Source organism: Bos indicus x Bos taurus, chromosome 1 (genome assembly GCF_003369695.1).
Source record: "Bos indicus x Bos taurus breed Angus x Brahman F1 hybrid chromosome 1, Bos_hybrid_MaternalHap_v2.0, whole genome shotgun sequence".
Lineage (NCBI taxonomy): Eukaryota > Metazoa > Chordata > Mammalia > Artiodactyla > Bovidae > Bos > Bos indicus x Bos taurus.
Window position 1 is genome coordinate 49,396,530 of NC_040076.1, and position 121,896 is coordinate 49,518,425.

At 36.8% G+C, this 121,896-nt stretch overlaps 1 pseudogene; it reads left to right on the forward strand.

The window, feature by feature from the left end:
- Nucleotides 1–24,186: 24,186 nt before the first annotated feature.
- LOC113897669 lies at nt 24,187–121,397 on the forward strand (annotated as a pseudogene).
- Nucleotides 121,398–121,896: the final 499 nt, after the last annotated feature.

The following is a 121,896-nucleotide window of genomic DNA, read 5'->3' on the forward strand; positions in this document are numbered from 1 at the left end:
TGCAGCAACATTCTGAAAGTGTTGCCATATTAAGGTCTCCACTTATCTCCTATTATTATCTTTAAGCCCACTTTGAGAACTTTTTCACCTCCATCACCCCAGTGAAACTGCATGTTAGGGCCACTAATGACTTTCTCATACTTACATCCCCTAAAGTCAATTTTCATTCCCAATCTTATCTGACCATTCTGCAGCATCTCATACAGCTGTTGTTTCCTAATCTTTGATGATTCCCCCCGACTTGGCTCTTTTCTTTTTCACTTTTTGCTTTATGGGTTACTCCTTTCCTTCATTCTGTTTAGGTTCTCCCTTGTCTCCCAGATTACTTAATGTTGTAGTAATGATGCAGGGCTCACTTCTGGGTTGTCTTCTCTTCTTTAGCATGCTCATTTCTTTGGTAACCTCATCTGGTCTGGGGCTTTAAATACCATCTGTATGCTGAAAACTTCTTAAATGATATATTTTATTTAGATATCCCATTCCCAATTCTAATTCCTCAATCCATTTGCCTACTAATGATCTCCACTTTAAAATCTGAAGCACTCTAAACTCAGAAGATCAAAAATTGCACTCATTATCTCCCAGCTCCACATCAGAGACTACTCTATTTCAGCCTTTACCACGGCTGATGTTTCCAACTTTTAAGTTATTCAAGCCAAAAAATAAAGGGTGGGGGGCGGTGGGAAAGGAGAGAGAAAGAAAGAGAGAGGGAAAAGATCTTCTGTGACATTGCACATAAAATCCACCAGCAACTGTTTTTAGCTATTCCTTCAAAACACATCTGAAATCTGACTACTTCCAACCATATTCATTGCTACCAACCTAGTATGAATCACTTTGTTGGGCAACTCTAAAGCTTCCTAAGAACTCCTGTCTTCACGTTTTTATTATCTATACTCAACACAGCAGCAAGAGTGATTCTTTCAGTGCTTATGAGTGAGTGAGTGAATGAAAGTCACTCAGTCGTATCTGAGTCTATGCGATCCCGTAGACTATAGCCCACCAGGCTCCTCTGTCCATGAGATTTCCCAGGCAAGAATACTGGAGTGGATAGCCTTTCCCTTCTCCAGGGGATCTTCCCAACCCAGGGATCAAACCCAGGTCTCCCACATTATAGGCAAATTCTTTACCATCTGAGCCACAAGGGAAGACCTTAGTGCTTATGGGGAGGGCAAATTATCTTATTTCTCACCACACTTTTCTCCAATAGTCTTCCATCTCATTTAGAGCAAAGTCAAATTCTTACAATGGCTTACAGTGCCCTCATAATCTACCCCACCTCTTACCTTCCTTGAAATCCTACTACACTCCTCCTGCCAGCCAAATAGGCCATTTTACTAATCCTCATGTGTTCTAGACACACTCCTGCCTATGAGTGGTTCCTTGAATACATTTCTCCTGACTCTTCACTGCACTACCTACCCCATCTGCTTCAAGTATTTGCTCAAATCTCAAATTCTTAATAAGGTCTAACTTACCACTTTATTTAATAGTCACATGTAGTACAATTAAAACTGTGTAATTTATTATATATCCCATACTCCTGTCACATAGAAATTCATCATAAATTGAGCAAAAAATGAGCCATTGAAGATTTATGAGGACACTGGTAAAATTAGAATTATAAATTAGGAAAACTAACTGTTTAGTTCATCAGGTGCATTAAAGCAGGGGGTGATGAGACATGAGTAAACTAGGTGAGAAATCCTTAGAAAGTCATAGTAAAATACTGGATTAGTGTGGAGATGGTGACGTAACTGTAAGAGCAGAAATACAATACATATTGTTAAAGGAGATATGGCAATTGATTGGATACTTTCAAAATACAGATACAAAATTTTGGATAAATATGGAAAGGAAGAGTGATTAGCTGTTCATTTAATCTTGACATCCAATAATCATCCAATCATCCAATAAACTAACTAATTAGTGTGAGTTAGTTTCTAGTATGAGTTTACTAGAAATGTTTGCATTTGTATATGGCATTATTTTGTCAGTGTTCCACAATATTGACTACTTGAACTTCTAAAAATTCTGATATTCTTCCTAGCTTCTCTTTCTTAGTCTCCTTTGCTAGATTTTCTTTCCCAGGTGACCCAAAAATTAGTGTACCTTAGATTCACTCTTAGACATTCTTATCAGCCTATACATTTTCCTTGGGCTAATTTAATAAGCTAATAGCCTATAAATCTGTATCTGAAACGCATTTCCCTCTACTCTATTCCAGAGCTATACGTACAAACTCTAAATTATTATCTCCACATGCATAACTAAAAGCCCCTTCAAACACATTATCAGAAGTAAACTTACTATCCTCTCAAAAATATTTTTTTTAAAAATCCCATAACGACGAGCTCTGAGCCCATGTCAGTGTTTCCCACATTAGTAGTTAACACCACTATCTACCAAGTTATGCAAACAATAAATCTAGGAGTCCTCATAGAATCTCCCTTTTCCCACATTTGCCATCTAATGAATCACCAAGTCCTTTCAATTTGACCTGCCAATTATTTCTCAAAATGTTCCACTTCTCTCTTTTCCCATTCCTTTGTATTAGTCTGAGTCACCATCATTTCTCCTAATGAGTTCAATTCTCTTACTCTTTCTAATCTTCTTTTTTCATTGCATCCAGAAAGATATTGTGAAATATAAATTCGATCATGTCACTCACATTTTAAAAATCTTCCAATGTTTTTCTATGAATAAATAACATAAAGACCAAAGCCATCCTATCCTCATACATGATTCTGCATGTATAGATCTTGTGCTTCTCCATTCCGTCTCTCTCTCTATATGTTATATATATATATATATATATATATAAAAATATGTATATGCTATATATTTTATTAAAATGCAATATATACATTATATTTATAATTTTATTTCAGTTTCTTGAAATTACTCCACTCCCCACTCCTCTCATCTTAAGGATTTTATCCATAATGTTTACTCTATTTTACAAATACTCTACATTTCTGCCACAGGAACCATAAATGAGCTCTCATACTAGGTTCACACTATTGTTTTAAGGTTCCATTTTATTCTTTACTTCAACTTTTTAAACATATTACATTTCCAATTTCTAGGTCAGTGTTTGTTCATTCCATTAAACTGTAAGATCAATCACCATTTGTTCACCATTATATCCTGAAGGCTCAACCCAATGCTTGGAGAATAGTAGACTCAATATTATTACTTACTTAATTACTTACTGACTAGCTAATTAATTAATACTGCATTTGATTTTTAAACGTTCATTTAATTTAGATACATTTCTATACATCTGCTAATGTTATCAAAGAACAAAAATATTAGTTTAACATTGTTTTTGATTTTATGTTTGTTTTCATGTAGTTTGATTAACTGATTAAGAGAAATAAGCTATGGAAATTTTGTACTCAAGAAGTTCCCTGTTATTTAAGCAACTTTATGGCATAGAAAGACCACCCTACTTCATTATTTCTTAAGACCATCGTAAAGCAGTATTTGTACCATTTTGAATCAAGGAAAATTGAGTTACAAAGAGGTTGCCTAACCAAGATCTCTAGATTAGACATCGGCAAATAGTAGGCTGTGAGTCAGAAGGAATACATACATACAAAAGGGTTTCAATAATACATATCAAAACATTGTAGCCTTGAGGATCACTAAACAGGAAGGCTGAGAAGAACATTTTTCAAGGACCATTAATAATTTTACCATATACTTGTGCCATTTAGAGGATTAGAGCTATTCAGTGATTTACCACACCCACCACTAACCTTTCATTTCCAATGCTATTTACTCTGATGAGGACCATTAATTAAATAAGTTCTATACAGATATAGTCTCTTGAAGTGCTAAAGCAAACAGCTGAAGTAGTCTCACTGAGACTGATGTTAATATCAGGTTCATCTACAAAATCCCCAGAGTACCTGAAGAATACATACTTTTAGTTTTGAAAAATACTGGGTTCTGACATTTCAATTTATTCAAGTATTTTATTTCCATATTCTGTTTATGTGTTGCTTTTTCATTTTTTAAATGGAAATGAGTTGAAATTAGTTGCTTGGTTGCATGAACTTAATAATTACAAAAATCTCATATGGGTTATTGAGCACACTCCATTTTAAGAGATGCTTTTGAGTAAGAAAAACTGACTGAAATAGTGTTTTATGTATGAATGCACCTTCAATGGAAAGAGTTCCCCGAACCTTGAGCTGATTGTAATGGAGTTTTATATTTTTCTGTAACCATATCCTAGATGTTGATTTTTAGTTTTCTTTCAGTGCTCAATCACAGAGGTCATATCACACTTTAGGAAGTCCATTCTTGTACAAAGTTCTCCACTTCACTTCTGAGAAACTTAAAATTTTTGAGACTAACAAAGTATGTACATATTCTCTTCAAATCCCCTCTGCTCATCACTTTCATTTTGGACTACAGATGCTCCCTAAACCTGCTACTAGCAAGTAGCTTCCTAAATAAAGCTCCTGTCCCTCACACAATGCAAGCATTGTTAACGAGTTGCTTTTTTCATTTCTCAAATCGTGCCCTGGATTAAGACATCATATTTTTAAAACATTTTCACTAAAGGGATAAGAAAAGTGAGGAGACCATAACCAGTGTCCCAGCCTAGCTCTTGGCAAACTGACATGGGGAAAGTCAACTCAGACTCCACCAAGGTTTAGTGTCTCAGTACAACTCTGCTTCCATTCTGGAACAAAAAGAAATTCTGCTCCCATCTAAGACTTCCAACATTTCTTACCAGAGTTTTACCCTTCTCAAGAGAGAGAGATTTTTTTAAATTATTATTATTATTGTTTTTTAGGGAAATTTCCATTTCCACCTACAAAATAGGATCTGGGAATCAAGATAATCATATGTATCTGGCTTTTAAAATATGACATAGCATTGTGTGTAGGATTTTAATAAAGTACCACAAGTTGGGCTGTGACAGTCTCCATCCAGCTAATAGCCTTTCTTGTATGGAGTGAAGACACTATCAGATTTACACATCTTTCCTGGAGTGATCTGTTCTTCTAATAAATGCAAGTAAATGTTCAGATGTAAACGAACACTATCTCCTAAGGACAAATAATGGTTTCCAGTCATGGGGTAGCATATATACAGATTCAAAGAAAAAAAATTGATTTCTCTGTCTCAGCAGGGAAACAGTTTTGCATAAGATAAACCTAACTTCTGTCATTAAACAGAACACATTTCGTTGGAAGCAGCTGCATTTTGATTACTTCTTTTTTTCAAGGTTACACTATAAGGAGAGGGTAGCTATTTGCTTTATATAAGCATGAGTAAAAGAGCTAACCAGAGTAGCAAGTTCTCTAGTCAATGTAAAGAAATACAAAGTCCAGTTTCTAGCTCGAATCACTGGAACTTCCAGCAAAAGTGGCAGTCTGAAACTTTCAACATTTTAAAATTAAATTTTCATTATTCAGTCACACACACACACACACACACACACACATTCCCAAAAACCTAATAGTCAGTAACTCTATTTGCTTTTCCCCTGAGGAAAGCTGCCATACTGTGTATTTCCTCGAACTTCTATTACGTCTCTTTCTGGCCACTGCTAATTAACCTCTCTCCTTTTAAATCTTGTAAATCATTAAGCAATTAATCATTCACTGCCTTGGAAAATCATCTCTATTGTTTCCCAGTACTGCTTTTAATTACACGTTACAGTCAACTCCCCATCTCAGTTGTATACTTGGAGAGTACAATTGTGGAATGGGGACAGATTTGTGTCTTTCAAACCACCTTGAAATGTTTCTCTGCACTAAACTGATAACCAGCAAATACATGCTGATTCTATTCTATGAATACATTCAGAATAATATAGTGTCTACTGTCTTTTATTAACCCTATCGTGTCCTCTATAAGTTATCATCATTTTAGTATCACTGAATATTAAATATGCTATCTCAGTTAAAGCTGTTACCCATCTCCTAAGTTGTAAATGACCCCAAGTTTTAATAGGTCACTCTTTTCTTATTGTCTCTGTGAATTATCCAACCATTTATCTAAAATTTCAGCTGAGAAAAACCTATGTAACTTTGTCATAAATTCCCCCTGTATTTCCCTTAGCTTAGGACTCACCTGGAATATTCTAAGGACTGCTAGTAATTCCTCATACCTACAGTCAATTAACATGACTGTTAATCATTTCTACTAATGCCATCAAGAAAAACGCTGAACGTGAAATTGATTTTGTCCCCCATTGACTTAAAACATTCCAATATTTTCCTATTATAACCTTAGTTTGGCATCAAAGCTCTTCACTATCTGGTCCCGTTCCTCATCTTCAGTCTTATATTATATCCACCAAATTATACTATACACACTGCCTCCTGCCACACTGAAATTTCAGCTTCCTTTGGGATAAAGCATTTATTTTGTACATGTATATGTTTTGGCATAAATAAAAGCATGTCAGCATTTTATCCTTGCAAAATCTTATTAGTCCTTCAAGATATATGTTAAAAATTACCTTCACTGTAAATTCATCCATGACTCTTCCAAGTAGAATTATTAATATCACTCTAAACTGCATCCCCATAGCACTTAATTCATGTCACTAATATAGTACTCATGATATTTATTTGCTTATATGTTTTTTTCTTGTTCTTTATTGAAAATGAGTACATATTTATACCCCACAAACTTAGTTCCATTTCTAGAAATTTATTGGCCTTACTGCAAGAAAAAATTATACAAGTCCAAGTTATAAAGATATAAGTTGAAATGTCAATTTTGTGGTTGGATTCAAATTTAAGATCCAACATTAACTGGCTGTATTTAACCTTCCGGTAAATGAAATTATCTACAATGTAGAGCTTATAACACTTATCTAATTGCTATAATAGACATTGAAATGAAGTGAAGAGAAGAGAAGTCACTCAGTCGTGTCCAACTCTTTGCAACCCCATGGACTGTAGCCCACCAGGGTCCTCGGTCCATGGGGTTTTCCAGGGATGAATACTGGAGTGGGTTGCCATTTCCTTCTCCAGGGGATCTTCCCGACCCAGGGATCAAAACTGGGTCTCCCGCATTGTAGGCAGATGCTTTACCGTGCAATCAACCAGGGAAGCCCATAATAGATAGTACAATAATTATAAAAATGATTTTACCTGTATATTGTACACTCCCTTTAAATAAAATTTTTTATTATATCACATTAGAAAATAGTTTAGGAAATGATTCTTTAAACATTTCCATAATTTTATTATGTGATTTAGCTTCTAGCCACTGAATCTGCACCCAATAACAGGTCAAGAAAGAACAGATATAAAATTACCTCTTCTGCAAAGAATGTTGCTTCCACCTCCACAATGAACAAAAGCTGAAAAAACACGAGATCACAATTTCTTGAATCACAATTGGAGAGCATAAGTCATAAGGGACTGTCAACCAGGTAAATTTCAAAGAGAAACAAGCTTCTCCAATGAGAAACAAGGTACAAAAATGTCATATCTGTGATAGAGCACAGAATAAAGAGACACCAACCCACCATTTAAACAAATAAGAAAAAAAAGCCAAAACTTAATTTAACTGCCATAGTCCTAGTCTAGACAAGTTTATCAGTTTGAAATAGCTGAATCTTGGACAAAAAGGAAGTCTCCCCTCATCTGCAAAACTTTCTCATAGGTCTCTACCAATTGAGATAAGAAAGATTTGGGGCAGAACATGAGCTGAAAATGAGTAATGCAGGTGTGTGTGCTTAGTCACTCAGTCATGTCCAAGTCTTTGAGACTCCATAGACTGTAGCCTACCAGTCTCTGTCCATGGGCTTTCTCCAAGCAAGAATACTGGAGTGGATTGTCATGCCCTTCTCCAAAGGATTTTCCCAACCCAGTGATCAAGCCCTGGCCTCCTGTGGCTTCTGCATCGCAGGTAGATTCTTTACTGCTGAGCCACTTATTAAAACAAAGCTATTCAGTGTCATTATTCCAATTTATCATTGTATTCAAAATCATACCAATACAACTATACAAGAAAAGGAAATGAATGGTAGAGATTAAAAGGAAAAAATAAACTTTATGTAAAGATGTTTTATATAAACATGTTTTCTGCATAGCCCATTCCAAATCTGTTGGGGGGGGGGGGTGGAGGGAAAGCTACTAGAATCAATAAGTAAAATTAATTGTATCTTCAAGCTATAAATGAAAAACTAATTAAAATAATTATTACCATCTGAAATAATACTAAATAAATAAAATTCTTAGAAATAAATCTATCAAATTATTTGAATTATCTATATGCTAAAAAACACTGATGAGATAAATCAATGAACCAAAATAAGTGAAGAGATATACCATGTACATGGATATGAAAAGTCAATATTGTTAAAAGGACTTTTGTCTCCAGGCCAGAATACTGGAGTGGGTAGCTGTTCCCTCCTCCAGGGGATCTTCCCAACCCAGGGATCAAACCCAGGTCTCCCACATTGCAGGAGGATTCTTTACCAGTTGAGCGACCAGGGAGGCCCCAAATAGATGTAGAGAGTGAATGTAATCCCATCAGAAATTTCAGAAGTCTGTTTTGTTTGTGTTCTATTTTACTTTGTTTAATAAACAATAGGAATCTAAAAATTATATAGAAAAATAAATGACAACGTGGATAAACACTTTGGAAAACTTAGAACTAACCTGAAGGATTCACATCTCCTAATTTAAAGCATACTATAGAGCTAAAATAATAAGTGTAGTATTGACAAATCAACAGATATAAAAGTCAATTGAACAGAAAAAATCCAGAAATAGAAGCACATGTAAAAAAAAAAAGATCTCCAACAAAGATACAAAGATAATTCAACAGAAGTTAGTAATTTCAACAATAATGCATGAAATACTGAACATTCATATGCTAAGTAAACTAACTTTTACTATCTTGTAAAATATACAAATTTATGTCCTTCTTGAAAATACACTTATTGCAGCACAACATCCCTAATGTCTTAATTCATTTCCACATCAATTTTAAAGATTAAAATCCATAGTCTCATCTAAATCAGACATGGATAGGAAGAGGACAGCTCATCCTGAGGCAAAATTGTACTCAAGCTGTAGACGTGTAAAACCAGACAATCTACGTGCTTGCAAAATACACTGGTTGGACAGGCATAAGAGGGTCATTTAAATTCCACATGAAAGAAATCAGAAAGAGAAGGAATGGTGTTTTCCAAGAAAGTTAAACCTAGCAAGTCAAATTCCATTGGCTCTTAAGGTCTGAGAATAATCCTTTTTCATTTGGTGTTCTGCCCTACAGGACAGAGTAACAGTGTTACTCCAACAACTCCTTTGGTTCACTAAAGCATCTCTACTCCAATGGCTGTCTGTGGTAAACCCACCCACATAGACCTCTGTGATAGCCTCCCAGTCAGCTGAAACCTTGTTTCCCATACGGGTGGAGAGAGTGGCAGTCCTAATGATCTATGAATCAACTTTGGGGTCATTACTCTCTTTTCTTGAAGGATAAAGTGTTCTTGCAGTTAAATGCACCCTTGACCTGTCCTGAAGAATCCAAAAGTCTGACAGCTGACAGATTTCCTTAATTTTATTTCCTTTTATCTATTCCCTTTAATTCAAATTGACCTTGTCTCTGCTAGTATAATCCTATTTCCCTTCATGGCTTTGGTTAAGGTGGCTGATCAAATCCACGAATCACACTAACAATTTCCTAATCAATGACTGTTCAGTCACACTCTTAGTCTTCTCTTCAGAACTTGCTATCTCATTTTTTTGCAATGTGGATAGGCTGAGAACTATTTCAAGTTCTGGTTTCTGGTTTCTTGTTTTAACAATTCTTTCAAGTTACTTCTCTCCTTTTACAAAAATGTTAAGGAAAGTTTACAAAAGAGTTAAGAGGACAGTTCATCCTGTCCTCACTCCTTTTACAAAAAAGTTAAGGAGAAGCAAAGCCACTCCTTCAACACAGTGCTTAGAAATCTGAGCTTCTAAATATTCAGTTTCACTGTATGTAATTTCTAACTTCCAAAAAACACTGGAACACAATTCAGCCAAGCTCCTTGTCACTATAACAAAGAATACCTTTCCTCCAGTGTTTGAATATGTTTCTAATTTTTCTCTGAGGCTTCACCAGAATAGCCTTTAGTATTTCTACCCATACTGCTACAAAATTCCATTGCTGATGATATAGGAATAATAAAGGTTTAAGGTTTTCTCCATAGCTCATTTTTTCCCTTTTTAAGCTGTCACCAGAATCACCTTTAACATCCATATTTCTACTACCATTCTCTTCAAGACAATCTTGGCTATTTCTACCATGCACCTTCAACTTCTCCCATCTCTACCCATCATCCAGTTCCAAAGCAACTTCCATGTTTTTATACATGTGTTAAAGTAACACTCTTTCAGAAATGTTTTTCACAATCACCAATATCTGGAAAATATCCACATGTTCTTCAACTAGTGGATGAATGAATAAAAAAAAAAAAAAAATGTATCCAAGGATGGAATCAATATGGTAGAGCACCAAGATTCAAAGCTTACTACTCCCATGGACAAATTTAAAACACAACTACATATAGAAAAAAAATCTCTCTGAAAAAGACCCAACAATTAGCAAAACAGAACTTCTGCAATTAAAAATATAAAGAAAAAAGGCATTGAAACAGGTAGAAGGGATAGAGATGCAATCTATTCAGGGGTATACCCCCACCACAGTGACTCACAGGCAGGGCACTGTCTTTCTGAAGGAGATCTTTCCTAAGGAGTGAGGGGTCTCAGCCACGCATTTGGCACTTCAGCTCTGGGTAATAGCACCAGGAAAAGTCATCCCCATACCATCTGGTTTTGAGAGCCAGCAGGGCTTTTATCTGGGAGAGCTGGAGGGTTGGAGGAAACTAAGACTCCACACTTAAAGGGCTCAGGTACAAGCACGCTGGCTCCAGTACCAGCACAGAGACAGCAGCTTCAAAAGTACCTGGTAGTCCAGTCATACTGCCAAGGCCACCCTCGTTGTAGTTTAGGTCAGAAGAGGCTATTACATAGTTGCAAGCTTTTTGAGATGAAGTCAAAAAATATCTTACTTTCTAGGAATATTCATTCACAGAGCCCTGAACTGCATTGCAGGAAGTCTGACTACCTTGAAACCACCATTGTGGACAAACACAGAGGGAAATATACTTCAGAAATTATAACTATAAAGAGAGGGAGGGCCGCTTGCTCAACCACACTGTAGGTATTGTAGTCATCCCAGAGGTTGTAGATCAGAGATTATCTGTCCTACTGGACACTGAACAAATTTAAGGTTTATGCGAAAAAGGAATGATTGTAGTTTAAGTCACTAAATGTTGGCATGATTTTTATGCAATAATAGATAATTGAAAGAGAAAATATTAAAATAAAATAATCATCATTAATTGTGTCTAAGCAATCAGGGTAAATGTTAAACAAATGTTAATAACTCAAGCAAATAAAATTATATAGAACATTATTAAGAAAATAATTTCTTCCATTTGGGGGAATTTCTCTCCCCTTTCTTTTTCTAAAACTCCCTGAAACATGTTAATGGGAGTCACAAGATTGAAATAAAACAACCTGTTGCTTAAACTTAACGTTAATATAATCAAGTTTTCTTACACTTGAAGAGAGATCAACCAATAGTTTAGATATGGTATTCCTGAAATCTAAGAAATACATTATGATTCAGATTCACAACACAAACATTCTTAAACATCACCCCAAATCTAGCTTTGAAATCTATGAAATACAGTTAAGCATTTGTATGATAAATTGTAGGATAATCTATAAATTGCCTATATATTTGTAATCACAGCATTTTTCTCAACAAAGTTAAAGCCATTTCTTTGCTAGACCCAGCTATAAGGATTTAGTTATGAAAACATGATAGTCATTGGAGAATTTTAAAAAAAAATAGTCTTTAAGGAAAACATAAATACCTCTTAGAGAGGGTCTGTATATCTCCAGTTTTACCTTTTTTTTTTTTTTAACATGTTAAATGTACAAAATTAATTCTATCTGCCAGATAATAGGAACTTTTCTGGGTGACAAATAGTAAAATGCAGAGGAGCACGGTTAAAATTTGAGGGGCAATCAAAGCCATCTATGAAATTTCTGATGATAGAGACCCAACTGAATTACTGTTGACATTGCTAGGCTTAACTATTGGGAACACAAAAGAGTGTAAACATATATACCTAATGACATTCCATAGTAGAATGTCAAGTCAAGACAGCCCCAGGTAGAACGTTAATGAATCAGATATTAATGTATTGAAAGTAAAATCTTGACAATTAGAAGAGAAAATGGCTTCAGCTCAAATAAAGACTGATTCCTCCTTCACCTTTTAAAAAAACACATTCTTCTCTAATTTTGTAACCCGTTTTCCCACCATTTTTCCCCTTAAAACCATCATTGTGTGTTAGAATGCACTATTTCTCAAATTTCTACATCTTCTGATAGCAAAAAAACTTTCAGAGTAAGCTAGAAGAGAGATGCACAACAAATTTACTGCACTGACATTTACTGGCCTGCTGTTAATTGGCTGTCCCCTTAAGAAGATAAGTCTTCCCCGATAGCTCAGTTAGTAAAGAATCTGCCTGCAATGCAGCAGACCCGGTTCAATTTCTGGGTCAGGAAGATCTGCTGGAGAACGGACAGGCTACCCATGCCAGTATTCTTGGACTTTACTTGTGGCTCAGCTGGTAAAGAATCCGCCTGCCATGCAGGATACCTGGGTTCGATCCCTGGGTTGAGAAGACCCCCTGGAGAAGGGAAAGGCTACCCACTTCAGTTATTCTGGCCTGGAGAATTCCATGGACTGTATAGTCCATGGGGTTGCAAAGAGTTGGACATGACTGAGTGACTTTCACTTTTAGGAAGAAGATAAAAGTCTAAGTCAAAATGTAATATATATATATATATATGTGTGTGTGTGTGTGTGTGTGTGTGTGTGTGTGTATGTATGTATATATATGTATAGGGAAAAATCATTCAGGAAAAACCTGAAAGAAGCTTCAAGCCAACCCAATAATTAGAGTCGTGGTAAATGCAACAGAAGGTTGTATCAGTATCAATGCGTAACTAAGTCTTCCAGGTACAGCAGGCTTGCTGGACACATCAGATGGACATTTACTGGATATTCATGAGTTTGCCAAGAGGACAAGTAGTGAGCAGTTTGGCCCAAGAAGAGGAGAATAGTAGATACGAAGATGGAAGGCTAAAAACTGCATGATGCTTGGTATTTGATACATCATCCATAAGTATGATTAGGGCAGTAGCAGGAGGTAAGAAAGAAATCAAATCAAAAAGGGCCTTATATTTATACCAAAGCTAGAGGGAAGGAGTGAAGTTCTTTAACTGAGAAACATGATCAAGTAAACATTTTTTAAAGATCTCTTTAGCAATAAAGTGAAGGATGGCTACAGTGGAAGAAATTTAAAAACACATTTAGGTTACAATGTGTCTTATCATAAGATGAGAAAAAGCCTTAAAAGTGGCAATAAAAGTGGCAAAGGCATAGAGGGGTTAGTTTTGAGAATATTTATCAAGATTTAAATTTAATAACTTACTAATAACTAATTAGATATAGACACTGAGCTTGGAATAACCCCTAGGTTTAACGTAAGGTAGTAAAATAACAAATGAATCATCATCCAATACACGTATATAGAAGGAAACCATTTGGGGGCAAAGATGAGTTGAAGTCAGAAATTCAGAGGTTAAAGTGACCATAAAAAATACAGCTAGAAATGAAAATAGGAGTGAGTAGTTTGGATTTCCTCTAGCATTTGGAACTCCTACTTAATCAATGACATTTTCAGGTTGTATTATCTATTAAGGCATATTTTGTATGAGTAGCTGCATCATGTGTTAAGAGCACAGACTCCAAAGCCAAACTACCAGAATTCCTATACTTGCTCTGCTACTTGGAGCTGCATGAATTCCAGCAATTGCCCAAACTTTCTATGCTTCAGTTTATTAATCTGTAGCATGGAGGTAACAATGATTTTGTTTTCATAGGGATATTATGAGAATTCAATGAGTTATATTAGCACTGCATTAAAAACAGTGCCTGGCACATAGTGAGGATAGAGTGCTTGCTAAATAAATTAAGCCAAGAGAGAGGCTTCTTTGGTGGCTCAGGTGTAAAGAGTCCGCCTGCCAATGCAGGAAACATGGGTTCTATCTCTGGGCTGGGAAGATCCCCTGGAGACCCACTCCAATATTCTTGCCTGGGAAATCCCATGGACAGAGAAGCCTGGTGAGCTACAGTATATGGAATTGCAAGAGTCAGACATGACTTGGCAACTAAACAGCAACAACTAAGCCAAGAGAAACCATTTCTTTCAATGTGATATAATTTTGACCCAGTATAGAGACGTACCATGACTACATTTTATCTTGATTGCACACCATAATGGCAGAAAGGGTTTTGTTTTTGAAAACATTTTCTTAAAAGTTGATAAAGTATTTGAATTATGTGCTTCTAAAGAAATAAGGTACAGGGCTTAACCTTTATTAATTTGTTTTTCTATTGATTGCAGTGTGGTTTACAGGAGACACAAATCTTGTTAAGGCTGTTTTGATTTGAAATTCAGCATTTAAATAGCTTACTATTTTTCACAGGAAGTCATAAAATCTGAAAAATAACTTTTTCATAATTTAAACTTGTATTAATTTAACATTGGGGCATAGGAGAGGAATACTCTTGTTTTAGGTCAATAATATTCTGATGGGAAAAATATAATTTTTAATTCAGTGGCAATGTAACAGGGTTTTTTCTAGAAAAAAAAAGTTTCACAGGCTTACTCTATTGTATAGCTCAGAAGAATGGTTCATGAACTTTTTTTTTTTTCTGTCAAGATGCCTTTTCATCATTTTATTAAAGTTCAATGATTCCTTTCAGAATCCCTCTGAACTCATACTCTGTTCACTCCTGTCAACTCATTAACTAACTTCTGCTTCTTGCCTACTAGTCTGTGGTTTTTGCATTTCTATATCTTTTTTAGTGTCTTCCAGAGTTAAACATCTTACTCCCCCAGAGATGCTGCATAAAGTTGGAAAATTATGGGAAAAAAATTTACTTTTGGAACAACTTCATTGTAAATATTGCAATTATAAAGATGACTCTGAACATATGGCAAAATTCCAAAATTGAAACTGATTTTATCTGAATTAATGGCACTTTGGGGGAAAAGAATCATGGAACTGGTTAACTTTTCATCTTAATTCATTTCTAGAATATTACTTGAGTTTAGCTAGTAGTGATTAGTTTAGAGGAATCATTCTCTTGGTACTTGAGGTAAGAAGAAGCAGAGATAAGCAAATGAGGAAAATTAGTCTTTTGGATACAGTCTCAACTGTTTAGTAGTTTCACCTTAACATAAACTGCCTTTCTTAAATAACTTCATGTTTTTTTATGGAATAAGTAATCTGGCACCATACTCTTGACTAATTCTAAATGCAATATAAAACCATAGATATAATGAACAAAATGTCTGTTCTAAAACCTTCCTATTTTAAAACAATACAGCAATGACATCCTTGCCAGATATTGGCTACACAGAAAGCCCCAACAGTAAAGCATACACAGGGTGATTAAAAACCTCCACTCTCATATCATAAATTTAAAATAGAATTGTTACTTATATTAAGAAAGAAATTTGTTTCCATTATAAAAATTTAGTGGATTCTTGGAGAATAATTTTCTTGGCCCAGGTCTCTGCTAAAAAGCTATCCAGAGGAGTATGAAATCATGCCATCTTTTTATAAATTTCCCCGTAGCAAGCAGAAGCATTCAAAATCATTTCAGTTGTTCAGACAGTGAGGACTCTCTAAAGGGACCTAGACCTTTACTGCAATCACCAGCACCTGCAGAATTTATTCTGGGGCTCAGCACACACCTGTGAGCCTTCATCCATCCACATCAGAAAAACTGCTTAAAACCCGGGCAGAGGGATTATCAACCTCATCATGGGATTTGCTGTTGTATTTCCACTGCACACATGGGTGAGAGATCCGCCCACGCATTCAGGCTCTGATCTTCTCATCCCAATGCATTCGTCACCTTTTCCTTCATAACTGCTAAAGTCCCGAACTCTGTCCTTATACTGTTGCAGCTTCAGCCCTCCCACCTGCCTTAGACTGCCTGTCAGGGAGTTCAGCCTTCACACATAATATCGTGGATTCTATCCCCAGATGTTTAGTTTGAAAATTTGGCAAGTACATTTTTTAAAAAATTATTTGCCTCTGGAAACATGCTTGATTATAGTAATTTACAAAGTTCTTTTATATACACTGTTAAATTTTAAAATCATAACCATTAAGTGAGATAGAGTCAACGCTGTGTTACAGCCCCTGCATTTATCTTTCTCTTCCTGGTTTCCAGGGCTGAATCCATTCAGGGTCTTCACTTACAGACCCAGACTGAATTTAGTTTCTGAGCCAATGAAGAGTGGTTTGAAATAAAACTCTAGTAATGCTGTTTCCACAGAGTAATTATTCAGTCTTTAAAATAACTCCATGGGCTAGAATATATTATTCTCTTCATTTTATAGACAAGGATACTGAGGCACAGATGAGCTTAATCAAATAGGAAACTGGGACTGTCACTGGAAGCAATGTCACTAAGAATGGTAACAATGATAGTAGCAGTTCAGTGACAGATTTTATTTTCTTGGGCTCCAAAATCACTGTGGATGGTGACTGCCATGAAATTAAAAGACACTTGCTCCTTGGAAGAAAAGCAATGACAAACCTAGACAGCATATTAAAAAGCAGAGACATTACTTTGCCAACAAGAGTCCATCTAGTTAAAACTATGGTTTTTCCAGTAGTCATGTATGGTCCAACATAAAGAAAGCTGAGCATCGAAGAATTGATGCTTTTGAACTGTGGTGTTGAGAAGACTCTTGAGTGTCCCTTGGACTGTAAGGAGATCAAACCAGTCAGTACTAAAGGAAATCAGTCCTGAATATTCATTGAGAAGGCCAATGCTGAAGCTGAAACTCCAATACTTTGGCCACTTGATGTGAAGAGCTGACTCATTTGAAAAGACCCTGATGCTAGACAAGATCGAAGGAAGGAGGAGGAGAGGACAACAGAGGATGAGGTGGTTGGATGGCATCAATGACTCAATGGACATGCATTTGAGCAGACTCCAGAAGATGTTGAAGTACAGGAAAGCCTTACATGCTGCAGTCCATGGGATCACAAAGAGTCAGACACGACTTAGTCACTGAAAAATAACAGGTAACTGTAAGCTAGATTTTAACCCTCAAATTGTTTTGCTTCTATAATCCATGCTCTTAACCAAGAGTTATTAAATTCTTCATGAGCATGAACTTTGGATGCTGCAACTTGAATCGCTGGTTTCCTTTGCAGAAGAGGTTACTATCACCAGTCTGTGTGTTTCAGCACCACCCTATGCCCAAGTCCCAGCTTTAGAATTTCCCTCCTTTAGTAAACTATTTCCAAATATGATTATAATAATATCTTCCATATCATATACCTTCTGCATAGTGATTTCACCACTCCTCTCATCCAATGGTGGGTCTGACTTTTTCTCCCCTTGAATGTGGGCTAGTCTTCAATTTGCTTCGTCTATAAACCATGGTGGAAGGGACACAGGAGGACTTCCAACATCTTTTAGGAGCTCTGTACCATTTATTCTCACATTCCTAAAATCCTCCCTATAGGAACATTGCTTGAGATCAGGAGGCAGTGAGAAATCCCAAACTAGCTCAATGGGAAGGCCCAGTAGAGGAAAACTGAGTCACTGTCCAACAGCCCACTGAGTCCTGCTCCTAGACAATTCTAGACCTAGAGGCAACATGAATCATCTAGGTTAGATCAGCAGTAAACTCACTCAGTCAACCCACAAGATCATGAAAAATGAATCGTCTTGTTGTCGGACAATAAGTTTGGGGTGATTTGTAATGGAGAAATAAATAACTGAAACATATTCCCAGTCCTGGGTACCTGGATTCCAGCATATCTCATACTTCAGTTGCCTGAAATAGCACAGGTGTGAATTTTAGAAAAGATGAAACAAGCTCAGAGAGATTTAGTAAACTGTTCTAGATTATATTTGTGAGATAACAAAGCCTTCAACCTTACTTAGCCTTCTAAATTTTAAGTGCCCTAGATTCTTAAACCCACTCACTCCCCTATAACAATATATCATCCCTACCACTCCACCCTTAAAAACACAGGAAACCACATTCTAGTAGCCAACCCGCTTATGTTCAGGCCTTTGAATTTTACCCAAGATGTTTCCCAGACACAGCTTCTCCTGGAAAGCCCAGTGAGAAAGCTGACACCACTAGTCTTATAATTCTTTTCTAAGAGCTAAAGTGAATGCTTTCTCATAATAAACAGGAAAATGCTTCTCTCATGGACAACCACTGGTAAAGCAAGGGATTTTTATAACATTTTTCCCTTTTACTTTCTCCTAAGTTCTCAATTTATTCAAAAGAACAGGTGAACTAATTTAGCACCAATTTCTGAAACATTAAGACTTACTAATTGGTTATTACTGCCTTTGTAGAAATTCTATTTTACCACTTGTTCACAAATATCTCATGGCTGATTCATGTCAATGTATGGCAAAAACCATCACAATATTGTAAAGTAATTATTCTCCAATTAAAATAAATTAATTAATTTAAAAAATAAGTAAAAATATCCTCCCAAAAAATCAGAGTCCTTTAAATGTCTTTGAGAGCCCACAGGAAAATAAAAGTTTAGGATTTTGCATATAATTTTAAGTCAGCTTGAGATGGATTTTGTGTTCTGGCCATGTAAGAATTGTTGCTTCAGAATAGTTAAAATCTCACTTAAAATGGGTACTAATTAATTAAAAAATAATTAGATAAATAACACTGGTGAAACTAGAAGAATAACTATGTAGCCACACAAATCAGAAAGGAATAATTAAAATTTATTGAATGCTTTTGGTGAGAGTCTGGATTCTGTGCTATAAGATTACATTCTAAAATGCTTTGATTTTCTAAGATAAAACATGGAAGAAAGTAATATTAGATTGTCCTCATTATTTTTCTAAATTAACTTTCTTCATTCTGTCACAACTAAAAAACTTTATTATAATTGACAGCACTCACTTGTCCTATATATTCTTTTCTATATGATTTTTGTAAATAAGATTAATATAAAGCTAAATGTGATATAGGTTTTCTAATTCTGCAATAGGTTTCATATTTAAAAAAATAATAAGAAATGGTGTAGGCCAGGTAATAACATTTTTGGTTGAGAAAATGCTGGAATCATAAATATATCATTCTTTCCTCACATTCCAACAAAAACAAATTTAGGAAAAATAGATGTACCCTATACTCCTAAGGCTTAAGTAAGATTAAGATTTTACCTCTGTCCAGAGATACATTCTTGGAAGCAACATTATAAAGGAAGCATGAAGAATTCTCTGCTATAAAGAAATGCCAATATGTGTTATTTCTCTATTTGAATAATAGTATATTGTCATGCTTCCTTCTTCCTTATTGACTGAATATAGAAAAGTCATCCCAGAAAATGACTCTAAATGTTATTAGAAATTTTTTAAATTGCATGCTTAAGTACAATCATAGTGATGGAGTTGCCATAAATGATTTATACATTTTAAGCCATGTAAATTAAAGCTAATACAGATAAAAATGCACATTCCACACGGACATCTCTGATGTAACTGTGAATAAATGTCTTTAGCTATTTGAAACTCAATTCTCAAACTTAAGTTTTCTTCTCTAAGGTACTTGCTTATAAAGTACTATACACTCATGCATAGTTGATGAGTACATACATCAATGCATCAATCATGCATACATCAATGATTCCTCTACAGATAAAAATGAAAGTAACAGGTGTTCTCCATGTATACAGGCTAATAATAAAATTGTAATTTTAAAAGGGCTGTGTACACTGTAGAGAGTTCTGGGAATACTTTATTTAATTCACTTAGGACACAGTAAGAGCAACATCAGTCAGACATTCTTCTAGCATCTATCAATAATTTAAATGCAAAGATGGCTGTTGGTCATTTCTCTGCATCTCATCACTCTATTTGACTGAAGTGTCACAGTTAAAAGTAGAGTCTAATTTTAACAAATCAGGAAACAGATGATTTTTCTTTCTGGACCTTCAACTTTTCAGGACTATTTTGCCCTCCCACCCTTCACATTCTGATACTATTCCATGTCCTGTTCATACAGGACTGAGTGTCTAATTGGCTTTGCACCATGGGATTAACAGATACAGCCTAAGATTTTCTAATGATTTACAATTTAATAGCTGCACTTTTGAAAATTAAAAACTTTTCACACTGAAGGAGTGAATCTGTATCTTGAAAGGACAAACTGTTGGGACTTAAATCATTAGCACAATGATTTCTATTTGCAACTTCATCATCTCCTAGAACAAAAATCAGATCCTATTCTGCTTTCTCTTGACATCAGCTCTGACAAAACTTCTGTTAATGCGTCTTCCTGCTGATGACATTTCGCATACAAGAAACATTTCTCCTTTTAATTATGAAGAGGAGAAGCAATGAAAAATTTGAACAAGCTTGCACATGAGTTTTAAAAATAAATATGGATCAATTATATAAACACGCTAAGTAATAAAAAGCTGGGCAACTCTGTCAAAGATCTATGACCCTGCTAAAGTATGCATTTAACTGAAGTTTCTTTCCATCACTATGGCATTTCTTACCTGCCACATGTCAATTACTTTCCTATTAAACGAAACTTGTGTGGGCAGAAGGCAAAATGTGATGACTCTGGGTGAAAGTTAATGATTCAGGAGTCAAAGAAGGCTTAGCTTCAAAAAGGTCCTTGAGGTTCACATCAGATCACATGCAATACGAACAAGAGCAGATGGCATGTCAGCCTCAGACAGGACATCAGCACTGGGGGATTCGCGTGGCAACTCAGTAAGTATTCAGAAATAGGGATTAAAAACTTCCAGGTTGGCAGATACTTTCACTTCTCCAACACTTTAAATGTCATACAACTTCATCCTGGCTAAACATAACAGATGATGTTTTCATTTTCCCTGGATTTTGCCTTGCAATATCATTGCAAGAAATGTGGAAACAATCAAGACATCCTACCTTTCAACATCAGCTTGATCTAGAGCTGGGAGGAATATAAAAATGACTTGGAGCCAAAATGTCCATAAAGAGAAATTTGACATCCCTCTTTGGGGTTACCCTTTGGAAGTTACTCATCACATACTCTCTCCTTGCATCTCTCAGTCATGAACATAAACCCTGGAATGTGTGCTTAGGAATGAGAAGCAACCTATGTGGGTCAAATGAAAACCAGACAAATAACATGAAAACCAGGCTATGAGGTTAAGTGACAGAGAATCTCTGCCTTTCTATTCCCTTTTCATTTTACTTTCAAGGTCTCTTTGAAAGTATCAGTGCATCTGCTGCTGCCAGAAGTTTGTTGTGTGATTAGAAAAGGTAGAAGTAGCCAAGGAGGAGGAAAATATCTGGAATAAATGCTGGACAATCAAATGCAAAGGCTGGGAATCAGCTAGAAACTAGACATTCATATTACCTTTCAAAATGTTTTGCAAACTAGACCTAAAACTTAATGTGAGAGAAGGAGAAGGAACGGAAGCAATAAATAAATAAAGATAAATAGAATAATTAACTAGAAAGGGGAAAACAAAACAGGGATCAATGTGACAACCTGAAGGTCATATTGAAAAGCCCAACTAGCTCTGCTACTTTTCTAAACCTGAGCTGCTATTCTACTCCACTGCCCAAGCATAAAATCACTAGTGATGTGAGCAGCAGAGGCACATTAGATGAAGTCACTTGAAAGAACTTCACAGCACTGAGGGTCTCTCAGAATACAGAGGCATTCAAAAGGAAAGTTATTGCTGTGATTTTCTTTGAAATAAAACTTTGCATCATTATCTGATGTTCTCATTAATTTCTAAGCTGTGCTCAGCATTTTTGTGGCAAAGGAAAAAAAAAAAGACCCATGTTCAGGGAAAAGGGTTGCTTTTCAATAATGTGCACCTGTGTGTGCACACTCAGTCATGTCTGACTCTTTGTGACCCCATGGACTGTAGCCCACCAGGCTTATCCGTCCATGGGATTTCCCAAGCAAGAATACTGGAATGGGTTGCCATTTCCTCCTTCCTCCTACCTGATTCAGGAGTCAAACTCATGTCTCCTGCTCTGGCAGGCGGATTTTCACCACTGAGCTCATAATGGGAGCTCAGTATTTAAAGGACAATCCCAACACTGCTTTGTGAATAGAAGGCTAAATATAAGATTTAATATACTGTTTTAAAATGGCATTCAGAGGTTTCAATGTTGACCTTCAGACAGTGAAGGAATCTCCTGAAATAGAATGCTGAATTAATATGTAACTTTTGCAGAGAAAGAGGGTCCACTGCTTTATGTTGATGAACCTATTTGCAGGGAAAGAATAGAGACTCAGATGTAGATAATGGACTTATGGACATAGTTGGGAAGGAGAGGGTGGGACAAATTGAGAAAGTAGCATTGGCATGTATACACTACCATGTGTAAAACAGATAGCTGGTGAGAAGTTGCTAAAAACACAGGGAGCCCAGCCAGGTTTTCTGTGATGACCAAGAGGGAGGGAAGGGAGGCTCAAGAGGGAGGTGAGATGTGTATAATTATGGATGATTTGCATTGTTGTATGGCAGAAACCAATCCAACATTATAAAGCAATTTTCCCTCTATTAAAAGTAAATTTTAAAAAAAGAGTTCAAAGGGACCTATGTTCCCAAGAAATTTAAAAGCTACTAAACCAGAAAATCTATGAAGTTTTCTCTAATTCTATGGTTCTGAATTTTAACTTTTTTTATATCAAGATAAAATTAGTCGATGCTTTCTGCAAGGTATGACTAGAAATTTGAATAATGCCAAAATGAGTGTTATATTTTTTAATATTATAATATGCTGGGCATTTGGCTTTCTAAACATTATCTCTTTTAATACACAAAACAGGTTTATAAAGTAGATATCTTTATTGTTACTTACAATAGGAAATGGGAACTCAGGAAAGATAAATAATTTGCCAAAGATCGACAGGGAAAAACAGGGAAAAAGAAAAAATTGTCGTAAAACCTATATATATCTGACTCCAAAGCCGGTGCTTTTATGAGTATACTTTACAACATTTCATAAAGACATGAACATGTAGCCTCTGCCAAGAAACAAAAAAAAAATAAGAATTTTCCTTGAAGGTCCAGAGCCATATGTGGGATACAGAATAGGAAATGGGAAAAAACTCACTTTTCCTGCCAGTGTTTTAATTCATGTGTTCAGTTCAGTTTGTTGCTCAGTCGTGTCTGTCTCTCTACCACCCCATGGACCACAGCATGCCCAGCTTCCCTGTCCATCACTAACTCCCTGAGCTTACTCAAACTCATGTCCATTAGTCAGTGATGCCATCCAACCATCTCATCCTCTGTCGTCCCCTTCTCTTCCAACCTTCAGTCTTTCCCAGAATCAGATTCTTTTCCAATGAGTTGGTTCTTCACATCAGGTGGCCAAAGTATTGGAGTTTCAGCTTCAGCATCAGTCCTTCCAGTGAATATTCAGGACTAATTTCCTTTAGGATGGACTGGTTGGATCTCCTTGCAGTCCAAGGGACTCTCAAGGGTCTTCTCCAACACCACAGTGCAAAAGCATCAATTCTTCAGTGCTCAGCTTTCTTTATACTCCAACTCTCACATCCATACATGACTACTGGAAAAACCATAGCTTTGACTAGATGGATCTTTGTTGGTAAAGTAATGTCTCTGCTTTTTAATATGCTATCTAGATTGGTCATAGCTTTTCTTCCAGGGAGCAAACATCTTTTAATGTTATGGCTGCAATCACTGTCTGCAGTGATTTTGGAGTCCAAAAAATAAAGTCTGTCACTGTTTCCATTGTTTCCCCATCTATTGCCATGAAGTGATGGGACTGGATGACATGATCTTAGTTTTCTTAATGTTGTACTTGTACTAAAATAAGTACCAAGTGGTAGAAGAAAGAAAGAACAAAACAAAACACTGTACATGGATTTGGCATATGGGCCAATAGCCACAGTCAATCCAAGAGCCTCAGGTGTCTGGGGAATCAGCTCACAGGTAACATCAATAGCACATTCTCCAACCCTCCCAGGATCCCATCTTCTTCTACGGTACAATGAAGGTACATGTTTCTTTTACCCTAGGGACAGCTCTGCTACTGACGTTTGGAGGATTACAGAGTCGAAGGGGGTAACCTTTGTAGGGCCAGTTTCACAGTGTGAGACCTGAGACCATGCTCAGAAGGGCCCTGTGATTGTTTTAATGCTCTATTGTGTCATCTTGAAATTTTTAATAATTTTTGGAAAATGAATTCTACATATTCACTTTACAATGTACAGTGAAAAGTATGTAGCCAATCTTGGGTCTCAGTTTGAAGTTCATGTATTACCTATGTTTTTGCTTCATTTACACTGAATTGCTAAGTTTTATCCACATTAATTGTTTCAGCTTAGGGATAGGGGTAAGGGTAAAGGTAAGAAGCGAGACCCTTAGCTGCCCGTACAGTACCACTCAGTATCAAGTCATCCATATTGCATACTGCATCCCCTTTTATCCCTTTAATCCAATGTATGCTAACGGTGAGAAAATGCCTTAATCTTCAACAGACTGATACTCCCATTTTTATAGGAAACTGATTCACTTCAGTGAGTTTCATTCAAGCCATGAAAAAAACATTCAACTAAGCCATTTCCCCTGGTCCTTGAGACCGCCTGTCACACATAGAAACACAATCTGGTGAGAGAGGCTTCATGCTTGATAAGTTATCTTCTGCAGGTGGCCGAGGGCTACTAGTTGGTATCTGAACATACCGGAGCTGCTTAATACACCTACTTGTGTTTCACAGTCCCTGAAGTGCTGAAATAAAACACTATATGCCCAATTAAACAGCTATTTCCTGGATATTTTTAATTCAGAGGGCAGAAACTTTATTCTAATTCAGTTTTTCTTAAACTTTCCAATACAAGAACCACTTCAGTAAAACAAAGTCTACATCTTCTTACCAACACCACCTCAATAGTCATGGAGCATTTATTCTCACAACCATTGTAATTTAAACTATAGATGAAAATCTATTTATCCCATTTTCTCTGGAAAATATACATTAAGGAAATCTATTTTTATTTGTATTTTTATGCTTGCCACCTGGCAATATTAAGTATCTAAGAGAAATTCACAGAATTCTCAGAGAACCACGAATGAAACATCTTTCATATATGATATCTGGATGGAAAGAATACATTCTGAATTACCCTGTAAGCTGTGGAGAGTAATCAAACATTGATTACTATTCTAAGAGTGATTATATTTAGTTATTTTTCCAGAAAAGTGCACTTGTAAGAAATGTCAATGAGACATTGAACAGTTTATTTAAAGTCATGTAATTGTTTTGTATGCTGGAACATAAGCTCTACACTGAACAAAAAAGAAAGGATATTTGAGAGTTGTGGTAAGGTCTCCTTGTGATGAAGATTCTGTGGCACAGGTTATGTAAAATACTTAAAACATTATCACAAGGAATATAGCTTCTATAGCTCAGGAGTCCAGGAATGACTTACCTGGATCCTATCTGGGTCTTCAACACAGATTTTCACAAGGCTGCAATGTGATGAGATTGGGCTGCCTTCTCATCTGAAGGCTCAATTGGGAAAAGATATGCTTCCAAGCTTATTTCTCCTTGCTTGCCTTTATCTATGTACAAGCACTGAATCTATTAGTGTCTACTAGGAGAAGGTAATATATTAAGGAATAAGTTGAATTAGTTTAAGCTTTTCAATATTCAGGTAAATGAAAGTCCAGAAGTAGTGGGTGGTATAGGGATGAAACAAAGTTTATGGTTAGTTTGATGTACTATTAGACTCTTTTACTAAGGAGTATGTACACAAGGGAAGTGCTTAAGAGGGTCCCAGAGTATAAACAGAATGGCAAAATGCCCCTGAATGCTGGAGAGAGATATATAGATATATTATCAAGGTGTGTGTTAAGGGGGTGAAGCAGGAGCAGAAAGGGAAAGTACTTTGTCATTATTCCCTCTTCATAGTCCCCCCGCCCCCCACCGCAAGAGTCAGTCCAGACTGAGATTTTAACGTAAACTCATCATAAGGAATATGTGTGACACCTGTCAAGACAGGCAAGGTGTACTTGCTGGTTGCTCTGAGTTGAGTCTAGGAGGTGAGGCAAGGTCAAAAGATCAGTCACTACCTTAGAAGAACCTTTCTTTAGTAGTCATGTCAGTAGAACACAGTAATGGCTCATGTATAAGTATTACATATAAGGACAAAGACTTTCATGCCTATAATCTCTTTTAATCCTCAGAGACCTGTGTGGATATTACCATGTGGCAGACACACCCAAAGGTGACCCCCCAGTGAGTCATGCTTTTGTATAATCACCCCCTCCCCCTAGGTAGAGCTAGAGTCTCTGGCTTGCCTCTCACAATAAAATGCAGTAAAAGTGATGGAAGTCATGCTTGCTTAGGTTATGTTAGATGTCACTCCTGTAATTATTTTATATGAGATTCTGCATTAGTAGAATAGATCTAGAGTATCTCCTTGCTTGTTTGATGAAGTAAACAGCCATGTTGAGGTGGTCCTTATAGTAAGAACTTACGGATTGTATCTGGGACTTCCCAGGTGCTGCTCTTGGTAAAGAATCTTCCTGCAATGCAGGAGACACAGGTTTGATCCCTGGGTCTGGAATTTCCCCTGGAGGAGGGCACTGCAACCCACTCCAGTATTCTTGCCTGGAGAATCCCATGGACAGAGGAGCCTGGTGGGTTACAGTACACAGGGCTGCAAAGAGTCAGATGTGACTGAAGCGACAGCACATCAATGCACAGGTAGCCTCTAGGAATTGCCATTATGAAGGATAATCAACAGTGAATAGCCAACAGAAATTTGTGGTCTTCAATTATACAATCTCAAGGAAACCATCTCTGCTACTAAACCCAGTAAGACTGGAATCATGTCTATCCCTAGTCAGCATCCAGATGAGAATTCAGCCCTGCCAGTACCTTAACTGCAGACTTGTATAACCCTGAGCAAGGGATCCTGCTAAGTTAGGCCCAGACTCCTGATTTACAGAAACTGTGAAATGATACATTGGTGCTCTTCTAAACCAACAAGTTGTGATTTTTTTTTAATCCTTTAATAAAAAGATAATAAAACATTGTATTTTATAATAGGACTTAGATATCAGATAGGTTAAGTATCCTCATCCACCTGGAAACAGGGATCACACCTACATCTGTCCAGGAGCCAAGTCTGTGTTTCTTCGATTCTAACCAACACGAACATCAGGCGGTAAATACTCACTCTTTTCCCTGAAACCCCAATCTCTAAGTTTCCTACATTTATCTTGCTTTTTCTTCAGCTTCTCAAATTTTAGTCATCCTTTACGAGATCTTACCCTCCACCTCTACTCTTCATAACTGTCTGCTCAGCCCAGGCCCAGAATTAAGCTTTGGGTGATGTTGATTTGGTTAAAACCTGAAACTATTCCAGATTTTTTTAATGGCTTATCCTTTGTCCTTAGAACAATCGTAGAATATAAATTTGAAAGGTTGTTAACTCAATTTGTGTTCTAAGATACAAAATTTATCATAAATCCTTATAAAGTTTTTATCCTGGAAAGGAGGAATTTTCAAAACTAGAGTTTCTTTCAAGTTTTGGACAGAATTAATGCTTTTTTAGAGTTACATTTTTGCAGTTTTGAGGAAGGAACTAAATATTTTTTACTTTTTTATTTTAAATAATAGTTGATTAGCAATGTTATACTAGTTTCAGGCACACAGCAAAGTGATTCAGTTATGCATATATATGCATGTATTCTTCAAATTTTTTTCTCTCTTTAGGTTGTTGTATAATATTGAGCAGGGTTTCCTATGCTATACAGTAGATTCTTGTTGATTATCCATTCAAATATATCAGTGTGTACATGTCAACTTCAAACTCTCTCACTATCTCTCCCCCTAGCCCTTCCTTTCTGATAACCATAAGTTCAAGGAACTGAATAATTGACCAAAATATATTGTACGTCATTAGTGGCTTAATGTTGGGGTCTTCTCATAATTCATATGTTGAAGCCTTGACATCCAGTATAGCTGTATTTGCTTTTACAGAAATAATCAAGGTCAAATGAGATCATGACCACGGCCCTGATTTGATAGGATTAGTGTTCATATAAGAGACAACGGGGATCTCACTCACTCTCTCTCTCTGTGTGCACCAAGGAAAGGCCATGTGAAGACATAATGAGAAGGTGGCTGTCTGCAAGCCAGAAAGAGAGTCCTCACAAGAAACTGACTCCTACCACCACCTTGCTTTTGGACTTTTGAGTCTCTAGAATCATGAGAAAATAAATTTACATGTTTAAGCTACTCAGTATGTGGTATTTTGTAATGACAACCTGAGGAGACTAATATACACCTTTCATTTAAAAAAAAAAAAAAAAAAAACACTTCAGAATTAGAGTACAAGAAAAGTGAAAGTGAAGTCACTCAGTCATGTCTGACCCTCAGTGACCCCAAGGACTACAACCTTCCAGGCTCCTCCGTCCATGGGATTTTCCAGTCAAGAGTACTGGAGTTGGGTGCCATTGCCTTCTCTGAACATTAAGGCAGATATAGTTAAATCTTATCACAAACTAACTGAAAATCTTCTGTAAAAAAAAAGTTCCCAGAGCACCACCCCATTTAGATTCTGATTTCATAAATCTTGGGAGGAACTCAGTTATCTATATGTTTAGTAGTATGAAGACCAAAGTGCACTAAGTGATTCATTGCTGAGATGCTTGAACCATACATTGAGAGGTATTACTCTAAGTAATCTGAGATCATTGAGGATATCTAAGTATGTATCTCTTGTGGACTGTGATAATGAAATAGGGAAATACTTCATGTAATTCAAATGCACACTTAATTATTTTTCAAGATGAAAGAAGATATTTATTTAGAGCTAATAACTTTCTGAATGTATGCATACCTAGGCATCCATGTTCAAATTGAATAACTGAAATTCTTTCTCTTACAATAAAACAACAAAAATGTAATTCACATTAATTTTTTCTGTTCTAGTTGCATATTTGTTTTATCCCCACAGAAAATACACAAGGAAATATTCTTTTTCATGGTTATTTTACAAAGTTAATATACACTTAGCATTACAGAAAAGAATCCCAGACCTAGGAAACTGAATAAGAAACAGATGTTTGGAAATTAGTGAGATCTAAAATGCAGCCTACCTTCATTGCTATTATAAAGAGACCCACATCAGGACCCCTGTTGTGGCTATATGCTCTTAACAGAAGTTTCATTTGGATTTTTTTCCAGTAATAAAACCCAAGTCAGGAAGTTTTCAAGCTGCTGATACTCCTACAAAGACTATGGATTCTTTTAGGCAAGTGTTATTCTGAAAATACCTGTTCCATTCAAAAGATTGCTGCAGGGCACCAAAGCAATAGAAATTTTTTAAGCCCTGCTGTCCCTATCATACCCCGTCTGGTGCCCAGCATGATATTCCATAAACAAATATATAAGCTACTAGCTAAAGAAGTGTTCCTTTTAAAAACTTATTATTTACTAAACCTGAGGTGTGTCTCAGAACATTACCTACTCATGTCCTTCAAATCTTCAGCCTATAGATTCTTAGCTGAGAGGACAACTTTGAGTATATTAAGACCTACTTTGCTGAAACTCCATTGGGTTGATCCTTCTAAAAGAGGTAACTGTCAAGCCAAAATAAAGACATCCTTCTTATGCGCTGATATCCAATTGGGTTTAAGAACCATACGATTTTGGTGTCCTGATTTTCTGAAAGAAAAGTACTAGTTTAAGGCAATCAATGGGCTTCCCATGTGGTGCTGGTGCTAAAGAACCCATCTGCCAACGCAGGAGAACTAAGAGACACAGGTTCCACCCTGGGGTTAGGAAGATCCCTTGGAGGAGGGCATGGCAACTCACTCCAGTATTTTTGCCTAAAAAATCCCATAGACAGAGGAGCCTGGTGGGCTACAGTCCACAGGATCACAAAGAGTTAGACACAACTGAAGCGACTTAGCATGCCCACCAAAGGCAATTAATGATACAATCAGTCAGAAGCCCAGGCAAAGTGAAGGAATACGGCAGGCAGACATAACAAACCATAAAGACTTAATTTTCCCCACCTTCAGAAAAAATTTTAAGTTTTTGAAAATAGTTTTAGAAAATGCAGACCTAGACAAAATAAACTTGAAGATTAAAACAATTAACATTCTTTTACTATTTTGTATATTTTTTTAAACAATGTCAGGAACTAGTTTTTTTCCTTTACTTTTTGTTTGCTTTCTTTTACCTGTGATCAGTACTCTTCTTAGATTGCAGGTTTTTGTGATTTAAATGTAGTCCTAAATTTCTTTTTCTTTTCTTTTTTAAATAAGTTTGAACTCCCCTTTTTTCCTCTGGTCAAATCTCCTATACACAACCACCCCTACACATTGTACTACTGCTTTACTATGTTACATCACTACTCCAATGATAATTCACTGATCAGTTAACAAAAGCCACCTGGTTGGTCACGTTCTGTAAAAATAATCTCCTCCCAAATTTGAGATGACCATTTAAACGTAATTTTTATTAACTTACTTGTGACTTTAAGATATTTCTCCCCACAATAAGAATAACTGTAAAACAAGCAAACTAGATCCTAACTGTAAGAAAGTGATTAAGATAGTCTCTCTATAGTCCAAAATGCTGTGGTTAATGCTTCTGAACAGAGGTATATTGTCTCTCTGGAGCTATAGCGCCACATCATTTTTCTCAAAAACTTACTTGATGAAACAATGTTTTTACAATATGATAACAGCTATTAAGGAAATAAAGACATTTGAGAAATACTGTTGCAGTAAAAATTTATCAGATGTATACAATCTAAAATTTATCTTGGAATAGGTAAGACGTACAGAAATATGTAGTGCTTCAAAAATTTTGTGTTATGCCTATACAAGGACTATGCTAACATTCTGTTCCTTTGAATATTTTTGGTATATGTGCTAACTGAGCAAGCACAAGTGATTTACTTTTTGTAAGGCATTGCAGATCATTGGACACACTAATATATTTTTTAATTTCCAATGGGAGGAAGGGAATGCAGCCAAATATATTTGACCAAAAATTCCACCCCCCATTCCCTCATTTATTGCCCTACTGGCTTCCCCCTAGAAACCTTCCTTTGAAAAATGCTGTGCACAGCTGAGAAAATCCACTCCAGACAGGACCTTCACAATATGATATGTCAAAGGAAACACCAAAAGCACAAGCCAGTATATTGGAACTTTGGAGTCAAACAGAATTGGCTTATAATTCATTTGTCCATTATATAACTTGCCGAATTACTTGAGGATGTTTTTCAAATCTCTCAGAAATATAAGCTCTGCATCTTTGAAATGGAGGAGACAATGCTATGCATCTTGTTGACAAAATTTCCACAAGTCCTTGTACGTAATCATACCATTCATAAAGCACCTACTAAATGGTATAGTCAGCTTACAGCATATTAGTAAGGATAACAGTAAGTCAAAAAATTAGATTACACATTATTGGTTGTGAAATCTTGGTGGATTTAAGCAAATGCTCACTTTTTTATAGAAAATTTGTGATCATTTTTAAACAAGTGTTTTTTCCTGAGTTTTAAGGTCCTTTAAAACAGAGGTCATGTTCATCTTTCCTTGTATCTGAAAAATAGTAGCTAATCAATTCTGATAAAATTCATTGAAAAATATTATGTCACAATGTCTGGCCAATCCTTAACAACTATTCATGCCTAATACAACAAATTTTCATCTGTTATGAAATTATGAATAATATGTTAGAATAATTTATTAGTCAATTTATATATATAATCACAATTTAAAATCTAATTTTCATGAAGTTCAATAATTATTGAATGCAATTCATCAGTTCCTTTACAGATTGATATGTAAATATCTGTCTCTATAGGGTACAATTATAAAGTGGAAGCAGATTCTATCAAAAGCAAGTTTCTGTGATTTAGAAGCACATATAACTTTTTTAAACAATGTATTCACTGCCTTACGTTTAAGATAGATGGCTTTTTAATGTGATCATTTGGTAGAAATTCAGACTTATGAAGAAAGTAGGGAAAACCATTAGACCATTCAGGTATGACCTAAATCAAATCCTTTATGATTATACAGTGGATGTGACAAATAGATTCAAGGGATTAGATCTGATACACAGAGTGCCTGAAGAACTATGGATAGAAGTTCATGACATTGTACAGGAGGCAGTGATCAAGACCATCCCCTAGTAAAAGAAATGCAAAAGGGCAAAATGATTGTCTGAGGAGGCCTTACAAATAGCTGTGAAAAAAAGAGAAGTGGAAGGCAAAGGAGAAAAGAAAAGATACAGCCATTTGAATGTGAGTTCCAAAAAGTAGCAAGGGGAGATAAGAAAGCATTCCTCAGCTATCAATGCAAAGAAATAGAGGAAAAGAATAGACTGGGAAAGACTAGAGATCTCTTCAAGAAAATCTGAGATACCAAGGGGATATTTCATGCAAAGATGGGCACAATAAGGACAGAAATTGTATGGACCTAACAGAAGCAAAAGATATTAAGAAGAAGTGGCAAGAATACACAGAAGAACTATACAAAAAAGATCTTCATGACCCAGATAACCACGATGGTGTCATCACCATTCTAGAGCCAGACATCCTGGAATGCAAAGTCAAGTGGGCCTTAGGAAGCATCACTACGAACAAAGCTAGTGAGGGGATGGAATTCCAGTTGAGCTATTTCAAATCCTAAAAGACGATGCTGTGAAAGTACTGCACTCAGTATGCTAACAAATTTGGAAAACTCAGCAGTGGTTACAGGACTGGAAAAGGTCAGTTTTCATTCCAATCCCAAAGAAAGACAATGCCAAAGAATGCTCAAACTACCACACAATTGCACTCATCTCACACGCTAGCAAGTTCAGTTCAGTCTCTCAGACGTGTTCAACCCTTTGCAACCCCATAAACTGCAGCACACCAGGCCTCCCTCTCCATCACCAACTCCTGGAGTCCACCCAAACCCGTGTCCATTGAGTTGGTGATGCCATCCAACCACCTCATTCCCTGTCGTCCCCTTTTCCTCCTGCCCTCAATCTTTCTCAGCATCAGAGTCTTTTTAAATGAGTCAGCTCTTCACATCAGGTGTCCAAAGTATTGGAGTTTCAGTTTCAAAATCAATCCTATCAATGAACACCCAGGACTGATCTCCTTTAGGATGGACTGGTTGGATCTCCTTGCAGTCCAGGGGACTCTCAAGAGTCTTCTCCAACACCACAGTTCAAAAGCATCAATTCTTTGGCGCTCAGCTTTTTTTATAGTCCAACTCATCCATACATGACCACTGGAAAAACCATAGCCTTTACTAAAGGGACCTTTGTTGACAAAATAATGTCTCTGCTTTTTAATATGCTAGCAAAGTAATGCTCAAAATTCTCCAAGTGAGGCTTCAACAGTATGTGAATCAAGAACTTCCAGATGTTCAACTGGATTTAGAAAATGCAGAGGAACCAGAGGTCCAATTGCCAACATCCTTTGGATCATCGAGAAAGGAAGAAAGTTCCAGAAAAACATCTACTTCTGCTTTATTGACTAAGCCAAAGCCTTTGACTATGTGGATCACAACAAACGGTGGAAAATCTTCAAGAGATGGGAATACCAGACCACCTGACCTGCCTCCTGAGAAATCTGTATGCAGGTCAAGAAGCAGCAATTAGAACTGGACATGAAACAACAGACTGGTTCCAAATCGGGAAAGGAGTACGTCAAGACTATGTATTGTCACCCTGCTTATTTAACTTATATGCAGAATACATCATGCTAGATGCCGGGCTGGATGAAGCACAAGCTGGAATCAAGATTGTTGGGAGAAATATCAATAACCTCTGATATGCAGATGATACCTCCTTTATGACAAAAAGCAAAGAAGAATTAAAAAGCCCCTTTAGGAAAATGAAGGATGAGAGTGAAAAAGTTGGCTTAAAACTCAACATTCAGAAAATGAAGATCATGGCATCTGGTCCCATCACTTCATGGCAAATAAATGGGTAAACAGTGGAAACAGTGACAGGCTTTATTTTCTTGGGCTCCAAAATCACTTCAGATGGTGACTGCAGCCATGAAATTAAAAGATGCTTGCTCCTTGGAAGAAAAGCTATGACTAACCTAGACAGCATATTAAAAAGCAGAGACATTACTTTGTCAACAAAATTCCATCTAGTCAAAGCTATGGCTTTTCCAGTAGCCATGTATGGATGTGAGAGTTGGACTATAAAGAAAGCTGCATGCTGAAGAATTGATACTTTTGAACTGTGGTGTTGGAGAAGACTCTTGACAGTCCCTTGGACAGCAAGGAGGTCCAACCAGTCCATTCTAAAGGAAATCAGTCCTGAATATTCATGGAAGGCCCAATGCTGAAGCTGAAATTCCAATACTTTGGCCACCTAATGCAAAGAACTGATTCATTTGAAAAGACCCTGATGCTGGGAAAGGTTGAAGGCGGGAGAAAGGGTCGACAGAGGATGAGATATTTGGATGGCATCACCGACTTAATGTAAATGAGTTTGAGCAAGCTCCAGGAGTTTGTGAAGAACAGGGAAGCCTGGCATGCTGCAGTCCATGGGGTCTCACAGTCAGACATGACTGAGCAACTGAACTGAACTGAACAATATTAATTTCAAAAAGTTTCAGTCATCAAATTTTCATAAGTTAACTGCCACAAATAACCACTAACTATACGTCTCTGAAAGTGTCATCACTAAATATCAAAAAGCATGGTTTTCAGATGATCACTGATGCTTATGTATTCAGTGTCTACAAACCATACCTAACTATTGACAGGAGGGTAACATGATGCTCAGTAAGATAGTGAAAAATAGAACTTAAACACTTATAGAGAGAAATTTGAATACTACAGTCTAATCCTTCAACTTTGAGTTCTAGGCATTTTCAGAGACTTCAGATTAAGGTTCAAAAATTTCAGCACACTGGGACCGAAGATTCGCAGGAGATAACATGACTTCCATACACAGAGACAGATCCAGCAACAGAACATGTAACTTGTGCGGTCATTCAGGGATCTTACATTTGGTTCAATAGTCTGCTCTTACTGTTTTGAAACTCATAATTTTAACTTTAAACTTGTGTTGTAAATAAAATCCAATGGGACAACAGAGCACACAGATGGGAAGAGGAGATACACTAAGTGCAAATACAAGCCAAGGTCAGAAACCCTGGTGGGCAGCATGCACACTAAGCAGGTGACCTGGCCACATGGTGCTCAATCTGGGCCAGTTCGTGGCACCACGGGGCTCCAAGAAACCAGTTTGGGCTGGGTATTGGATACACAGACTGGTGGCAATAATAGCAGCAATGGTAGCTGAAGCAAGAACACCAGCAGCAGTGGTGGGGCACCAGCCTGTCCATGCATTCGCTGCCACAGCCAGTCCCTGCCACATCTGCACAAATCACAAAGAGTAACTCTGCAGTCAGCTCCTGTTACAAGAACTGTCAGTACTCCTGCTGTAAACTTTGTCACTGAATTATAACAAATCACAAGTGTACACATGAATATTGCAATACATAACAGCAAACTATTAGAATTCTTCAGAGGATTTAAACTCAGGTTTTGAATACTGCTGCAATCTTGCAAAGCATATACCCATAGACATAGAAATTGATTTTGAAAATGTCACATTTGATGAAAAAGAAGACTATTTTCATGTGAAGTTTCAAATGAACCATTTATAAAGAAGATACTTTTAAATTAGTTTTTCTTATAATTGAAGACACAGTGAGAAAAAGCATAAACATTTTGAATTATAAACAAAGCATGAAGTTGTTTGTTTTTCTGTGTAACTTCCAAAAGCTTTTGTTTTTCTGTGTAACTTCCACAAGTTACAGGAAATGTTAAAGATACGTTAAAAAGACATTGTACAAGTTACAATTAAAATTAGACACACATGAAACTGCTTCTTATGAAAAATTAAATAATTTTAGGAAAATTATTTTTCAGGAAAATATAAAAAATTATATTTTCAGGAATCAGCTCTATGTTGCTGCTGCTGCTAAGTCGCTTCAGTCGTGTCCGACTCTGTGCGACCCCAGAGATGGCAGCCCACCAGGCTCCCCCGTCCCTGGGATTCTCCAGGCAAGAACACTGGAGTGGGTTGCCATTTCCTTCTCCAATGCATGAAAGTGAAAAGTGAAAGTGAAGTCGCTCAGTCGTATCCGACTCTTAGCGACCCCATGGACTGCAGCCTACCAGGCTCCTCTGCTCAGGGGATTTTCCAGGCAAGAGGACGGGAGTGGGGTGCCATTGCCTTCACCAATCAGCTCTATACTAAAGTGTTTATTTTAAAATAATTATTGGAAAGTTCCTCCATCTGTAGTAACAACTGTAGCAGCAAAAATAAAAATTATCAAAAAATATTTAATAATTATTTATAGTTGATATTACTTTCATTTATGTAGATTAAAAATAAAGTTGCTAAAAGTACAAATTTGATGACCTAATAAAGTTTGGAAAACCAAGTCAGAAAAATCAAAATATAACATTAGTAAAATACTATCAATATATATATAATTACATGTAATAAAGTATCATTATATATCATGATCATAAACTGTGAGACTAAATTTATTTTTTCTGTAATTTTTGTTTGTTATTACTCATGTATCTCTACTAAACCTGCTACATTTTATAAGCAACACAATTTTTTTAAAACAAAAAAACTTGGAGTTCCCTGGTTGTCCAGTGGTTGGGAATCCACCTGCTAATGTGGCAGGCAAGAGTTGAATCCCTCATCTAGGAAGATCCCACCTGCTGTACAGTAATTAAGCCCATATGCCACAATTACTAATGCCGGCATGCCTTAGAGTTGGTGTTCCCCAACGAAAGAGCCCACTGCAATGAGAAGCCTGTGCACCAGGAGGAATAGTAGCCCTGCTCACCGCAACTAGAGAAAGCCCATTCATAGTAACAAAGACACAGAGAAACCAAAAATAAATAAATACATAAAACAAGAAGGATTTATATTTTAGTATCGTACTGAATATTTTATTTCCTGCATTTTAAATAAAGGGCTCTGAATTTCATTTTTACTGGGGCCCACAAATTGTGTATTCAGCCCTGTATACAGATATTTTAATTCGTGTCCACCTATCCCACTCCAATACTCCTGCCTGGAAAATCCTGTGGATGGAGGAGCCTGGTAGGCTACAGTCCATGGGGTCCCGAGGAGTCGGACATGACTAAGCGACTTCACTTTCACTTTTCATTTTCATGCATTGGACAAGGAAATGGCAACCCACTCCAGTATTCTTGCCTGGAGAATCTCAGAGATGGGGGAGCCTGGTGGGCTGCCGTCTATGGGGTCACACAGAGTCGGACACGACTTAAGTGACTTAGCAGCAGCAGCAGACTCGACTAAGGAGCAGCAGCATTCTTGCTATCTGACTTATTTCACTAACTTCTAAATTCTCCTGGTTCATCAAAAAAAAAAAATTTTGTAGTTTAATTTATTTATTCATTTCTAATTTATTTATTTTTAATTGAAGGATAACTGCTTTATCGTATTGTGTTGGTTTCTACCAAACATCAACATGAATCAGCCATAGGTTTACCTGTGTCTGCTCCCACTATCACTCTTCAAAAATTTTGGAGTTTTTAACCTGGCATGGTTACCCTAAGATAAAATGATAGATATTATAAACTAACTTCAAGCAAGGCACATGATATTTTCAAAATTTTAATTTATTCACCTGTAAATTTGGTTGATGAGTTATAGATTGTAACCTCTAGTGTTCCACCAAATATAGATACTATAAATAGTAAAATATATTCTATATCTTTTTAAATACCTTTGGTATGTTTTTTTTGCAAAGTTGTTATGCAAATCAGTATATCTAAATCTCTATGGAGTCTTGTAGAATTTTATTTAACCCAAAATTGCACAAATATCTGTCCATGGGGCCTTAATCATATAATACTGGCTACTCTCTATGGGCTAGTGTTTCCTGGACATTCTGTAAGAAATTTGTATAAACACAAGTCTTTCTTCAGGATTAAATTTAGCTTTTTTTTTTTTTTTTTTTAAGTCATGCTAAATGCTGAGCTGGATGAATCCCAAGCTGGAATCAAGATTGCTGGGAGAAATATCAACAACCTCAGGTATGTATATGATACCACCCTAATGGTAAAAGTGAAGAGGAACTAAAGAGGAACTACCACCTCCTTTTGATGAAGGAGGAGAGTGAAAAGGCTGGCCTAAAATTCAATGTTCAAAAAACTAAGATCATGGCATATGGTCCCATCACTTCATGGCAAATAGATAGGAAAACAATGGAAACAGTGACAGACTTTATTTTCCTGGGCTCCACAATCACTGTGGATGGTGACTGCAGCTGCAAAATTATAAGATGCTTGATCCTTGCAAGAAAAGCTATGACAAATCTACACAGCGTATTATAAAGCAGAGACATCACTTTTCTGACAAAGGTCTGTATAGTCAAAACTATGTTTTTTTTCCAGTAGTCATGTAGGGACATGAGAGTTAGACCATAAATAAGGCTGAGCACTGAAGAGTTGATGCTTTCAAATGGTGGTGCTGGAGAAGACTCTTGAGTGTCCCCTGGACAGCAAGGAGATCAAACCAGTCAATCCTAAAGGAAATCAAACCTCCAAATCAATCAGTTGGAAGGACTGATGCTGAAGCTGAAGCTCCAATACTTTAGCAACCTGATGGGAAGAACTGACTCATTAGAAAATACCCTGATGCTGGGAAAGATTGAGGGCAGAAGGAGAAAGGGGTGACAGAGCATGAGATGGTTGGATGACATCACCAGCTCAATGGACATGAGTTTGAGCAAGCTCCTGGAGACAGTGAAAGACAGGGCAGCCTGTGTGCTGCAGTCCATGGGGTCTCAAAGAGTTGGACACAGCAGGGATGGAAGAAAAGGTCAAAATGCTTCAGGATACAGGCTAATTTTTATGCTGCTCAGCTAGGATGGGTATTTGTTTTTGCTAGTTTCTGATAAACCAAACTTGAAAAACATTTACGCATATATGGATTTCCAACCATTAAACTAAACCAAAAATATGTTTTGTTTTTTTTTCCCTGTCAACACTTCAAGTTTCAGGGAAGAAACACAGAGAGAAAATCTTGCCAGTAACTCAGTTATTTTTCTTTATAGGATACATGCTAAAATTATAACCTTTTAATGAAAGGTTGAAAGTGAAAGTTTTAATCACCCAGTTGTGTTCAACTCTTTGCAACCCCATGGGATTCTCCAGGCAAGAGTACTGGAGTGGATTACCATTCCTTTCTCCAGGGGATCTTCCCAAATCAGGTATTGAACCCAGGTCTCACTCATTGAAGGCAGATTCTTTAATGTCTGAGCCACCAGGGAAGCTCAGCCAAAGGTTAGGATATATAAACTGTTCATCTGCTATAAATAATCAGATCAGATCAGTCAGATCAGTTGCTCAGTCGTGTCCGACTCTTTGCGACCCCATGAATCTCAGCACACCAGGCCTCCCTGTCCATCACCAAATCCCAGAGTTCACTCAGACTCACGTCCATCGAGTCAGTGATGCCATCCAGCCATCTCATCCTCTGTCGTCCCCTTCTCCTCCTGCCCCCAATTCCTCCCAACATCAGAGTCTTTTCCAATGAGTCAACTCTTCGCATGAGGTGGCCAAAGTACTGGAATTTCAGCTTTAGCATCATTCCTTCCAAAGAAATCCCAGATATAAATAATATGATCACACAAATATGTATTGTAAAAATAACTGTATCTTCGTAAACATTTATAAAAATTTAGAGAGATTGGATAATTTTAAACATATAATCAATGAGTCATATTTACTGTTCTCTCTGATTACTCACAGGATTATTTTTTCAGCAATAGCTTTTCTAAAATAATCAGTCCTCCAGTATTAATGTGGAAAAGGCAGGGTTAATATAGCTTATGAGGGATAACTGGGAAGTCATGCCTTAGCTTGGCTAGATCAGTTTGTTACCAAGTTATGTGGGGGAAATTATTTTAATATTTTTTTATATATTATGTGAAGCTTAAAACAGCTCTTATCTTTTAAAATTACTTTGAAAATTAAGTTGAAACATAAAAACAGAAATAAGATTAAAAGAATAGAGGCAGAAGGAAATTGAGATAAAAGAAGGAATAGATTAAAAACCTAATGTAATATAAAAACCTAGCAGATAAACATCTTTTAATTATGTTCAAAGAGATAAAAGAGAATACAAGATCCATGAAATATATATGGAATGCTATGCTTTTAAAATATAGTAGTGTATATATTTTATTCTTTTATTTTATATATATATATATATATATACAATACATACATGTACAATGAAAGAATAAAATTACTTTTGTAAGAATTTAAATGATAAAAGCAGAAATAAAAAATAAATGAATAAGAGTTATAATATAAACCTGACAACACCACTGAAAAAGTAAAGAAGGAAAAGAAAAGAGAATGGAAAAGATAATTAAAATCAAGAACAATCTGGGAGTTTCTATAGGCAAATAGTTTGATTTTCAGGAATAGTAAGTAAAAGGATAATGGAGGAAAGAAGTAAAAGAAGACATAAATCAAGAAAATTCCCCAAAATTTTCAAAAAGGCAATAATCTTTTAGATTTAAAATATCTGTTAGAACAATAAATTTAAAGAGACTCATACCAAGTCACGGTGACAAATTGCTTCAGAAATGGTGGATGAGTGGAGAAATTAAAACTTTAAAATCTAGAAGCATATAATCTATATGTGGAACAATTGCAGCAATATAGCCTAAGGGAAGAAAAAAAGCATTTTTGCATATCTAAGTTTCCAACAAATGTACCCCCACTGCCTGCAGCTACTAGATTCACCCATCTGAAGATCATAAGGTGCTTCAAGGAACAAAGAAGTGGGAAAAAAAAAAAAGTAACTGATTAAAAGTCACCTTGTAAGCAGAGGACCTAAAGAAAGAAGGAGTGGAATAGAAATCCCCAGGTGGTGGCATGATGCAGTTCTCGGAAAATATCTGTGCATCTGTCTAACAGAACAGACAGTCCAGATCAAAGTAAGCAGACAGTCGTCTTTAGGAAGAATGTCTTTAACAGAAAATATATGGAACTGATAGAATCTTCGTGATATTGGACTATGAGGTGATGTTTCAGGTTTTGGGGAGAATTTGAAATAAATTGGTAATAAGCAAAAAAGAATAATAAGAAATGATGAAAAAAGAGAGGGTACTATCCCCATAAAAATAGATGCACTAAACAGTAATGTAATTATTTAACATTCTATGGATAAAGGGAACAATATTGTCATAGTAAGAAATGTAAACCCTGAATGTTAATTTAACAGAAATTGTGATATGTTTTGGAAGTATGGGGTCAGGGGACAGCAGGAAGGGGTCAAAAGAGAGATACAAGGAAAATAAAACATTGATGTCAATTTAAAGTCAAAAGTTAATACCAAAGTTTAAAAAGCAAAATACACACACACACACACACACACACACACACATATATATATATATATATATGTATATTATATATATATGGACTTCCTTGGTGGTTCAGATGCTAAAGAATCTGCCTGCAATGTAGGAGACCTGGGTTCGATCCCTGGGTTGGAGATACATATATATATCAAAAATTACTTATAATGGTAGAAAAGTAATGGTGAAAAGTAGAATTTGAGGGTAAGGTAAGGTAAAAGAGTCCTATTTTTCTTTATGGGACAAGTAATACTATCTGACAATGTTTAAACTGTGGCTATAAACTATCTGAATAAAATTAAATCTGAAAAATAAAAAGCAATGCCATGCAAACTACTTAGCACAGCTGTGTCCAAAAGTTACTTTTGTGCTTTGTTTTTCTTTTAATCTATCTTGAATATCTCTCTGTAAGAAAATTTTAAACTTAGGGGATTTTCTCCATGCAACCCACATTTATGGAACCTATTTCTTTTAATCTATCATTATTTAAAAAGCACATTTTATATACTGAAGTGTCAATAAAATAAATATTGCAATATCATCTCTTTTACCTTATCTATATGTATGTTTTCAAATTCTTCATGTATACTAATTACCAATAGATCTTATTAAAATGTAGAATCTGATTCCGGAGACTTGAGGTGGCGCCTAAGATCCTTTATCATAAACAAATGCTCAGATGATATTGATGTTGATGTTTCCTGGACTATACCTGAACTAGCAATACAGATCCATACCATTTTTCCTCTTCACACTGAAAATAAGTTTAATATATTTATTCCATTTCAAAAGGACTTAATAATCAAATAAATTTTGGAAATTTTAGGTTATACATTAACTTCATGATTCGCCAGGATTTTCAAAGATGCTAGTGTAGATTGAGTTCAGTTCAGTTCAGTCACACAGTCATGTCTGACTCTTTGCGACCCCATGGACTGCAGCATGCCAGGCCTCCCTGTCCATCACCAACTCCTGGAGTTTACTCAAACTCATGTCCATTGAGTCAGTGATGCCCCCCAACCATCTCATCCTCTGTTGTCCCCTGCTCCTCGCACTTTCAGTCTTTCCCAGCATCAGGTTCTTTTCCAATGAGTCAGTTCTTTGCATCAAGTAGCCAAAGTACTGGAGTTTCAGTTTCAGCATCAGTCCTTCCAATGAATATTCAGGATTGATTTCCTTTACGATGGACTGTTTGAACCTGCTTGCTGTCCAATGAAATCTCAAGAGTCTTCTCCAACACCACAGTTCAAAAGCATCAATTCTTTGGTGTTCAGCTTTCTTTATATTTCAACTCGCACATCCATACAGGACTACTGGAAAATCCAAAGCTTTGACAAGATGGACCTTTGTTGGCAAAGTAATGTCTCTGCTTTTTAATATGCTGTCTAAGTTGGTCATAGATTTTCTTCCAAGGAGCAAGCATCTTTTAATTTCATGACTTCCATCACCAACACAGTGATTTTAGCACCCCCAAAAATAAGGCCTCTCACTGTTTCTATTGTTTCTCCATCTATTTGCCACGATGTGATGGGACCAGATGCCATGATCTTTGTTTTCTCAATGTTGAGTTTTAAGCCAAACTTTTCACTCTCCCCTTTCACTTTCATCAAGAGGCTCTTTAGTTCTTCACTTGCTGCCATAAGAGCGGTGTCATCTGCATCTCTGAGATTGTTGATATTTCTCCCACAGTCTTGATTCCAGTTTGTGCTTCATCCAGTCAAGCATTTCTCATGATGTACTCTGTATATAAGTTAAATAAACAGGATGACAATATACAACCTTGATGTATTCCTTTCCCGATTTGGAACCAGTCTGTTGTTCCATGTCCAGTTCTAACTGTTGCTTCTTCACCTGCATACAGATTTCTCAGGAGGCAGGTCCGGTGGTCTGGTATTCCCATCTTTTGAAGACTTTTCCACAGTTTGTTGTGATCCACACAGTCAAAGGCTTTGGCATAGTCAATAAAGCAGACATAGACATTTTTCTGGAACTCACTTGCTTTTTCGATGATCCAACGGATGTTGGCAATTTGATCTCTGGTTCCTCTGCCTTTTCTAAATCCACCTTGAGCATTTGGAAGTTCACGATTCACATGCTGTTGAAGCCTGGCTTGGAGAATTTTGAGCATTACTTTTCTAGCCTGTGAGATGAGAGCAATTGTGTGGTAATTTGAGCATTCTTCGGGTTTGCCCTTCTTTGTGATTGTAATGAAAACTGACCTTTTCCAGTCCTGTGACCAGTGCCGAGCTTTCCAAATTTGCTGGCATATTGAGTGAAGCACTTTCACAGCTTCATCTTTTAGGATTTGAAATAGCTCCTCTGGAATTCCATCACCTCCACTAGATTTGTTCGTAGTGATGCTTTCTAAGGCCCACTTGACTTCACATTCCAGGATGTCTGGCTCTAGGTGAGTCATCACACCATCATGGTTATCTGGGTCATGAAGATCGTTTTTGTATAGTTCTTCTGTGTATTCTTGCCACTTCTTCTTAATATCTTCTGCTTCTGTTAGGTCTATACCATTTCTGTCCTTTATTGTCCCCATCTTCACGTGAAATATTCTTTTGGTATCTCTAATTTTCTTGAAGAGATCTCTATTCTTTCCTATTCTATTGTTTTCCTCTCTCTCTTTGCACTGATCACTGAGGAAGGCTTTTTTATTTTTCCTTGCTATTCTTGGAACTCTGCATTCAAATGGGTATATCCTTCCTTTTCTCCATTGCTTTTGGCTTTTCTTCTTTTCACAGCTATTTGTAAGGCCCCCTCAGAGGATCTTTTTAACTTTTTGCATTTCTTTTTCTAAGGGATGGTTTTGATCACTGCCTCCTATACAGTGTCACAAACCTCCATCTATAGTTCTTCAGGCTCTGTCTATCAAATATAATCCCTTGAATCTATTTGTCACTTCCACTGCATTGTAAGGGATTTGATTTAGATCATACCTTAATGGTCTAGTGGTTTTCCCCTACTTTCTTCGATTTAAGTCTGAATTTGGCAATAAGGAGTTCATGATCTGAGCCACAGTCAAACTCCTGGTCTTGTTTTTGTTGACTGTATAGAGCTTCTCTGTCTTTGGCTGCAAAGAATATAATCAATCTTATTTTGGTACTGACCATCTGGTGATGTCCATGTGTAGAGTCTTTTCTTGAACCGCTGAAAGAGGGTGTTTGCTATGACCAGTGAGTTCTCTTGGCAGAACTCTATTAGTCTTTGCCCTGTTTCATTCTGTACTCCAAGGCCAAATTTGCCTGTTACTCCAGGTATTTTTTCACTTCCTATAATGTAGATTCCCATAATGTAGATTATGTGTCTCCAAGTTAGGATTAGAGGAAGACTGTTTCCATGTATTCTTTGCCACTGTTAAACAAAAAAATTATTGATGACACAAAGAATATTAAGGCAGATTTTTTTTAGGGGTGTTTCTTTAGCCATATTTTACAGTTGGGGAGAGAGATTGAGCTAAACTCCAAATATAATAATAAAAATGGATTTATATAGCCTGAAGCAGGGTAAGAGGTTAGTGGGTAGAAAACTTACTAAGAGGTAGGGTGATATTTTTGCTAAACAACTTAGTAGGATTCTTTCTGAGTTAGGTCAGGGTAATTAAACACCAAGCGGGGAGGATTTTCTCTAAACTAGCTCATCAGGATTCTCCAGAAAACTAGAAAAAGTGGGCCAGGAACAGAGCCCAAGGTTGGGGCCTAGTCAGAAAGAGGACTCCAAGGAAAATGAGGAGAATTAGGTCAAGGAAGGAGTCTTTGTCACAACATAATCCTTTTTTTGTTTGTTTGTTTTTTGGCTGCACAGTGCAACTTGCAGGATCTTAATTCCCTAATGGGGTATTGAACATGGGCCCTCAGCAGTGATTCATGGAGCCCTAACCACTGGACCACCAGGAAATTCCCATAACACATTTTTTTTAAAATAAATGATGTATTAATATTATTTTTTGATATTACTTATATTCCCAATCAACTTAAACAGTTAAATATCTTTGTACTTTATTTTGCTTGAAGAATGAATATACAGAAGAAAAATAAAAACTTAAAAAAAAAATCCTAGGTAAAGAAATAAAAGCATAAAATTAACTCTTTCTAGAATTTAAGGCTTCTATTAACAAATTTAATTGAATACATTCTGCTTTTCAGGTGAATTTTGCCTAAAAGTTACACAGAAGAAATTAAACTAGTCAGTCAGTATCAAGAATCTAAAATTGTTTTGGAAAAACCTTGGAACCTTGGCAGGCCATAATTTTCAGTTTCATCTTTCACTATAGCAGGACATATGAAAAGGATTTCCTCCCTTCGGCAAGCTCTACCTTTCAGGAAACTATTGTCTCAGGTGGCCTGTGTCTGCTGCTGCTTTTTAAATTTTGTTACAAGCTCTTTGACCCTAAATTGAGCCACTGGTTCCTGAACATACTTCTACATCTGAATCACTTGGAGGAGATTTAATAAAGTATAAATTGCTGGGCCCCAATTTACTTCAGCATCGTATCACTAGCTACTACTTATATCTTCAGCATGCACACTGGGTAACTCTGAGGTAGCCCGCCTGGGAGTTATCCTTGGGCCAGCATTTGATTAGCAGTGATTAAACTTGCTGACTATCTAGGGGTATGATGTCACAGTGCCTGAAACTTGCTCTGAAATGGTTTAAAAGTGTGTGTGTGCAGAAAGTGTCTGAGAGAGACACAGAGCACTAGACAAAAAGATTTAACAACTGGTGAGTCTACGTCTAGGAGAAAGATACATAAACTTTCCATACAACTATTTTTGGAGTTTTAAAATCTTTTAAAATAGAACATTGAGAAACATTTACAACGGTCCCTCCACCATCATCAGCATCACCAGCAGCCCCAGCAGCCCCTGCTGCTCACTATCCCCTTTACCCTACTCTATTTTTTCTTCCACAGCATTTATTATCTTCAAATAAACTATTTGACTATTTATTTACGACTTTTTTTTTTTTGCCTGCTGTATTACTCCACTAAGAAATAGACTCTATGAGAGCAAAGATTTTCTTCTCTTTTGTTTTCTGATATTTTTCAAAAGCCCTGATCATAGCCTGGCACAGAGCAGCACTAAGCACAAATTTTCTCATCACTAAAATATATTACTATGAAGATATAATATGGATGTCTGCATTTACCTCTAAGATGTTTATATATTGTCATAATTCCTTTACAAGTTACTTAATATTTTTAATCAATTTTAGGTTGACTCATTTTTATATGCTTAACCTCATTATAAGCAAAACTATACAGGAAATTTTATAGTCTAGCTATATTTCTAGTAAATATTAAATAGAAACTATTATAATAATCTCTAAAATTCCCTCACAGTTTACCAGTGGTGTTGAAAATGCAGAGCTTTGTGAGAGCACAAAACACAGTGACTGGTTCATGATAAAATCTCAATAAATGTTGAAATCCTTTTCAATAAACTGTTTTTCATTACAAATAAACAAATAATATATTAGGACAATCACCAGAAAAACTAAAAACGTTCAAAACTCAATATGAAAAGTGGAACAAAGAAAACTTGCTCAAAAAGAGAGAAAAAAATGAGAAATAATAAAAAATGTAAAATAGAAAATCATTAAAATGCCACAAGCATAAAAACAAATATATTCCTAACAACAAAAATATGAGTCAAACAGATTTTATAGTTTAAAAACTCTCAAATTAAAGTGCTTTGTTTGCTTCTTGTTTAAAAAATCATCAGTATACTGGTTACAGGAGAAAAACATGACAGAGAATGGTTTAAATTAAAGAGGTGGCGCAGAAGATTTGAAGATCAATGCCAGTCAAAAGAAATTGAGTGCAGCACAGCTAATATCAGATGAAGTGGAATTAAGACAGAAAGCCTTAACTAGGATAGGAGGTCAAGCAAAATTAAAAATAAAAACTTTAATGGTCCAATATTCATCAAACCATATAGCTTGCAATATTATATGCAGGTCTGGTAAAACAAGTTAAAAACTGACATACAACATGCTATTTTAAGCCAGAAGGAAAAACATAAATACAGTATACTAATGCATATATATGGAATTTAGTAAGATGGTAACAATAACCCTGTGTACGAGACAGCAAAAGAGACACTGATGTATAGAACAGTCTTATGGACTCTATGGGAGAGGGAGAGGGTGGGAAGATTTGGGAGAATGACATTGAAACATGTAAAATATCATGTAAGAAACGAGATGCCAGTCCAGGTTCAATGCACGATACTGGATGCTTGGGGCTAGTGCACTGGGACGACCCAGAGGGATGGTATGGGGAGGGAGGAGGGAGGAGGGTTCAGGATGGGGAACACATGTATACCTGTGGCAGATTCATTTTGATATTTGGCAGAACTAATACAATTATGTGAAGTTTAAAAATAAAATAAAATTAAAAAAAAAAAGCTGATAGCCGTCAAACATAAAAAAAAAAAAATCAGAAAAAAAAAACATGCTATTTTAGTGCACATTTCTGAAAATCTAGAGTTCAGTGGAAAAAAATGGCATGAAAATAACTAATACTATAGAAAATTTGGGGAGCACAAATATACTCATACACATATAACTTTTACAGTCCAAAATCTCAATAAATTCCACATAGCAGAAAATAATTATTCCACATTTTTAACACAGTGCAATAGCATTAGAATTCTATTTAACAGTAACATTTAGACAAAAAAATCAACTTTCTAATCAGAAATTTGTTAACACTTCTAGTAACTCTAGAGGAAAACAAGTTATTAAATGGAAATGACAGATCATATATAAATGAAGATCAATGAGTTTTAAAGAACTATTTTCAGTAATTATTGAAGTTATATATAAACTATACACACATCCATATACTAAGAGGGTGCAGTTTGAATGTAAATAATGCTTTTAAAACTCAACTTAGAAAGAAAAATATTTTTTTTAAATATATTTTTGCATCCTTGGCTATTCTGAAAGGTTGAGCCGTAGATATCTTCTCCAAACCTCCTTCTAACCCATCTTTCAGTACTGCTCCTTTCAAATTCCAAGCTTTCTAGAAGAGCATTATCCAAAACTCATAAATAAGGTGGCTCCTGTGCCCTGGTTGAGTGATCACTGAGAGATTGTCAATAATGATTGCAGCTTTTAATAACTAAATCCACAAGGTGAATAAGCCAGCTCTTTCCCCCTCCATAAAGATGACCTAGCTACCACCACTACAGAGAATCAGGTAGTTCAGCATTAGCAACCAACCTCAAGGGTCTATTTCAGTACCAATTAATCAGGCTTCAGAGAGAAGACACACAGATTGGCATATTGAACACCTTGAATTTAGGAGAAAGAACAAAATTAACTCATTGAAGTAAAAATATTCTGGAATGTCATAGCCAAAGAGGATTTATTTTAAGAGTTCAAAAGTGTTTTATTATTAATTTATTAACAATGCATTATATACATAGGTCAAAGGATCCAAATACTTCATTTTCCCAGTATATGCCCCAAGCTTATCAAAGAAATTCATCAGACATTTCCATTAAATGTAAGAGGTAAAAATGTAAAATAAAATATAACTTTCCAAAATTTGTTAAGATTTAAAAAATGAGACAAGAGTCCACAATATCTCCATTCTTACTTAAAATATTTAGGTAAATGCTAGTTGATGTAATTAAGAACAGTAAAATAAAATAAGATGAGTAAATACTATGTGGGTTATTTAAACATAAAAAGAAAATATACATGTAAAACACAGGAAAATTAACTGAAAAAAAATGGAAGAATTAGATTAGTATAGAAGAAAGTGAAAAAATTAACACAGATATGTCACAGATGAACATACAAATTTAAATAGGTAAAGAATAATATTCAAGTTATAAGAATAAACATTTTTAAAATGGTATTGATGTGTTTGAAATGTTCAAAGGCATAACAAGGGAATCCTTCATAAACATATATAAACACATAAGCCTATAAATTCCTGGAAAAAAATCAAAGGAGGAGCTTTAGTATAAGGTCCAAGAATGAGAACTTCAATGAAAAGATAAATAAGGGTGATAGAATACAATATACATTGAATGTGCTTTTTAAAATTATAGGAATGTCATTACTAACAAGAAGAAAAAAGGGAAGAAAAGTGAAAAACAGACTAAGCTTGCTGATTTCCTGCTAAGTCATAACTAAGAACCTAAGGGAAGTTTCTCAAGTTGATGAACTGGCAAGAGTTTAAAAGCAATCACTTTGTACCAGAACTGTTTGTAAATTCACCACAAAATGCACCTTCCAGATCCATAAACGAGATCTGAAAACATTCCTGTTATTGATCATTCTGGATACTACAGTTGTCAATGTGAGTCACAGACTCTTACAGCTGTTGCTGGTAACACCGGAGAGAAAATTTAATTTCAGACTTTATACAGACAGCAGAAGGTTCATTATGGATGCAGTTTTAATAATTATAGCCAAACTCTAAGTCATATGGTTTTGTTATTAGTGTCATTACTTTCCAGTTCCTCTTAGCTGAGAAATAGTGAAAACCCACTTAGAAGATTTGGAGAACTCCCCACGTCTAAGCCAGCCTGCCTTTCTTAGTCATCTGTGATCTGTTTCCCTTGGAAATGCCTTGTGTAATTCTTCCTGGAGTGATTTAAAGCTTGTATCAAAACTTTCATTACCAGTCACACAAAGTTCTTGATCTCTGTTCTTGTTAGCAGCATAAATGCCATCAATGATCTTGAGCATGATCTCTCTGTGGGCATAGACTCGCTCCATCCTTGCAATCAAGTACATGCTGTTTCCTGACCCCTGCCTCTTTTTAAAGACCTGTTCTCATCAGGGTGGAGCCATGAGAAGGGTGTGTGTGTCTAAACTTACCACTTTTTTGTTGGGAAGAATAACAAGTAATCTCACTGGGCAGGAACATAGTAATTGGGAGTTACAGTGATCAACATTTATCCCTCTTCTTAACCTACCCTGCACTGTAAATTATTAAGAACTTGCTTTTTAACTATTTTATATCTACTTCTGTGTGAATTTGAGGATAATTGGTGACCTTCACCTAGTTTTATATAATTTTAATATAGACAGGTAACATTAATTCCTTGAGGAAAAAAAATGTGTTCTATTTCTTCCTATTAGAGCATCACAAATCATGCATTGCTTTTAAAAGAAAGAAGAAATATATATCAGTTGAAAAAAGGAAATTAATTCACACCATCAGAGACATTATTAAATCAGTGATTTTCAAATTTTGAAGTGCATAAGAATCACCTAGAGATCTTGTTAAAATTCAAATTTTAATTCAGTATGTGTCTGGAGTGGGGTCTACAATTCTGCATTTCTAACAATTTCCCCAGTGATGCTAATGCTTTCTATCTTTGGCCCATATTTTGATTTATAAGGATTAAGTAGACTTTCAAAACCTCTGTGCTTTATTACTAATTGTGACTAGAGAATTATGCATGTGTAAACATGCATACATTCATACATACAAATGTTAAAAAAGACATTTTGAAAATGAGGCTTCCTATTAATACAAAAAGACACATAGTATTTCTTATGGATTACCTTTTTCTGATACCTCAAAAAAGAGTATTTCCTTTCATTTAGTAAAGGAAAAATATCTTCATAAAACATCATCAAACTGGAAGTTGACTATTTTCTCATAATTCCTTACAGACTTTCCCAGGTTTTATAGCAATATCTGAAAAATCAAACAGTCTGCTACAATAGATATCATGAGGTAATGTCCAGTTTTAAATGAAAACAATCACAAGAAGGATACGTACACAGTACCATTCACAGGAATATATGCAGGCTTCAATAATCAAAAAAGATTGGTATACACTAAAACATTTTAATGAAGCCTGGGAGAATTTATTTGTTCAGGTAAATGATATGCTTCAGTGATCACACGCTAACTTAATAAAAATACTTTTAACTAGTTCTAAGATATTTGTATGCCAAAGCCTTTGACTGTGTGGATCACAATAAACTGTGGAAAATTCTGAAAGAGATGGGAATACCAGACCACCTGACCTGCCTCTTGAGAACTCTGTATGCAGGTCAGGAAGCAACAGTTAGAACTGGACATGGAACAATAGACTGGTTCCAAATAGGAAAAGGAGTATGTCAAGGCTGTCTATTATCACCCTGCTTATTTAACTTATATGCACAGTACATCATGAGAAACGCTGGGCTGGAAGAAGCACAAGCTGGAATCAAGATTACCGGGAGAAATATCAATAACCTCAGATATGCAGATGACACCACCCTTATGGCAGAAAGTGAAGAGGAACTCAAAAGCCTCTTGATGAAAGTGAAAGTGGAGAGTGAAAAAGTTGGCCTAAAGCTCAACATTCAGAAAACAAAGATCATGGCACCCAGTCCCATCACTTCATGGGAAATAGATGGAGAAACAGTGGAAACAGTGTCAGACTTTATTTTTTGGGCTCCAAAGTCACTGCAGATGGTGACTGCAGCCATGAAATTAAAAGACGCTTACTCCTTGGAAGGAAAGTTATGACCAATCTAGATAGCATATTCAAAAGCAGAGACATTGCCAACAAAGGTTCGTCTAGTCAAGGCTATGGTTTTTCCTGTGGTCATGTATGGATGTGAGAGTTGGACTGTGAAGAAGGCTAAGTGCCGAAGAATTGATGCTTTTGAATTGTGGTATTGGAGAAGACTCTTGAGAGTCCCTTAGACTGCAAGGAGATCCAACCAGTCCATTCTGAAGGAGATCAGTCCTGGCTTTGGAAGGATTGATGCTAAAGCTGAAACTCCAGTACTTTGGCCACCTCATGAGAAGAGTTGACTCATTGGAAAAGACTCTGATGCTGGGAGGGATTGGGGGCAGGAGGAGAAGGGGACGACAGAGGATGAGATGGCTGGATGGCATCACTGACTCGATGGACGTGAGTCTGAGTGAACTCCGGGAGTTGATGATGGACAGGGAGGCCTGGTGTGCTGCGATTCATGGGGTCTCAAAGAGTCAGACACGACTGAGTGACTGAACTTAACTGAATAGTAATGTTGAGCCTCTTTTCATGTGCTTGTTGGCCATCTGTATGTCCTCTTTGGAGAAATGTCTCTTTGGGTCTTATGATCGTTTTTTGATTAGGTTTTTTTTTTTTTCTTCTTAGTATTGTGAGCAATTTGTGCATTTTGGAAGTTAATTCCATGTTGGTCTCATTGCTTGCAAACATTTTCTCCTAGTCTGTTAGTTGTCTTTTCATTTCATTTTGCTTATGGCTTCCTTTGCTGTGCAAAAGCTTATGAGCATGATTAGATTCCATTTTTTAATTTTTGCTTTTATTTAAGAAAATATCAGTATGATTTATATCAAAGAATGTTTTGCTTATGTTTTCTTCTAAGAGTTTTATGGTCTTATACTTAAGTCTTTAAGCCATTTTGAGCTTATTTTTATGTATGTTGTGAGAAGTGCTCTAACTTCACTGATTTACATGCAGCTATGCAGCTTTCCATCTAGTCAAGGCTATGGTTTTTCCAGTGGTCATGTATGGATGTGAGAGTTGGACTGTGAAGAAAGCTGAGCGCGGAAGAATTGATGGCGTGCTGCGATTCATGGGGTTGCAAAGAGTCAGACACGACTGAGCGACTGAACTGAACTGAACTGAACTGTGCAGCTTTCACAACACCACTTGTTGAAAAGGCTATCTTTTCTTCACTGTATATCTTTGTCTCCTCCTTGGAAGACTGATCATAAGCATATGAGTTTGTTTCTGGTATCTCTATTCTGTTTCATTGATTCATATGTCTGTTTCTGTGCCAATACCATGCTGTTTTGATTACTGAGGCTTTGCAGTATTTTCTGAAATCTGGGAGGGCTATGTCACTAGTATGCAAAGCACTTTAAATGAATTATTTAATACTTAAAACCTTTCTTTGAAATAGTACTATAAGTAATAGTTCTGCCTTACAGATGAGAATACTGAGTCTAACAGAAATTATATGTTTTCCAAGGTTATACAGCTAGTAAATTGTGGAGCTGGAATTTCTAAATTAGGTCAGTATGATTCTAAATGATGAGCTGTTTGAACATGCTATACCACTTCCAGTGATTCTCAAAGACTATTCCCCAGATCAAAAATATCAATATTATCTAGGAAACTGTTAAAATGTAAACTCTTCAGCCTGCCTTTGACTTACAGGAATGGAGACCCTAGGAACTGTCTTCAAAAATCTATGTTTTAACATCTTCCAGGTTAATTTTGATGCATATTATAAAATGTGAAGCAGTAGTATTAAAAGGGTTTTGCACACAATTTCACTAGAGGGCAGTGGGAGAGAGGGAGTTTCCTCATGCTACCAAATAATTTTCCTACAATTCAACTTAATGCTGACACTATTTACCTGGAGATAGCATCAAATTCCACAGACTAAGGGCTCAGTCCCATTAAGGTTGTCCCCTCTCCTTCACATGCCAATCACAAGTCTAGGTTGTTAACTGTGCTTCCGACTGACTAGCTGTAAATCTGAACTTCCCAAGACCCTCTTCTTGGCTTTAATTAACTTGCTAAACTAGTTCACATAACTCAGGAAAGGCATTTAGTAACCAGATTACTAATTTATTACAAAGGATATTAAGGCTATGAATCAACAGAGGAAGAGATATATAGAGCAGGAATGAGGAAAGAACGTGGGGATTCCACATCTCTCGAAGTCACTCCCCCAATCTCCACGTGTCCACCTACTTGGAAGCTCTCCAAACTTCACCTTTTTGGGTTTTTGTGGAGGCTGTATTATACAGGCATGGCTGAACAAGTCATTGGCCATTTGGTACTGAATTCAATCTGTAGCTTCTTTCCCCTTAGTTGGGAGGTGGGGGTAGGTGGGGGTGATGTAAGTTCCAACCCTCCAATCACAGGTTCTCATTATAAAGTGCTGGCTCCCCTGACAACCAATCTCACCCTTTTCAAATTTTTTTTTAGGTGAACATTTCAGAAGTCACTTCATTAACATAACAAAAGACACATTTTGTTGCTCTCATCACTTAGGAAATCCCAAGGGTTTTAGGAGCTTTATGCCAGAAACTGGAATGAAAACCAAATATATATTTATTATAAAACATAATGTAATAGTATACATTAACATTAAGACCAAATGTTAGCAATTTGATTTTCCTTAAGTTAGGCATGATTAGAGATATATGTTTGGACAAAAAGAAAAATGCTTAAATGGAATGATATGAAAGATTCTGGGAAGATGTGCCTCCCTGAAGAATTACTTATGGTTCAAGGTTAACCTTCTTTTAAAAAGAACAAATTATTTTATACAATTAACACTGAAGCACAAATTTAACATTCTTACACTGCTTAGAACCCACATTCCATGCTGCTACTTATAATTGATTTTTTTGTTTGTTTGTTTGCTTCTTACTTTTTAAGAATCAAGTCTCCTAAAGCCTCATTTAGTTGATACAATTATTGTAATATTAACTGTCAATCAAAGTGTGCTTTCTGTCAAGAACCATGATGGGTACAAGAATTTACCCTAGTTTTAGCCTAACAAGTCAGTCTGTAACTCTGTGAGAGTAATCACAAGACAAAGGACTTTACTACTCACAGCAGTAACAAGAGCCAGAAAATTAGCTTTTTCTATGCAGCTTCCTCAAGCTCCAGTTCCCACAGGGTGATGCAGACAACCAGGTGATATAATACTTGTACACACAGTGAATTGCATTACCTAAGAGGAACAGTGAGCCTAGAGAAAACGTGAACCTTTTATAATGGGCGGTAAACATGCTTGCTCTTCACTCCAGAAGGAGCCACTATTTCCACCTTTCAAAGGTAAGCAAACCTGCTTTTTTTTTTTTTTTTTTTTTTTGCTTTAGAGGGAGATACTTCTCTACCTTCCAAAATTATTTGTTATACAAGCATCCTTGAAAAGAGAGCCTGGATAAAAGGCTTTCAGTCCTCTACTTGCAAGACATGCAGAAACACAAGAGACCATAGAGACTGTCTCCAGACACCTTCATTTCATGAATGTTTGGCAGGAGTGACCCTCTCCATTAAAATGCCATCAACACAACTAATAGTTGTGCTAATAGCTGCACAACAATAAAACATTAGGTTTGTTTGTGATATAATTGCTTATTAAATTTTTAGAAGATGACATATGCTATGTATTTTAAAGTCTTTTGTAACTTAAATGAAAACATATCTTGATTAGAAAATTTTCTAGATCCTAAGAAGTTAAGTTCTGCTTCATATAATTTAAAGACATATGTTATTTAATATTAACCTACAGATTAAGATTTTTTTTAATCCACCACTAAATTTTCAGAATTCAGCTCTTCTCACAGTGTGATGTTGCTTGGCAACAAGGCCAAGCAACACACTGCTTTTAGAGAGGAGCCAAAGTATCAAATTGGAGTGTCCCAATAAGAGGCATTTAGAAAAATAGCAATTATTTGCAGTGTAAAGTATTAATGTCTGATACAATTAAGACTAACACTTATTTCCCACTTTGGAATCAATTCTCTAACTTAAGTGCTCACACTTCTGTCTGAATCAGGAAAAGGGTAAAAGCTGGCTTTGGAAGCAGACTGAGTGAATTAGTATGGCTCCATTTATATTTCTTCCTTAGTAAATAATATTTCTTTAATTTAGACCTTACCTTATGAATAACTACATCAGACGTATTTTATATTTTGACATGAGGTGGTAATTATTTTTTCCGGTCCTTGTTTCCTGTTTTCATTTGTTTACTAACAATAACATTAATTGTAAAACCCTATCACTCTTTAAATACCTCTCAGAACAAAGAGCAAATAAATCAAACTGGTAGAAGGAAAGTGGGAGAGAAGGAATCAAAAAATAAAGAGAAAATAAATTAAAGCAATTTAAAGTACATAGCTATTTTTTCAATGATTATGATTAACACTGAGAGAAACATATTAGGAGGAAAGAATTTTTTTTTCAAGTTAAAAATGTTTGCAATTTTGGCAACGCTTTATTACGGAAATGATAGTTCAAACAGCAAAATTTATCTAATACACCACAGTGAACACGGTGCTTAAGGCTTACTAACAGAAACTACAAATAACGTTGAGGCCTCTTAGTCTTCCTGAGAACAAATTCTTATTTTCTTAATATTATCACTCAGAACTGCATTAACACCAAGCTTTTCTTTCCCTGGGCCCATGTTAAAATTCATCCTTCAGAATTTGCCCTCTGATAATTCTTCTGCTTTTTTTTATGATTTTGTAATGTTGTCTTTGGTACATATATCCATGCATGTGTGCAGAGTAAAACATAAATTATTCTATAGCTTCTCAAGTACACTTATCTATAGAACTGAATTACTATGTCAATGTATAAGGACAGAAAGTCTTCTGGTTACTTCTTTTTGTAAAGCCCAAGAAAAGGAGAGGTGTGTAATCATACACCACATGCAGAAAGCACTCAATATATATACTGCTACTTAATGCACTAGCAAGATAGCAATTTTAAGTAAAAATCAAGGTAAGATTGTTGCTCAAGGAATCACATGAAGGAGATTCAATAAATTAAACAGTAGGAATCTATTTCAGTCATTTATTGTGTAAAAAACCACCACAAAATGCGGCTTAAGGCAATAATCACTTTATTGGGTCATAATTCTGTTGGACTAGATGCTCATATGGGCAGTTCTTCTGCTGGTTTATTTTACAGTCACTCAAATGAATGAAGTCATCTGATGGCACAATTGGGGCTGGAAGACATAAGATAGCCTCAGTCACATTTTGATGGTTGCTGCCAGCTGGCTGATCTTGAACACATCTACTATGATGGCTTTTTTCTACTCCTCGTGGCCTTTCATATTACAGTATGCTAAGTAGCATATGATGGTGGAAACATTTCAAGGCAAAAACTGCAAGGTCAATTTGGAACCAGACTCAGGCACTGTACGTCACTTTTGCCATATTCAAAGAAAGTCATGGTGAGCCCAGATTCCAGGTGGGCAAAAGGATTCAACTTTCAGTTGGGAAAATGATTAAGTCACACTGCAAGGGGGCAGGCACAGAAAGGTAAGGATAATTGTTACAGAAATCATTACAGGTAATCTACCACAGGATTGATTTGAAGTTTATCCTAGTGTTTATAACATGATTAAAAATTAAAAACAGAGTAATCTGATACACATCAGTTCAGTTCAGTTCAGTTCAGTCGCTCAGTCATGTCCGACTCTTTGCAACCCCATGAATCACAGCACGCCAGGCCTCCCTGTCCATCATCAACTCCCGGAGTTCACTCAAACTCACGTCCATCAAGTCAGTGATGCCATCCAGCCATCTCATCCGCTGTTGTCCCCTTCTCCTCCTGCCCCCAATCCCTCCCAGCATCACAGTCTTTTCCAATGAGTCAACTCTTCGCATGAGGTAGCCAAAGTACTGGAGTTTTCAGCTTTAGCATCATTCCTTCCAAAGAAATCCCAGGACTGATCTCTTTCAGAATGGACTGGTTGGATCTCCTTGTAGTCTAAGGGACTCTCAAGAGTCTTCTCCAACACTACAGTTCAAAAGCATCAATTCTTCGGCACTCAGCTTTCTTCACAGTCCAACTCTCACATCCATACATGACCACAGGAAAAACCACAGCTGTGACTAGACGGACCTTTGTTGGCAAAGTAATGTCTCTGCTTTTTAATATGCTATCTAAGTTGGTCATAACTTTCCTTCCAAGGAGTAAGTTTCCTTTAATTTCATGGCATCAGTCACAATCTGCAGTGACTTTGGAGCCCCAAAAAATAAAGTCTGACACTGTTTCCACTGTTTCCCCATCTATTTGCCACGCAGTGATGGGACCAGATGCCATGATCTTCGTTTTCTGAATGTTGAGCTTTAAGCCAACTTTTTCACTCTCCTCTTTCACTTTCATCAAGAGGCTTTTGAGTTCCTCTTCACTTTCTGCCATAAGGGTGGTGTCATCTGTATATCTGAGGTTATTGATATTTCTCCCGGTAATCTTGATTCCAATTTGTGCTTCTTCCAGCCCAGCGTTTCTCATGATGTACTCGGCGTATAAGTTAAATAAGCAGGGTGACAATAGACAGCCTTGACGTACTCCTTTTCCTATTTGGAACCAGTCTGTTGTTCCATGTCCAGTTCTAACTGTTGCTTCCTGACCTGCATACAGATTTCTCAAGAGGCAGGTCAGGTGGTCTGGTATTCCCATCTCTTTCAGAATTTTCCACAGTTTATTGTGATCCACACAGTCAAAGGCTTTGGCATAGTCAATAAAGCAGAAATAGATGTTTTTCTGGAACTCTTGCTTTTTCGATGATCCAGTGGATGTTGGCAATTTTATCTCTGGTTCCTTTGCCTTTTCTAAAACCAGCTTGAACATCAGGAAGTTCACAGTTCTCATACTGCTGAAGCCTGGCTTGGAGAATTTTGAGCATTACTTTACTAGCATGTGAGATGAGTGCAATTGTGCGGTAGTTTGAGCATTCTTTGGCATTGCCTTTCTTTGGGATTGGAATGAAAACTGACATTTTCCAGTCCTGTGGCCACTGCTGCGTTTTCCAAATATGCTGGCATATTGAGTGCAGCACTTTCACAGCATCATCTTTCAGGATTTGAAATACTTCAACTGGAATTCCATCACCTCCACTAGCTTTGTTCGTAGTGATGCTTTCTAAGGCCCACTTGACTTCACATTCCAGGATGTCTGGCTCTAGATGAGTGATCACAGCATTGTGATTATCTTGTTCGTGAAGATCTTTTTTGTACAGTTCTTCTGTGTATTCTTGCCACCTCTTCACATACACAATTCTTTTCAAATTTAGGGAACTAACAATTAGAGTCTCCATTTCTCTTTTTATTTCATTTTCTAAGAGAAAGCACAGGCCAACATTATCCAGATATTTTGAGCCTATCTTTAACTTCTGACATACATACTTGGTGACATGACACAGATATGCTTAGAAAGTGGATATAGATATGCATAAGATGGATCACCAATATTTTCAAAGATTAAGTTTTGAAGGGACAACCCAGAATTTTGACTAAATATATATAAATGTCCATCTTTGGATTGATGCAAGCTCCTTTCTGATGTTAAAAGATATTTTACTTTTTGAAAATCTATGTCGAAGACAGTTCAATAAATTTGGTCTCACACCATCAACACAAACCTACCCCAAGAGTTCCCTGACCTCATTTCTGAAAGTAAATCTCTAATTAGTGCTTTGATCATAAAATATGCTTATACATATCTGTTGAATAAAGTCTTGACTGCTGTCCTATCCTAGATATACTCAGAGGAACTTAAATGGGTAAACCCACAAAGAATATCAATCAGCTGTTTTCAGTAGATGTACAACACAGAGTTCTTCATAAAAACAACAGAAATTAGAAATTCAAAAATTCAGTTCAGAAAGCATCCTGTCAAGGACTCAAATACTATGTTTACGTGTTCAGTAGTGTAGTTGTGTCTGACTCTGCGACCCCATGGACAACAGCCCGCCAGGCTTCTCTGCCCATGTGATTTCCGAGACAAGAATACTGGAGTGGGTTGCCATTTCCTCTCCCAGGGGATGTCCCTTATCCAGAAACTGAACCCATGTCTCCTGTGTCTCCTGCATTGGCAGACAGATTCTTTACCACTGACCCACCTGGGAAGCCTAGACTGTTACTATATTTTTACTAATTTTTTGTTTGTGATGACCTCTTAAGAGTCTGGAGTTAAAACACATATTCTTAAGGATGTTCATTCTGGACAATGCTAGAAATAGTTAAAACAGATAATGTAAAACATTTTAGTATGAGAGCTTTTCCTTTATTTCCCTATTATTATAGTAATTTTAAATTGAATGTTGCTTTTTTACTTTCACCATCTGGCCTCTCTTTTTTCCTAAATCCAGGAATAATCATCTTTTTATAAAATGTCTACTAAAATGAAAAGAATCCAAGTTCCAAATTCTGTATTCATTTCCTAAATATTCCTTCTAGAGATAGGAAATGTAGAACTTAGACTTCACCTTGTTTTAGAACATCAGAACAAGATTGAATCTAAAAACCAAATTTCTAGTGATGCCCTTAAAAGGAGGCACAAATGAAGCAAATAGGCCTTGACACCTCCACCCAGATGTAATAACTCCAGTCAAGTGGTAATATTATTTATTAAATATTATCCTGGTCTTTGATGCCATGTAGGATAGGAGAGAAATCAGTCCTTGACCCAAGGCATGTGCTTCATTCATTATGCAAATGAATCCGGAACAATGATAATTTGTGTACAAATTTCTCCCCTATAATATTGTATTGTGATATTTTCCTATGTTCACATCTTTGGTAAAATAGATTCTTTTTTTCAGAACTTACAGGTTGAAAATATAATATGAAGAAACTAAGAGGTTTCTGTTATTAAGAAATGTATAGGAATTTTCCACAAGTAAAGATATTGACTTGGAAAATAAAGCCAGACAATTCACATCCATTAATAAAATGAGTCCCTACAAAGATGGACACAAATTTAAAAGCTTTACTGAAATTCTAGAGTTAATAGAATAAGAAAAAGCTGTAGAATTGTCATGGATTCTAAATGGAAGAATTTACTTTGTTCTGTGGAATTCTCCTCCTTTCTCTTTTTGTCAAGACTTCAGCCCTATTTCCTTTCAGAAGAGGAAATTACACAGGTTTCCATACTTTAGGTTCTGGAGGTGAAGTGTGGATACCCCTGCTACATCCTCACAGAGGAGATGAAGCCAGCAGAGGCCTTAGATAACAAAAATCTTTTTAAAGTCCTTTGTGGTAAATGTTCTGATGAAAGAGGAAGAGCAGTCATATGACAGGAAGGATGAAGACTAGAAAGCAAACTCTGCTGTCCTTTCATGACCTAAAATAATTCACTAAATTAGCCTTAGATAATTTCTAATGCAAAGAAGGAAATATCATCCAAAGGTTGAGGTAGAGGTTGACATAACAGTCATCTGAAACAGTATGCACCTCTTGCTAACCTCTCATTATATAGAAAACAGTCTCCTACATTTTGTACATAATTTGATATTGAACCATGGGAACACAAATATTATATTTTTATGGCAATTTTTAATGATTTCTCCCTTCGACCCTTATGAAGAGTAATCTATATGCTGACATTAATGTTTGTTTTAGATCTATATTACTTGATAAGGTAAGCAAGGGGAAGACCCATTCAGGCACTAATTAGTAAAAAGTGCTGGGCAACACAAGGGTGACTAGAAAAGACTTTGCTGTTGTTGTTCAACTGCTAAGTCATGTCTGACTCTTTGTGACCCCGTGGACTGCATCACACCAGACTTCCCTGTCCTTCACTGTCTCCCAGAGTTTGCTCAAACTTATGTCCATTGTGTCAGAAAAGTCTCGAGAGTCCATCAGTTTCTGTATATTTCCCTTACAATGATAAGCCCACTTTCCTTTGCAGTAAAGAAACAAATATGGCAAAATAATCAGTTTCTTGAAATTAGGCTCATTATGGTATTATCTTACTAGGGGCTTACCTAGTAAGTATTGGTATTACCTAGGGTTTCCCAGGTGGCTCAGTGGTAAAGAATCCATCTGCCAAAGCAGGAGATGCAGGAGGTGGGGGTTCAGTCCCTGGGCTGGGAAGATCTCCTGGGGAAGGAAATGGCAACACACTCCAGTATTCTCATCTGGAGGATCTCATGCGTAGAGGAACAGTCCATGGGCTTGCAAAGAGTAAATATGGCTGAGGACTGAGCATGGCACAGCACAGCATGGTGTTATCTATATGCAATTTACCAGACAGCAGTTATGTGCTGTGCTGTGCTTAGTCATTCAGTCATGTCCAACTCTTTTGAACACCATGGACTGTATGCCACCAGGCTCTTCTGTCTGTGGGGATTCTCCAGGCAAGAGTGCTGGAGTTGGTTGCCATCCCCTCCTACAGGGGATCTTCCCAACTCAAGGACTGAAGCCAAATCTCCCACATTGCAGAAAGAGTCTTTACAGACTAAACCACCAGGGAAGCTCAGCAGCAGTTATAGCAATAGTTATATTATATAAGGACTTCCCTGGTGGCTCAGACAGTAAAGCATCTGTCTACAATGTGGGAGACCCAGATTCGAGAATATTTCTGGGGCCTTTTAATCATCAAATGCCTACTAGTCTTTACCTTTGATTTTCTTTAGTTGGACTATGATATACCTAGATGTAGTTTTTTGTTTCCTCTTTTTTCTTTCTTCTTCCTTTAAAAAAAAATTATTTCTCTTTCTTAGTGTTGTCTGAGTTTCTTGGATCTGTGGTCTGGTATCGGATATTTATTTGAGAAAATTCTCAGTCATTACAGTTTCTAATATTTCTCCTTTTCCTTTCACTCTTCCATCTCCTTCTGATATTCCCATTGCGTATGTATTGCACATTTTGAAGTTGCCCCACAGTTCTTGGATATTCTGCTCTATTTTTCTCAGTCTGTTTTCTGATTATTGTTTAGTTTTGGAGGTTTCAAATAAGATATCATCAAACACAGAGATTCTTCCCTCAGCTGTGTCCAGCTTACTAATAATAAGTCTATCAAAGGCAGTCTTCATTTTTTTTATAGTGTTCTTTATCTCTAAAACTCAATTTTGAGTCTTTTTTAGGATTTTCATCTCTCTGCTTACATTGCCCACCTGTATGCTGTCTACTTCATCTGTTGGCTCCCTTAGCATATTGATTATAGTTGTTTTAAGTTGCTGGTCTGATAATTCACATCTGCCATCTTAGTGTCTAGTTCCAGTACTTGCTTTGTCTCTTAAAACTGTCTTTTTAGCCTTTTAGTATGTCTTGTAATACTTTCTTTATAGCTGGATGTGATGCACTAGATGAAAGAAACTGTAGTGGTGAGGTGGAGGGGAAGGGAAGCATTCTATACCCCTGTGATTAGGTCTTAGTTCTGTAGTGAGTCTATGCCTCTAGACTCAGACTTTGCAAGTGCCTTTCAGTTTTGTTTTGTTTTATTCTATTCTCCCCTTGGGGGGACAGGATGACTCAATGGAACTGGAGTTGAGTTTTTTCTTTCCACAGGTCAGTCAGGCCCTGATAAAACCCCAGAAGTTAGGCTTTGGTTAAATGGTTTCTCCCGAAGGCAGACATTATTAAGAAGAACAAAATGCTCAAGTATATTTCAAAATGATTCCTTTTCCCCTCCCCTTGAAAGAGGCATGAGGGGATTTATATATATACTCACTGTGAGGACCTGGGTCCTGATAGAGCTCCTGGAAATAAAAGTCATGAAAATGGCAGGGTGTGTAGGATTTGACTGGGTCCCCTGAACATTTTTTGGTGGCATGTGGGATGGTTCCCCAACCAGAGATTGAACCTCGGCTTCTGCAATGAAAGCGTGAAAACACCAAATCCTAACCACTGGGTCACCAGGGAACTACCTTCTTTCCCAACTTTTTAACTCTGAGTTGTCCACACTGAGCCTCCAGCAATCCACCAATTACAATTCAGGTTTTCCTCTCCCTGTACTTGTTTCCATTGGTGTTTCTACTTGCAGGTTTCTGCTCCAGTAAGTACTGATTTACTCTATTTGCCTGTCAATCTCTCCAATTTTGAGAGCAGCAGTTTGTCCTGTGACCTCATTTCCCTTACAGACCTAAGAAGAGTTGTTGATTTTCCAGTTTGTTCAGCTTGACTTGTTAGGACAGAGTGGCAACTTCCAAGTCTCCTACATCCTGGACCAGCCTACTACTGTCTACTAAGCAGTTCACATATTTCATCTCATAAAACCCTAAAACCATCTGTTAAGAAGTATCGTTATCCTCATATCAAAGATGAGGAAGCCAAAGTTTTCAACAGTTGATCATCTTGACCAAGATATCCCAGGTAGTTTCTGACTGAGTTATCATCAAACCCAGGAATGTCTAATACCCAAACTGTGACACTATATCTCTGCACTCATCCTCACTTTCTCTTCCACTGTTCTAGCCTGCTGTATCTTATGATTTCTTTCTAAAAGTAGTCCATGACTCAAACTTTAGAGTCAGAAAAAACCTTAATATAATGTAGATTGATATGCAATTTGGGGACTCATTAAAATTACTTAAGCCCCAATTTTCTTATATATAAAATGAGAAGAATAATTATCATGGAGAGGCAATACAAAGGTAAGAGGGAGCAATTAGAGACAGAGATAGCAATATATCCATTGGCTGGATTCATATATGTAAATGTAATCATATCTATATTCGTATGTATGTGTGTTAGGCACTTAATACATATATGTTAGCCACTATACCTTAAACAATGCCTGCTTACCCTTTATCCATATTGATTCAAACCAGACCATTCATCTCTATCCTTCATGTTCTTCATCAGTTCAAAGTGGTTCTGCCATTACCTACCTCAATTAAGTCCCTGTCTTACTGGGTACCATGGCTTTAGGTGGAAAAGATGTCTTCTAAACAGTGCTAACTAGAAGACTATTTTTTTATTTTAATAAAAATATAGTTGCTAATTGTCTCTAAAAACAAAAAAAAAGTATTTCACTGCTCAACCGTTACATGCAGAGGATCATATTAGTAACAATATTATGTTTAGGTAACTGCTGCCACTTACTATTGACAAATAGAATGCTCCACACTGAACAAATGTTATCTTGCTTAACTTATCCAGGCTGCTTCTTAACTGATGGATATTTTGTTATATAATAATAAAATATATCATTTTCTTATTTAATAATATGTAATCACTTCATGCCTACTAATGCATGAGTTGTAGTAGAAAATGAAAGATGAGAAATAGAAAATAACAAACATTTAATTCTTATTAAAGATCTGAAGTTTTAAGCAAGGAACTTCCACATTTACCCACTGGTGAATGAAATTCTCCATGTTGCTGTTGTTTAGTCGCTAAGTCCTATCCAATTCTGTGACCCCATGAACAACAGCCTGCCAGGCTTCTCTGTCCAGGGGATTTTCCAGGCAAGAATATTGGAGTAGGTTGCCATTTCCTTCTCCAGGGGATCTTCCTGATCCAGGGATTGAATCCAGGTATCCTGCATTAGCAGATGGATTCTTTACCATTGAGTCATCAGGAAGCCTGAGATTATCTATAGGGACCTCTTTTTTTGAAATACCAGATCCCAGCAACATCAGAATAAGCACATGTGGATTTTGGTTCCTGAAAAGGCACCTAATTGTGAAGCATGAAACTGTGCTCTGACAACCACACATGAAAGCAGCTCACAACTGGCCTTCATGATTGCATCCTACAACTGGTATTGACCTCGTTTGTTTTCTTTTTGGCTCACTGATATCCAAAAAAGGGCCTTGGGTTTTATTTTTCTTACCACCCTATCACTATTCAGGGATTACACTTCACCAGTCCGAAGGGCCAAACTTGATTATATGTCATCATGATATGTCTCTTGCCCTTTGAGAGACTGCCATGTTCAAAAACTGTTAACACTGTTATTAAAGGTGTTGGCCAAATCATAGCCTTTTCCACAAGACTATGATTTTTGGACTTATCCCTAATATGTCTTTGCTAATTCGAACTGAACTGCACTGTTCGTACTTGATTACCAAAAAATAGCCACTAATTCCCTAAACAGGAAGATCATTAAAGTCACATTTTTGAGTGAAGGGATAGGCCCTAATTTACAGAGAAATAAATTTCCTGAAAGGGAGATACATTAAATAATTAACTCTTCCTAACCAGTTTGAATTTCTGAATAAGATTAAACAGAGCCACTGATGGGATGAAGGAGCAAAAAGGAAGAGAAAGTTATAGAGTATGCCCAAGAAAGATAAAAATGAGGAGCTAAAATTTTGCATCCCTGGATGCAATGGACTGGCAATTCAAAATAAAGGGAAGCGCTAATACAATATTCACGAGAGTAATTCCAAATATTTCAAAATTGTGCCTAAGGCTAATCCTGAAAGACCAGAACATATCTCAGAAAGGTTGTCAACAGCATAGGAGAATTTCTACCTAATGGAAGCAAGTAAAGGGGGGGTGTACTGAGCTCCATCTGAGCTATAGTTTCTCCCTCTGGTGTTTATGAAAATATCAAACCCATGCTAACTTTTTTCTAACTTCTTTCTAAAATATGTTTCCACCTCCTGTTTAGGAGTCTTATAGATTTCAATCTTTAATTCATACTTGTGATGTCAATGTAATTCAAAGGAGAGGCAGATGATCTATCTTGCTCTTAAGTGAGTACCTTTAGAAAACTAGAAAAAAAATAGAAAAAGTATTAATCTACACCTGAAAGGTAAAGAGATTGAAATAATTAAGTTCAGCTTTTGTAAGTATTAAAGCGTCCGTGGTGGTACAGACTATTGTTTTCAATACTGGAAGGGTACAGAGGAAGGTGTATTTCAAGATCAGAGGACTGTTAGAGGATCCTTTGGCTCCTCTGTGTTTACAGTAACCTCAAATTAAATATCAGCACATTCTGTCACATTAATTTAAATCTTCACTCAATCTACTTTGCTAAAAGGTACAGACAACTTGTTCTCAATGTAAATCAGCAATAAAGACAACAGAAAAACATCATAGACTTACTGATTCCCTAGACTCATTCCCTACTGTTTTAGAGGCAACTTCAAATTATAAAAAATTATTTTGGGTCATTTTAGAAATCATAATCAGTCTCATATTTGGTAACCTGAAGCAGTTTTAATTTATTAAACCAAACAGCATTGTTAGAAATTATCTGACCCCTAAATTTTAAAGTGTGTTGACTTATTCAAAACTTATCTGTTTGTGACTACCATGTACCTGGAAGTCTTAAGTCCTAGGCATATGGCAATAAAGAAGAAAATCTACATGCAAGGAAATTTCTAGTGGGGTGAGGCATGTGTGCATATGTGTGTATAGGAGTTATAGAACATGTATTATAAAAAGCAAATAGGAAAAACAGTAATTTATGAAAAGTGATGAGAGAATGACTAAATCACCAGTTTAGATTTGACAGACAGGAAACTTGGGTAATACTAAACCCAAAATCTAAATGACAAAGGAACCAAATAAGCAAAGATTAAGAAGAACAGGTGGCACATGGGCTTTTGAATGGGAATGAGGAAGAAATAACCAATTTAGTTTATCATAGTGGATGAGAGAAAGAGTTGTACAGAGGGTAAATCACATAGGATTTTCGAGACAAGATGAGAAATTTGGATTCATCTTGATTGTGATGGAAGTTCATGAAGGGTTTTGAGGGCTAATATAATTCGAATTATCATTTTAAAACATCCCACTGACCTCTCTGTGAATTGTTAGCTTACACACAATAAACATTTTAGGATAAGGAAAAATGTACTGTCGCTTCTCTATATAGATCATTCTCTTCTCTTCATTTTCAAAATGTGAGTGTCAATTTGGGGACAAACACTGAACTCCTTGCTGGAGATACAAGTGAGCTAACATGGGGCCTCATTCTCATGAATCTTACTGTCTGAGAAGAGACATAGATATGAATTAAATAATCACACTAAGGATATATAAATACTATCTGTAAAAGTCCTCTGAAGAAAGGGAATGGGTTTATAACAGAGTACGTATCAAAGGATCCAAATCTAACTGGGAAGTCATGGAAAACTTTCCAGGATCTGTAATCAAAAGAATGAGTAGGAATAAATTGATTTTTACCTTAAGTACAACAAAAGTTTTAAACAGGATGACATGATTCAATGTCAGTTTTAAAGTCATCATTCACTCTAGCTTCAGTTGAAGAATAGATTGAAGAGAGAACAGAATGAACATAGCAGGACATGTTAAGCAGGATCTCTTAAGAGATAACCAAAGCTAAGAGCAGAGTGAAGGTAACTATGAACAGAAAACAGATTTCATAGATACGGAGGTGATAAAGGCAATTGGTCTTCAAGACAGATTAGATAGGAAGAGTGAGGGAAACAGAGAGGATTGGCCGGAACTAGTGAATGAATGATGATGCCATTTACTGTGAGAAGGAATGGTGAAAGACGACCAGATGTGAAGAAAAAGACCATGAATCTGGTCATGTACATATAAATTTGTGCTATCTTCCAACTATCCAAGTGATATGTCAAGTCAATAGTTGGATATACTGATATACCAGAGAAGATCTCTGGGCTAGAGAAATAAATTTGGGCACCTGCACGGTAACTAGAACTATGAATGTGTTCTAGTAAGGGACAATTAAAAAGGCCTATTTCTGATCTTTAAGAAACTCTAGAGTTTGATGACCCAGTAGAAAAGGAACTGCTTGCAAAGAAAAATCTGAAAGGCATGGCCAGAGAGGCAACACTTGAAGAATGTCCAATAATGTTAAATGATTAAGAAGAACTGGGGAGAGCCAAGGAGTTTTCTCTATGTGAATGTCTGCTTCTACTTTATGAACACAGAAGACATGAGATTCTGGGCTAGAGACAAAGGACTTTTTGATTCATGGCAAAAATAGTCACAAGATGCTCTTGCTGGTTCCCTATGTGTCCGAAATCCCATGGAGTGTGGGGTGCCCAATATGGATACCTGCACATTTAGTGGGTTGCATTATAGGAAAGAAACACTGAGCATGGAAGATTAACCACTTTTATAGTAAGGTGGAGACAAGCATGCTCTTTATCTGGAATAAAATGTCACCTACTCCTCAGGGTTGCTTGCTGGAAACACAACCCTGAGAAATGGCCCAAGTAAGAACTGAACATGAAACAATGGACTGGTTCAAAATTGGGAAAGGAGTATGACAAGGCTGTATATCGTCACTCTGCTTATTTAACTTCTATGTAAAGTACATTATGCGAAATGCTGGGCTGGATGAAGCACAAGCTGGAATCAAGATTGCTGGGAGAAATATCAACAACCTCAGACATGCAGATAGTATCACTCCAATGGCAGAGAGTGAGCAACAAAACAGCCTCTTGATGAGGGTAAAAGAGGAGAGTGAAAAAGCTGACTTGACACTCAACATTTAAAAAACTAACACCATGGCATGTAGTCCCATCACTTAATGGCAAATAGATGGGGAAAAGTAGAAACAGTGGCAGATTTAATTTACATGGGATCTAAAGTTGCTGCGGACAGTGACTATAGCCATGAATTTAAAAGACACTTGTTCCTTGGAAGGAAAGCTATAATAAACTTAGACACCATATTAAAAAGCAGAGACATCACTTTGCCAACAAAGGTCCCTAGAGTTAAAGCTATGATTTTTCCAGTAGTCATGTATGGGTGTGTGAGGTGGACCATAAAGAAGGCTGAGAAACAAACCATTAATGCTTTCAAATTACAGTGCTGGAAAAGATTCTTGAGAGTCTCTTGGACTGCAAAAAAATCAAACCAGTCAATCCTAAAGGAAATCAACCCTGAACATTCATTGGAAGGACTGATGCTGAAGTTGATGTTCCAATACTTTGGCCACTTGATGCAAAGATCTGACTCACTGGAAAAGACCCTGATACTGGGAAAGATTGAAGGCAAAGGAGAATGGGGTGGCGGAGGATGCCATGGTTAGATAGTATCACTGACTCAATGGACATGAATCTGAGAAAGTTCTGGAAGATAGTGCAGGATAGAGGAGCCTGGCATGCCCCAGTCCATGAGCTCACAAAAAGTTGGATACAGCTTAGTGACTTTTGAACAACCGTGAACAATGCAACAAAGAATCGTCAGGAACCTGATTGCTTAGCAGTCAGGAAGAACACACAGGGAGGCCTAGGGCCTATTGGAGACTGTTTTTCTCAACAATGATCCTGAAATGAATTCAGGGTAGAAAAAAAATTTCAAAGGGATACAGCAAAATAGAGATAATCTTCAACCTAATTAGGAGCTATTTCATCACTGAGCATGTGTGCTAAGTCACTTCATTGGAGTCCAACTCCTTCTGACCCTATGGACCACAGTCTGCCAGGCTTCTCTATCCATAGTATTCTTCAGGCAAGAATACTGGAGCGGGTTGCCAAGCCCACCTCCAAGGATCTTCCTGACCCAGGGATGGAACCCACGTGTCTTATGTCTCCTGCATTGGCAGGTTAGTTCTTTACCACTAGCACCACATGGGAAACCATTTCATCAGGGTGGTATAATATAAAAACATATTGTGGGGTGAGTGTGGGGTATGGAAACAAAGATCACAAACACAGAATACTTTTTTTAAAGACGTTCAAATATAAGAAGAGAAAATTTTAAGATGATGCTTTGAAGTGATATATTAAAATGATAGAATTTTTTTAATAGGTCAAATCTTGAGTATGTTTTAAAACTGATGGAAATGAACAAATGAAATATTCTACAAACATGACAATATAAAATACCATTAAATTTACATTAATCCTGTTTAGGACATTATTATGAGTTTAATTGTGTCCTCCACTCAAATATATAGAAGTCCTAGCCATAGGATTTTTGAATGTGACCTTATTCAGACATAAGGTTATTACAGATGATCAAGTTAAAATGAGGTTATTAGGGTGGACCTAATTCAATCCCAAAGAAGGGCAATGCCAAAGAATACTCAAACTACCTCACAATTGCACTCATCTCACATGCTAGTAAAGTAATTCTCAAAATTCTCCAAGCCAGGCTTCAGCAATACGTGAACCGTGAACTTCCAGATGTCCAAGCTGGTTTTAGAAAAGGCAGAGGAACCAGAGACCAAATTGCCAACATCTGCTGGATCATGGAAAAAGGAAGAGAGTTCCAGAAAAACATCTATTTCTGCTTTATTGACTAGGCCAAAGCCTTTGACTGTGTGGATCACAATAAACTGTGGAAAATTCTGAGAGACTGGAATAACAGAACACCTGACATGTCACTTGAGAAACCTATAGGCAGGTCAGGAAGCAACAGTTAGAACTGGACATGGAACAACAGATTGGTTCCAAATAGGAAAAGGAGTACGTCAAGGCTGTATATTATCACCCTCCTTATTTAACTTCTATGCAGAGTACATCATGAGAAATGCTGGGCTGGGAGAAGCACAAGCTGGAATCAAGATTGCCAGGAGAAATATCAATAACTTCAGAAATGCAGATGACACCACCCTTATGGCAGAAAGTGAAGAGGAACTCAAAAGCCTCTTGATGAAAGTGAAAGTGGAGAGTGAAAAAGTTGGCTTAAAGCTCAACATTCAGAAAACAAAGATCATGGCATCTGGTCCCATCATTTCACAGGAAATAGATGGGAAAAGAGTGGAAACAGTGGCAGACTTTATTTTGGGGGGCTCCAAAATCACTGCAGATGGTGATTTCAGCCATGAAATTAAAAGACGCTTACTCCTTGGAAGGAAAGTTATGACCAACTTAGATAGCATATTCAAAAGCAGAGACATTACTTTGCCAACAAAGGTCCGTCTAGTCACAGCTGTGGTTTTTCCTGTGGTCATGTATGGATGTGAGAGTTGGACTGTGAAGAAAGCTGAGTGCCGAAGAATTGATGCTTTTGAACTGTGGTGTTGGAGAAGACTCTTGAGAGTCCCTTGGACTGCAAGGAGATCCAACCAGTCCATTCTAAAGGAGATCAGCCCTGGGATTTCTTTGGAGGGAATGATGCTGAAGCTGAAACTCCAGTACTTTGGCCACCTCATGCGAAGAGTTGACTCTTTGGAAAAGACTCTGATGCTGGGAGGGATTGGGGGCAGGAGGAGAAGGGGACGACAGAGGATGAGATGGTTGGATGGCATCACCCACTCGATGGACATGAGTTTGAGTGAACTCTGGGAGTTAATGATGGACAGGGAGGCCTGTGGTGCTGCAATTCATGGGGTTACAAAGAATCAGACACGACTGAGCAACTGAACTGAACTGAACTGAATTCAGTATGAATGTATTATTTTAAAAAGGGTAACTTTAGGCAAAGAGACAAACATGCATAGGGGGAAGCTGGTGTGAACACCTAAGAAGAATTCATCTTCAAACCAGAGAACCCCTTAGGTTACCAGAAGTTAGGAGACATAGAACAAAATCTCTGCACAGCCTTCAGCAGGAACTAACTATATCTACATCTTGATTTCAGACTTCTAGCCTCCAGAACTGTGAAAGTACATTTCTGTTCATTAAGCCACCTAGCTTTTGGTACTTTGTTACAGCGACCCTCAGTTCAGTTCAGTTCAGTTCAGTCGCTCAGTCGTGTCCTACTCTTCGCAACCCCATGAATCGCAGCACGCCAAGCCTCCCTGTCCATCACCAACTCCCAGAGTTCACTCAGACTCATGTCCATCGAGTCTGTGATGCCATCCAGCCATCTCATTCTCTGTCGTCCCCTTCTTCTCCTGCCCCCAATCCCTCCCAGAATCACAGTCTTTTCCAATGAGTCAACTCTTCACATGAAGTGGCCAAAGTACTGGAGTTTCAGCTTCAGCATCATTCCCTCCAAAGAAATCCCAGGGCTGATCTCCTTCAGAATGGACTGGTTGGATCTCCTTGCAGTCTAAGGGACTCTCAAGAGTCTTCTCCAACACCACAGTTCAAAAGCATCAATTCTTCAGCGCTCAGCCTTCTTCACAGTCCAACTCTCACATCCATACATGACCACAGGAAAAACCACAGCTGTGACTAGACGGACCTTTGTTGGCAAAGTAAGGTCTCTGCTTTTGAATATGCTATCTAGGTTGGCCATAACTTTCCTTCCAAGGAGTAAGCGTCTTTTAATTTCATGGCTGCAGTCACCATCTGCAGTGATTTGGGAGCCCCCAAAAATAAAGTCTGACACTGTTTCCACTGTTTCCCCATCTATTTGCCATGCAGTGATGGGACCAGATGCCATGATCTTTGTTTTCTGAATGTTGAGCTTTAAGCCAACTTTTTCACTCTCCACTTTCACTTTCATCAAGAGGCTCTTTAGTTACTCTTCACTTTCTGCCATAAGGGTGGTGTCATCTGCATATCTGAGGTAATTGATATTTCTCCCGGCAATCTTGATTCCAACTTGTGTTTCTTCCAGTCCAGTGTTTCTTATGATGTACTCTGTACATAAGTTAAATAAGGAGGGTGATAATATACAGCCTTGACGTACTCCTTTTCGTATTTGGAACCAGTCTGTTGTTCTGTGTCCAGTTCTAACTATTGCTTCCTGAGCTGCATACAGATTACTCAAGAGGCAGGTCAGGTGGTCTGGTATTCCCATCTCTTTCAGAATTTTCCACAGTTTATTGTGATCCACACAGTCAAAGGCTTTGGCATAGTCAATAAAGCAGAAATAGATGTTTTTCTGGAACTCTTTTGTTTTTTTGATGATCCAGCAGATGTTGGCAATTTGATCTCTGGTTCCTCTGCCTTTTCTAAAACCAGCTTGAACACCAGGAATTCACGGTTCACATATTGCTGAAGCCTGGCGTGGAGAATTTTGAGCATTACTTTACTAGCATGTGAGATGAGTGCAATTGTGTGGTAGTTTGAGCATTCTTTGGCATTGCCTTTCTTTGGGATTGGAATGAAAACTGACCTTTTCCAGTCCCGTGGCCACTGCTGACTTTTCCAATTTTGCTGGCATATTGAGTGCAGCACTTTCACAGCATCATCTTTCAGGATCTGAAATAGCTCAACTGGAATTCCATCACCTCCACTAGCTTTGTTCGTAGTGATGCTTTCTAAGGCCCACTTAACTTCACATTCCAGGATTTCTGGCTCTAGGTGATTGGTCACACCATCGTGATTATCTGGGTCATGAAGATCTTTTTTGCACAGTTCTTCTGTGTATTCTTGCCACCTCTTCTTAATATCTTCTGCTTCTGTTAGGTCCATACCATTTCTTTCCTTCATCGAGCCCATCTTTGCATGAAATACCCCCTTGGTATCTCTAATTTTCTTGAAGAGATCTCTAGTCTTTCTCATTCTGTTGTTTTCCTCTATTTCTTTGCATTGATCACTGAGGAAGGCTTTCTTATCTCTTCTTGCTATTCTTTGAAACTCTGCATGCGTGTATCTTTCCTTTTCTCCTTTGCTTTTTGCTTCTTTTCTTTTCACAGCTATTTGTAAGGCCTCCCCAGACAGCCATTTTGCTTTTTTGCATTTCTTTTCCATGGGGATGGTCTTGATCCCTGTCTCCTGTACAATGTCACTAACCTCATTCCATAGTTGATCAGGCACTCTGTCTATCAGATCTAGGCCCTTAAATCTATTTCTCACTTCTACTGTATAATCATAAGGGATCTGATTTAGGTCATACCTGAATGGTCTAGTGGTTTTCTCTACTTTCTTCAATTTAAGTCTGAATTTGGCAATAAGGAGTTCATGATCTGAGCCACAATCAGCTCCTGGTCTTGTTTTTGCTGACTGTATAGAGCTTCTCCATCTTTGGCTGCAAAGAATATAATCAATCTGATTTCGGTGTTGACCATCTGGTGATGTCCATGTATAGAGTCTTCTCTTATGTTGTTGGAAGAGGGTGTTTGTTATGACCAGCGCATTTTCTTGGCAAAACTCTATTAGTCTTTGCCCGGCTTCATTCCATATTCCAAGGCCAAATTTGCCTGTTACTTCAGGTGTTTCTTGACTTCCTACTTTTGCATTCCAGTCCCCTATAATGAAAAGGACATCTTTTTTGGGTGTTAGTTCTAAAAGGTCTTGGAGGTCTTCATAGAACCGTTCAACTTCAGCTTCTTCAGCATTACTGGTTGGGGCATAGACTTGGATTACTGTGATATTGAATGGTTTGCCTTGGAAACGAACAGAGATCATTCTGTCGTTTTTGAGATTGCATCCAAGTACTGCGTATCGGACTCTTTTGTTGACCATGATGGTACTCCATTTCTTCTGAGGGACTCCTGCCCGCAGTAGTAGATATAATGGTCATCTGAATTAAATTCACCCATTCCAGTCCATTTTAGTTCGCTGATTCCTAGAATGTCGACGTTCACTCTTGCCATCTCTTATTTGACCACTTCCAATTTGCCTTGATTCATGGACCTGACATTCCAGGTTCCTATGCAATATTGCTCTTTACAGCATCAGACCTTGCTTCTGTCACCAGTCACATCCACAGCTGGGTATTCTTTTTGCTTTGGCTCCATCCCTTCATTTTTTCTGGAGTTATTTCTCCACTGATCTCCAGTAGCATATTGGGCCCCTACTGACCTGGGGAGTTCTTCTTTCAGTATCCTATCATTTTGCCTTTTCATACTGTTCATGGGGTTCTCAAGGCAAGCAACCCTAGGCAGGCTCATTTTCAGAAATACTAATTTCAGATTATAAGAAACAAAAAGCAAAAATTAAAACCTTATGAACATATTTTATTTCACGGCATTTCAGTGGAACAATGATCACAGCATATGTCTTTTTCAGGAGCATATCATGTGAAGAGCACTACTAAAATGTTCATTCTTGGAGAAACCTCAAAAAAAAGGAAGTAAAGCCAGTGGGAACAGAAACTCTTGTGAAATTGTTCCCTTAGCAAAATGAGAGTTCAATGTAAGTTGGCTTAATTAATGGATATTCAATTACCAAATACTTTGCATTTGTTAATATAATTTTTCAAAAGAAAATAGGGAATACAATTTCTTTTAAGTATACATGAAAAATAACTGTGATCATTGAGGAAGTGGCTTTCTGAAATGGACTAAGCCCATCTGTCAGAACAAGAAGCTTAAGCAATGACATCTCTAGTTAAAAATAAATAAATAATTTAACTGTGCACTATGGTTTTATGTTTCCTCATATGTACATTAAAAATTATATTAAATCACCCCCCAGAATGATTATGGGAATTATTTCAAAAACATATGTTTTTAGTATAAGTGCTTTATTCTGTATGAATTAAACACATAACTAAAGCTGAAACCACTTCTAATTACCTAGTAACCTTTGGCTCCTATACACAATTCATTTGTTTTGACACAAAGGGCAAACTTAATCTTTATGGTTTTTCTTATTTAGTTTTCCTTAGGATGCCTTTCTGGGGTTTGCTCTGGACTCCATCTGGGGCTTTCTTTAATTCTTTTAGATAGAATGTTCATCCATTCACGTGGTTCCAGCTACAGCTGGTTAAAGGAAGCACACATGTGCACCTACAGCTGAACAAGGGCTCTCTAGCAGGCTGCTGCTGCTGCTGCTGCGAAGTCGCTTCAGTCGTGTCCGACTCTGTGCGACCCCATGGACAGCAGCCCACCAAGCTCCCCCGTCCCTGGGATTCTCCAGGCAAGAACACTGGAGTGGGTTGCCATTTCCTTCTCCAGTGCATGAAGGTGAAAAGTGAAAGTGAAGTCGCTCAGTCGTATCTGACTCTTCGCGACCCCATGGACTACAGCCTACCAGGCTCCTCTATCCATGGGATTTTCCAGGCAAAAGTATTGGAGTGGTGTGCCATTGCCTTCTCCACTCTAGCAGGCTACCTATGGTTAATATTCCACAGGTTTAACACAGATGAATTTCTATAGTCCCAAGCTCTAAAAAGTTTTATTTTCCTATTTTATAATTATTATTTATTTGAAAAAGGGAAAATATCTCATACTTTGTCTGGCTATCTTTGGAACATTCCCATTTAGCTCTCCACATGCCTCCAAATATCAGACAAATTTCTCCTTGCAGCAGAACTGAAATATAAGTCAATGACTGACCACATGATCAGAGAAATACTCCAGAAAAATCAAAGGTAAAGAGAATGTTCATGGACAACCCAGAGGAGCACATATCCATCTGGGCAAACAGAGAAGAAAAACTGGTTCAAGTTGTTGAAGTCATTTCAGATTATTGCCAGCTCCTCAGAATGTATACTTCTGTGATGAAAACAAAATCAAACACTCATTGGAAATTTTATAATTAGCTACTTGTTTCCCTAGTTATTAAAAAAAAAAAAAAACATTCCAAGGTGGGCAGGGAAAACTACACCCTCATTGTGCAGGTCAGTGCTTATCAAATCAACAATAGTTCAATCATCCGAAAAAAAAAAAAAAAAACTTCATACAAAAAGTAAATAGCAGGCATACCAGCCTAGCCTTGACACACTGGCTAACGTTCACAGCATAACTTCAAAACAGCCTCTGGTTATAATAGTGCTGCAAATATGTTGTGGTGGTTTCAAGACAAATAAAACATGAAAAATCCATTTATTTATAAAAATAAACTCATCTTAACTTTTCATTTATACAAGTATGCTTTTGTGCAATGGCTTACTCTTCAAAAAATATAGCTTACATTTCAGAACTCTGCAATATCAAGTTCTAAAATTCCTGAGAGTTAGTTTTATCTTTATAATTACTATCATTAGTATTTTTTTATTACTTAAAAATTATTTGGTTTATTAGCCACTAGGCATGTAATTGCACACATACACACACTTCAGTATAATTTTAAAGTCCATATTAAATTCTTTTAATTACATGCATTTGGGTATAACTAAAATCCTAGAAACTAACCTAAGTATTTTTCTCCATATAGCAGTAGCTAGACACTGGGGACAGAGAGAGAAGGGAGTGACATACTACGTAAAACTAATTTAAATATTTTTGGATAAACTCACAATTCTGTACCCTAGAGCTCACATTCACTGTTTTTTTCTTAAATTTAAGTCTCTGTTTAGTAAATTCACATAATAGAGTACTACGTCCATTATCATTTTCCAGTAGTTCAGCACATTCTCAAGAGAAAAACATACTATTAAAATTATATAGGATATTTGTTAATTTATTAAAAGAAATAGTTACTTATTTTTTAAGTGCATGGATTTTATTATTTAATTGTAGTTTTTCTACTTGAATATCCAGTTTTAAATATATTGAAAGAATATAATATAGTTCTGTCATAAATATTTTGAAATATAACTGAGGAATATCCCAGGGCTCCTTTAATATAATTATGAATAACGTATCATCCTGTTTATTATTTTTTTCTACATTGTAATCTCACATCGTTCTTATGCACAACTGGATTGTAAACAAGGAAGGGAGCCATTAAAATCCAATATATACTTTCTTAAGCTTCCCATATGAAAAGGGATCAGAGATAACTGCCACCATAGGGCATCATGAAAACATTTCCTTTGGAATGATTCAACAATTAGTTGAAAATGTAAAACAATTTAAGAAGATAAAGGAACTGTAACAGAGTTGAATATCATCCAAGTAACAGGGGAATTGAAACTATGGAAATGGAAGAAAAACTCTGAGGAGGACATATATAGAAGAAAAACATTGGGTCAATGCATAAGCCTAGGGAAATGTCACCTGAGTCAGGCATGTGTCAAAATATGTATGAAATTGGAGCATTTCAGGTAAATTTTCAGGGTCCAGACTTCCACAAGAAGTCACAGTATAATGGCTCCAAAAAGAAAATTAAGCAACATTGTCCCTTTTCCATTTTTAAAAAAGTACAGATTTATCATTGATTCTATTTTAGATTTTTAATTTATCAATGCTAGTTTGAGTTTTTTGGACAATGCCTAGTAACGATATAAGAACTAAAATTACTAAGATTATAATATTGCTATTCTAGTATGTCAGAAATGTAGATTCCAGCTCTACAGTTCCCCTTCACTATAATTATGTTCATAGATATCACATACATTCCAGTCACACTGCTATGACTCAAAATACTCTGAAAATATCTCCCAAGCATGTAATATATCATTCTGAATACTCTGAATAGTGAAGCCTTCCATATGAAGGTATACTTGATTTTGAGACAACTCTAAACACAGTTTGTAGTTTAAACTACTATATGCAAAATAACTTTTAAATTGTTAATTAATAGCTCCTCATCATTGCTTCTTCATTTCCTTTCTCATCTTTGTCTTTTCCTATTTAAATACCTAACCAGATGTTCTCAGACCCACTAGCATGCTTTTAAAAACTATTTTTGCCTGCAATACATCTCTGGAGTGGGCTCACACACTGGTATTTCTCAAAATTCCCAGAGATGATTCTTTTGTGCAGCCAATGTTGAGAAAAACTAATTTGGGTAATTTTATACTTATTATCTGGCTTCCCTGGTGGCTCAGAAGGTAAAGAAATCACCTGCAGTGCTGGAGACCTGGGTTTGATCCTTGGGTTGGGAAGATTCCCTGGAGAAGGAAATGGCAACCCACTCCAGTATTCCTGCCTGGAGAATCATATGGACAGAGGAGCTTGGTGGGCTATAGTCTATGGAGTGGCAAAGAGTCAGACACGACTGAACAACTAAGCATGCACGTATAATTATTATCTCAAGAAGGTGATAGGGCAGAACTGGAAAAAATTTAAAAAAATCTTGAGTCTCTTTCTATGTTTGTGCTTCAGTAGTCTACATCCTTAAGGAAAAGTCTGAGGGTTTAGAGAGGCAACTCCTGCCTTTGGACCAGGAAAGGATGAGAAAAATGAAAAGGTTCCAGGAAGAAAGGGTTAAGACAAAAGAGGACAAGACAGCTATGCCACAGTCAAAGGGCAATGTAAGGAGTATTGTCCCAGCATCAGAGGACTGTGTAGTCATTTAAGTCAGCCTAGATAAAAGGTCCCAGCTCCACATAAGTGAGCCCCATACTCAAACCAGAGCTTATATTAGCTCTTTTGTCCCATTCACATCCATTGGCAACTTCCCTTTTGTAGCACCCCACACTTTTCCTAGATAAAGCCTTTCTACACCTTGAGAGTTTGAGTCTGTCCTTTCTCTTTCAAACTAATCCTGCAGCTTCTACTTGGAAATCCAAGAGAATAAATGTGATAGTCTTTTCCTACAGAATGACTTATGTCACATTTTCGAAAGGAGACAGGGGAAAAACAAAAAAGAAAATTTCAATTTGAAGACATATCAGGCTTTTCTGTTTCTTTCTGTCTTTAAAATGTATGGCAATGAAATACTTTATAATTATCTAGTGCTTATATTAAAATGGGCTTCCCCTGTGGCTCAGCTGGTAAAGAATCCACCTACAATGCAGGAGACCTGGGTTAGATCCCTGGGTTGGGAAGATCCCCTGTTTTACAATAGGTTATCTTATTTTATAGATGAGAAATATACAGAAAATAATCACGAATCATCCTTAGTCACAAAATAAAACAGGCCCCGAATGAAGATCCCCTGTATTACAATAGGTTATCTCATTTTATAGATGAGAAATATACAGAAGATAATTAGGAATCATCCTTAGTCACAAAATAAAACAAGCCCTGAACCTATTCTTTAGCCTCTGAAATCTCTCCCATTTTGGAACTGAATGTTATGCCATCTGGCTCCAAAAGCAGAGCTTGCAATGTCAGGCAGTACTTGGAGGAAACAGCTGCATACAGATCACTCTGAAACCCTCATAAAAATATATGGTACTATCATTTTTTTCTTTTAAAAAATGTTTTATGGGATCCCCCATAGTATCTTTCACTAGTCTTGCTGTAAAAATAATGTTTATGGTGATTGAATATACTTTCAGTAAATAGCTTCTGTGGCTATCAAATGACTGTTTTTCTTCTGCATTTAATCACCTAGGAGAAGAAAAAGTGATGGCGAACAGATTTCACTGCCTTAAACAATATTTGTTAAAGAAAGACTTTTGCCCCGGAGCATCTTACTCAGAAAGTAATTTCCTGGTCACTGCTTTGGAGCCATTGCCTTATTATTTAGGATTTTCTTTCTTCAGCATGAATCAGCTCTTTTTTTTTTTTTCTTTCTTTGTCTGGCCACTATCTACATAGTCCTAAAATGAGATCATAGTCTTTTAACATCACAGTGACTGAATAACATTCTCAATTTTTCTGAGGCTTACCAAGGCTCAGATATTCCTGTGCTGCTGATGTTGTATCTTATTTTGTGTTCTTAAGAGTCCAGTGACCTTTGAGTAAACTGTGGATTCATGTGGATCTATGTGGATGATCCACTTAATTATACAGCATTTGAAATAAAATCTGGACTAAGCAGTCTTAAAAATATGTCACCCAGAATTAAAATGTAATCTATCTATCTCTGAAATTAATTTATTAAGTGAATTAATATAAAATGTTAAATAATCAATTTTTTATAGTTTTAATATATGTTTCATGTATATTTCAGATAAATTCTATCTGCTATCCAACTAAAAAGTTAGGTCTTTATTTTTGACTAGTTTCTTTCTCACCAAAAAATATGGGTTCACTTTTGTTCTTTATAAGTTTGTTCAGAATAATAGTAAAACCCTACCAACTGCTTCAACTTGAGGACACTTATTCCCTTTAAGAATGCTTGTTATTGTTCAGTCGCTAAGTTGTGTCCGACTCTCTGTGACCCCATGGACTGTAGCACAGCAGGCTCCCTGTCCACTATCAACCTGAGTTTGCTCAAATTCATGTTCACTGAGTCAGTAATACTATCTAATCATCTCATCCTCTGCTGCTAATATGTAAGGCAGCGTTGGATCCATGGCTTGCTGTTATGACCCCTGAAGAATGCAAAGATTTTACTCAGCATCTCACTATTTTTGCCATTGCTGCATCATTTTAGTCTGAAGATTTTGCCTTCAGGATATAGCAAAGAGTTAGTTCTCTGTAGTGGTGACCCCAGCAGCTCTTACCAGTGGTACAGCTTCTGCAAAACAACTGGGCTATACTAAATAGAGTCCCCTGTCGCTTATTTATTGGTGTGGTACATTTGCTCCTCTAATCTCTACCAAGCAAAGAAAGGTGTCAAAGTCATCTATGCACTGGTCTTCAGGGAGTAAGGAAAATCAAGGATTGGCCACCACTATTTACAATACTGACTAGGTCACAAAGGGATCTGGAAAGCAAGGAGTTAGAATTAACAGGAAACAGAGTTTAAAATAGACCTATGTGATTTATATTTTCTGATAAAGATAAAGAAGGTGCTCTAAGAACTGGTCCATTTCCCAAGTTCCAAAAACATAATCTTTAATGACACAAAGGACAAAGTATTTGAGTCTTTATAGTTTTCTTTTTTTTAACTTTCATATCATAGCATTTTATGATGTGTCCAGCATATATGCACGTGCATATGTGTATGCTTGTGCGTATCTAAAATAGATATGCTTGACGGATTATTATACCACTTAAAAATATTTATTAGTCAAGTTACTGACAAATATTTTGACACAAAATAAAACTGAGACTTTAGGAACCTGCTGTGTTTATACAACACAATCAACATTATTTTTTATTTAGTTTCAAAATAATCATTTGTAAGGGCAAAACAATGCCAATTATCAATCTGTTCCCAAGTCAACGTTTCAGTGTCCAAAGTATACTCTAGTGGAAAGTGAGTATTTTCAGAAGAATGTGTTTTCAAGATGTACTTAAGAATGATGACTGTGTTATGGTTTTTTACACTTCAAGATTAAATGATATCTACTAAAAATAGAGGTGTGAATAAAGCTAGCCATTAAAAGAATACACAGCTCATGTTGAAAGCAGCCTGGAATTGATACACTGACACTTAATGTCACCAATACAGATAATGACAGGCATCCTATGAAATAAACAAATGAGCTACATTTTCCATTTCTACCCTAACATCAAACTTCTTATATAAAATTCTATCCTCTAAGTTACCAGATAATAACAAACAACCAGTAAACAATTCATACTAAGCTTAATGCTCATAAAACTCAAAGCATTTTTTCTATATTCAAAAAAGAAAATGTAAGCTACTAAAAGCAAATTCCAATTTTGTAACACTTCTGTATATATAAATAGTCAGTTAAGGACAGTGGACACTCAATAAGCTTAGATTTTTCTTTACTATTCTATTTTTGCCATGATGAAAGACAATGATGTATCCAAATTATCATCAGCCAGTGCTGCTAGAGGGCCCACTGGCTGTGTGTTTTGATGGTGAAGTAAATACAGACTGGAGTTTAATAAATTTCTACAAGAAACAGCTTAAGTTAAGGATTAGGTAATGTATGGTCCTACAGCCCACTTTAATTATCTCAGTGATGTTATAAAAAGTTATGTATGTAAAACTTTCTAACTTTCTGTTGTTATATTTTGTCCTCAAAGTTTTGTGAGGTAGGCAAGGCAGAAAGTGTTATCGCTAAAGCACAGCTTTGAAGACTGAGGCTTAGAGAGATCAGATGATTTGCTTCAGGTCTCCAGATTCTTCAGTATTGTAGTCAGAATGTGAATCCAGGTCATAATAATGCATTAGCATCAACTTGTAAAAGCATAACAGGATAGCAGTTATTATCTCCCCCTGCCCATCATCCCACAACTGTCTGAGATTGCAAATATACATTCTATTAGGGGTAAACTGACCCAGATTTACATGATTTACAATCATGGATAAACAGACTCAGATTTCCTGCCCCAAGAGAATATCTAAATATATAAATAAGAATCTGAGTCAGAAATTGTATCAAATGCCCTCAAAACACTAATGGCTTAATAAATAATTGTAATAGAAAAGAGTACACAGGAAACAAAAAGACAAGAATTATTAAAGTAATTTTGTTATGAGCTTTCATGACTTATTCACCCCTCTTCTCAAACTTATATTTCTACATTCAAAAGCCCATTGGACACTGAACAGCTCACAAACAGAAACTGCTATTCAGAAAAAATTGTCTGGAACATTCAAGCGTCTTCAGCCAAAGGAAAGAGGTTGGGGGAAACAGCGTCTTCCTCCTGGCAAGACTAGAAGTGACCCATTGGCAGTGTTCTCCAAGATATAAAGGAAGAAGTGAAAGTGTTATTTGCTCAGTTGTGTCCGACTCTTTGTGGCCCTATGGACTGCAGCCTACCAGGCTTCTCTGTCCATGGGATTCTCCAGGCAAGAATACTGGAGTGGGTTGCCATTCCCTTCTCCAGGGGATCATCCCAACCCAGGGATCAAACCTGGATCTTCCACACTGAAGGCTAATTCTTTACCATCTGAGCCACCAGGAAAGCCACAAAAGGAAGAGATGAGAACAAAGAATATGGCTGTGAGTCCTTTGTGAGGGAGAAAAAAAAAATTTTTAGGTGATAGCTAAGTATCCTCCAGAGAAAGCAATGGCACCCCACTCCAGTACTCTTGCCTGGAAAACCCCATGGATAGAGGAGCCTGGTGGGCTGCAGTCCATGAGGTCGCTAAGAGTCGGACACGACTGAGAGACTTCACTTTCACTTTTCACTTGCATGCATCGGAGAAGGAAATGGCAACCCACTCCAGTGTTCTTGCCTGGAGAATCCCAGGGACCGGGGAGCCTGGTAGACTGCCATCTATGGGGTCGCACAGAGTCAGACACTACTGAAGTGACTTAGCAGCAGCAGCAAGTATCCCCCAACATTCTCCAGCACTGGCCTCATAATCAAGGCAAGATAGTTACCATTTTATCTAGATCAAATCACCTATCTCTGCCTCCATGCCTTGCTCTCTCAACATTATCGTTAATTACAATGTCTTCATGGTCAACTTTAGGAATGGAAAATGTGCATCAGACACCACCAATCCATCACCCCACAGCCATGGCAAATACAATGGAACTTAGTCCTCTTTCTGCATTCTTACCTGAGCTGATAAAATAGCATAAGAATGCTAGAAGTTTTAATAGGAAAAGTGTGGTCATATTTTCCAACTCTTTTGTTTTTCTTTCCCATATTGGAGGAATAACTTAGACTGAGGTAAAGGGCACTGCTCATGTATGGGCAAGCATATTGTTGACTCTTGCTCTACCTCCAGAATTCACCTGTCTATAAAGAGAGTATACTCCTTTCCTATTCTTCACCTCTGCCCAAATGAAAGTTGAACACGTTCTTTGCCCACTCATTCTATTTTCTTTTTTAATTAACTAATTTTTTAATTGAAGTATAGCTGATTTACAATGTCAGGTTAGTTTCAGATGCACAGCACAGAGATTCAGTTATACATAAATAAAGATATAGATATACATATATCTTTTTAGATTCTTTTTACTTATAGGTTATTACAAAATATTGAATATATTTCCCTATGCTATACAGTAGGTCCTTGTTGGTTATCTATTTTATATATAGTAGTGTGTATATATTATTTCTTTATCCTACCTCAACTGGTTGTGAAGTATCCTGAGGTTTTCCCAGCAACTGGTTAGCAAAAGATCTGTTCTGTCCACTCACAATCTTCCTCAGCCAAATCTCAAGGCTTAATTTTTAAAAGTCATAGGAAGTTATATTTTGGTCTCAAATAAGAGACATACTCTGCAAACTGAATTTCTGATCAATAAAGGTTAATATTTTGATACATTGATTGGTCACCTAGTCTTTAACATTGATCTGGGAAGCCATTACCTATTAATTGGAATTCTCACTCAAATTGAAATCTATTTGTCAATTTTGCTCTGGGTCATAATTTTCCTTTGAAGACTAGCTTATTTTTTATATATATTTTTTAAAATGAAACTCCCCCCTTCTGATTACTCTAATTTATTTTAATCTGTCACTACTAAATTCCAGTGTCCTTCACTGGCTTTACCACTGATCTAGTACTTAGCATATCCTACCTCATTAAGTGAGCTATATATTCAAATATATCTTATTCTTTTAATGAATCATAAGCCCACTCAGGGGAAGCCCTGCCTCTCATGCTCTTTAGACACCTCTGGAGTCTAAATTCAGTGTTCAATTAATACTCCCTGACATCAATGATGAGATTCTAAGGAAATTACCATGACAGACAATGGTAATAAGTGATTTGTATATTAAATTACCCTTGATTCATTTTATGTACATCAGCCTGAACTTCCAACCTTCTGGACAGATTAAGTAAAGCAACATAAGGAACACTTTTTCAGAGAAATCCCCATTGTAAGGATGGTTAGAAGCTGACTCTGTCTAAAATACAAGAGGCAAATATATCTTCTTTAAATATTCAGAGGCCACATGTTGGTTCCTTTGAAATTAATGAGTTATAATTTGACTTATTCTGGTATCTCAGGAAAATGCTAAGGAATATATTTCCCTGGCTGTATTGAGACTAAAACAGAGAAAATACTGTTAAACATAGTTATGTAGTTTTGAAATCTCTAGGCAATATTCTTCCATATTTGGGGATATTATGAAGGAATATAAAGTAAAATTTGGCACAAGCTCCATTAAGTATATCTGAATGAACCCTTTTCTCTCAATGACCTTCTCAAGTAAAACATCTTTTCAACTCAGATGGTCATTGAACTTGCCAACCCAAGTCATCAATTCTCCCATGAATTCATTTCATGTATAATCTTGAGCAAGTCACTCTACCTCAAGTTAATTCCTGCTCTCTAGCTTTAATATGAAAATATTAATGCTTTCCATTTGTTGGCTTTCATGAAAAATGATATGGAGCTCAAATAACTTTCAGAAATACTTGGTGCTCTTTGAAGGAAAGATGTTTAAATAATCACAAACCTTTGCTTTCAACTAAGATTTAGAGAATACTACTACCTATCAATGAGATACTAACATGTGAGCTAATTGATCAATGGATTCAACATATTTCAGAAATTTAAAAATTAGTAAGTATAAGTTTATCATTGTTATAACTTCTTCCTCAGTGGTTGTCTTTGTAAACAGACCTACTGAATTCATCTGTACCCTTTCATAACTTTCTGTGGAAGGTATTGTTCTGTAGTTCACATTAGAACAGGATAAGAGAAATTTGTGTAATAAAAGCAAAATGGAGTACATTTTTACATGTTGACAGAACATGCTTCTGTATCTAAAATCTAGGTAATATTTAATATGCAAAGTTAGCAGTAAACAGAGTAAAGATAGTTGTCTACCATGTGTCACCCTTGGTATATTTAACATGTATATTTACCATCCTCCTAGTGACATAAATTCTTCTTGTGCAAACATTCAGTAAATACTTCCCAAGGTTAACACTAAAGCTCACAAGCCAGCAGAATAAAATCACAGTATCTTAATCCTAAAACAAACTAAATTTTAATGTAATATCAAAAGGAAACAATAACAACAGCAACAACCCTCTGAAGCACTGTTTAAAAATTTCAAAGGCATATATAATCTAACTGTTTGGGGGATATGAGCATATGTACCCACAGAAACATATTAGCTGAATGGAGAAAAATTCTACCCTTTACTTCTCTACTTTAGAGAAGTCAAGAGTAGAGAACCAAGAATCAAATCATGGAGAGAGATAATTTTCTCACTCACTAATTTATGAACTGCTTACATTTAATAGACTACCATTCACTTTCCTCTGAGGTGTTACCTTCTGCCCCTTTGTCTTCTTTTCAGTAGCTACTATGTTAATTCTTCACCATTAATCTTCCTAACTAGTCTTCATCCTTCTGCACACAAACAAAAGGATGCTAATTTCATTCGAAATGTCCATAGTTGAAATATTTTCAATCTGTCTGTCCCCTGTTCTTCCTCCTTTTCTTCCCCTCTTTCAATGCAAGTATCATTTATAGCTATAATGCATGCCAATGGAGGACCAATTATGTGTAAAGGACTCAAAGAACTTTGCACATACTCACATACTCAAATCACATATGCATATGTACACATACACGTACACATAGCCATACACACACCTTCACAAACACAATTACATACAGTCCACAATCACATATACATATACAAGTACTTATACATAAACACATTCATAATTACACACATCACAATTACACAATCATATAATAACATATTCATATATGTATACAATTTAATCCTCTTAAAATACTATGAATTGGGGTTCTATTATTATCATCTTCGGGGCTTCCCTGGTAGCTCAGCTGGTAAAAAATCTGCCTGCAATGCAGGAGACCCAGGTTCGATTCCTGGGTTGGGAAGATCCCTTGGAGGAGGGCATGGCAACCCACTCCAGTGTTCTTGCCTGGAGAATCACCATGGACAGAGGAGCCCAATAGGCTACAGTTCATGGTGTCACAAAGAGTCAGACATGACTGAGAGACGAAGCACAGCACAGCACATCATCATCTTCTCTTTTCAGATGATGAAGTGAGATACAGAGTGCTGTACAATATTGCACAGCTTGTAAGTAAGGCCTGTATTTGAAATGTAAGCAATCTGACTCAGAGTTCACATTCTTAATCAAAATTCTATTTGACTTTTTACCAACAAAACACCTGCAGTTTTTAATTCTAATAACTGATTTCCCTGTCAATACTGTTTATTCTATAATTATTCATTTCCCAGCCATATTGCTAGTCCCAAATCATGACCTCTCAGATTAAAAAAGTATATCAGTTTTTATATAATTTCTTTTATAAAACACATTAGTAAATATGTAATAAAATATATTTTAACCATTATTATAAATTTAGGTAAGTGAATCATCCTCTCTGAATGTTAAATGTGTGTTTGTGCTCAGTTGGTCAGTTGTGTCCAACTCTTTGTGACCCCATGGACTGTAACCCTCCAGGCTCCCCTGTCCATGGAATTTTCCAGGCAAGAATACTGGAGTGGGTTGCCATTTTCTACTCCAGAGGATCCTCCCCACCCAGTAATGGAATGTGTGTCTCTTGCATGCATTTCCTGCATTTGCAGGCAGATTCTTTACTGTTGAGCCACCAGGAAAGGCCTGAATGGTAAATATTTTCAAAATAATATTTTACTAAATTTGAAATATTTAATGATATCTGTGTATCTATGTATTGCTTCTTCCATAATATTCCAACTTCACTTTTTTTACTAATGCATAGTATTCTCCCCCATTTTTTGGTTCTCTCTTTTCTATATTCTTTCCCATTACTTTTATTCTAGCACAGACACACAAGAAGCACATAGCATTATCTCACCAGGGTCATGTTCACCCTGAATCTTTGGACTCTGTCTGAACAGCATTAGAAAACCACTATTAGAGAAACCAACCAAAGCAGTCATTGGAATATATGATCCATTTATTATACTAAAGTTGTAATTTACTAAGTACATCCAGTAACTGGCTTTTTAAAATTTTTCTACAACATCTGAAGATTTTAAGTGCTTCATCTATTGACACAGGTTTTCTTTTGAACAATATACCCCCCACCAAATCCAGGAATATAATACATTTTATCAAGTCATTTAACAAAAAGAAAATACAAAACGTTTTTATAGCATTTTACCTATTTAACTGTACTGTAAAAATGGCTGTTAAAAAGATTGTGTTTATCAATTAACGTCCTTGTCTAAATTTCATTTATTTATAAATTTATCAATTATTGGAACACTACATAAGCAATGCTTTAAAATTTGTTTTCCAGCAGTAACATTCTTAATTATATCAATAAAAAAAGCTCTCTGCCTTTCCATTTGGGAAGGAAAATGTGTATTTCACAAGAGCAAGAAGCTGTCAGATAACCAATTTGTAAACCTAGAGAACTATGAAAAAAAGATAAATTCATGCTCAGTTTACACTATCCCTCAGAAATTTATAATCCTGCAAAAATAGACAATAAGCTCAAGCAATATTATTCAGTTCCCTCTCCAGACCTCCTCCTTTTCAAGCCCCATTTTATAGACCAAGAAATCAATGTTCAGAACATTGTATACCACTTATTCACTTAAAAAAATAGCCCATCTTTCCCAAATGTCGGTGGCATTATAGAGTAAATTTCTTTTATGTTTCTTACAAGGGAAATTTTGCCCTAAAATAATTCTCAAGACCTCTTTTCTCAGAAAAGAGTCTCTATATACCTACTACAAAAAATATGTACATACATGTATGCATCTAGTTATCTAGATAATCAATATTATATTCAAACTACAAAATCTGTAGAGACGTCCATATATTTATAGCAACATTAGCAATGACCTCAATACAAAGTTTAATTTAAATTACTAATTCATGACATTAATTTACCAACCATATATGCACCTTACCAAGGACACACTACAATTTTAACTGCTGCATTTACTGATATTTTCTTTTAAACAATAAATGCACAAAACTCTAGGTTTAATGTATTTTTCAAATTGTTTTGCAAAAAAGTAAAGAGAAACAAGAAATTCAAAAATCTTCATAAACATTTACCTCTTTAGCAAACTGTCTTTCATGTAAAATTATCAGCTATGGATTGTTTAATGAAAATAAAGATCTTGTTTAGGATCCTCTTGTGTCATGGAAAACATTCAGGTTTCTAAGCTTGATGGAAATTCTGATTTATTCATGTGCAAATGATATTCTCTACCACCTATTCTTTGTTGGTGTTTTGGGTGTTTTCCCCCAAGTCACTCTACCTGATAACTGGTTAGGAAATATTTTCTTCGCAAGCATATGTCTAATTTAGGAAGTGTCATTTCCTCTATAGTTGAGGTCTTGAACTTTAATGAAGGAAAAATTACTCTCAGGTCCCTTTAGTGAGTCCATAAATGTTAATGCTACTGAGCATCAAAACAGTAGTTAATTCAGTGATATGATAACTAAACCAGTATTTTGATACTGTTTTTCAAATGTAAAATATTGCCTAAAATTTATGCTTATTGCCCAGATGGGTTTAGCAGAGGATAAAGAGATATACATTAATTCTTTTCACACTTATTTAAAAAATTTAAACATAAAATTTTTGTTAATCAAATTGCTATTATTTTAATTAGTTAAAAAGTTGAAATTGCTGTAAAGGAAAGGTAATAGAATAAAACCATCCATCTTCCCAAACTGAGAAGGTTTGTACCACCCTGTTAGTAGATTTTCTTTGTAATATGAACATAACATTACACCTTCTAAAGCAGAAAAAACCATGAGAAAGCTAGGAGATTAAGTAAAAGACAAGAAAAACAACAATCTATGCAACTATAGCAAGTTTCCATATAAAAATACCTCATTTAATCATGAATTTCAACTGCCTTCTTCTTTTGAAGAACCTTCTGAAGAAAAAGCCATAAGAAATAGAGAAAATTTTCTAAATTGAGCTAAGGGAATTTCAAGAAAATGACAGTGATGAAGCCAGATTAGTCCACAAACCAAGTAATCGAACTCTATATTTTTAAAAAGAGGCACTATTTATCCTCTAGTAATTACTATGACTTTTTTCAGTTTAAAGAATCCTTGACATTTAAATCTTACATCCAGTGCTATCTTAGTGGTAATAATTTCTAAAATGTTCATTGCACAGTAGCTAATTAAAATCTAGAATAAAGTTTCATTATATCAAAACTTCTAGGTGCTATATTATTCAGGTTACATGAATGTATTTCAAATATTGTTGACTTTTCAACAAGAGGCTCCCACCTTATGTTCGTTTCTAAATCCCCTTTATTACTTTTAACTAGAAAGACATTCAATTGTGGTGGCATTACAGTTGTATGAACCTGAACTAAGCGATGGGATGGCAGAGTAGTGAGTATGTAAAATATATGTCAAGGGTTTGACGTATATGTAACTGTCACTTAATATGTGGTCAGTAAATTTAGTTCTCTTTCTTTCATAAAATAGATTTGTCCTCTGTTGACTAGGCTTGTCTTTCTTGTACACTGCTTTATCTCTTCACCTAGCCCGATGCTTGGCACAAAACAAGAAATGAATAGGTAAAAAATTCAATGAAATAAGACAGTCATTTGGATTTAGCTTTAGAAAGTTCCATTATGTAGTCATTTACATGGATCTTCAAAATCATGAGAATTAGCATTTTGTCACAATAAGTTGGTAGTTTGTGCAGAAAAGTATTTTTAACTTGTTGCCACAAAATAAGTTGACTATCTCAGTTTTCCCAAAATCAGTTCAGTTCAGTTGCTCAGTTGTGTCCAACTCTTTGCAACTCCATGGACTGCAGCACACCAGGCTTCCCTGTTCACCAACTCCTGGAGCTTGCTCAAGCTCATGTCCTTCAAGTCAGTGATGCCATCCAATCATCTTATCCTCTGTTGTCCCCTTCTCCTCCTGCCCTCAATCTTTCCCAGAATCAAGGTCTATTCCAATGAGTCCAGAATACCATCACATATATCTGTGCAGATGTTACCATGAGTTGGAGAATCAGTATCAGTTCACTTGCTCAGTTGTGTCTGACTCTTTGAGACCCCCATGGACTGCAATATTGCCAGGCCTCCCTGTCCATCACCAATTCCAGAAATTTACCCAAACTTATGTCCATTGAGTCGGTGTTGTCATCCAACCATCTCATCCTCTGTCGTCCCCTTCTCCTCCTTCCTTCAATCTTTCCCAGAATCAGGGTCTTTTCAAATGAGTCAGTTATTTGAATCAGGTGGCCTAAGTATTGGAGTTTCAGCTTCAACATCAGTCCTTCCAATGAATATTCAGGACTGATTTCCTTTAGGATGGACTGGTTGAATTTCCTTGCAGGCCAAAGGACTCTCAAGAGTCTTCTCCAACACCACAGTTCAAAAGCATCAATCCTTTGGCACGAAGCTTTCTTCACAGTCCAACTCTCACATCCATACCTGACTACTGGAAAAACTATAGCCTTGACGAGACGACCTTTGTTGACAAAGTAATGTCTCTTCTTTTTAATATGCTGTCTAGGTTGGTCATAACTTTACTTCCAAGGAGTAAAGCCACCGGGGAAGCCCCAAAATTCTCTTAATTTCATGGCTGCAGTCACCATCTGCAGTGATTTTGGAGCCCCGAAAAATAAAGTCAGCCACTGTTTCCGCTGTTTCCCCATCTATTTGCCATGAAGTGATGGGACCAGATGCCATGATCTTCGTTTTCTGAATGTTGAGCTTTAAGACAACTTTTTCACCCTCCTCTTTCAGTTTCATCAAGAGGCTCTTTAGTTCTTCACTTTCTGCCATAAGGGTGGTGTCATCTGCATATCTGAGGTTATTGATATTTCTCCTGGGAATCTTGATTCCAGCTTGTGTTTCACCCAGCCAAACATTTCTTATGATGCACTCTGCACAGCCCTGATGTACTCCTGTCCCAATTTAGAACCAGTTCCATGTCCAATTCTAACTCTTGCTTCCTGACCTACATACAGATTTCTCAAGAGGCAGTTCAGGTGAGTTGGAGAATATCTGACAGAATTTTAACAGAGTTAATGAAAGTTTATTACTTGCTAAACTTTACAGGATGCCAAAATGAGCCCAGTTTTTAAAATCTATCTCTATCTCTGTTATTTCATAAGAAATGATTATTTAAGGACTTATGTATTGAGCAACCTAAAATGAATACAAGACCTTCAACGACGAAATAGAACTTTTATGATTTTTTGAAGGCCACAATTCACTCTGACTGTTTACAGGGGAACAGTGGCAAGGTATCTCCAAAACCTGTGATGGGAACCTAAAGTCTACTGCTATGAATTTGAAGGCCTACAGCAATTTATTCTCAGGCATCTTTAACACCATTGCATTAAACTAATAATTAACTAGAGCAACAACAAAAACAACCTGTTAGTACCATATTTCAATGAGTTTTGACTAAAAAATGCTCCTTCCAGGCACAAGCATCAGTAAATTCTATGCAATGCTTTTGACTCTAAGCCAAACCAGTGTTATCAAGAAATGGAGGTTATGCATACTTTGGGAAAATCCAACTGTCATATCAGAGTGATCTTCTAAACCTCAGTAGCAGTCATGTCATGTGTTGTTTTTCAGTCAACAAGTTGCCTCTTACTCTTTGTGAACCCATAGACTGCAGCACACCAGGCTCTCCTGTCCTTCACTATCTCCTGTAGTTTCCTCTGATTCATGTCCATTGAGTCAATGATGCCATCCAAACACCTCATACTCTGCCACTGCCTGTCCTTTCTCTTCAATATTTCCCAGCATCAGGGTCTTTTCCAAGGACTTGACTCTTCACACCAGGTGGCCAAAGTATTGGAGCATCAGCATCAGTTCTTCCAATGAATATTCAGGGATGATTTCCTTTAGGATTGACTGGTTTGATCTCCATACAGTCCAAGAAACTCTTGAGTCTTCTCCAGTACCACAATTTGAAAGCATCAGCCAACTCTCACATGCATACCTGACTACTGGAAAAACCATAGTTTTGACTATAGAAACCTTTGTCAGCTAAGTGATGTCTGTGCATTTTAATATGTTGTCTAGGTTTTGGGGGCTTCCCCGGTGGCTTAAACAGTAAAGAATCTGTCTACAGTGCAAGAGATCCTTGGGTTGGAAAGATTCTCTAGAGAAGTGAATGGCTTCTTACTCCGATATTCTTGGCTGGAGAATTCCTTGGACGGAGAAGCCAGGCAAGCTACAGTCCATGGGGTCACAAACAGTTGGACATGACTGAGTGACTAACACTTTCACACTTAGGGGCTTCCTTAGTGGCTCAGACAGCAAAGAATCTGCCTGCAATGCAGGAGACCTGGGTTTGATCCCTGGGTCAAGAAGATCCCCTGGAGAAGATAATGGTTACCCCTTCCAGTATTCTTGCCTGGAGAATTCCATGGACAGAGGAGACTGGCAGGCTGCAGTCCATGGGGTTGCAGAGAGTCAGACATGACTGAGTGACTAATGCACATTAGGTTTGTCACAGCTTTTCTTCCAAGGAGCAAGAGTCTTTTAATTTCATGGCTGCAGTCACCATCCACAGTGATTTTGGAGCCCAAGAAAATAAAGTCTGTCACTGTTTCCATTTTTCCTCCATCTATTTGCCATGAAGTTATAAAAATATATGCCATGATATTTGTTTTGTGAATGTTGAGTTTTAAGCCAGTTTATTCACTCTCCTCTTTCACCATCATCAAGAGGCTCTTTACTTCCTCTTCACTTTCTGCCATTAGAGTGGTATCTTCTTCATATCTGATGTAGTTGGTATTTCTCCCAGCAATCTTGATCCCAATTTGTGATTCACCCGGCCCAGCATTTTGCATGTCATGTCATATTCTTTTTCAAAAACTTTGGTGAATTCCTTCAACTAATAAATAAGACCAAGCTTATAGTATATTTTAGAATAAAGTTCAGGAGATCAAAGAACTATCAAAGATTACCCAGACATTTTATTTTTCTCATACACTGGGAAGTCTAGATGTAAGTGAAGGAAAGGTAGAATGTCTCCAAAATTACAAACAAATGAAAGGTTCTTTCCATTTACTCATGTGAAATGCTGGCCACACAATTCTTATGCCATAACTGCAAGATAGCTACTGTGCCTTCATCACTGCATCCTTAGTCCATGTAGGCAAGAGTGGAAAGGGGGCTTCCTGGTACCCAGTAGCCTCTCCTAGTTCATTCATTTCACCACTGTCCAACAAGGCCTAGTTCACACATTTTGCTCTACTTAAGCCTCCATATCTCCATAGGACATCTTCACATTCAGCTAATGAGCCTGCTGTATATTTGCCTACAAAACCTGAAACAAGTAACAGAAATTTTCCATAAACTTCCATCTCCACATCTTCTCACCTGCCAGCTTTGACTGAATATTTTTCTAAAACTTCCTCTTGTGCATAATATTTGTCTATTTCATCCACCAGAGAATACTGTTCTCTGTCTCTTATTATTTCTCATCAGCAAATAGACATGTTGTCATTTCTAAACCTTAGTTTTAAGAAAAATCTCAACTTTGCAGTCCCCTTAACTTTTTGTTGTTGTTAACTTATTTTATGTTGGGAGTACAGGTGATTAACAGTGTTGTGCTAGTTTCAGGTATGCAACAAAGTGATTCAATTATACATATATGTGTATCTATTCTCTCAAATCCTTTTCCCAATTATGCTGTCACAGAACAGTGAGCAGAGTTCCCTGTGCTATACAGTGGGTCCTTATTGGTTAAACACAGAAGTGTGTACATGTCAATCTCAGACTCCCTACCTATCCCTCCTTCCCACCTTTCTCGCATGGTAATAATAAATTAATTCTCTAAGTCTGTGAGTCTGTTTCTGTTTTGTACACAAGTTCATTTGTATCATATTTTTAGAACTGCTCCTTTGACCTTTATTTTAATAGCACAGTTCCTTGAAGAAATGACTTGTGTATCACAATTCTTTCCAACACTTCTCTTCCCACTTTCTCTTGCCCTCAATTAAGCCAGATCTTAACTTCACCACTCCACTCAGTTGTCTCACCAAGCTCGCCGATGAACTCCACATTGCTAAATTCAGTGGGCATTTTCTGTTCTCTCCTAGCTTGTACTACAGCATGCATTTGGAATAGTTAATCTCTCTATCCTCTCTGAAACTTCCTTGACATCCAGAACACCCTACTCTCTCGGTTTACTTCCTACCTGTCAGGTTGCTTCTAAATCTCCTTTGCTAGTGCCCCTCCCAACTCAAATTCTTCACCAGGGAAAGGCCCATGACTCAGCTCTTCCCTTTGCCTCTCTATGTACTTTCAGTCCTTTGACAACCTTTCATAGTATCAATACTTTAACACTGCCTTATGCTAAAGGGATCCAAATAAATATTTCCCTTAAAGATTTCTCCCCTACCTAAATCCATGATAGTTCTATAAAAGTGTTAATAGACCTCTCAATTTTACAAGTCCCAACTGAATCCTTGATGTCTACACCTTAAAAAGATAAATAACCAAAGCAAAACAGTAACCACAAAACCCTTTTCCCCCCAAATCTTTCCCATCTGGGTTTCTCAATTAACAATCATAACAATCCACCATTAGTTTAGGATAGACACTCATAATTTTCTCCAACTCCTATGTTATTTTCACACCCACATGCTCTCAGCAAACTACCTATCTTCAAAATACAATGTACACAGACTCTGAACACTTCCTTTCATCTTCCCTACTTCCATCCTGGTCTGAGCCACTAGCATGTCTCATTGATGACTCTAATAACTTCATAATGTCCCTCTCTTCCATTAACCTTCATCTCTTAAAATCTACCATCAACACAGGAGCCAGAGAGATTCTATTAAAAGTCAAATCAGAGATTGCCATTTCTCTGCTCAAAATTTTCAATGGCTTCCAATCTCACACTGAGTAAAATGCCCACAGAATTCTTGAGCATCTACCCTCTGAGCTCCTCTCTGACTATCTTTCCTATTATTGATTTTCCTTGAACACACTAGGCACATCGTTGATTTGGGGTATCAGTACTTTCTGTTCCTCCTACCTTGAAATCTCTCTTCCTAGAAATCAATGAGGAATTCTTCCTTACCTCTAAATTTTTGTTCCAACAACAGAGCTCTCTATGACCATCCTATTTAAAAAGAAAACTATTTTCTTGCCTGTTTTTTCCCCATGGTATTTGTGCAGCTTACTATATATTTACTTTTTGAAGGGACTTGTGTTGAATGGCTTCCCTTTCCGCTACTAGAATTAAGCTCATCCAGATTAGAGACTGTCTGTTTCATTTGTGTGTGTGTGTGTATGTTTTAATTACTGTATTTCCAGTGCCTAAAAAGTGTCTGGGTTAGAGCAGATAACAATAAATAACTGTTAAAATAAATTAAATACATAAGAAATTGTGTAATCTGGTCATTCCCAGAAACCTTAGGAATGTACATTTTCTTGGGCACATCATTGCTGCAAAAAACTTAGAGTGTCATTTGTAAGGAAAACAGTTTGCAATGAATACTATGTATGTAGCCAACAGTCTATAACACAAAGTCTTCTAAGAAATGGCTCAAGCTAATATTCTTTAGCATCCTCTTCCTCAACTTACACAACAGGACTATTTAGAGGCATCAGGCAACTAGCCCTTCTTTAAGCACAAGAAATTTTTTTTTTCTGAACTATTGCTAAAGTTTTCTTCTGTAATATTCACACTATCTCTAATTTAGAGAAATCTATGAACTTGCATGACATTCTCCACTTCTGTTTCTGAAGTACTCATAATCAAATCTGAAGATCCAGTTCAAGTTCACTTGTCTTCTTCTGGAAAGTCAATCCATACCCTCGGGGGCTTTGATGAAATTGCCTTAGGCATGTTTTTGTTACTGTATCCCCAGTGCTATATCTGTTTTTTTCTGACTTCTTAGCTGAAAAATTTGTAAGCTCCATAAATACAGGAATTTGTCTTATTAATTTTATAATTTATATTTATTTTTATTTTTATATTTATAATTTATTTTTATATTTATAATTTATAATTTATTAAATTTATTGCACTAAAATTTGTTCTATATGTGCCCCCATTTTTTTTTCCACAAATAAGTGAACGAATGTGAATTTTGAAAGATAATTTCTTTAAAATATTTTATTTAGGAGAATTCTATCTCTAACTCAGAGTTTAAATATAAATTCTTTTCCTCCATGATCCCCTTGCTCTTTCCCTTTGGTTTTCATTGTCACACTCACGTCCATTACTTCACTACTTAAATCTTCAAATCACAGGCAAGAACTTAAAAAGAAACCAATTCACTAGTCACTGTTGCTGCTGCTGCTAAGTCACTTCAGTCATGTCCGACTCTGTGCAATCCCATAGACAACAGCCCACCAGGCTTCCCCATCCCTGGGATTCTCCAGGCAAGAACACTGGAGTGGGTTGCCATTTCCTTCTCCAATGCATGAAAGTGAAAAGTGAAAGTGAAGTCGCTCAGTTGTATCCAACTCTTAACGACCACATGGACTGCAGCCTACCAGGCTCCTCCATCCATGGGATTTTCCAGGCAAGAGTACTAGTCACTAGACTAAGCTAAACAGAACTATGTAGAGCTTTAAAAAGAACTCTGAGTTAATCAGGGATGGAATTCATGGTCCCAATACCATTCAACATGTGCAATGCCTGGTACATAGTAATATCTAGTAAGTATTTGCTGGATAAGTTACACAATGAATGATTAAATGAAATTAATATAAAACAAGAAACACAGAGTGCATAGGAAAATTCATAGGAGTACATACAAAAGTACATAGGAAAATTCAGGAATGGCTGCAGTGGTATTTAAACAGAACAGCGATTAAATGGTTTAGGACAACTGAAGAAGAAATTTAATAAGAAATATTGAAGCCAACCTCATAATTTATTTCAAATTTTATTTAATACATAAATGGATTTAAAAATTTAAATAATATAATCTTGAAACTAGGAGGGAAAAACTGGTGGATTTATATTGTTGTTACATATTTTATATATCAAATAACTCCAGAAAGAATGAAGAGACAAAGCCAAAGCAAAAACAACACCCAGTAGCAGATGTGCTTGGTGATAGAAGCAAGGTGTGATGTTGTAAAGAGAAATATCACATAGGAACCTGGAATGTTAGGTCCATGAATCAAGGCAAATTGGAAGTGGTCAAACAGTAGATGGCAAAAGTGAACATCGACATTTTAAGAATCAGTGAACTAAAATGGACTGAAATGGGTAAATTTAACTCAGATGACCATTATATCTACTACTGCGGCCAAGAATCCCTTAGAAGAAATGGAGCAGCTCTCATAATCAACAAAAGACTCTGAAATGCAGTACTTGGATGCAATCTCAAAAATGACAAAATGATCTCTGTTCATTTCCAAGGCAAACCATTCAATATTACAGTAATCCAAGTCTATGCTCTGACCAGTAATGCTGAAGAAGCTGAAGTTGAATGGTTCTATGAAGACCTACAACACCTTTTGGAACTAACACTCAAAAAAGATGTCTTTTCATTAAAGGGGACTGGAATGCAAAAGAAGGAAGTCAAGAAAAACCTGGAGTAACAGACAGATTTGGCCTTGGAGTACAGAATGAAGCAGAGCAAAGGCTAATAGAGTTTTGCCAAGAGAATGCACTGATCATAGCAAACACCCTCTTCCAACAGCACAAGAGAAGACTCTAGACATGGACATGACCAGATGGCCAACACCAAAATCAGATTGATTATATTCTTTGCAGCCCAAAATGGAGAAGCTCCATACAGTCAGCAAAAACAAGACAGGGAGCTGACTGTGGCTCAGACCATGAACTCCTTATTGCCAAATTCAGACTTAAATTGAAGAAAGTAGGAAAACCACTAAACCATTCAGGTATGACCAAAATCAAAAACTTTATGATTATACAGCGGAAGTGAAAAATAGATTTAAGGGGTTAGATCTAATAGGCAGAGTGATGAAATATGGACGGAAGTTCATGACATTGTACAGGAGACAGGGATCAAGACCATTCCCAAGAAAAAGAAATACAAAAAAGCAAAATGGCTATCTGAGAAGGCCTTACAAATGGCTGTAAAAAGAAGAGAAGGGAAAAGCAAAGGAGAAAAGGAAAGATATTCCCATTTGAATGCTTTTCCAAAGAATAACAAGGAGTGATAAGAAACCCTTCCTCAGTGATCAGTGCAAAGAAACAGAGGAAAATGATAGAATGGGAAAGACTAGAGATCTTTTCAAGAAAATTAGAGATACCAAGGGAACATTTCATACAGAGATGGGCTCAATAAAAGACAGAAATGGTATGGACTTACATAAGCAAAAGATATTAAGAAGAGGTGGAAAGACTACACAGAAGTCCTATAATAAAAAGATCTTCACAATCCAGATAATCACGATGGTGTGATCACTCACCTAGAGCCAGACATCTTGGAATGTGAAATCAAATGGGCTTTAGAAAGCATCACTATGAACAAAGCTAGTGGAGGTGATGGAATTCCAGTTGAGCTATTTCAAATCCTGAAAGATGATGCTGTGAAAGTGCTGCACTCAATATGCCAGCAAATTTGGAAAACTCAACAGTGGCCACAGGACTGGAAAAGGTCAGTTTTCATTCAAATATCATTAAAGGCAATGCCAAAGAATGCTCAGACTACTGAAAAATTTCTCTCACCTCACATGCTAGTAAAGTAATGCTCAAAATTCTCTAAGCCAGGCTTCGGCAATACATGAACCGTGAACTTCCAGATGTTCACGGTGGTTTTAGAAAAGGCAGAGGAACCAGAGATCAAATTGCCAACATCCGCTGGATTGTCAAAAAAGCAGAGAGTTCCAGAGAAACATCTATTTCTGCTTTATTGACTATGCCAAAGCCTTTGACTGTGTGGATCACAATAAACTGTGGAAAATTCTGAAGGAGATGGGAATACCAGACCACATGTCCTGCCTCTTGAGAAATGTGTATGCAAGTCAGGAAGCAACAGTTAGAATTGGACATGGAACAACAGACTGGTTCCAAATAGGAAAAGGAGTATGTCAAGGCTTTATATTGTCACCCTGCTTATTTAACTTATATGCAGAGTACATCATGAGAAACACTGGGCTGGATGAAACACAAGCTGGAATCAAGATTACCAGGAGAAATATCAATAACCTCAGATATGCAGATGACACCACCCTTATGGCAAAAAGTGAAGAAGAACTAAAGCACCTCTTAATGAAAGTGAAAGAGAAGAATGGAAAAGTTGTTTTAAAACTCAACATTCAGAAAACTAAGATCTTGGCATTCAGTCCCACCACTTCATGGCAAATAGATGGGGAAAGAGTGAAGACTTTATTTTGGGGGGCTCCAGAATCACTGAAGATGGTGACTGCAGCCATGAAATTAAAAGGCGCTTACTCCTTGGAAGGAAAGTTATGACCAACCTAAATAGCATATTAAAAAGCAGAGACATTACTTTGATAGACATTACCACAAATGTCTGTCTAGTCAAGGCTATTGTTTTTCCAGTAGTCATGTATGGGTGTGCAATTTGGACTATAAAGAAAGCTGAGTGCCGAAGAATTGATGCTTTTGAACTGTAATGTTGGAGTAGGCTCTTGTGAGTCCTTTGCACTGCAGGGAGATCCAGCCAGTCCATCCTAAAGGAGATCACTCCTGGGTGTTCATTGGAAAGACTGATGTTAAAGCTGAAATTCCAATACTTTGGCCACCTGGTGTGAAGAGCTGACTCATTTGAAAAGACCTTGATGCTGGGAAAGATAGAAAGCAGGAGGAGAAGGGGATGACAGAAGATGAGATGGTTGGATGGCAGCCTCGACTCAATGGACATGAGTTTGGGTAAACTCTGGGAGTTGGTGATGGACTGGAAGGCTTGGCGTGCTGCGGTCCATGGGCTCACAAAAAATCAGACATGACTGAGTGACTGCACTGAACTATTTTCGAAGAGGAGAAAGAGTAAATAAAAAATTAAGTATTTTTGATTAGACGATAGTAAGAATTACAAAGAAAAATGAAAGAATGAAAGGAAATTGGAATTATTAGTTTATTTTTAAAATAATGAAAAAATTTAATAATTGCTGTCTATATGCTATGGGTGATTGCTCTTTTATACTTTTATGCATTATTTAATTTTTATAATGATTTATTTATATAAGAAATTGTTTAATTTCCTTTTTCATAAGGAAAATTAGAATAAATATAAACATAAATAAAATTTTTAAATCTCAGTATCATGGTTTTCTATGGGTTTGAAGTCATCCTAAAACAGGATTATTTTCTGAGAACAGGAAGAGTTTCACTGATATGAAGAAATAGGAAAAAAATCAAGACAACAGATTATTGTGAAAGTGCCAAAACAAGCAAACCTTCCTAAACCATCAATTTTGTCATGTTATTTTCTAACTGAAATTACTAGCTTCAATATTCTTAGAGTTTATTCATTGCAATAGTTCCACACTATGATGGTGCTAAATAGTGGCTTTTAATCTTACAAATATTTCAGTTTCATCTTGCCTATCTATTTGAACCTAGAAACAAGCACCACCTTTGAAGCCTAAGAACCAATGTAGTGATTTGCTTACAAATGTTTAGCAACTGGTTCTGCATGGGTGCTTATTGGAAGAACAGGAGCCCTAATTTGTACCATTTTTCCATTTCTACCATGTAAGTACTTTCATTATGGCTGATTTTCCAAAGGCGGGAAGAGATAAGTCAAATAGGCTCCCAGGAACCAGTTTAAACCACATTAAGCCAAGTGTTCCATCACCATCCACTTCATACGTTTAACCTCCTTTTCTATCATTTCATACGGAACTCTTTGCTCAAGCTAAATAAGAACATCCTTTACGTGCTGGCCTTGTTCCTTGTTTCCATGATGCTTCCCTCACTGGAATTACAGGACAACCATGTCTATCTAGATTGTACCCACCAGCCCATATATTAATATCACCAATAGTTTTACACTGTATTCAGATTCACCTCATTTTGCAACATAAAGCTTCCTTTGCTCCCCTATTTCTCAATGATGTTTTCTTCTTCAGAACCCTTCCAGTTTATATTCTTAAACACTCTTGAGTTAGCACTAAGATCAGAGTCCACATACAGCACAACAAACAGCTACAGACCATGCCCTTATAAAATATACTTTTGAGGTATTAATCAGGTACTCACAGCAATGTATACAAGAAACTGAGTTATTAAGAAGACTGTTATGAGAACAGCACATAACAGATGACTTAAAGTCTTCAGAGGGGTCTTGTGTTCTGCCACTGTGTGGTATATACCTTATTTCTGAAAGTATATTGTGTTCCTCAAGTTCAGGGTATATGTCTATTGCATCAACATTGATTATACCTTGCCTCAGCATTATTTCTGCCTTTAGTATGTTTTCCAGAAGAGAGCTGGAGCTTTAAAAGAATGTCGTGATCCGACTTGACCTGATAGAGCAACTGATGATACTGATGAGAGGGCAACAGAGACTATGGATGGAAAAGAATGTCTAGAGAGAAGAAGGCAGCCATGTAAGAATGAGGCTGACCCAGGGCCCTGGCCAGAGTGTTAATTTGGGTTGAAGCAGAGAAGACTGGGTAGAACTAACTGTCCATGGAGCTGACAGCCAGGAAGCAGTTCAGTTCAGTTCAGTTCAGTTGCTCAGTCATGTCCGACTCTTTGCAATCCCATGAATCGCAGCACGCCAGGCCTCCCTGTCCATCACCAACTCCCAGAGTTCACTCAGACTCACATCCATCGAGTCGGTGATGCCATCCAGCCATCTCATCCTCTGTCATGCCCTTCTCCTCCTGCCCCCAATCCCTCCCAGCATCAGAGTCTTTTCCAATGAGTCAACTCTTTGCATGAGGTGGCCAAAGTACTGGAGTTTCAGCTTTAGTATCATTCCTTCCAAAGAAATCCCAGGGCTGATCTCAACAATGACAGCAGTTCACCTAAGATCAGATGAAGAAGGCTCTACACCTCTCACTGAACCAGCTTTCCATATTCAAAAGTCTAAAGTGATGACTTTCATTTCTTTTCACAAAATCAGCATCCTCAAAAAACTGGGTATTAACAAATTTACATCAGTCCATTAATGATAATGAATCAAAAAAATTAGGGACAATAGTAAGGTTTTAAACAATTAATATTTATAGGCATCTTCCTCACAAAAATCTATTGATTGGCCAAGACAGGCCTTCCAACCTCCCCAACACTCAAAATCTCACTTTTATTCCGAACTCCCCAATACTAAAAATCTCACTTTGAATATATTTTATAACTTTATTTAGAATAACAGAAAGGGAGAAGTATTTGGAGAAAAAACAAATTATCCATCCTAGTAGAAAAATCGTGATAGCTTACAAAAATATAAAAATAAATCAGTTTGAAATGATTAAGCTTTATTTCTTCCTCTATTTTCACAGAAACACTTTATATGAAAGTTTAGCTGATATGTAATATGTTCCACCTACATTAGACAGATACATGGATATTATAAATGAAATAAAAACATAATAAGTAAGACTTATTCTCAAGTACAAATTCATATTAGATTTAGCATAATCTATGAATTATGTCTCTTATGGATGCCCTGTAAATGGATGTTGGGAGAATGTGAGATATTGAGGAACATAAATAACTTAATAGAAGACACCCAGGTAATTTGACAAACTCACCACTTTACCTTTGGTCACACCAAAACTTCACTGCTTTGAGAACCACTGATGTTTGGCCACCTTGCGCAAACCTAGCCTTGGACATTTGCCAGCATCATTCTTCTTTTCATGCTAATATCAGAAAAATAGCTCAAGCTATCATAACTGTCCAGCACTGAATTAGTTTTATAATTTTTCTTCTCAGAAAAAAAACGTACTCCCACTACAAAAAAAATACTTCTTGTATAAAGAATATAAAATTTTAATACCTTTGTAATGAAGCAAATCTTTCTAGCTTCTTTAATTTCCTCAATCTCAAAGAGCTAAATTAAACCTGAAGTGTTAGTGTTACTCGCTCAGTCGTGTCCGACTCTTTGTAACCTCATAGAATATAGCCTGACAGGCTACTCTGCCCATGGGATTCTCCAGGCAAGAATACTGGAGTGGAGAAGCTATCCCTTCTCCAGGAGATCTTCCTGACCCAGGAATCGAACCAGGGTCTCCTGCATTGCAAGCAGATTCTTTACCAGGTGAGCAACCAGGGAAGCCCCAAAACCTGAAGACCATCATTATTATAATACCAAATCAAGCTTTTATTTATAAAAAAACAAGTGCTAAGTGAGTAGCATTCAGATGATCAAAGCATTTTATTTTATTTTTTTTAAATATAAATCTATTTATTTTAATTGGAGGTTAATTACTTTACAATATTGTATTGGTTTTGCCATACATCAACATGAATCCGCCACAGGTATACACGTGCTCCCCACCCTGAACCCTCCTCCCTCCTCCCTCCCCGTACCATCCCTCTGTTTAACACATGCTAAATCTTTCAGAGTGCCCCCTTTCTTAGCTTTTATTTGTATACAGAAAAAATTATTAGATTTCTGATACCAATGTCTCAGCAGCAATAGTATTTTCCTTAATGACCTAATGCTGTACTATCAAAACTTTAAAATTTTCCTGACTTCTTCCAACATTTTCAGCAATAAACTAGAGCTAGAATAAGATGTCCAAGTGAGCTTAACACAAAGTCTCTTGTCCCTTGAGGGAACATCAAAAAATACCTATCCAACACCTCATAAGTTCTGTTGCCAAGTCTGAGATGGTTTGACTTCCATGAGTTTATCTTTTTTAGTTTTCTTTTAGTTTAGACCACTGGTTCTCAAATTTTAGCATACATCACAATTATGTGTAGACTTCATTAAGACACAGATGGCTGGGTCTCAAACTGAGTTTTTGACTGTGTACAACTGTGGTTGGACCCAAGCATTTGCTTTCTAATAAGTTTCTAAGTGATGGTACCTCAGGCCAAGGGATCACCATTTGAAAGCCACTGACTTAGATAATCACAGTATTCCACTTTAGGGTAAACTTTGTCCCCAGCTAGCTGCATTTGATCAAATGATTCTTAGGGAAAGTTCACAGCAATAATCAAAATTCCAATTTGAGAATCAACTTTCATCTATTTTTCAGTCTTCTTTTAATAGCCCTGCTGGGAGAACATTAAAAATATTCAGCCTAGTCATGAACAAAGACACATCAAGAAACTTAATATTTCAATAAAAGAGGAATCAATGTGTGTACAACATATTGGTTAAAGGTTAACAGCCAGAGGACAGCTATTATCACCTTTTTGCAATAAAGAAATATAAGTGCTAATAGCTTAAGGGACTTACCCAAGTCATTTAAAAACTGTCTAATGATGTTTAAAAGAGGATCTGATCAGCATTCCTAGTTGCTTATTTGTTATAATCACAAATAAGTGGGGTATTTGTTATACCCACTATACCCACTATAAAGCTGCCTGCTCTTGGATGACAAAATCTTCCTATTTCTTCATATTGATACTTAAGACACTGTTTTAGAAAAATTATGTTTTTAATGTACAATTTAAAATAGAAATTTACCTAACAGAAAATAAAAATATATATGACTGTCAGTCATGCATATTATATAAATAGCTAATGAGTGAAATTGCTATGATAAAGCACTTGCTTGCCTGGGACCTATAAATACACAAGGTCTTAAACAAAAGAATAAGAACAAATTCATCTTCACAGGGTGTTAGCCAAGGAACTGCCCAAGACTACAAACACCTTACACTCACTCCCAACCATGTCTCCAAGGAGCTTTTATGAAAACTAGACCACATTCTGGACATAAGAAGCCTCATCTGTAAAAGGAAGACTATTGGACGAGATGAGGTCTAAATTCATTCAAGCTCTAAAGTCTACAGTTCACATAGAAGTTCAGTGGGCAAAAATTTGTTTCCTTTGCTTTTTATTTTTCTTTGTTAATTATAGATTTCAATTAGATAAAAAGCAAATCTTTAAAAATGTCTTACTCTGACCACATACCTAAAAAACAGAATCACTGCGTTTTGCTGCAGTGAAATGACTGGTCCCAAAGGGAAGCAAACAAATACATAATCTGTTAAAGTTATTGCACACTATACAAATGATAAAGAACAAATGTATAATAATTTTTAAGATCCTACATGAGTTGTTTACTGTTTGTTAACATTATTGGGTAAGTTTATTTCTTTTTCCTAGTAAACCATCAAATGCTATTTTAAAATATGGCCCTGCTTTTCTTCTCTCTCAGTCTGTCTCTCTCCCATACACATGTGCTCTTTGTTTTCCTCCATTACGGCAACTTCAAAATAATTATGCAAAAAGGTTGAACTGAAATTACAGTCAAGGTTTGATTGCAACTCCAATCTCAGCCAAAAAAAACCTCCAAATGCTAAATTTAGACATCTGGGTAAACTTCAATTAAAGATGCTCACCAGGAGTCAAATAACTCAAATATTTATTAAGGATGTAATACCACCATTATATAAATAGCATTATCTCAAAACAATAATTTCAAATGTATTTTATGAAAACCGTCAAATTGTTCTATCATCTAGATACATGAACATTTCATTTAGCTTATATTTTCAAAGTAGCTTATCTATTTGTGCACTCTAAGGACAGAAAATAATCTTTTCATGTAAAAAGGTTTTTCAAGTCTAAATATTAGTCATAGATATTTTTATCATGAGACTAAAATATGCAAAATAGATGACTTCAAAATAGTCACCAGCCTCCATTTATTTGTATCATATTGATGCCTGTTGACTGATCATGACCAACATGAATATACCACTGGAAGCAATAAACTTGGCTAGAGAATTCAGCCTACTATTATTATTAGGGGAGAAAAAAAAAACTCTCCATTCTAGAAAAACCCCTCTCTACTTAGCATTAGATTTGCTAATGTGAACAATTTTACTCTAAGAAAGAGTTTGGATTTTATGGAAACTTAAACATTTTTGAGAGATGTTACACTTAATTTTCGTCTCCAATGACCATTTACAGTAAGCCAGACACACTGGCAAATTTAGTGTCACTTTAATTGCTACTACTCCATTGTAAAAAGTAGGATGGGGGGGGTTAATTGATGAAAATAATGTAACCAAAGATTGCACCATTCTTAGTGCATTAAGATCAAAATATAATATTGATTTAATTTGAATGATTACTATTCTATAAATTATTTATATAATCACCTTAGATTTTCATTGTTCCTTTTATGGATTCCATGTTCAGCAATTATCATGCTAGAGAAGAAGACAAGTTTCACCTTTTTGTTCCATTCTTCATTGAAGAGAACAATTCTGTGAGGCAGATTGTTCTTTTCCTTCATGATTCCTCCAGGCCATTCATACAAGAGGGACATGTTCTTGTTGGTAAAGAATGTCATGGGCTGGAGCTCTGTCTGCCACCTCCCTCAGATTAGGTGCGACATATTAAATGCTTCCATGCTTCATTTCAGGACAGCCCATCTGTTTCACTGTATGATTCCTTGGAAACACTTTCACCTTTGCATCTAAAAGCCACTATTCTATATGATGAAATGTCATAAAGCTACTAGAAAGCAGGTCTTGGAAGATTACTTACTAATGGGAAAATTTCCAAAATATAAAATAAAAGTTGCATGAGTGCTCAGTAGTATCCAATTCTTTGTGACACCCTGGACTGTGGTCTACAAGGCTCCTCTGTCCCTGGGATTTTCCAGGCAAAAGTTCTGGAGTGCGTTGTCGTTTCCCTCTCCAGGAGATCTTCCCAACCTAGAGATCGAACCTGAGTCTCCTGCATTGAGGAAGATTCTTTACCACTGAGCCACCTGGGAAGCCCCAAAATAAAAGCTACATGGTCCTAATTTTTATAAAGTTTAACTTAATTATATCTCCAAAATGCACAGAAAGAAATTAGAGAAAATTCATGAAGATGGTACCTATGTTTTCTCTTGTTTTATAAATTATAGTAGTTTTTATGTTTTATCATTTTGCCTACTGTATTTTTAAATCATTTAAAAAATACGGAGCATTTTTAAAGTGCTATCATAAAACAAATGACCTCTGGAGGAACTGGTAGAAGTAAAGGACCAAATCATTATTCTTACATTCATATCGAATTTGTCTGCCATGACTTTTAGAGGTCAGCAGGAGATCTGAACAGGCAAGGAATAAGTATGAGGGGAATAAGTGGGAGGGGAATTGAATTTAAGAAATGAGAATAATCAAGATAGACATGGAAATATGAAGCACAAGGAGACAGTAAAGCAAAAAAGAAGGTACCTTCCAAAATATTCATGACATCCTGGATATTACATTTATATCACCAATTTAAGTATTAATGCAAATAAAAAGATTCACTGAACACAAAGTGAATGATTTAAATTATGATTTCACAACAAGCTATTATTTGAAACAAGGGATATTAAAACCACTATTTGATAGAGATATTTTTTGGTGACTTTTCTTAGCATCGCAAATTATATAAAATTGCTTTTGTTGTTCAGTGGCTCAGTAGCCTCCGATTCTTTGTGACCCCATAGACTTGCAGCACACAAGGCTTCCCTGCTCTTTACCATCTCCCAGAGCTTGCTCAAACTCATGTCCATCGAGTCAGTGATGCCATCCAATCATCTCATCCTCTGTCGTCCCCTTCTCCTCCTGCCAGGAGGAGGACCTTTCCCAGCATCAGGGTCTTTTCCAATGAGTCAGCTCTTCGCATCAAGGTGGCCAAAGTATTGCAGCTTCAGCTTCAGCATCAGTCCTTCCAATGAATATTCAGGACTGATTCAATTTACAATTGACTGGTTTGATCTCCTTGCAGTCCAAGGGACTCTCCAGAGTCTTCTCCAACACCACAGTTCAAAACCATCAGTTCTTCAGTGCTCAACCTTCTTTATGGTCCAATACTCACATTCATACAGGACTACTAGAAAAACCATAATTTGACTAGATGGACCCTTGTTGGCAAAGTAACATCTCTGCTTTATAACACGCTGTCTAGGTCTATCATAGCTTTTCATCCAAGGAGCAAACGTCTTTTAATTTCATGGCTGCAGTCACCATCTGCAGTGATTTTGGAGCCCAAGAAAATAAACTCTGTCACTGTTTCCATTGACTCTCCATCTATTTGCCATGAAGCAATGGGACCAGATGCCATGGTCTTAGTTTTTTGAATATTGAGTTTCAAGTCAACTTTTTCACTCTCCTCTTTCACATTCCACAGGAAGGTCTTTAGTTCCTCTTTGCTTTCTGCCATAAGGATTGTATCATCTGCATATCTGAGGTTATTGATATTTCTTCCTGCAAACTTGATTTCAGCTTGTGCTTCACCCAGCCTGGCATTTCCCATGATGTACTCTGCATATAAGGTAAACAAGCAGGGTGAAAATATACAGCCTTGATGTACTCCTTTCCGGATTTGGAACCAGTCCATTGTTCCCTGGCCGGTTCTAACTGTTGCTTATTAACCTGCATACAGGTTTCTCTGGAGGAAGGTTAGGTGGTCTGGTGTTCCCATCTCTTGAAGAATTTTCCACAGTATGTTGTGATCCACACGGTCAAAGGCTTTAGCGTAGTCAATGAAGCAGAAGTAGATGCAATTTCTGGATGCTTTTGCTTTTTTGATGATAACTTAGGTTGGAAATTTAATCTCTGGTTCCTCTGCCTTTTCTAAATACAGTTTGAACATCTGGAGTTTTCAGTTCACGTACTGTTGAAGCCTAGCTTAGAGAATTTTGAGCATTACTTTGCTAGAATGTGAAATGAGTGTAACTGTGTGATAATTTGAACATTATTTATAATAAAAAATGATATTGAGTTACAAAAGCCATTTACTGATCTTCAGTTTGTCTATTCACTAATGAATTTTACATAAGAAATAAACTTTATACCAGATAATTCTTCTATCTAAAATATATTAATTATTAGAAATTCTACTTTTTAAAGGTAGGATTTATTCCTTATTTATTTATTCCATAGTTCATCAAGCACTCTGTCTATCATATCTAGGCCCTTAAATCTATTTCTCACTTCCACTGTATAGTCATAAGGGATTTGATTTAGGTCATACCTGAATGGTCTAGTGGTTTTCCCTACTTTCTTCAACTTAAGTGAATTTGGCAATAAGGAGTTCATAATCTGAGCAACAGTCAGCTCCTGGTCTTGTTTTTGCTGATTGTATAGAGCTTCTCCATCTTTGGCTGCAAAGAATATAATCAATCTGATTTTGGTGTTGACCATCTGGTGATGTCCATGTGTAGAGTCATCTCTTGTGTTGTTAGAAGAGGGTGTTTGCTATGATCAGTGCATTCTCTTGGCAGAACTCTATTAGCCTTTGCCTGCTTCATTCCGTATTCCAAGGCCAAATTTGCCTGTTACTCCAGGTGTTTCTAGACTTCCTACTTTTGCATTCCAGTCCCCTCTAATGAAAAGGACATCTTTTTTGGGTGTTAGTTCCAAAAAGTCTTGTAGGTCTTCATAGAACTGTTCAGCTTCTTCAGCGTTACTTGTTGGGGCATAAACTTGGATTACCATGATATTGAATGGTTTACCTTGTAAATGAACAGAGATCACTCTGTCGTTTTTGAGATTGTATCCAAGTACTGAATTTCAGACTCTTTTGTTGACCATGATGGATACTCCATTTCTTCTAAGGGATTCCTGCCCACAATAGTAGATATAATGGTCATCTGAGTTAAATTCACCCATTCCAGTCCATCTTAGTTCGCTCATTCCTAGAATGTCGATGTTCACTCTTGCCATCTCCTGTTTGACCACTTCCAATTTGCCTTGATTCATGGACTTAACATTCAAGGTTCCTATGCAATATTGCTCTTTACAGCATTGGACCTTGCTTCTATCACCAGTCCCATCCACAACTGGGTGTTGTTTTTGCTTTGGCTCCTCTCTTTCATTCTTTCTGGAGTTAGTCCTCCACCAATGTCCCGTAGCGTCTAGTCAAGGCTATGGTTTTTCCAGTAGTCATGTATGGATGTGAGAGTTGGACTATAAAGAAAGCTGAGCACCGAAGAATTGATGCTTTTGAACTATGGTGTTGGAGAAGACTCTTGAGGGTCCCTTGGACTGCAAGGAGATCCAACCAGTCCATCCTAAAGGAGATCAGTCCTGGGTGTTCATTGGAAGGACTGATGTTGAAACTGAAACTCCAATACTTTGGCCACCTGATGCGAAGAGCTGACTCATTTGAAAAGACCCCAATGCTGGGAAAGATTGAAAGCAGGAGAAGGGGATGACAGAGGATGAGATGGTTGGATGGCATCACCGACTCAACGGACATGGGTTTGGGTGGACTCCAGCAGTTGGTGATGGACAGGGAGGCCTGGCGTGATGCTGTTCATGGGGTCACAAAGAGTTGGACATAACTGAACGACTGACCTGAACTATTTATTCCAAGTTTTGTGAGATATTATGATACTCAATCCCCCCAACACCATTCAATGAATTGAGGCAAGATATCTACATGAAGTACAGGATAGCACAACCATTTATAAAGATTACAAAGTTATAATGTTCCTATCTTTATACCCAGAAGTTTTAAAATACATATTTGATTAAAATGCAACAGAATTTGTCTGAAAAAATCTTAATGGATTCAAATATGTTCTAATCTCTCTTGCAAATGGGGGAGAGTGTTAAATTAACATTAACAAAGTAAATGGTCTAGAGTATCACAAACTGTTTTCAAAGAAATATATCCAGAAAGACATGCTAAAGATAGACATCTATTAAATTTATAAAGGTTATAAGAATTCATAAACCAATTCAGCCAAAGTTTATTAAAATCACATATGCTAAATAAACAAGGTATTTCACAATCTGACCCTACAAGATTGTGGCCTTATTTCCTGTCACCCATCATTCTAGGAAGTGGAATAGAAGGTTTCTGACAAATTAAAATCTAAAATGAGTTTAAGACTTTGTACAAAAATAATATTCCCATAAATTAAAAAGTAAAACCATACATGTGTGTTTTGGAAATTGAGCTTTTATGAGTAACTATACAACACTTGTCCTGGAAGATGGATGGTTATAATAACCATATCAGAGCTAAATTAACTTAGGTTTAAATATGCCCATATCATCCTGTTTCCAATGAAAATTTAGACACATGTACAAAGAGTACACAAAGAAAACCAACTTCTGATTTCAATCCACAATTAAATCAGTGGTAATAACCAAAATAATGAGGGCATAGGTTTAACCAAAGTTATAATTCTGATTCCAAATTAGCTACTTGCCTGAAAATCTCTTGAGAGAAAGAACTATGTCTAAGTTACAGTGCTCAATAAATATTTTCAAAGTTAATTCCCTTATTTCAATTCAATTCAATTCACAGTCACTGAACACTGACTCTATGATAGACAATGGTGATATAAAAAACAGAACATGGATCTCCTCATTTTTAAAGTTATTTTGGCCTCAGTTTCCATATCTCAAAAAAGAAGACTACATTAAATCATTTCTAATGTTCCTTCTCACCTGCAAATTTTATGATTCTACTACCTGAAGTATTAATTATTTATGTTTAAAATTATGCAAAGTCTCATTATTATCCATTTTAATTTATCCTTGTTAATGGTAAGGAACAGTGGTAATGGTCTAAAAGCCCAGAAATAGATGTCAGACAGTCTTACATCTAATCAGGAGAAGCCACACAATAATTTGAAAAAGGAAAGTTTAATATAATGAATTATTAACTCTAATGAAGGATTGGAATAAGGAGGTGTTGGCTAGTAAAACATAAAGAGAACTCTAAAAAATATAGGAATAGCAGACATAAGAAGCAATCAAAAAAAAATACCACTCTTACTGGTTTGGTTAGGTAAAAGAGGTGTTCAGTGCCATTTTATAAATTTATGGATAGTCATGTATTGAAGTGAAAGAATGAATATCAAGGTTTTTTGACAGCTAAAGCATTTTCTTCTGTTTAAAAAAAGAAAATGGGTGCAAAGTTATTGTATAAAAATACATTTTTCAAACAGACTAAAAAGTCAGTTGAAAAAAAAAAAAAAGAAGCAATCACTACTCTTAGAGAGAGAGAGAGAACACCCTAAAGAATTCCCACCCCCACCAGGACTAAGAAATAGACCCTGAAGGTGAGGAGGGCACAGCCATGACTGGCTGAATGGCAATGAATTTTCTGTGGTGCCTAGATGGCAGAACTTGATGGATATCTGTGGTCTAAAGTGCTGCTTGTGAAAGCTGTTCACAGAGACATGCCTGTCACTACAAAATCAGCCACCTGGAAGCTACTGGTTACTAGATGCTGCTGGCTGCCACGCACTGCAGGAGCTGGGACTGAGAAGTTGCACAATTTAGGGGCTGCAGAAGCCAAGCAACGAAGAAGCCATCCACACTATTGGAGACCGCTGGTCAAGCACTCCAAAACCGGAAAACAAAGCCCTTCCTTCTGCATTAATTCTCCATCCTTTTGATAAGGCTTAACATTGTGCCAATCGTCAAAGGGTCCAGATTCCTTTTCACAGAGCAGACGAAAGTGTTGATTTGGAGCACATAGGTAATCAATAGATAAGGAGCACAGTCTACCTCTTTGACTCTCAACTTCTGCATGGTCCCTGCTGCTCACATTTTAGATCCCATACAGTAAAACAACTGTATATCACTACATAATAATGTAGAGTTATGCTTCTTAAAAGAGATTGTATTACTTCCACCAAATGAGAAACAGTCCAAAAAGTCATTGTACCCATCATTGGCTATGATGATTGCTCCTTGGATTCAGTAACACTCCCACTGAATATTCTGTTACCTAAACACTAAATTATAAATTTAACTGCCAATAGCATTCATATGACACAGAGAATAAGGTGAGATATGAAGAAAATTGTAGGATACCAATAAGTGCACACACATACACACACACATACAAAAAACAGTCAAATAAAATTATACAAGGCTTCTATAGGCTTCATTTCTGTGATTGATCCTGGGACTTTAACTAATATCTTTGGCTTTCTTCTCTCATTATCCATTAGTTATTACCTCTATCATCACCCAGAACTTTAATTAACCAGGGTTTAAATGACCCAAAGATTCTGAGTCCTCAATTATTTCATCCTTGCACCTTTGGTAAGTTGCTTGTTCTCTTTAACCTCTTGTTACTTCCCAAATAGCTAGTTTTCATCTTAAAACTTTGTGATGCAGTTTAAATGAGTTAAGGTATGATGAATTCTAAGTACATAATAGATATTTTGAAATTCATTCTATATGTTTTCTGCATCAATTCTTCTTTAAATGAAGGTTACAATAAACACATTAGAAGCTGTATGTGTATCAATGTTTAGCTTTTGACTTCCAAAATAATTTTAAGAATGAGTTTTACAAATCTTGTATCATAAACCATATATTTGAGTCCTATTTAAAAACTAGAAAATACACATGTGTATATATATATATACTATATATATCTGAGATATACTATATTTATATATATACTATAATAATATAGTATATATATATTTATATATATGCTATAATTATAGTATATCTCAGAAAGGTAGAATATGTCCAAATTGGGGTACAGTAAGATGGTTTCTTTCATCATACATTTCTATAGTATTTCAATTTGTTACTATGAGTATGCATGATTTTTCTTACAGTCCTATGTTCACAAATTTCTAGATTTATTACCCAGAGCACTTAACCTATCTGGAGCTCTTTTCTGATCTGTAAAATAATGGAATTAGAATAGATGCTCTCTAAATTTTCTTCCAACTCTAAGGTAGATGATTCTATTTTTATAACTTCAGTTATACTTCATGTACAATGAATAGCATATCTTTAAGTTATGTAAAAAGACACAATCTTTGGACTAGAACAATATCAGTTCAGATGCCACCATTTGCTAGATATATAACCTCGAGTGAGTTGCTAAATTTTGGACATAAATTTCCTGATTTGTAAAATAGAAAAAAAAAATAAGACCTCATGTGCATTAACATACAATAGGAGTTCATCTAATTATAGTTATGCTCTTTAATCAAATAAAAGTTTGCACTGATCCTAAGATATATCATCCCTATGTTATGATCCATGAAAAGGAAGGAGTGGAGGGAGGAAGGAAGAAGAGTCTACAATTAAATCATGGTATGCCATTATTATAGATCTTTTCCAAGATCAGAGATGTCAACATGTGGGAGGAGGAAGATGGTTAAGTTTCTTTTTAAATCTGTGAAATAAGACAATACTGCTATTGTTATTCACTCATCACACACCACTCTGGTTGAAAAGGCAATTCAGCAATCATTTTTCATATCCAATTCCCATAATTAAAAATATTAAAACAATATTACAGAATATGGAAAGTGAAAAGCAAGTACTATGCCTTTTATGAAAGGGCAGGATGCGGGCATTTTATAATGAATTAATTAAGTGTCTACTATATGAAAGGTCGGAGAAGGCAATTGCAACCCACTCCAGTACTCTTGCCTAGAAAATCCCATGGATGGAGGAGCCTGGTAGGCTGCAGTCCATGGAGTCGCAAAGAGTTGGACACGACTGAACGACTTCACTTTCACTTTTCACTTTCATGCATTGGAGAAGGAAATGTCAACCCACTCCAGCATTCTTGCCTGGAGAATCCCAGGGATGGGGGAGCCTGATGGGCTGCCGTCTATGGGGTCTCACAGAATCGGACATGACTGAAGTGACTTAGGAGCATGTGAAAGATAGGATGTTAGATGCTTGATATAAAACAGTGAGCCAGAAGAGAAGCCCTGTTCATATAGGAGCAGACAGCCTAGAAGGGAAGAAAACCGTTCATAGAATTTGGTGATGATAAAGAGTAAAAGAAGTATTCGTGTTTAACAAAAGAAAATGGAAGACAATTTTGTGTTATCTTTTTCTTAAAGCAGAGTGTTAAACCCTTAAACAATGTGAACACTTTTCAGTATTTGCCCTGGAAATTTCTATATGTATAAAATGAAAACACAGTATCAAGTTGAATCAACATGAGGCAAACAATTCAGTGATCAGGGCAATGTGCCACGAGGATTAGAGTAAAAAGCATTATAAGAAAAGAAGCAGAAATTTAAAATATGTTTCCCAAGCCTGACTGATTTATGAACCTTTTGTCTTAAAAAATCTGGGGTTTTAATTCCTGACTTAAACAAACAAAAATGTAGGAAAGCAAATAGACTTGCTTGTCTAATAACAAAAGGGGGTGGAAGGTAAACCCATAGAAGTGTTCAATACAGAAACAAAAATGACATACTTTAAGGTTTTACTGTCATCTCAGCCAAGACCAAGCAGATATTCTCAAACTAGATAAGAGTGCTTATCGTAATACTGGACTAGCAACAGAGCCAGGAGGCATTTACTCATCTTTTATTTACTTAAACTCATACCCTGAATATCTTCTTTTTTTCTTCTACCTGTGTGAGTCGTTTTGATTTATTTTAAAGTTATTGTAAGGGTGTCCCTCATGGCTCAGATGGTGAGAGAACCTGCCTCCGATGTGGAAGACCTGGGTTCAATCCCTGGGTTGTGAAGATCCCCTAGAGAAGGAAAAGGCAACCTATTCTAGCATTCCTGCCTGGAGAATTCCCCCGAGAGAGGAGCCTGGAGGGCTACAGTACATGAGGTCGCAAGAGTCGGACACAACTTAGCGACTTTCACTTTCAAAGCTATTGTAGGATAGATAGGCATTTTACCTAATGGTTTTCATAACAAAACAAGCCATTGAAAATTTTAAATTATATAGGAGGTTTGTTTTCTGTATTTTCTCATATTTCTTTCAGTTCATATTTTAGGGAAATTGAGTTCACATGCTAGAAAAGTAGCTATCTCTTTCAAAAGTTTTCACAGTTTAACACATCACAATGGCTGCAAAATTTCTATCAAACCAGACTATCTTCATTCATATCTCTTTACAACAGTGTATTCTGTTTGTAATCTTGAACAACAGAGAAAGGAAAGTTGAAATGACAAATATATTAAAGAGACTTCAATAGATAATTCTGTGAACTCTTTTCCCTCCAGAGAGCTTGGTGAGCAGAGGGATGTTAGAATAAATTTGTATAAACATCTATAGAAAAGAATTCCTCATTTCAAGCAATCTATTTGGTATTTATTCATTTGACAAGTGCTTTACTTGTATTCCATGGACATTAGAAAGAGAATGCGCAATACACTCTGTCTCTTGGTTCCATTTAGATTAACTTCATAAGGAAGCACTCTATTAGGTATGCAGTTCTGGACAATTGCTACTGGTGACATTGTAGCAACATATAACACTTAGCAATAATTTTCCCAATAGCTTATTTTGAAAGAAAAAAAAAAGAATCAGGTTTTATATGCTGTATAATTACAGTTAAATAAAAACAAATATCCAGAAATTATCAAGAGGATAATTACAACTATAATGACTACCTTGTTATTTTTCCCCTGATTTTCTTTCTTTGCATCTTTATGTCTGATAAATTCACATTCTCTAATCTTTCCACATTCTTGTTTTCCTTCTATCTGCCATGTTTAACACTTGCTGCGGGTGCTAGTTGCTTAGTCATGTCTGACTCTTTGCAACCCCATGGACTGTAGCCTGCCAGGTTTCTCTGTCCATGGGGATTTTCCAGGCAAGAATACTGGGGTGGGTTGCCACCCGCTCCTCCAGGGAATCTTCCCAACCCTGGGGTTGAACCCAGGTCTCCCGCATTGTGGGCAGATTCTTTACTGTCTGAGCCACCAGGGAAACCCAAGAATACTGAGTGGGTGGCCTATGCCTTCTCCAGGGGAACTGCCTGACCCAGGAATCGAACCAGGGTTTCCTGCATCGCAGGCAGATTGTTTACCAGCTGAGCTACCAGAGAAGCCTAATAGTTGCTAGGCACTTACAATGTTTTTAGGTAGAAAGAAAAATAAGAGGATAGAATGCTTTATATGTATAATTAATAAAACATAATAGTTACATAAATATTATTTAGCACATGTTTATAATCTTAAAATAAGTTATATTAGAAAGGAAATAAGGAGCTTCCCAGGTGGTGTTAGTGATAAAGAACCTGCCTGGAGGTAAGAGATGCACATTCAGTCCTTGGGTAGGGAAGATCCCCTGGAGGAAGGCAGGAAAACCCTCTCCAGTATTGTTGCCTGGAGAATCCCATGGACAGAGGAGCCTGGCAGGCTATACAGTCCATAGGGTCACCAAGATTCAAACATGACTGAAGAGACTTAGCACACATGCATGCAGAAAGGAAATAAAATTTCAAAGAGCAAAGAGAAAGAGGTGTTTTTGAACATAGTTATTGTGATAGAGTAGCTTCAGGAGCACAGATTCAATAAGTGGACTCAGTCAGGTTACAGAATACAAAACTAGAATTTGGGATGTAAGGAACAAAATTTATAACCTTTTGATAATATTGATCTTATCCACAGAAAGAAAGAGAGATAAAGATGAGGCATATAAGACAAAATAATATCAACACATTTTTAATACTGAACACAGTAAGATAGAGAAAGTAGAAAATATACAATTATAGAATAGACCAATTCCAATCTGTGCCAATCAGTGAGGAGCAGATATATGAGAAAGCCGAAGAAGAGTTAATAGAATTCAGAATTCCCATTCCACTCTAAGCTTTATTATCCAATCTGTCCATGGAAGGATTCTTTAGCACATGATTTTTGCTTATGAAAGAAATATACTTAGAATTTTCTGTTAAGCATTGTGAATTTAATACATGCATTTATTTCTATTCTGTCTAACACACACACACACACACACACACAAGCAATTAAAAAGGAACAGATTCATCTGCCTCCTTAGCAGAGTAGGCAGTGAATCAGTCTTATAAAAAAAAAGGATAGACTCACAAAGCCAAAGAGAATTAGAACAATGTAGTGATGTTAACTACATTTTAGAATACTGGAAGCCAAATGGCCAGTTGTTACAAATTTAGGAGACCTGACAGGGAGATTCTTGTGTGTGAGGAGGAGGATTAACAACAAGGTGAACATGCTTGTAAATTACCAAGCATGATTTGCTACTTAAAAATTTAAGTCTAAACTATTAGCTGTGAGGATATAAAAGTATTTTCCGATATACATGCTCTCAAATAATTTCTCCCTCTATATAATCACCAGCAGCTGCTGGAGAATGTTCTAAATCAAAACAAGGAAGGAAATAAGAAAGGAGGGCTTCCCTGGTGGCTCAGTGGTAAAGAATTTCCCCTGCTAAAGCAGGAGACCTAGGTTCTATCCCTGGGTTGAGATACTTCCCTGGAGGAGGAAATGGCAACCCACTCCAGTATTCTTACCTGGAGAATCCCATGGATAGAGGAGCCTGGTGGGCTGCAGTCCATGGGGTCACAAAGGAGTCAGAAACAACTTAGCAACTGAACAAATAAGAAAGGAAAGTATGATATGTCTTCCAACTTTCTATCAGAGTTTCTAGTTTCAAACAACCAAAGAGAATTCTAGATGATTACCTAGATGAAGAGCATTATCTGAAAGATATGGGTCATTTGTAGACTCATTGGATGTGCTAGAAAAACAAACCATACCACTGCACTGACCCCAAAGAAATGTGACATTTTTCATCTCTCAAGAAGTGGTGGAGGTGGGAGTGGGGTGAGGGTTGGTAGAATGGAAGGTTCAGTTCAATGAACCCAAGATCGTGTACATATAACAAAGTCTGTTGGTTAAATTGTACAGATTTCTGGCCAGAGGATCAACACCGCCTTCAATCAAATTGTGCTGAAGAGACTTTTCAAGAGTCACACCAACTGGCAGTGCTCTGTCCTTTTCCCTGATGATCCAGAAGATGAAGCATCCTGGCCCCAGAAGACAAAACAGCTGTGGCTGCCGGGACTATAGTGGAGAACAATGTGCATATCCAGGAAATGCCCAAACTGAAGTTGTGGGCTGTGCATGAGCAGACATGTGTGGAACCACATCCTCAAGGCCAGGGGTAAGAGCCTCACCTTCAAGCAGCTGGCCCTGGACTCCCCCAAGGGCTTCAGCATCATCCTGCTCTCTGGTCCTCACAAAAGCAGGGAGGTATACAGGCATTTCCTTAAGGCCCAGGGAGCAGCATGGCCACACCAAACCCTTTGTGGGACCAGAGGTTCCAGAGTGCCAAAGTCCAACCAGACAGATGCAGCTCCAAAAACTAACCCAAGATCCTGCCTTGTGATTAACGATTTTGGATGTAAGTAATAAAGAAAATGAAACAAAATGAAAAAAAAAAATCACTGAAGCTTTTTGTTTTATTTTGTACACAAAATCACTGGGGATCAGTGGACACTTCAGAGATGACAACCTAGATACATATGGCTCCAGCCACTTGGTAGGAAGTGAGGTAAGAAAAAAAACAATGGTTTCGGTGTATCACATGATTACAGATCTAGAGTTTCCAACAGGATTCCAGATGGTCAAACTTCTATAGCAGCTCAAAAGAAGCAGTGAGAACAGCAATCGGAGAGGGCAGTTAACTACTAGAGTTCCTTTCAAGAATTGACTGGGGGCCTTGAGTTGCCCCTACCTATAAAAAGAACTGTTCCTTACAGTATTATTTCTGAAACCAATGGAGAAGAGCACTCCCTGCCCCTTCCTTTATCCATCCTAAGCCAAGTTAAAGTTGGCCGTGGACACATTTGACTGAGACATCCTAGCTCACACATCTGCATCCCAGG